The following is a 144,179-nucleotide window of genomic DNA, read 5'->3' as shown; positions in this document are numbered from 1 at the left end:
ACATTTTACTACGGTAAAGATGCTATATAGATGTAAGTTATTGTTGTTGTTGATTGGCCATCTCACTCAGACAGGCCGCAGCAGGTGTGGGAAATGGGAAAAAATGTCCCACTGGGTGCAATATGGGATGCTGTTCTAAGGTTGGTGCTGAGGTATATTGGTGGGGCAGAGTAGAGGGACCTTTACACTGGTCTGGCTGTGCTATACCTGACCAGGAGTGCTTGATGTTCACACTGGGTCCCTGGAATGGGAAGAGTTCCATTCTTCAGAACTGACATTTCCTACCTTGATGAGCATGAAAATTAAAACGAAAGTCTAATTTTAGCAATTTCCCTGATGGCTGGAGAGGGAGAGCTTGGGTCATCCCAGCATTCAAAGCAGTACTGAAAGCCCTCTATTAAAACTATAGGGCCTATAGTTCTATTGAATGCTTCTATTCTTATGTTACAGTTATATAAAGCTCTCGTTAGACCCCATTTAGAATACTGCGTTCAGTTCTGGGCACCGCACCTCAGGCAGGTTATATTGGGTTTGGAGGGAGTGCAGATACCCTGGGATTAAAAGGGTTAAATTATGAGGAAAGGTTGCATAGACTGGGCTTGTATTCCCTTGAGTATAGTCTATTAAGGGGTAATCTAATTGAGGGGTTTACAATGATTAACGGAGTTGATGGGTAGATAGAAACTATTTCCTCTGGTTGGGGGGTGGGGGGGAGTCCAGACCAAGAGGGCATAACTTTGAAATTAGAGCTAGGCCGTTCAGGGGCGATGTCATGAAGCACTTCTTCACACAAAAGGTAGTGGAAATCTGGAACTCTTTCCCCCAAAAAGCTGTTGAGGCTGGGGGTCAGTAGAAAATATCAATACTGAGATTGATAGATTTTTGTTAGGTAAGGGTATCAAGGGTTACGGAACCAAGGTGGGTAGATGGAGTTAAGATACAGATCAGCCATGATCTAATTGAATGGTAGAACAGGCTCGAGGGGTTGAATGGGCTTCTCCTGTTCCTATGTTCTGATTTTAATACCTCTGAATCATTTGCTCTTTGGATGTTGGGACAATCCTGCTTCCTTAAAGAACTCCCTTGTCTTCTTTTGATGGGCGAAAGTGCAATACTGAACCTCAGCCCGAGGGATAGTCCACATATTGTGAATGGAAACCGCAGACATACAGAACATCTGGTCTATAGAGGGTCATAGATGAAGAGGAGGCAGCTGTGGTCTTAACCCAGTTCCCAGTGGACACAGGCTGAATTGAAACCAATCAATCAGGAACTGTAGGAATCTTTTGCCACTGTAACTTGGGAGGGTTATACAGATGGGATTTTTTGAGCAAGCAACTTTCTGATGACCATGACTGGCCCATATTGGGTGTACTTAGAAAAGGAAATTTTATGAATACGTACTCCCGGTGTGGTGGCTCGCCCGGCGGGAGAGTCCGTCAGGAAATCGCATGCACGCTCGCTCGCTCGCTCGTCATGATTTTCAACAACAACTTGCATTTATATAGTGCCTTTAACATAGTAAGTAGTCACAAGGTGCTTCACAGGAGCGCCATCAGATATTAGGCCAGGTGACCAAAAGCTTGGCCGAAGGGGTAGGTTTGAAGGAGCGTCTTGGAGGAGGAGAGAGATGTGGAGAGGCGGAGAGGTTCAGGGAGGGAATTCCAGAGCTTAGGGCCTAGGCAGCTGAAATGGCCACCAATGGTGGTGCGATGAAAATCAGGGATATGCAGAATTTGATGTAAAAATTGATTGATGGATGTAAAAAAGCAGTAGTAAAAGATACGGAAGAAGTTTTGAACTGATGTAAAATCACGGGGGATGTGCTTGTTTTCCTAATAAGCACTCCCGACAGGGGTGAGGCTTCACATCTGGAGCGTACATTGGTAAAATGTACCCCGTAATGTGTAAAAGCCTTTCCATGTGATTCTTTCTTTCTTCCTGCTCCTCTACCTTGCCCAAGAGTTGGCAAGGCTTGTTATCACGAACCACTTCTTCTTGTGCCTTACCTGAATATTGAGAAAGAATTCAGTACTGGGAGGCCGTGGGGATCTGGGCTGAAAGCCCGCATCCATCTGTTTGTGTAGCAGCCAACAGGCAGTCAATTGCTTATGTTACCTTATCTTTCATGGCCCAGAGTCTCTTGTGGAAGTCTGGTCCAACTATGACCAGCTGTTTTCTCGCTATTTTCTGTGCTCGAGTCTACGTGTTTATCAAGGTGAAGACATAAAAGTATTAAGGAACGGGAAGTATCCTTCACTTGTGCCCAGAGATGCTCTGAAGTCCTCCCTGGTCAGATGTAGCATAGCACGGGTTAGATTCCACGGCCCAGGAATTAGAGCAGGATTCCTTTCCCACTACAGATTCAGAGGCAGTAGTCAGGGAGACATGGGAATCGGAAACAGGAGAGAAAAACAGTCGGATTTTTTTCTTAGCATCTAAAAGTTGCCGCTGTTGCAGTTTGCTTAAGTGTGCAGTTTACTTTGTAATGAGCTGCAGAGTCTACAGTCCCCTGCCGCACAATTTGGTCAGTCTTGCTTCAAATTGGGATGCTGCAGAATTCTAAGGAACCTGGGTGAAGCATGCTTAGAAGCCCCATCTCTTCCGCCCCAACAACATGCCTCAGCCCCGGGTTTGCCAACCCTCCAGGAATTAAAGACTAATCTCTCGGATACTGCTGTGAGTAACACCCAGGAGAAAAGAAATCGTAGGGATGTTAAAAGAAATTGTGTTTTTTAAAAATTCTCTTCGAACACTTGTTTATTGTTTATAAAAATATCGCGCTTGGGAAAAAAGGCTTTTTAATTGACGGTCAAGAATCATCCAATCGGGTAATGAAGAGCCTATTCACTTTACGATTGGCGTAGGAAGGCAGGGCACCGTGGGGATGGACATGTTGGGCGACCAATGGCGGGAGTGTTGGGGCGGGGCGGTTGGTAGCAAGAGATCATGTGATGAAACCTCCAGGAATATGTCCAATCAGAGTTGGCAACCCTACATGGCCTCGGCTCAGGAAAGTGCCCCTCACCGCACCAGCGTTGCATTTTTCCAATTCCCACGCAGCAGCTGTCGGGGGAGTGAGGTTGTCAATTCGAGTCAAGATAGGGGAGTGAAGCTGGAGTCAAGCTGGCCCAAAGCTCATTTCAGACAGAAAGAGGAGGCATTCATTTCATCCTCCTGGGCTGGATTTCAAACCAGATTTCCAAGGTGAAAGGCTTAACACATTGTACCACCAGTCCCCCTGAGTAATGTGCTTTTGTCAAAGTCTTGGAGCATAACTGCATATTCTCTCTCCCTATCTCCACCCTTCACTGCTCAGCGAACAGCCTCTCCTTTGATCGGACACAGTTGTGCTATTAATAATTCGGACCATGTAGCCAGACACATTGTGAATTTTAAGTTGAAAAAAAGACTAGCCAAGCAAGTTATAGTTTTTTAAAGGGGGCCCTGACTTTGTCAAAAGGCCAACTTCTTTCTCCGTTTGGAGAGGGGGAGGAACCAGAACAAGTGTCGTTTACATGAAGGTGTCAGGTGACTGGATGATGCACTTCGATGAAACGTGCCTTATTGTCTCGTGTGTTCACGAGCAAGCGAAGGAAGGTTTGACAAATATTTTTTATGAAGGTGCGGTTCCATTTTTCCTGTGACAAATTACTCCCCCCACCACTCCCTCCCTCCCCCCCCCCAAAGTGATTGAGCCTTTGCTTGGGTGCAGTTCTGCAGTTGCCCCTCTAGAACCTTATCCCATTCTCCATTCTTCAGATGTGAGGTGGGGGCGCAATTTTAACCTAACCCACCCATCGGGAAATTGACAAGACCGGGTGCAGTGCTGGTTATTACACCCCCCGCCCATTGATGTCAATATCGGCCGGGGTTGTAAAAACCAACCCGATCTCCTGGGTTTCCCGCCTGGTGAGTTAGGTTAAAATGACCCCCTCTGAGTGTCTGCTGGCTATTCAACCAGTTGGGACACACCACAGCCAAACCCAATCGTGTATGCATTCAAAGTCCACATACCGTATGTACATCCAGCAGGGGCTGCACCAATCCAGTCAGGAGTAGCTGGTTCTTCCAGTTCCTCTCCTTCCTAATCCAGGGAAATTGAAGCCAGTCATACTGTTCCCACTCCCTCCCTGACTGAGACCAGCTAACAACAACAACAACAACAATTTGCATTTATATAGCACCTTTAACGTACCAATACGTCCCAAGGTGCTTCACAGGAGCGTAATCAGACAAAATTTGACACCGAGCCACATAAGGAGATATTAGAACAGGTGACCAAAAGCTTGGCTAAAGAAGTAGGTTTTAAGTAGCGTCTTAAAGGAGGAGAGGTTTAGGGAGGGAATTCCAGAAGCTTAGGGCCTAGGCGGCTGAAGGCACGGCCGCCAATGGTGCAGCGATGAAAATCGGGGATACGCAAGAGGCCAGAATTGGAGGAACGAAGAGATCTTGGAGGCAACTCAGTACAGACCAGGAATTGAACCCATGGGATTCTGCTCTGTATTGCTCACTAACACTTTGCCTCCAGCAACTGTCCCACCAGGGGAGCAGGTGAGGCGGCTTCATTCATCCAGCCTTAAGTTCAAAAGACTCGCTTAAGCTGCAGACATACCCAGTGCACACTATGTCTCCATGGCAATTTCCGTCAATGATCATTCAGTGCTGGACCATTGTGTTCAAGAATTAATTGTTTTAACCGCATCAAAGACATAATTAATTTTATTTTAGGTTTGTTGTAGCAGTACACGATCGCACAGCCTCAGAGGGGAAGTTGCATTCAAAGGGACTGTTGGTCGGAGACAGAGCTGCAGTGGTGTTCTCCAATTCTCTGATGCAGGCTCCCTGAGGGCTTTGTCTAACTCACAGTCTAACTGTCTGTAGAAGACTCAGGGGGTCTTTCTTTATATTCATTCCTGGGATGTGGGCATCGCTGGCAAGGCCGGCATTTATTGTCCATCCCTAGTTGCCCCTTGAGAAGGTGGTGATGGGCCTTCTTCTTGAACCGCTGCAGTCCGTGTGGTGAAGGTTCTCCCACAGTGCTGTTAGGGAGGGAGTTCCAGGATTTTGACCCAGCGACGATGAAGGAACGGCCGATCTATTTCCAAGTCGGGATGGTGTGTGACTTGGAGGGGAACTTGAACTTGGAGGTGGTGTTGTTCCTTGTCCTTGTAGGTGGTGGAGATTGCGTGTTTGGGAGGTGCTGTCGAAGAAGGGAGGGTGCGGGAGACACAGAGAGGCACAGTCCTCTACTGGGATTAATTGAAACTCAGGCCATCAAGGTGGAAGAAATTTGTGAAATGTACTGAGTTACCTGTGACCACTCGGAAACCAATACCAGTTTGTTAGGCACCACCTGTGGCCTTTATGAAGAAAGTTTTCTGTGGAGATTGGATGGGTCAGTGGGTCAGGTACTGGCCTTTCCTCACTGGGGCCTCGGCTTCATAGGCCTTTTGCTACTTTGCCCAAGTGTCCCATTCTTGGCTCGTGAGCCTGGACCGTCAGCAGAATCGTAAAATCATAGAATCGCACAGCACAGAAGGAGGCCATTCAGCCCATCACGCCTGTGCCAGCTCTCGGTAAGAGCTACCAATTAGCCCCACTCCCCTGCTCTTTCCCCATAGCCCTATTGCTGTGCTTCGGTGAAGTATAGTTGGGACACACCGCAGCCAAACCCAATCGTGTATGCATTCAAAGTCCTCATACCGTACGTACATCCATCTGGCCGGGGTCACTGGGCAGCGACTGAGAAGAGGGGTGATAGTGTGGGAGAGGGGGGGGGGAGGAGACTGATAAACCCGGCCAAGGCTGAGGATCAAACCTACAGCCTTCCTACTCTGTGTTCTCAGTTCTGCACAAGGCAGTGCAGAAATGTCCAATTTTTAAGAGGCTTTGTGACTGGTCCTGCTTCAGAGTATGGAATCCCATGCCTACACCGACAGGGTTAACCGTGACAAGCTTCAACACGGTGGGGATATTTTAACAATTTCGGAAGTTTATCTCAAAGCAATTCTGCTTGGAATGGATCTTCTTGTTGAAACTGTTTCCAATCCATTGTAATTTTTTTTTGCAATTCAGAATATATTGTCAGAAGCTTTCTTTAAACATAACACAATCGCACAGAAACAACTGAAGCAATTTCCTTGAGCCTGTTTATTCCGCCTCAGATAAAAGGAATTTCTTTTTTAAAGACTGTAATTTTCCGTTTCCATCTGGTTTTCTGCTTGTTAAGGACTTTACACTTTTTGGTTGTTGACACTTTTAAGAACTTGAGGTGGAATTTTGATGTTTGGAAATCAATTTTAGGGAATTGAGGTCTCTGACAGCGAGAGCATCTGGAGGAGGGAAGTCAGCTAGGGTTTCAGGTAATGGTTGCCAACTCTGGTTGAACGTATTCCTGGAGGTATCACGACATGACCTTCCCTCTCCAACTGCCTCACCCAGTCAAACAGCCTTTTTTTTCCCATCTCAGGTATTTGTACATCGAATAACCACAATTTTGTTCAATGCCGCCTGTGGTTTTTCTCCTGAGTGTTGCTCGCAGCAGTGTCCTGGAGATTAGTCTTTCATTCCTGGAGACTCCAGGGCAATCCTGGAGGGTTGGCAACCCTAGTTTCAGGACCTGATCGCTATACAGTGACGTGCTCTGGGAAGTGCTGTGTGTGGGGGTGTGGGGGTGGGGGTGGGGGGGTTAGACGAGGACAGGTTTGGGTTCGGTTGTGGGGTGGCCCCGATGGATGAATACCCCGCCAACACTCGAGGGTACATTTTCCTCACCTTTGACCCGAGGAGCGTCCACTTCCTCGGATTCCAACGGCTTGCTGGGTCTCCCTGTCTCTTTTTACGTCGCCCCTGGGATTTCTGGGGCAGTTTCGGGAGGGACGAGGGGAGCGTGCGGAGCTAGGGTCTCAACTGAGGAAGTGAGAGGGGGAGGGGGAGAGGGGCATTCCCGGCCCCTTGGGCGATGTTCTGGAGGAACCTTGGAACCAGTGAAACCGTACCCCAATATTGAATCACTTCTTTCGGCGAGGAGGGCGAAAAATGGGCAGTAAAAAGCAGAGAGGGGAAGGGAGGGGGCTAGAATCATAGAAGTTTCTGGCATAGGAGGCCATTCGGCCCATCGTGTCCGTGCTGGCCGAAAAAGAGCTATCCAGCCTAATTCCACTTTCCAGCTCTTGGTCCGTAGCCCTGTGGGTTGTGGCACTTCAAGTGCACATCCAAGTACTTTTTAAATGCAATGAGGGTTTCTGCCTCTCCCACCCTTTCAGGCAGTGAGTTCCAGACCCCCGCCACTCTCTGGGTAAAAAAATTCCTCCTCTGCTCCTCTCTAATCCTTCTACCAATTACTTTAAATCTATGCCCCCTGGTTATTGACCTCTCTGCTAAGGGAAATAGGTCCTTCCTATCCACTCCATCCAGGCCCCTCATAATTTTATACACCTCGATTAAATCTCCCCTCAGCCTCCTTTGTTCCAAACGTGCGGTTCCGAATGTGCAAACCGTTTGGCCTATTTTGAAACAACATGGCCATCACCCATCGTTGCCAGGTGTCTCTGCCTTGTGACGGGTGAGCTGAGAATTGTAAAGCTCTGGGCACAATCAGGCGGAAGGCTGATTCCAAGATCTTTATCTCACTCTCTGTGTCGAAAACAATCTACCCGCTACGGGAGCATCTAACAATCGGCGTCAGTCTGAAATTCCCGCCAAGCCAGCTGATCCGTCCTCAATCAGGACCGGAATTTGGGCCTCGGAATAAACTCTCTTCGATCAGCGTGTATTGTGTGCGATTCAGTTAGAAACCCATCGGTATAAATTAATCTCAGGCAGTAATGTGAAATGGGCGATAGCCAACCGGCAGCCCGTTTCCGTGGAAAATAACACTGGAGGGAGTGCAAAGCGGGCAGGCAATCTGCTATTTTGCTCCCCACCGTGCATGACAAATTCAAACCCCATGCGTCTGAGTTCAACACCGCCTTCTAATATATCCACACATTATTGTGTAGGGCATATGCTTTCTATGCCTAAACCTCACTCCCTGTTGTCACAATTTTTGTTCATGCTTTTCTGTCAACATTTAGCATTGTAAATTGCCATGTCAACTGTCACGGTGTAGTTGCAGGCTCTTCCCACTAGGAGTGTTTGATGGCACAGTGTCAAGGGAGCTTTACCCTGTATCTAACCCATGCTGTACCTGCACTGGGAGTGTTTGATGGGACAGTGTAGAGGGAGCTTTACTCTGTATCTAACCCATGCTGTACCTGCACTGGGAGTGTTTGATGGGACAGTGTAGAGGGAGCTTTACTCTGTATCTAACCCATGCTGTACCAGCACTGGGAGTGTTTGATGGGACAGTGTAGAGGGAGCTTTACTCTGTATCTAACCCATGCTGTACCTGCACTGGGAGTGTTTGATGGGACAGTGTAGAGGGAGCTTTACTCTGTATCTAACCCGTGCTGTACCTGCATTGGGAGTGTTTGATGGGACAGTGTAGAGGGAGCTTTACTCTGTATCTAACCCGTGCTGTACCTGCCCTGGGAGTGTTTGATGGGACAGTGTAGAGGGAGCTTTACTCTGTATCTAACCCGTGCTGTACCTGCCCTGGGAGTGTTTGATGGGACAGTGTAGAGGGAGCTTTACTCTGTATCTAACCCATGCTGTACCTGCACTGGGAGTGTTTGATGGGACAGTGTAGAGGGAGCTTTACTCTGTATCTAACCCGTGCTGTACCTGCCCTGGGAGTGTTTGATGGGACAGTGTAGAGGGAGCTTTACTCTGTATCTAACCCATGCTGTACCTGCACTGGGAGTGTTTGATGGGACAGTGTAGAGGGAGCTTTACTCTGTATCTAACCCGTGCTGTACCTGCCCCGGGAGTGTTTGATGGGACAGTGTAGAGGGAGCTTTACCCTGTATGTAACCCATGCTGTACCTGCCCTGGGAGTGTTTGATGGGACAGTGTAGAGGGAGCTTTACTCTGTATCTAACCCATGCTGTACCTGCACTGGGAGTGTTTGATGGGACAGTGTAGAGGGAGCTTTACTCTGTATCTAACCCATGCTGTACCTGCACTGGGAGTGTTTGATGGGACAGTGTAGAGGGAGCTTTACTCTGTATCTAACCCATGCTGTACCTGCACTGGGAGTGTTTGATGGGACAGTGTAGAGGGAGCTTTACTCTGTATCTAACCCATGCTGTACCTGCCCTGGGAGTGTTTGATGGGACAGTGTAGAGGGAGCTTTACTCTGTATCTAACCCATGCTGTACCTGCCCTGGGAGTGTTTGATGGGACAGTGTTGAGGGAGTTTTACTCTGTATCTAACCCATGCTGTACCTGCCCTGGGAGTGTTTGATGGGACAGTGTAGAGGGAGCTTTACTCTGTATCTAACCCATGCTGTACCTGCACTGGGAGTGTTTGATGGGACAGTGTAGAGGGAGCTTTACTCTGTATCTAACCCATGCTGTACCTGCCCTGGGAGTGTTTGATGGGACAGTGTAGAGGGAGCTTTACTCTGTATCTAACCCATGCTGTACCTGCCCTGGGAGTGTTTGATGGGATAGTGTAGAGGGAGCTTTACTCTGTATCTAACCCATGCTGTACCTGCCCTGGGAGTGTTTGATGGGACAGTGTAGAGGGAGCTTTACTCTGTATCTAACCCATGCTGTACCTGCACTGGGAGTGTTTGATGGGACAGTGTAGAGGGAGCTTTACTCTGTATCTAACCCATGCTGTACCTGCCCTGGGAGTGTTTGATGGGACAGTGTAGAGGGAGCTTTACTCTGTATCTAACCCATGCTGTACCTGCCCTGGGAGTGTTTGATGGGATAGTGTAGAGGGAGCTTTACTCTGTATCTAACCCATGCTGTACCTGCCCTGGGAGTGTTTGATGGGACAGTGTAGAGGGAGCTTTACTCTGTATCTAACCCATGCTGTACCTGCACTGGGAGTGTTTGATGGGACAGTGTAGAGGGAGCTTTACTCTGTATCTAACCCATGCTGTACCTGCACTGGGAGTGTTTGATGGGACAGTGTAGAGGGAGCTTTACTCTGTATCTAACCCATGCTGTACCTGCCCTGGGAGTGTTTGATGGGACAGTGTAGAGGGAGCTTTACTCTGTATCTAACCCATGCTGTACCTGCCCTGGGAGTGTTTGATGGGACAGTGTAGAGGGAGTTCTACTTTAGTCGAAATGGTTCCATCCTTCAGCTTGTTGAGTGTAAAATTCACACAAAGGGAACAAAAATCTCTTTCCATCTTTGTTGACTCCATTGTTCTTATTAAATTCACCTGACGATTACTTATACCCCTGAAATTCTTCAAAGCTCAAGATTCAAAGTTAGATAATTGTTTACACTTCTTTAACCACTTCAAAGAACAACGTGGAAAGATCTTTCAGTCTGAGAGCCAACTGATACATGGTGAGAAAGAAGAAATGCTAGATGAAGTAAAATGCAGGTGGCCCAGAGATTCACAAGAACAAAGGAAGGCCTTTCATAAAGGTAACCGTTAATTGTGAACGTATTATTGGGGGACTGCATCAAAGAGCAGAATTACATTCACATTGTGTTCTCCCTCTCTGGAGGAGAGTGAAGTTCAGGCTGAAGAAGAGTATAGGCCAAGACTTCGAAGGCAAAGGAAAGCAGTGAGGGACCGATGCACATGAATCCTCAGGGTGCAATTATACTCAGCAAGTGCCTCGTTCTGACTGAAATAAAAACAGAACATGCTGGAAATACACAGCAGGCCAATCAGCATCTGGAACGAGAGAGGACAAGTTCATGTTTTGGGTCTAACCCTTCCTGAGAACTGAGAGATTGCCTATATATGTATAATCAGGTGCAGGCAGGATATTCAAAGGAAGAGTGAGTAGCAGAAAGGGCAAAAGGAAAGTACATCGGAACAGGAATTAAACTGGAACTTACAATATACCCGGTGGTCAATGAAGCAAGACCAAACCTCAGAGGTTTAAAGGAGAAGTTTAAAAAAAAATTACATAAAATGACATAGAATTTAGAGCACAGAAACAGGCCAATTGGCCTAACTGGTCTATGCCGGTGTTCATGCTCCACATGAGCCTACTTCATCTCACCCTATCTGCATATCCTTCTATTCCTTTCTTCCTTGTGCTTATCCAGCAACCCCTTAAATTTTTTTTTTATTCGTTCATGGGATGTGGGCGTCGCTGGCAAGGCCAGCATTTATTGCCCATCCCTAATTGCCCTCGAGAAGGTGGTGGTGAGCCGCCTTCTTGAACCGCTTATGTCCGTGTGGTGACGGTTCTCCCACAGTGCTGTTAGGAAGGGAGTTCCAGGATTTTGACCCAGCGACAATGAAGGAACGGCGATATATTTCCAAGTCGGGATGGTGTGTGACTTGGAGGGGAACGTGCAGGTGGTGTTGTTCCCATGCGCTTGCTGCTCTTGTCCTTCTAGGTGGTAGAGGTCGCGGGTTTGGGAGGTGCTGTCGAAGAAGCCTTGGCGAGTTGCTGCAGTGCATCCTGTGGATGGTGCACACTGCAGCCACAGTGCGCCGGTGGTGAAGGGAGTGAATGTTTAGGGTGGTGGATGGGGTGCCAATCAAGCGGGCTGCTTTATCTTGGATGGTGTCGAGCTTCTTGAGTGTTGTTGGAGCTGCACTCATCCAGGCAAGTGGAGAGTATTCCATCACACTCCTGACTTGTGCCTTGTAGATGGTGGAAAGGCTTTGGGGAGTCAGGAGGTGAGTCACTCGCCGCAGAATACCCAGCCTCTGACCTGCTCTCGTAGCCACAGTATTTATATGGCTGGTCCAGTTAAGTTTCTGGTCAATGGTGACCCCCAGGATGTTGATGGTGGGGGATTCGGCGATGGTAATGCCGTTGAATGTCAAGGGGAGGTGGTTAGACTCTCTCTTGTTGGAGATGGTCATTGCCTGGCACTTATCTGGCACGAATGTTACTTGCCACTTATCAGCCCAAGCCTGGATGTTGTCCAGGTCTTGCTGCATGCGGGCTCGGACTGCTTCATTATCTGAGGGGTTGCGAATGGAACAGAACACTGTGCAGTCATCAGCGAACATCCCCATTTCTGACCTTATGATGGAGGGAAGGTCATTGATGAAGCAGCTGAAGATGGTTGGGCCTAGGACACTGCCCTGAGGAACTCCTTCAGCAATGCCCTGGGGCTGAGATGATTGGCCTACAACAACCACTACCATCTTCCTTTGTGCTAGGTATGACTCCAGCCACTGGAGAGTTTTCCCCCTGATTCCCATTGACTTTAATTTTACTAGGGCTCCTTGGTGCCACACTTGGTCAAATGCTGCCTTGATGTCAAGGGCAGTCACTCTCACCTCACCTCTGGAATTCAGCTCTTTTGTCCATGTTTGGACCAAGGCTGTAATGAGGTCTGGAGCCGAGTGGTCCTGGCGGAACCCAAACTGAGCATCGGTGAGCAGGTTATTGGTGAGTAAGTGCCGCTTGATAGCACTGTTGATGACACCTTCCATCACTTTGCTCATGATTGAGAGTAGACTGATGGGGCGGTAATTGGCCGGATTGGATTTGTCCTGCTTTTTGTGGACAGGACATACCTGGGCAATTTTCCACATTATCGGGTAGATGCCAGTGTTGTAGCTGTACTGAAACAGCTTGGCTAGAGGCGCAGCTAGTTCTGGAGCACAAGTCTTCAGCACTACAGCTGGGATGTTGTCGGGGCCCATAGCCTTTGCTGTATCCAGTGCACTCAGCCGTTTCTTGATATCACGTGGAGTGAATCGAATTGGCCGAAGACTGGCTTCCGTGATGGTGGGGATATCGGGAGGAGGCTGAGATGGATCATCCACTCGGCACTTCTGGCTGAAGATGGTTGCAAACGCTTCAGCCTTGTCTTTTGCACTCACGTGCTGGACTCCGCCATCATTGAGAATGGGGATGTTTGCAGAGCCTCCTCCTCCCGTTAGTTGTTTAATTGTCCACCACCATTCACGACTGGATGTGGCAGGACTGCAGAGCTTTGATCTGATCCGTTGGTTGTGGAATCGCTTAGCTCTGTCTATAGCATGTTGCTTCCGCTGTTTAGCATGCATGTAGTCCTGAGTTGTAGCTTCACCAGGTTGGTACCTCATTTTTAGGTACGCCTGGTGCTGCTCCTGGCATGCTCTTCTACACTCCTCATTGAACCAGGGTTGATCCCCTGGCTTGTTGGTAATGGTAGAGTGAGGAATATGCCGGGCCATGAGGTTACAGATTGCATCTATGTTATTTGCCTCAATTACTCCTTATGGTAGTGAGTTCCACATTCTCACCACCCTCTGCATAAAGACGTTCCTCCTGAATTACCTATTGGATTTATTAGTGACTATCTTATATTTAAGGTCCCTAATTTTGGCCTCCCCCACAAGTGGAAACATTTTCTCTACGTTTTGCTTTAAAGGCGAGTTTTCTTCATGGAAAAAGTGTTTCAGGCAAATCTTATTTCCAAACACATGATACAATGAAGTCACATCCTAAGATATCACTGTGTTGTGATGTCATTATCTTCATCCTCTACAAAATGCTTCCGCATGAAGATGGCCCTACTTATTTGGCTGGTTGTGTCAGCTTGGCTCAGTTGGTAGCACTCCCACGTCTGGATCAGAGGAAGTTGGTGGGTTTGAGGTGTCCTGCAGGTCCTCTCACCTTCCAGCCCCATGTCCGCTACCACCAAGAAAGACAAAAAATACCCAGCAATGTCAGGGGATCACTATCGCCTCCAAGTCATGCATCATTCCGACTTGGGGATATATCGTTGGCCTTGCTTCATTGTCGCTGGGGCAATATCCTGGAATTCCCTATCTCACGCCATCATGGGAGCACCATCATCGCAAAGACTGCAGCGGTTCACGGAGAAGGCCCGCCACCAACTTCTCAGGGCAACTAAGAGATGGACGGTAAATGAGATCTCGCATCATCGCCCACAGCCCGAGAGCAAATAAAAAAACTGGCTGCTGTTCCAGTGCAGTCCTGCATTGCCAGATGTGCTGTGCTTTGGATTAGGGTTAAACTGTCTTCCTGTTCCTCTGGTTCAGGTGGACATCAACGATCCCCGTGGCATTATTCAAAAAAGAGGAGGGAGTTCTCCTGGTGCCCTGGTCAAAATTCCTCCCTCAACTAACACCACCCACTGGTTATTCACCTCAGTCCTGTTTGTTGGCGGTGAAGAGTGGGTTACATAACAATGGGCACTGCACTCCAAAAGTAATTAATTGTGTGAAGCGCTTTGAGACATCATAAGACTTCAGGGTATGGTAGCATGGTGGTTGTGTTATTGGACTAATAATCCAGAGTCATGAGTTCAAATCTCACCACGGCAGCTGGGGAATTCAAATTCAATTAATTGAATAAGATCTGGAATTAAAAATAAACTAGTATCAGTAATGGTGGCCATGAAACTATCGGATTGTCGTAAAAACCCATCTGGTTCACTAATGCCCTTTAGGGAAGGAAACCTGCCGTCCTTACCCGGTCTGGGCCTATATGTGACTGCAGACCCACAGTGATGTGGTCGATTCTTAATCGCCCTCTGAAATGGCCTAGCAAGCCACTCAGTTGTCAAGAAGGTGGCTCACCACCACCTTCTCAAGGGCAACTAAGGGATGGGCAATAAATGCTGGCCTTGCCAGCGACGCCCACATCCTATGAACGAACAAAAAAAAAATGCAATATAAATACAAGTATTTTTGTTTGTTTCGTTCTCTCTCAATCAGTTGAAGCACAGAAATCTAAAGATCAGCATTGGTGATACATCCAAGCAACCCCTTGCTTATTTTTTAGATCCATACCAGAAGCCCTACCACTCAATGAGCTATCCTGACGCTCTAGCAGCCTGATTGCACCCAATGAGATAACCAATCAATAGTACACCGAGGGTTAATGAAAACCCATCTCTCTCTTCTCATTAGAAATTAACCTCTTAATTCCTCAGGACATCAACGAATTGAAACATCAATAGACCAGTTTGCGTCAGTGTGAAGTGGTTTAGCTTTCCATCAACACAAGCTGTCTAGTGTAACTCGAGTGTGCTGTCGCCTGTGTCAGATTCAAACAGGTGATGTGGAACCACCTCCAGGAGATAGTTTTTGGGCCAGTTTAGATCTGCATTGCCACAGTTCAAAGGTTTGTGGACTTCATTTTCCCCCATTTAATTTTGGCGGAGAGCCAACGATGGCATTGTATCTTTGTTAATATCAAAATTTAATTGGCGTTTCAATGGCAGTGAGTGGAGCTTGGGACGTGCATGGCCAGATATCGAGAGGGAGCCAGCAGTATAATTGGGATCTGTCAGCCTTGTATCGCTGTATACATAGACTTGTACGTATGTAATACCTTGCTATGTTGAAATATAGTAAAGTGCTTCGCTCGATGGATTCATGTTATGTTGACAAATGTTGGCAGCTTTCCATCAAACAACGAAGAGATGGATGACCAGCTGATCTGCTTTTGCCGGTGTTGGTTGAGGGAAGAATGTTGGCCAAGACGCCAGGGAAACGCCGTGCTCTTCTTCGGTTAGTGGGATCTTTAACATCCACCTCAACAGGCTGTCCTTGGTTTAGTGTCTCATTTGAAGGTCTTCGTCCAAACAAGTACTCACCTCAAACCGCAGCCTGTGATACGACTCCACCCTGAAAACTCTGGGCACGTGGTCAAGGCCCGAGCAGATCTGAGAACCTAAATTTGACTAAGAAAACAAAGTTTCCACATTCTTGGGAATGTGTTATGAGTATATTTGATCTGTCAACTACAAGAACCTTAATTTATAAGAATTGACAGGCAATGTGGAGAAGGCACCGAAGAAGTTGACAGTAAGTGACAGTTTTGTGAACAAGATACAGTCAATAAATCAAGACTTAATGTTGAGCTTCTCACAGCCAGGAGACAGAAATGTAAATTCTGATACTGGTGAGAGCAAGGATTTGCTTCCAAAATCATACTTGGCTCCTGGTTGTAATGATGCATCAATCGCATTACTCTAGGGAGGATGGATGGCCGAGATTTAAAAACTGCCTGCTTACCTGGGGGGGTCCTGGATTGAGGGCCAGCTGTGATAGTTGGTGTGAAGGTGGGTAATGGAGAATGTTGGTACATGATGGCATGCAGGTGTTTCATTCCTCCTTGTATTAGTGCAACATCTGGTGGGACCTGTGTTGCTGTGCCGGGCTGGATAGTTGAGCGGTGAAGCAATCTCCGAAGAACAATTTTTTATTTTGTAAACGCCAAATGAATCTGGGGTTGCCTCCATCAAGTTCTCCTCTGAGAACTCTGCGTTCCTCCAACTCTGGCTTCTTGCGCATCCCCCACTTCCTACGCCCAACCACTGGCGGCCGTGTCTTCAGCCGTCTAGGCCCTAAGCTCTGGAATTCCCTCCCATAACCTCTCCACCTCCTCTAAGACCCTCCTTGAAACGTAGCCCTCTTTGACCAAGCTTTTGGTCACCTCCCCTAATGTCCCCTTCTTTGGCTCGGTGTCAATTTTGTTTGATAATCGCTCCTGTGAAGCTCCGTGGGTCGTATTACTACGTTAAAGGCGCTGTATAAATGCAAGTTGCTGTTGTTGATGTCGAGAGGGGAAAGCTGGAGAAATAAGTGAAAGAAAAAGAATTAAGGTGAGATAAGGAAAATGACTTCATTGTTCCGGCTTTAAATGGGATGAATGCAACGAGAAGCCCTTAAGATCCCAGCTCAAGACAGGAGGAGACTGGAATCAAAAGCAACGTGTCATCTCCTCATGTTTTCTTTTGAAGCTCCAAGCTCTCGTCACGCAGCGTCTGACGATTGCCCAGGAGCAAGATTTTGATGAACAGCGTGTGAGGATTTATACCAGAGGGACCCTCTCCGTCTGCAAGCAGTGTGAAATAAATCAACTCGAATGTCTCCAGTATGATTGGGGACTGCCTTGCTCCATTTCAAATCACAGATGTTGTGTATTTCCTGAAGCATTAACTGGTATGTTAAAGAACAATACAACTGGGGCACATCAGTGAAGCACTGTCTCACTTTATATCCACATTTGCGATGTTTAGTCAATTTATGTCATTTATAGAATGAGCCTTTGTTGAAAGGCCAGTCAGTAGGAACATATGAGGAAAAGACCATCCGTTTCTTGATAAACTTCACCCCATCTATCCACTTGGACCCTTAATCCCTTCTCCCTCCAGGAACACATCTATTTGCTTCTTGAACATGTTTGTCTCCTGCTTCAATACCCTTCCCTGGTAAAATGTGCCACACTCTATCACTCTTAGCCCCAAAAAGTTCATGGTCAGCTTGGCTCAGTTGGTGGCACTCTTGCTTTTGGGTCAGAAGACTGTGAGGTCAAGCCCCAACTGCAGCACATAATCCAGGTGGACACTTTGTACAGTTCTGAGGGAGTGCTGCATTGTTGGAGATGACATCTTTCAGATGAGATGTTAAGAGGCCCTGTCTACCTGTCCCAAGTGGGAGCAAAAAAGATTCTGTGACACTTTTTTTTGAAGAACAGTAGGGACTTCACCCTGTGTCCTGGCCAACATTAAACCCTCAACCAACACCATCAAAAACAGATTAACTGGTCATTCATCTCAGATGCTGTTGTGGGACCTTGCTGTGCATAAATTGACTGCTGTGTTTGCCTACATAACAATAGTGATTACACTTCAAAAGCACTTCATTGGTTGTGAAGCACTTTGGGAAGTCCTGAGACCATGCAGGATACTAAATAAAATCACATTTTTTCTTGCTTTACTCTTAATTTCTTAACTTTCAATGTTCTTCACCTGAGTCAATATTTTGATTGGATTAATTTTGTCAATCGCCTTTATAATCTTGCAAACTTCAGTTAGGTCACCTTGAAGGATTTACTTTTCAAAGACACTCACCTTCTTTAAGTTCTCCTCATAACTTCATTCCTTGGAGTTTTCCTCATTGCCTCTTGAGGGCAAAAATATCCTTGAGGTTAAGGATGTCGATTTATTTATTTGGAAAAGAAGATCGGGAGAGGTGTATAACGTGCGGCTGAATCGATACGACCTGTTTTACACTATATCGCCCAAAGTCAAAATGACCCCATTGTCTTTTCAAAGCTGTTATTACCAAGTCATTGCCAGATTTTATCATGATCCACATCCAAAACCAAAAATGGCTTTGGGAACTGCAGGAGATGGAAGTGTAAAGCCGTTGACTCTGGTTCCAAGGTGGGTCAGGGTTACAGGAGACATTCAGAGCTTCTGTGCTAATCACAATTAGTCATTTCTTTTAAGACTGCAAATAGTGACATCACAAGTCCCGGCCAGAATGGAAATGAATGGGTAATTTCCTCGTCAATCACGCCTGGAGACCGCACTGCTGCAAGTGATTTTACGCACATATTATGTAACTATTCTCCACTCACTGCATTTTGCTGGAGATATAATCCGACTTTTATTGGGAGACTTTACTGTAGTTTCGATCACGAGTTCTGTTCGCTGTAGTGCATAGAGATTCTGTTTACATAGACTTTGTTTGCTGAGTAAATAGATTGGTGTAAGTCCCGCCCCAACTCATTGACTGACATTTGCAACTCTTAATTCAACCACTAGGAGGTGCCTGTGAGAATGAATGGGAAGGGGTTTGGTCCCTTGGGATTCTATACAATGGGAATGAATGGGTAGGGATTTGGTCCATTGGGATTCTGTACAATGGGATTGAATGGGAAGGGGTTTGGTCCCTTGGGATTCTATACAATGGGAATGAATGGGTAGGGATTTGGTCCATTGGGATTCTGTACAATGGGATTGAATGGGAAGGGGTTTGGTCCCTTGGGATTCTATACAATGGGAATGAATGGGTAGGAATTTGGTCCATTGGGATTCTATACAATGGGATTGAATGGGAAAGGAATTGGTCCCTATACAATGGGAATGAATGGGTAGGGATTTGGTCCATTGGGATTCTATACAATGGGATTGAATGGGTAGGGATTTGGTCCATTGGGATTCTATACAATGGGATTGAATGGGAAGGGGCTTGGTCCATTGGGATTCTGTACAATGGGATTGAATGGGAAGGGGTTTGGTCCATTGGGATTCTATACAATGGGAATGAATGGGAAGGGGTTTGGTCCCTTGGGATTCTATACAATGGGATTGAATGGGAAGGGGTTTGGTCCATTGGGATTCTATACAATGGGAATGAATGGGAAGGGATTTGGTCCCTCGGGATTCTATACAATGGGAATGAATGGGAAGGGGTTTGGTCCCTTGGGATTCTATACAATGGGATTGAATGGGAAGGGGTTTGGTCCATTGGGATTCTATACAATGGGAATGAATGGGAAGGGATTTGGTCCCTCGGGATTCTATACAATGGGAATGAATGGGAAGGGATTTGGTCCCTTGGGATTCTATACAATGGGAATGAATGGGAAGGGATTTGGTCCCTTGGGGTTTCTATACAATGGGAAGGGGTTTAGTCTATTGGGCTTCTGTACAGTGGGAGTGATTGAGAAGGGATTTGATCCATTGGAATTCTATATAATGGGAATGAAAGGGAAGTAGTTGATCCTTTGGAATTCCTTACAGTGGGAATGGACAGGAAAGGGGTTTAGCCCACGTGATTCCATAAAATGGGACTGAATTGGAAGGGGTTTAGTCCATTGGAATGTAATAAACGGGACTTAATGGGAAAGAGTTGCAATTTCTTTGTTGCATTAGGTACGTCCTTTTCTCGAGTTAACTGTATTAGCCAATCTACTCCAGTGATCCTGGGTAGTGGCATTCCATCAGTAGTATGAGAAGTAATGGTCTCATTGCCTTTGTGGGATTGGATGAAGCAATGCTCCTTTAGGAGTTAGAGGGTAAATCATCTTCCACATTAGACTGAAAAACAATACCCTGGCCATTGCTTTCTCACTGCTACACAGCACTTCCTCATCGCCGTGGCGATTAATGGCATTCTCTCAACAAACTAAAACAGATTGCCACATTGAGTAGTGGAGTGTAGAAATATTTCCCTCACTGCATGAAGGGCAAATGAGATTCTGTCAGTAATCAGGATTTTCAAACAGTTACGCTATTATCTTCCAACGCCTAAAAGCTTTTCAGAGAGACAGTGCTGTCAGGCGGTTTAAGAGATAATTGAAGGGAAGTAAAAACCGCAATTATTTCATTGTATAAAATGTTAAGCGAGCTGAGGCTGTATCTGTCGATTATCATTGGTTTCTTTATTCTGAGCATTATATTTCGGTTCTATGCTTATTTTTCATGATAACAGAGGTTAGTATAACAGATGGTTAGTGTAACAGATGGTTAGTCTAACGGGGCTTGATGTAACGGGGCTAGTGTAACGGGGGTTAGTGTAACGGGGGTTAATGTAACAGAGGGTTAGTGTAACAGGGGATTAGTGTAATGGGGTTAGTGTAACGGGGGGTTAGTGTAATGGGGTTAGTGTAACAGAAGTTGGTGTAACAGAGGGTTATTGTAATGGGGTTAGTGTAACAGAGGGTTAGTATAACAGGGGTTTAGTGTAATGGGGTTAGTGTAATGGGGGGTTAGTGTAATGGGGTTAGTGTAACAGAGGGTTAGTGTAACAGGGCTTAATGTAACAGAGGGTTAGTGTAATGGGGTTAGTGTATTGGGGTTAGTGTAACGGGGGTTAGTGTAACAGAGGGTTAGTGTAACGGGGTTAGTGTAATGGGGTTAGTGTAACGGGGCTTAATGTAACAGAGGGTTAGTGTAACAGGGGGTTAGTGTAACGGGGGTTAGTGTAACAGAGGGTTCGTGTAACAGGGGGTTAGTGTAATGGGGTTAGTGTAACGGGACTTAATGTAACAGAGGGTTAGTGTAACAGGGGGTTAGTGTAATGGGGTTAGTGTAACGGGGGTTAGTATAACAGGGGGTTAGTGTAATGGGGTTAGTGTAACGGGGGTTAGTGTAATAGGGTTAGTGTAACAGAGGGTTAGTGTAACAGGGGGTTAGTGTAATGGGGTTAGTGTATTGGGGGTTAGTGTAATGGGGTTAGTGTATTGGGGTTAGTGTAACGGGGGTTAGTGTAATGGGGTTAGTGTATTGGGGTTAGTGTAACAGGGGGTTAGTGTAATGGGGTTAGTGTATTGGGGTTAGTGTAACAGGGGGTTAGTGTAATGGGGTTAGTGTATCGGGGGTTAGTGTAATGGGGTTAGTGTATTGGGGTTAGTGTAACAGGGGGTTAGTGTAATGGGGTTAGTGTATTGGGGTTAGTGTAACGGGGGTTAGTGTAATGGGGTTAGTGTAACGGGGGTTAGTGTAATGGGGTTAGTGTAACAGGGGGTTAGTGTAATGGGGTTAGTGTATTGGGGTTAGTGTAACGGGGGTTAGTGTAATGGGGTTAGTGTATTGGGGTTAGTGTAACAGGGGGTTAGTGTAATGGGGTTAGTGTAACGGGGCTTAATGTAACAGAGGGTTAGTGTATCAGAACGCCTTTCACAACCTCAGGACGTCCCAAAGCACTTTGCAGTCAATGAAGTACTTTTGAAGTGTAATCACTGATGTAATGTAGGAAACGCAACAGCCAATTTGTGCACAGCAAGATCCCACAAACAGCAATGTGATAATGACCAGATCATCTATTTTTTAGGTGTTGGTTGAGGGATAAATATTGGCCGGGACACTGGGGAAAACCCCCCTGCTCTCCTTCGAAATAGCGCTGTGGGATCTTTTACGTCAACCTGAGAGGGCAGACAGAGCCTCAGTTTAACGTCTCATCCAAGAGACAGCACCTCCGACAATGCTGCACCCTCTCAGTATCGCACTGAGAGTGTCAGCCTAGGTTTTGTACTGGAATGGGATTTGAACCCACGACCTTCTGACTCAGACGGGAGTGTGGGGGCCACTGAGCCACGGACTGATACCTCAATAATTTTATCAAGTACCCTTTATCATTTCTCTTTTTAAAGAAACTGTCTAATTCTCTATCAGAAGTGGTCTTGAGATGTTGATGTTTAAAGGGAATTGCCAGACACTGACAAGGTGTTAAAAACCCCCCATCTGGGGTCAAAATTTGGGGAAATTTCTTAGAAGTGTATGTGTGTGTATGTATATATGTGTCTATGTGTGTTTGCATGTATGTGTGTGTGTATACATGTGTGTAGACATGACACATATGCATAGGCATACATATACATACACAAGCAATTACACACGCGCCCCACACACACACACACACAAACGCTAAACACGAAAATGAACTGTCCGGTCAAAGATTGTTCAGGGATACACTAAGACAGGAATAGATTGATTGTTGCCTCTCACTGTTAGGAGCGTTTTAAGAGCAGCCAGTTAGCAAAGATCGTAAAACCAGGGCCTGCTCTGGACATGGATTTAATTGTACAATGAGCCCTGCATCTGGGATAGGTAGAATTTAATTAGGCAGTATTAAATTTCTTCCTAAAAATGTTTCCAGTAGCCTTTTGCCTTGGGCCATTCCCCCCCATCCCCTCAAACAATCATTAGCTCGAGTTAAGAATTCCTTTTTTTTTGAGAAATAATAGCGTCAGGGATTGCAGTGCCAAGGTGTTCAAAGGTTCTTTATTTTGAAACGCTGGCAGGGCCTTCAAAGCATTTGCTGGCAGGGTGCTGAAGGGCGTTTCTGTAAAAGAGACATGACATGCCATCAGATTAGTGTACGAGGGGCTGCCTATCGGAAGCGTCAGGATGTTGGACTCCCGACTGGGAGACGGTGATTCAAGTCGCAGTCTCGACTTTACTTTATAATCTTTCTGTTCTTCCAACCTTTTCTTCCCTCCTCCCCAGGAGGCATCACTCACGTTGGTTATAGCTCCACAGGTAATGGTAACCACGGTACCCCACCAACAGGGCCTTTGAGAGTCAATTTCAACCTCACCTGACAGCTACATACACACACACATACACACACACATACACATACACCTACATATACATACATACACACACCTACATACACACACACCTACATATACACACACACACCTACATATAGACACACACACTTACACATACACATACACCTACATACACACACACACATACACACACATACACATACACCTACATATACACACACACATACATATACACACACACCTACATATACACACACACCTACATATACACACACACCTACATATACACACACACATACACATACACCTACATATACATACATGCACACACCTACATATACACACACACCTACATATACACACACACCTACATATACACACACACCTACATATACATACATACACACCTTACATATACACACACACCTACATATACATACACACACCTACATATACACACATACCTACATATACATACGCACACCTACATATACATACACCTTACATATACACACACCTACATATACACACACACCTACATATACATACACACACCTACATATACATACACACCTTACATATACACACACCTACATGTACACACACACCTACATATACATACACACATACATATACATACATACACACCTTACATATTCACACACACCTTACATATACATACACACACCTACATATACACACACACCTACATATACATACACACACCTACATATACATACACACCTTACATATACACACACACCTACATATATATACACACACCTACATATACACACACACCTACATATACATACATACACACCTTACATATACACACACACCTACATATACATACACACACACCTTACATATACACACACACCTACATATACATACATACATACACACCTACATATACACACACACCTACATATACATACACACCTACATATACATACATACACACCTTACATATACACACACACCTACATATACATACATACACACACCTACATATACACACACCCACATATACACACACACCTACATATACACACACACCTACATATACATACACACACCTACATATACACACACACCTACATATACACACACACCTACATATACATACATACACACCTTACATATACACACACACCTACATATACATACACACACCTACATATACACACACCTACATATACATACACACACCTACATATACATACACACCTTACATATACACACACACCTACATATATATACACACACCTACATATACACACACACCTACATATACATACATACACACCTTACATATACACACACACCTACATATACATACATACATACACACCTACATATACACACACACCTACATATACATACACACCTACATATACATACATACACACCTTACATATACACACACACCTACATATACATACATACACACACCTACATATACACACACCTACATATACACATACACCTACATATACACACACACCTACATATACATACACACACCTACATATACACACACACCTACATATAGACATGCACCTACATATACACGCACACCTACATATTCATACACACACCTACATATACACACACACCTACATATACATACATACACACACCTACATATACACACACACCTACATATACATACATACACACCTTACATATACACACACACCTACATATACACGCACACCTACATATACATACATACACACATACACACACACATACACCTACATATACATACATACACACACCTACATATACACACACATATGTATACGCACACACATGTAAACACACATCTATACGCACACATGTGCACACATACATACATACATGTACACACATACACATACACACACGCACAAATACATACATTCCACATACACACACACAGACACGCACACACATACAAATACACAAAAACGCATGCATACATGCACACCTACATATACATACACACACCTACATATACACACACACAGATATACATACACACACCTACATATACACACACACCTACATATACATGCACACACATACACACACACCTACATACATACACACACCTACATATACACACACATACATACACACATATCTATTCGCGCACACATGTAAATACACATCTATACCCACACATGTACACACATACACACATATACATAACTACACATGCACACACGCACAAATACATACATTACACACACAGACACGCACACATATACAGATACACAAACACGCACGCATACACACAATAAGATCATGGCTGATCTGATCCTAACCTCAAATCTAAATTCATGTCCAATTTCCTGCCCGCTCCCCGTAACCCCTAATTCCCTTTACTTCTAGGAAACTATCTATTACTGTTTTAAATTTATTTAATGATGTAGCTTCCACAGCTTCCTGGGGCAGCAAATTCCACAGACCTACTACCCTCTGAGTGAAGAAGTTTCTCCTCATCTCAGTTTTGAAAGAGCAGCCCCTTATTCTAAGATTATGCCCCCTAGTTCTAGTTTCACCCATCCTTGGGAACATCCTTACCGCATCCACCGCATTCCAATGAACTTCAGGTTACAAAACAATGCCAGCTTGCAAATCTTCATCCCACAAGCCGGATAGTCGTTCAACAATTCCAGTCCAGAAATAAAACCCGATAAATGTACATATTTCACACAGGAGTTAACGAGGTTTCCAGTGTGCTTTGTAGGTGGATCTTGGCTGAAAATCGACCGTGCTCACTCTACAGTGCAGCGAGATGGGTAGGGAGCACATTATGCTTTGATCCTAGGATATTGTGGTTTGCCAATCTGTAGGAAACTTTGACTTGGCTGCCCTAGTTTAAAGATCACTAGGGTCTTTCTCTACCGCACAGTCTAATGGAAGTCAGTGCTGTTGCTCTTGTAATCTAAAAGCTATTTGAATTTGATTGCTGCTCGGTTGAGTGGAAATTGGGTTAAAGCCTTATTAAAACACTGGACAGAGGAACTTCATACCATTGCATTAACATTCATTACTAATACCACATGGTGTGAGATCATCCCAGTGAGATGGATTATTGTGTGCTGGCGCTTTCTGCAGATGAGACCGTGCTTATTCCGCACTCTTATTTTTCCAATATCTCCTTGTTCTTGTGGTTTAACATCTCAATAAATGTTCCTTACTGGACCACTTCCCCCCTCCCCAATTTTCTCTCCCCCTCTCCTGAAGGTGCTGACTCTCACTGGGGTACAGGTCCCCTCCTCTCCTGAAGGTGCTGACTCTCACTGGGGTACAGGTCCCCTCCTCTACTGAAGGTGCTGACTCTCACTGGGGTACAGGTCCCCTCTTCTCCTGAAGGTGCTGAATCTCACTGGGGTACAGGTCCCCTCCTCTCCTGAAGGTGCTGACTCTCACTGGGGTACAGGTCCCCTCCTCTCCTGAAGGTGCTGACTCTCACTGGGGTACAGGTCCCCTCTTCTCCTGAAGGTGCTGACTCTCACTGGGGTACAGGTCCCCTCCTCTCCTGAAGGTGCTGACTCTCACTGGGGTACAGGTCCCCTCCTCTACTGAAGGTGCTGACTCTCACTGGGGTACAGGTCCCCTCCTCTCCTGAAGGTGCTGACTCTCACTGGGGTACGGGTCCCCTCCTCTCTTGAAGGCGCTGACTCTCACTGGGGTACGGGTCCCCTCCTCTCTTGAAGGCGCTGACTCTCACTGGGGTACGGGTCCCCTCCTCTCTTGAAGGCGCTGACTCTCATTGGGGTTCAGGTCCCCTCCTCTCCTGAAGGTGCTGACTCTCACTGGGGTTCAGGTACTGGAGGATGGACGATGTCCATGGGAGCTATGCCTCCAAGCAAGTGTTGGTGCCTTCTGGAAAAGAGAGGAGAAATTGAGATTGAGATTGGAAGCTGATGAGCCACTTGTCTTAGAACAGCTTGCATTTATATAGCACCTTTAACATAGTAAAAACGTCCCAAGGAGCTTCACAGGATCATCATCAGATAAAAAACTGACCCTGAGCCAAAGTAGGAGACATTTGGAGAGGTGACCAAATACTTGGCCAAAGAGATAGGTTTTAAGGATGTTAAAGGAGAGAGAGGTGGAGAGGCGGAGAGGTTTAGGGAGTGAATTCCAGATCTTAGAACCTAGACGGCAGAAGGCATGGCTGCCAGTGGAGGGGCAATGGAAGTGGAGGACGCGCAAGAGGCCAGAGTTGGAGGAGCGCAGAGATCTCGGAGGGTTGTAGGGCTGGAGGAGGTTACAGAGATAGGGAGGGGGGAAGCCGTGGAAGGATGCAGAGATAGGGAGGAGTGAGGCCATGGTGACCTCGCCCTTCTTACTCCAGAGTATTAGAAGCAACACTGAGAGAAGCTGTTTTGTCCCCATCCTTTGTCGTGTTTACTTTATCTCCCCGCCGTTGTTCCTGCTTTGATTTGGGAAGGTCAAAAGGGCGTAATCAATACTGAAGGACCATTTCTCTGTCGCTCCTCATTTACAGGGATCAACGTCAAATTGGATTTCAGTTGCAAGGTAATAGATCAAGTGCCGACAACCATCAATATTTGATGGCCAGCCACTTTCTACCGAGAAATACGAGCGCTGGTCTTTGCTGTGGGGAGGAAGTTAACAGCAGATAGTGATGCACAGTCTCTGTTTCAGAAACAGAGTACAGAGCGTTCTTCTACATTGGCCTTTCCGGGGCCTCTGGGCAATGAATTTTCTTAACAGCATCTGCTTAAAAAACAGAAAGAAAGAACTTGCATTTATATAGCACCTTTCACAACACCCCAAAGTGCTTTACAGCCAATGAAATACTGTTGTAATGTAGGAAACGCAGCAGCCAATTTGCGCACAGCAAGGTCCCAAAAACAGCAATGTGATAAATCTATTTTAGTGATGTTGGTTGAGGGACCAGGACACTGGGGAGAAACTCCCCTGCTCTTCTTTGAATAGTGTCGTGGGATGTTTTATGTCCACCTGAGAGGGCAGACAGGGTCTCAGTTTGACTTCTCATCCGAAAGATGGCACCTCCAACAACACAGCTCCCTCAGTACTGCACTGCACTGCAGTGTCAGCCTAGATTAGGTGCTCAAGTCTCTGGAGTGGGACTTGAAGCCACAACCTTCTGCCTCACTGACGAGGGTGCTACCCACTGAGCCACAGCTGACAACTTAAGCTGTGGCACGACAACACCTACATAATACCAGTGTAAGAAGCATGTTCAACTGGCAGGTTCAGGAGTGGGTGCTGGAGGATTAAGCACTGACACAAAAACTACATCTACATGTATTGGTACATTAATCAGCACTAGTTTGTACTGGTATTAGTACTGGTACATTAAGCATCTTTGCCCACTCTGGTCCATTAATCTCCAGTATGACTAAAAGTAATAACTGCTTCATTAACTCTTGTGCTTTGTTAAGATATTTTTGTATGCAATTTACAACAATGGAGGATGGATAAAGCTGCTTGGAGTCCATTACTGTGAGGATTGTCCACAGTCTGTGGGAGGGGTGGGCTCGATGGATCCCAATCTGCTTTTCTCATTCCGTGTCCGGCCCGGTTTCACTCACTAACCGTTTACCGAGGGCCACCGACTCAACCAGTGTCTTGCTGGAGGGCCACTCTCGGGAGGTCTGCAAAGCACTGCAGCACGGAGAGACGGATTGTCAATCCGTGCGTCTTCGATTCTGCTACATGGAATGTCGTGCCGACGGAGGCAGTTGTCAAGTTGAAGCCAGGAGCTTCCCCGCAGGAAGAGGAGGGAAAAAAGAAACTATAGGATAATCTTCACTCCTGATACCGTTCCCTTCCCTTCCCTTCTTTTGTTGGAAAAAGAAAGGGAGAGGGAACATCACTGTCGCCCAGTTCACACGTCGTCGGACAGGCCAGGAATGGAGGCCTAAGTGGACATGGAGCAGCTTGAGGGTCAAAGGTGAAGGGAAGGTGGGCCATGAATGACTCTACACCTTCCCCATTAGTAGACTTAGCACATTACATCTCTAACCCGGCCCTGCACAAAGGCACATGCCATACTTTCTGGATCTTGGCTAAGTAAAAGAAAGACTTGCATTTATATAGCGACTTTCACGACCTCAGGACGTCCCAAAGCGCTTTACAGCCAATGAAGTAATTTTGAAGTGTAGTCACTGTTGCAATATAAGAAACGCAGCAGCCAATTTGTGCACAGCAAGATCCCATAAACAACAATGAGATAAATGACCAGATAATCTGCTTTTAGTGGTGTCGGTTGAGGGACAAATATTGGCCAGGAGACCGGAGAGGACTCCCCTGCTCTTCTTCGAAATAGAGAGGGCAGACGGGGGCCTTGGTTTAATGTCTCATCCGAAAGACGGCATCTCCGACGGTGTTCTTGCAACCACCTGTGAGAAGCCCAGTGCCACCAGCACACAACAGTTACCTCCTGCACGTTGGCCTCTGATTCTCAGCAGATCAGTCTTCACCAAGTGCCCTCTCAAGCGGACGGTTCGCTCCTGGGAATCACCACAGAGCCTCCAGAAACCAAACCCAGTCAACACAAGCTCCAGTCGTCCTACCTACTTATTGGCACCCAGAGTCTCCCCTCGCTTACCTCCCAGATTGGTAGACTTATTTGTGAAAGGAGATGCATCTTGTACCTGATTTGGGTGAAAGGGCTGCGCACTGGGATGTCTCCGAGGGTCAGGAGACCACCCTGTATTTGGAGGCACGCAAACCTGATGCAGCACAGCTGTTCCTGGCCATCCACAGCTGGGCTCCGCTCTCCTGATTATCGTACAAGACGACGGCAATTGTGTCGATGGAGGCATTTTTTGCCATATAAACCCCTCAGGAGTGAGCTCCCGTTCTTGCCTCCAAACCTCGCAAAGGTTAAGACGCCAGTGACATTTGACGCAGCGCCCGCCATTTCGACCCCTCGCCTCACCCGTACAATCCCAGCGATGCTCTTTCTTTCTATCGCTGAATCCACCCTGCCAGTGTAAACCGGGCAAATTCAGCATCGGAGGACCAGGCACATATTGTGGTTTATATCCACTAGGGAAGAGTTGTAGAATATAAACTAGGTATGAGTTCCGTGAAGTGTTTCAATATGAAAATTAAACATCTCACCCAGTTTCGGGAGAGCAACCAGCTCTCGGACTTTTGTGCTTGGATTTGGGAGTTGGCGTCTTGTACCTCTGTGTTAATGCAGAGACCGTAAAACAGGTGCAAAGCGTACCAATTTAGTGGTGGGACGTCCTACAGCCAATCAGCCGTTGAGCCCGCTGCCAGATTCATGGGGCCCATTTTTTTTAGGTGTCCCGGGCAGAAGCATCAAACAGGCGGTAGGCCCCTTGAATTATTAAATTAGGGGCCTAACGCCTGTTACAGGACCACTTTGACAAAATACTTGAAAGGAAAACATTTTCAGGGCTGTGGGGAAAGAGCAGGGGAGTGGGATTGATTGGATTTCCCCCGGCTCTGTACTTGCTTAAAAACTGTTTAATCTTCAACTTCTTCCAGTTCTGACGAAGGGTCATCGACCTGAATCGTTAACTCTGTTTCTTTCTCCACAGATGCTGCCTGACTTGCTGAGTATTTCCAGCATTTTCTGGTTTTTATTTCAGTAGTAATCAGCTCGAGTTTGTACCATGAACCGATGCCCACCAGGAGCTGGATCCAGAACTGACTCTGTGCTGATTTTTTTTTTTGTGACCCGAGAGTTTTATTCCATCTGTCTGGGTTGGATTCCATCCTAGGCTGCTCCAGGCTAAAAAAAGACAATTATAGATTAAGCACTTTGAAAGGACAAGCTCTCTAAATATCCCATAATATTGTAAGGGAGACAGTCCGCAGCCAATTATGAGGTGGCAAGTGTTCAAATATAACTGAGTGCAAAGCACATCGCCTTTCAACAAACTAGGCTGCTCGATTTTCACATACCTTCACCAGGAACTTGGATTTTCTTTTTTTAATTTCCGCCCATTTTCTGAATGGATTGTCTCCTCCTGACAGGTTCTAGTAGCCTCATCCTTGAGGCCCTCTTCACTTGTAAGCCTGAACAGTGAACCTCAATCGGCTCTTTGACCGAGAGGGAATAACAACAGTAGCAACCTGCATTTATATAGCGCCTTTAACGTAGTTAAAAAAAGTCCCAAGGCGCTTCACAGGAGCGTAAATCTGACAAAATCTGACACCGAGCCACATAAGGAGATATTAGGACAGGTGACCAAAAGCTTGTTCAAAGAGGTAGGTTTTAAGGAGAGATTTAAAGGAGAAGAGAGAGAGGCGGAGAGGTTTAGGAAGGGAACTGACAGCACGGTCGCCAAATCATAGCTCAATTCTATCTACACCTGATGTCGACATGGACTCATCTCCAGCACAGGTCTGTAGACAGCAGTCAGGTCCGAAAACCAGGGGCAGAATTAACTTCCTTCTTTACCCAGGAGCACCGAGCCTAGCTGTACTGTTTTTACCGTAACCTAGGCTGAGATCAGCAGAGACCAGGGGTCAAAGCCGGGGCCTTCTCGAGGGTTGAGGTGCGTGAGAGTTAAAGGAGACAGTAGCTCTAGGGGTCGTGGGACCTTGTAGTGCGTTAATTGGCCGCCGCGCTTCCTAGTTTACAGCAGCACCCAGACAGTTTGCTGCCACTTTAACGAGATTTAGTTAGCGGCGTAACCTTGCTTTCCAATCTTCCTCTGGATGTCAGAAGCAACATTACAATTGGTCTGTTGACCCTGGGTTAAATATACCAGGGTTCAGGCTCCCGGTTGCCTAAACCCTGGGTTAAATATACCAGGGTTCAGGCTCCAGCTGCTATTGAGGACTTTGGGCAAAGACAGAATCAGGCTTGATTGTGATGCCCACCACAGTCAAATATCCTGGTGACACTCACCATCTTGACTCATATGTTGAACTGGCCACTTGGGTACCAGAGGGACAGTGCGGAGAAAATTGAAGTAGTAATAATAATAATAATTATGAGAAACAAATAACTTCTGGGACACAGCAAAATGTGTTGTGAATCAATGTGATAATGGAGGAGCAGGGCTGGGTTCTCTTCGCTAAGTGAGATCTACGATGCCACTGCGAGCTGCAGCAGCCAAATTGCCTGACAGCGTGAGACAGAATTAAAGCTGCACTGTTTTGACCCGAAAATCGATTCCACACATTCCCGTTATTCCCCACAGACGTCATAAGGCTCTGTTAAAACCTGGTAGTTTAAGAACACTCTGGGTTTAATACACCTCGGCTGCACAAGTTTAATTAGCTTGCACTGAACAGTTTGAATCCTGGAAAGTCGTTAAAATAGGGCTCACGCTTAAAAGTCAGGGCCAATTCATGGAGAATTTGTGGTTTCATTAGGACTGAAGTGTAGTTATTTGCGGTCCGAACCTGCTCTTCTTCCCCTTGCCCGTAAAGTGATCCTTTCTGGAATAGGACACCAGGCACCCTCCAGTACCCACTCTGAGGGCATTCTTACATGTAAGAGATCTCCTGAGGGAAGGCTCTGAATTAATAGTCGCTGATCATATAATCTTACAGGAAAGAAAGACTTGCGTTTATATAGCATCTATCACGACCTCAGGACGTCCCAAAGTGTTATATAGCCAATGAAGTACTTTTGAAGTGTAGTCACTGTTATAATGTAGGAAACGCAGCAGCCAATTTGCGTACAGCAAGATCCCACAAACAGCAATGAGATAATGACCAGATAATCTGTTTTTAGTGATATTGGTTGGGGGATAAATATTGGCCAGGACACCGGGGAGAACTCCCCTGCTCTTTTTTGAAATAGTGTCATGGGATCTTCTATGTCCACCTGAGAGGACAGATGGGGCCTCGGTTTAACATCTCATCCGAAAGACGGCACCTCCGACAGTGCAGCACTCCCTCCGAACTGCACTAGGAGTGTCAGCCTAGATTTTGTGCTCAAGTCCCATGGAGTGAGACTTGAACCCACAACTTTCTGACTCAGAGGTGCGAGTGCTACCCACTGAGTCACGGCAAACAGCACGAAAGGTGGCCTTTTGGCCCATCGTGCCTGTGCTGACCCTTTGAAAAAACTATTCAATTAGCCTCACTCCCCTGCTCTTTCCCCATAGCCCTGCAAATTTTTCCTTTTCAAGTATTTATCCAATTCCCTTTTGAAAGTTATTATTGAATCTGCTTCCACCGCCCTTTCAGGCAGTGCATTCCAGATCATAACAACTCGCTGCGTAAAAGAAATTCTCCTGTTCCCCAACAATAATTAAGCAAAAACTCCAGGATTTTCATTTATTCTCATATCTTTAGCCCGCTGCCCACCGGACAATATCCCCTCTGCTCCCCCGTCCCCTGTCCTACCCTACAGGAAAGAAACCATCAAGTTCCATCCAGCATTTGATCATCAGCCTGTACCTATTCCTACAATCGGCAGTCCCTTTCCTAAGTAGTTATTTATCCAGCTCCTCTTTGAGGGAGTCAGCTATTCCAGTATATCGACTGGGAGCCTGTTTCACGTCCACTGCTCTGGCTATGCGGGGAGGGGAGTGGGCAAGGGGGGCGAGAGAGGGAGAGCATTTATCCCAAACACTTGAAACTTGTTCATTTAAAAGTATATATTTGATGTCATCCTTCCTACGATGCGCTGCACCCTGGAGAAGCAATGGCTTCACACTCCCTAGTTCCACGTTTCCCCTCCCTCTTTCGGGCAGATAAAATGCAACTTTCCGAGGTGCTTGGTTATTTCTTTAAGCACAGGACACGGTTCAAGGAACAGTTTGGCAGTGGATTCCCCCATCGGTGAGTAAGCCAGTTCTGTTAAGAAATTAGGTCACCACAGTCAAACTCTGGAAGCCCATCTCTCTCTCACAGCGCAGTTACCCAATGAGCTATTGGGGAGGAGAAAGGGCAGAGAGACCCTTCCACCAATTTGTGACCTGCTCCCTTCCTCATGGAGTCTCCCATCTCTCTGCTGGCTGTAAGGGTCCTATGTGAATTGAGCTCAGGGACGTCTCAGCCCAGTTCCAAGTTGGAACTTGTCCATGACACAAAAAGTATCCTGAAATTGGCAGTTTGTCTTGGAAAGGCCTTAAGAAGAGTTGGCACGGGGAAGTGGGAATGTCGCAATGATGGATCAGAAGTTCTCCATTCCACGAAGGTGAGGTTGGCAAAACGCACACACACGGGGAGGAGGGGGGAGCTTTCTTCTCTGTGCTACGTGATTGATTTTTTGATTTTTTGTTCTTGGAATGTGGGTCACACTGGCGAGGGAGGTGTTTATTGCCCATCCCTAGTAGGGTTTTTACGACAATCTGGCAGCTTTCATGGTCAATATTCCTGGTGCCAGCTCACAAATTACCAGATTTATTCAATCCAGTTCCAATCGTGGGATTTGAACTCTCACTCTCTGGGTTGCCTGATCCAGTACCTTATCACAATTGTACCCTGTCTAGTTTTTTTAGAGATGGGTTGATCATTTTGTTACACATGCATCACAGTAATGAACACGCCCCCACATCCTGACACACCGATAAACAGATTTAATCACTCGTGATAAAGATGATTTGTCCGACTATTCTAATAAAGTAGTCACGGAGCCCAGTAACTGAAAGTGTTGCTGCCATTTTTTCCTGAATCAAGGTACATTTATCTTCTGTCCTACAATAATAATAAGAAGCAGGGCCATCCTTTTGTATAACTACATCTTCAGGACCCCATGTGGATATAAATTGCCCCTTTTTCTCAGGCACCATCTGTAACCATTTCAAAGCTGCTGCCATCAACCCTGTCCTCAAAAAAAAACAATTCAAGCCCCATCTGTCCACTCCAATACCCCCCAACTCTAATCTCCCATTCCCCTCCAATACCCCCCAACTCTAATCTCCCATTCCCCTCCAATACCCCCCAACTCTAATCTTCCATTCCTCTCCAATCCCATCCCATCTCTAACCTCCCATTCTTCTAGAATACTGCCCATCTCTGACCTCCCATTCCCCTCCATTAGCCACTATCTCTAACCTCCCATTCCCCTCCATTACCCCCCATCTCTGACCTCCCATTCTCCCTCCAATACCCCCATCCCTGACCTCCCATTCCCCTCTAATACTCCCCCATCTCTGACCTCCCATTCTCCCTCCAATACCCCCCCATCTCTAACCTCCCATTCTTCTAGAATACTGCCCATCTCTGACCTCCCATTTCCCTCCATTACCCCCATCTCTGACCTCCCATTCTCCCTCCAATACCCTCATCCCTGACCTCCCATTCCCCTCTAATACTCCCCCATCTCTGACCTCCCATTCTCCCTCCAATACCCCCCCCATCTCTTACCTCCCATTCTCCCTCCAATACCCCCCATCTCTGACCTCCCATTCCCCCTCCAATATGCCCCATCCCTGACCTCCCATTCCCCTTCAATATGCCCCATCGCTGACCTCCCATTCCCCCTCCAATACTCCCCCATCTCTGACCTCCCATTCCTCCTCCAATAACCCCCCATCCCTGACCTCCCATTCCCTTTCAATACGCCCCATCCCTGACCTCCCATTCCCCTCCAATATGCCCCATCTCTGATCTCCCATTCTCCTCCAATACCCCCCATCTCTGACCTCCAATTCCCCTCCAATCCCTCCCATCTCTGACCTCCCATTCTCCTCCAATACCCTCCACCTCTGACTCCCATTCCCCTCCAATCCCTCCCATCTCTGACCTCCCATTCCCCTCCAATACCCCCATTTTTGACCTCCAATTCCCTTCCAATACCCCCCATCTCTAACCTCCCATTCCCCTCCAATGCCCCCATCTCTAAACTCCCATTCCCCTCCAATAACCCCCCATCTATGATCTCCCATTCCCCTCTAATACCCCCCATCTCTAACCTCCCATTCCCCTCCAATGCCCTCATCTCTAAACTCCCATTCCCCTCCAATAACCCCCCATCTATGATCTCCCATTCCCCTCTAATACCCCCCATCTCTAACCTCCCAGTCCCCTCTAATATCCCCAATCTCTAACCTCCCATTCCCCTCTAATATCCCCCATCTCTGACCTCCCATTCCAGTCACTGTACTTCAAAGGCATCTGCCACGCCCACCAGAGAATGGCATTGGCAGAAATTGCAGGGCCACAGCGCACGATTCCCTGAGCGCTCGCGCCTGTGATGTTCCGAGATGTGCTCAGGGGTGGGGACGCCAAGTCGTGGACTCCTGGCTCAAAAGCAATATCGTTTGGCGTGAAACCTATCGAATAGTTGGGAGTGACACTGCCTGAAAGGGTGATGGAAGCAGATTCAATAGTAACTTTCCAAAGGGAATTGGATAAATACTTGAAGGGAAAAAAATTACGGTGCTATAGGGAAAGAGCAGGGGAGTGGGGCAATTGGATAGCTCTTTCAAAGAGCCGGCACAGGCACAATGGGCCGAATGGCCTCGTCCTGTGCTGTACCTACTATGATACTATGACACGAGGAGATACTTTCCTGACTGTTGACCTCTCTCACTCTGATAAGCACAAGATTCCATTGTAAAAAGAAATGGGAGAAGCCAGAAATGGTTCTTTATTGTATCCATATGATTTATATCAATTAGTGTTAATTGTATTCAGGTGGTGGATATCAATTGGGGACTCTCTTGTATCCATTTATATGAGGGCTTATTTAGAGTGTGGTGGGTGTAATGCGGATCTCTGTGAATAAAGGCTTGGAAGCAACTGAAGACCAGGCTCTAGTATTCTAGCCTTCGCTACCTGGCTATCCAGTTTATTACAACGGTAAATTAAATAAAAAGTGTGGTTTTGTTTAGTTAAATAAGTTGAAGGACCCTGAGAAATGTCAACAGATTGCATGGATACTTTGTGAACTTTTGTGGCTATAAGTAAAACTGCGGCACAAAGAATGTAAACTCGATCAGAAATTGCTTGGAGCATATATACATAAATATATATATATATATATATATATACATGTGTGTGTGAATAATCCGCCTCTCTACCTCTCTCTCCTTCTTTATGATGCTTCTTAAAACCTACCTCTTTGACCAAGCTTTTGGTCACCTGTCCTAATATCTCCTTATGTCTGATAATGCTCCTGTGAAGCGCCTTGGGATGTTTTACTACATTAAAGGTGCTATTTAAATGCATGTTATATATACGTGTGTGTGTGTGTGTGTGTGTGTGTGTATATACACATATACAGAGGCTGGGTCAGAGATCACCTTGTACAAAAGGTAGGCACTGTGTAACATTAATCAGGGCCAGAGTCTCCTGGACTACTTTCGATCGCCTAAGGGGGTCACAGAGGAACTTTTGCAGATTTTTTTCCCCCCTGATTGGCCTGTGTTTTTATCTGGTTGTTCACCTCTCCCAGGAGATCGCGTGGCTTTCGGGGTGAGGGTGGACAGTGTGTATATTTTGATGGACACAGCATCGCAGTTGTGAGGGACAGGCAGGATGGATCAGAGGTTTTTTTCCCCTGTCTGTCGTTGTTCGTATGTTGCTTTACATGTTTCAGTTCTCTCTCTCCTGCAGCGAAGGTGTGACCAGCAAATTGTCGCTTCGAGCCTCTAAAATATTTATTGTTCGGTGTCTGGTGTTTCAGTCAGAACCTTGGCGAGGGGGAGGGGAGAAGGAGGCAGGGCTAGTGAGAACTAACTCACCGACGAGGCAGTCAGTTCTGCAAGCAGCAATTCATTGAGCCTTTTAGTAATAATCCCCAGAGAAATCTTTTCCTTCTTGTTCCAGGTTAAGCATGTTAAATGCGCCTCTTCACACCGGATGGCTCTGTCTCTGCCTGGCTTCTGCTGCGTCTCTGCACGAGGCAGGTAGGTTCGCGATTTAAAATTTGGGGAAGGACTGGGACGTGTGTGAAGAGGAATGTGGAGTTCACCATCCCTAAAAATTATTTAAAGAAGTGCTCTTTCTCAGTCAGTGAATGGCCAGCCTGCACTGAGACAGTCAAAGTAGCGAGATGCCAGGTTTAAAAAAGGGATTTGCATTTCTATATCGAGTTAATGACCTCAGAACATCCCAAATGCTTTACAGAAAATTAAGTACTTTTGAAGTGTAGTCACTGTTGTAATGTAGGAAACGCGGCAGCCAATTTGCGCACAGCAAGATCCCACAAACAATGTGATAATGACCAGGTAATCTGTATTTTAGTGATATTGGTTATTGGCCAGGGCACCGGGGAGAACTCTCTTGCTCTTCTTTGTTTAATGCCTCAGAATCTTTTACACCTTGAGAAGGCAGACGGGGCCTTGGTTTAACGTCTCATCTGAAAGACGGCACCTCTGACAGTGCAGCGCTCCCTCAGTATTGCACTGGGAGTGTCAGCCTAGATTATCGGCTCAAGTCTCCGGAGTGGGACTTTTTTGCACTTCCAGATGGATGTAAAAAATCCCATGGCACAATTTCGAAGCAGAGCAGAGGAGTTCTCCCCGGTGTCCTGCCCAATATTTATCCCTCAACCAGTATCACCAAAACAGATTATCTGGTCATGATCTTATGGCTGTTTGTGGGATCTTGCTGTGCACAAATTGGCTACTGGGTTTCCTACAGTACAACAGTGACTACACTTCAAAAGCCCTTCATTGGCTGTAAAGTGCTTTGGGATGTCATGAGGTCGTGAAAGGCGCTATATAAATGCAAGTTCTTTCTTTAACCCTTCAATGTGGAGGTTTTCATATGCACTCAACAATGCTTCTACATATATCGACAACTAACAAAAGAAAAACAGGTGGTATAAATGCAGTATTAAGTATCCCGGAAGATATGAAGACTTTGCAAGTCTGCGCAAAATGTAAAGATCCACACAGTGGAACGAAAAGATTGGCATCAAAGGAAAAATGATGCTACAGTAATTCAGCCATGGAAATGATCCATTTGATCAAAAGGCACAGTCTGATATTTAAATAAAACTAACAATTCAAAGTTTGCTACAAGGGTTTAAAATTACGTGTCGAAAGGGACTAATATGAAACAGATTATAATGAGTTGGATTACAAGCCCCGGAAGGAAGTTTTGGGTTAGTAGGCGGCCTTTTGTACAGCACAGTATACAGCAGCTTTGCAACACCTCATACTTTGTGCCTTACACTTTAATCATGAACCTCTCTGATTTCACAGTATTATGCATTACCTTACTTCGTATTAAATTGCATTGTGTCTCAGCTGTTCAAACCTCAGGAAGCCTCAGTTGGCAGCTTGTCCATTCTCAGTTATCGCTGGTGTCTAGTGGACTCTCCTGGTCTCACACGCTTGGTAACTGCACAAGGTGTCATCCATAATGTTGATAAATTGTCATATCAATCAACCTCCAAGTGATATGGTTATCTTGTTTATTATAGGAACATAGGAACAGGAGGAGGCCATTCAGCCCCTCGAGGCTGTTCTACCATTCAATCAGATCATGGCTGATCTGTACCTCAACTCCATTTACCTGCCTTTGTTCCGTATCCCTTGATACCCTTACCCAACGAAAATCTATCAACCTCAGTCTTGAACATTTCAATTGTCTCCCAGCATCCACGTCCTTTTGGGGCAGGTAGTTCCAGATTTCCACTACCCTTTGTGTGAAAAAACCTTCCTGATTTCACTCCTGAACGGCCTAGCTCTGGTTTTAAGATTGTGCCCCCTTGTTCTGGATTCCCCCATCAGTGGAAGTTATTTCTCCGTATCTACCCTATCGATTCCGTTTATCATTTTAAACCGCTTGATTAGATCACCCCTGAACCTTCTACATTCAAGGGAACACAAGCAAAGTTTATGCAACCTGTCCTCATAATTTAACCCTTGCAGCCCTGGTATCATTCCAAAGCCAATATATCTTTCCCGAGGTTTGGTGCCCAAAACTGAACTCCAGATAGGGTCTGAAGAAGGCTCTGTATAGCTGAAGCATTGTAACTTGTTACAGGCAGCCCAGTGGGGCAGTGTATTGCTGCCACCACCCATAGACTGTGGAGGGGTAGGACGTGATTGTCAGCATGCCAAGGCCCCCAGGCTCAGTAACGATGCCATGGGAAGGTGCCAGGTGGATGCGAGGTCCTCCCCCAGTTGGAGAGATGGTCAACTTTTTCAAAAAAGAATTGGAAGAGCTTTCAGTTCAGGCACAGCAGTTGCTTCGAAGGTGACATAAGCAAAAGAACCGTCGGCTGCGGAATATTATGGGAAAGGTGGGATAGGAGAGAGGAAATTGGATTTAGAAAATGTAGAACATAATGCTTCTACTAAGAAAAAAAACAAACTTTCAGAACTTCTGATAAAGTGTGATGTGTACCAATGATTTAATTTTAACCTTTGACCTTGCGTTCGTTCATCTCTCTCCCTGCGCCCCTCCCGAACAACAGGTGTCGATTATGAGAAGATAGTGAACATAAAGAAGGTCCAACATCAGCCGGTCGTCAGGGGATTAGCAGATTCCGCACTCCTGCCCTGCATTTTCTCCGTGCTTCCCACTTCAGCCATTGACCCCTCTTTGCTCCCCGACCCCCCGCGCATCAAATGGACTAAAGTCTTGCTCGAAGGAGGGAGAAGAAAGGAAATCCCTGTGTTGGTAGCCAAGAACAACACCATCAAGCTAAACCCGGCCTATCGGGGCAGAGTCAGCCTGCCCGGCTATGGTCCGTTCCACTACAATGCCACCCTGGAAATTGTCGCTCTGCGGGCAAGCGACTGGGGCATCTATCGATGTGAAGTGGTTGTGGGGATTGATGACGAACAGGACACAGTCCCTTTAGAGGTTACGGGTAAGTAGCTGGGACACAGATGCTACAATACACCGAGACATGAAAAGACCTAGGTGAACCCTCTAAAAGAAAAGAAAGAACTTGCATTTATATAGCGCCTTTCACAACCTCGATATCCCAAAGCGCTTTACAGTACTTTTTGAAGAGTAGTCATTGTTGTAAGGTAGGAAACGTGGCAGCCAATTTACGCACAGCAAAGTCCCACAAACGGCAATATGATAATAACTAGATAATCTGTTTCAGTGATAAATATTGGCCAGGACACCAGGGAGAACTCCCCTGCCCTTCTTTGAAATAGTGCCATGGGATCTTTTACATCCACCTGAGAGGGCAGACGGGGCCTCAGTTTATCGTCTCATCCAAAAGACGGCACCTCCTCAGCGCTGCACTAGATTTTATGCTCAAGTCTCTGGAGTGGGACTTGAACCCACAACCTTCATGAACTCAGAGAGCAAGAGAGTGCTACCCACTGAGCCACAGATGACACCAAGTCACAGTGTAGGACACCATCAGAAAAGGCAAGCAGAGAAGGTGAGGTAGATCAGGATTGGGCGACGCCAATTGTGGGGTTTTAAAAGGGCGTACACCATAGAGGAAATGGAGGTAAGGAGATCGGCAGCTAGGAGATTCCGGGAAAGAATAAATGATTGTAGGAGATTGCAAGGCTGGGCAGATGCTCAACGCCACAACCCCTCCCTCGATACCCACTGTGGAGAGCTGCCGATCTTTGCTCATTGTGTCCCCGTGAGGAAAAAAATTGAACACAACCAGCCAAGCCAGGCTGCTCTTGCGCACCTCCTGGTGGCTGGCCCACGAACAACATGGACCTTGTTTTGGTCCCTCTGATGTAATAATGAATGTGGAGAAATCATGGGCTGTATTCCTCCAAAAACCATGTGTGCCACGATCCTGGCAATCGCACTGGCACTGTGCCCACTGGTGCCCTCCGGTGCCACAGTGCATGGGGGTCAGTGGGAGGAACTCCCTTCCTAACAGCACTGTGGGAGAACCGTCACCACACGGACTGCAGCGGTTCAAGAAGGCGGCTCACCACCACCTTCTCAAGGGCAATTAGGGATGGGCAATAAACGCCCACATCCCATGAACGAATAAAAAAAAAGCATGGCAGTAGCACCACTATGGGTATATCTCCATATACCACTATGGTGCCAATCTACTGGAACATCTGGTGCCTGCCCAGTGTTCGTTTCCCCTCCCCCAAGACCCCATGCCATTCGCCCCCTTGGCTCTCTCTTTAAGGGGGGTGGGGGTGATCCAATTTCTATAAAAAAAACAAGACTTTTCTCTAAGGGTCCAAATAGCTCCCCTTGGCTGAATTCCCAGGTGAATCCCACCCAGAGGCTGGTGGGTCTCATCTCTCAGTCTATCTCGGCACCGGGACTCTCCACCCCCTTGGCATTGTAAGGGACGGGCAAATTTATGCCCCTCCTAAGGCCAACTGGGAACTCTGCTACCCGTATCCTAACTTGCACTAACTCCCATTTGCCCATCTCCCCTGTGCTCACTGACCTTCATTGGCTCCCGGTCCGGCGATGCCTCGATTTTAAGATTCTCATCCTCATGTTCAAATCCTTCCATGGCTTCGTCCCCTCCCTCTCTCTGTAACCTCCTCCATTCCCACAACCCTCCGAGATCTCTGCGCTCCTCCAACTCAGGTCTCTTGTGCATCCCCCACTTCCTTCGCCCCACCATTGGCGGCCGTGCCTTTAGCCATCTAGGCCCTAAGCCCTGGAATTCCCTCCCTAAACCTCTCCGCCTCTCTACCTCTCTCTCCTCCTTCAAGGCGCTCGTTAAAACCTACCTCTTTGACCAAGCTTTTGGTCACCTGTCCTAATATCACCTTAAGTGGCTCGGTGTCAAATTTTTGTCTGACGATCGCTCCTGTGAAGCGCCTTGGGCCGTTTCACTATGTTAAAGGCGCTATATAAATGCAAATTGTTATTGTTTTAGCTTGATGCTGACAGGGGTTGCCTGAGGTGGGAGAACGTTCCATTTCCCAAAATTAAGACCCCCTTGCCTTGAGGAGCAGAAAACTTGCATGCGACCAAAACTGCAGCGACTGACACAACGACTCGAAGGAGTTAACTGTTCTCCGGTAGCCATAGCAACCAGTAACAGCGACCCACAATAACAGACTGGGCCACATGCAGATAAAGATTGCGTGAACGTACTTTTACCTGCCTGAATGACACAGGGAATAATATATACCTGGGATGATGAGCGGTTTAATAACTGTCATCCGAATCTTGACGTTAGATTGCGGCTTTGAAACCGTGCCCTGGTGCCTGCCGTTATCTATAAAATATAGTTTCAATTCTACGTGGGTGTATCGATCTGGCTGTATGTTGCCAGTGAATGGCAGCTGTCGGTATATTCCGTAGCCTTGGTGCATCGTGACAGGACTAGTAATGACAGTCATTACTGCAGCTTTATCAGAGTTAACCTGTAGCTGATTAACGCCAGGTTCTGTGCCTTGTATGCAGTATTATTAAGAAAGAACTAGTATTTATACAGAGCCTTTCATAACCTCAGAACGCCCCCAAAGTGCTTTACAACCAACGAAGCACTTTTTTGAAGTGTAGTCACTCTTGTAATGTAAAGAAATGCAGCAGCCAATTTGCACACAGCAAGGTCCCATGAACAGCAATGAGATAAATGACCTGTTTTTTTAGATGTTGATTGAGGGATTAAATATTGGCCAGGGCAATGGGGAGAAGTCCCCTGCTCTTCTTCGAAATAGTGGGACCTTTTATGCCCACCTGGGAGTGGAGTGGAGGGTGGAGTGGAGGGTGGAGTGGAGGGGTGGAGTGGAGGGGTGGAGTGGAGGGCGGAGGGGAGTGGGGAGTGGAGGGTGGGGTGGAGGGAAGGGTGGAGTGGAGTGGAGGGTGGAGTGGAGGGTGGAGTGGAGGGTGGGGTGGAGGGCGGGATGGAGTGGAGGGAAGGGTGGAGGGCGGGATGGAGTGGAGGGAAGGGTGGAGGGAAGGGTGGAGGGAAGGGTGGAGGGAAGGGTGGAGTGGAGGGTGGAGTGGAGGGTGGAGTGGAGGGTGGAGGGAAGGGTGGAGTGGAGGGTGGAGGGAAGGGTGGATGGAGGGGAGGGTGGAGTGGAGTGAAGGGTGGAGTGAAGGAGAGGGGAGGGTGGGGTGGAGTGGAGTGGAGGACGGGGCCTCGGTTTAACGTTTCATCCGAAAGACGGCACCTCTGGCAGTGCAGCACTCCATCAGTACTGGCACTGGGTGTGTCAGTCTGGATTTTGTGCTCTAGTCTCAGGAGTGGGGCTCCAACCCATGACCTTCTGACTCCGAGGCGAGAGTGCTACCACGGCTGACACTAAATAGATTTATAACTCAGTTACACCATGCGCTCAGACAGAGTCTTCCCACACCCTCCCTGCGGTAGGCGTTGAGAACTCAGCGTGCAGAGAATGCCAGGGTCAAGGCTACATCTTGTGCCTCAGCACATAGGTGCAGATATCTCTCCAGTGCCCACCGCCCATCTTCGATCCACATCCTTTTCCCCTGGCAGTGCTGCTACAGCCAACGCTGCACTTCCAACCTTGTAAGAGCACACTGCCTCTGAGCTTTCTGCCCTGTCTCTCCCTCCTATAGACAGCTCTGCTCAATCCCTCAGTATGAACGAGACATATATTAGATAGCACGTCTTTCTCTCTGCACAAAACACAGGCAAGGCCTGAAAATCAATAGCAGACTCGCGTTGCCCATTAGTTCCTCACTCCTATAGATCTTTTTACTTTAACTGCCTTTGCCTGTCTGTATTAGCAGTGTCGGTCGGAAGTTCAGCAGACATTAAGTCCAGCAGAGGGGTGTGCAGTGAGTGCCATTTAATATTCTCATGGGAGCCTCTATTTGTCAATGGCAAAGCCGTAGGGCTCTTGTAAAAGCAAACCATCTTGTCAAATATATCGGCAGCCCCCCCTCTCTGTCTCTCCAGTCTGAGGTGAGGTTTTCTACCTATTTTGAGGGCCAATGTGTTGGTTGAAAACAAATTGTTAACTGAGGCGTAGGAACAGGAGGAGGCCCCTCGAGCTGTTCAATCAGATCATGGCTGATCTATATCCTGACTCCATTCACCCGCCTTGGCTCCATAATCCCTTAATACCCACGGCTAGCCAATTACCCTAAGGTAATAGAGGTTCACAACTTCCAATCCAGAGCCCTGTAAGTACTGAGGCCTATCTATGAGTGTCAGCCGTGCCTCAGTTGCGTCACTCTGGCCTCTGAGTCAGAAAATGGTGGGTGGATTCCCCACTCCAGAGACCTGAGCACATTATCTAGGCTGACACTCCCAGTGCCAGTACTGTGGGAGTGCTGCACTGTCGGAGATGCCGTCTTTCGGATGAGATGTTGAACCGAGGCCCCATCGGCCCCCTCAGGTGGACGTAAAAGATCCCACTGCTACCAATGGGAAAAGAGCAGGAGAGTTTCCCCTGGAATCCTGGCCAATATTTATCCCTCAACCAACATCACTAAAAAACAGATGATTTTGTCACTATCACATTGCTGTTTGTGGGATCTTGCTGTGCGCAAATTGGCTGCCGTGTTTCCTAGATTACAACAGTGACTATACTTTACATATTGCTTCGTTGGCTGTAAAGCTCTTTGAGACTGTGAAAGCAGCTAAATAAATGCAAATTCTTTCTTTCTTTTTTTCTTTACTGTAGAATGAATTCAAGCAGACTTACCCAGCTCTCAGTAGACACTGTTTCAGCCAACACTCATTTATCAATGTTACCCAGAGTCAACACAAAGTTGGAGTGCGCTGAATGTAGAACTGTCACTGAGACCGTACACAATCTGTGCTGGACTAGCTGATTTCAGCCAAAGCCAGTTGGATTGGTACAACTGGGTTCAGGACTCCTTGTCTTGGTGGGGGGGGGCTGCGTGGAGTGGAGTGGAGGGGAGGGGTGAGTGGAGGGTGGAATGGAGTGGAGGGGAGGGTGGGGTGGAGTGGAGGGTGGGGTGGAGGGGAGGGGAGGGGAGTGGAGGGTAGGGTGGGGTGGACGGGAGGGGAGGGGAGTGGAGGGTGGAGGGGAGGGTGGAAAATCAATTGGTTAGAGTTTCTGCTCCCGATCGATATCCATAGATTCCTGCTGGAAAGTGTGTGTGTGAAAGGACATCAAGTGAGGACAGGATCAGGTCCAACTGTGATGCCTCCCAAGGTCGAACAGGTAGCCAACACATGAAGGGTGGGTGAAGTACCAGAGAGCTGATGAACTGTATCCCAGCAAGAATCAGCAACTTCAAGAAGGGCGTAAGGGACAAATCCCCATAAATGTTACTCGGTGTATTCGGGCTGCTCTGTTGGGGACAGATGCCAGTTTTACTGGGTACGTGTGTGGGGAAAGGACTCGACACTGTGCTTGAATCACTATTTTCTGTCACCGGTTGTGAAATAGAAATTGTTTCATTATACGAGCACCGTCATCATTCACCTTGATATGCACTTCAAAAAAAACCATTGTTAAGTCAGGTTTTTGCTGTGAAGATTCTGCTAATTGGTCCTCGGGGTAACTGGAGAATGGGTTTAATTCAAAAAAACTGCATATGTTTAACCCAAATAGTCATCGAACTGAGGCAGCTGCCGGCACCATGTGACTCTAAGTAGTGAACATGGCAGGCTATTCGACCATGGGGGGCAATCGCATGATTCCCATCTTTCCTCCATCCCAGGAGTCATCAAGACCAATGGTAGGCACTTTGGCTGAGATCAACTCGCACCGGCGATAGAGTCTTGGTTAGGCCACTGTTGGGGTAACAGTGCTGGCCTCCATGTCATAAAAAGGATATAGAGGCACTGGAGAAAGTGCAAAAAAAGATTTACTAGGATGATACCGAACTAAGAGGTTATAACAATCAGGAAAGAGTGAATAGGCTGGGGCTTCTTTCTCTAGAAAAAAGAAGGCTGAGAGGTGACCTGATAGAGGTCTTTATAATTATGAAGGGGTTCGATAGGATAGACGTAGAGAAGATGTTTCCACTTGTGGGGGGCGGGGAGACCAAAACTAGGGGTCATAAATATAAGATAGTCACTAATAAATCCAATAGGGAATTCAGGAGAAACTTCTATACCCAGAGAGTGGTGAGAATTTGGAACTCGCTACGACATGGTGTAGCTGAGGCAAAATAGCATCGATGCCTTTAAGGGGAAGTGAGGGAAACACATGAGGGAGAAAGGAATACAGGGTTATACTGATAGAGTGAAACGAAGTAATGTGGGAGGAGGCTCGAGTGGAGCAGAAACACCGGCATAGACCAGTTGGGCCGAATGGCCTGTTTCTGTGCTGTGCTGGGGTTGTTCTCCTTGGAGCAGAGAAGGTTAAGGGGAGATTTGATAGAGGTGTTCAAAATCATGATCAGGGTTTTGATAGAGTAAATAAGGAGAAACTGTTTGCAGTGGCAGAAGTGTCAGTAACCAGAGGGCAGAGATTTAAGGTGATCGGCAAAAGAGCCAGAGGGGGAGATGAGGAGAAATTATTTTTAGGAAGCGACTTATTTATGATCTGGAATGCGCTGCCTGAAAGGGCGGTGGAAGCAGATTCAATAGTAACTTTCAAAAGGGAATTGGATAAATACTTGAAGGGGGAAAAAATTACAGGGCTTTGGGGAAAGAGCAGGGGAGTGGGACTAATTGGATAGCTCTTTCAAAGAGCCAGCACAGGCACAATGGGCCAAATGGCCTCCTTCTGTGTTGTACCATACTGTGATACTAAATTCCATGTAATTCCTGGTCTCTATGGCTCGGTTTTATAATGGCTGATCTATTTACCCATCAAGAGGGTATCTCCTGGTAAAACCTTCCTCAGCATCGTTGCCCCTCACCTTGATGAGCACAGGCTGATCTCACGCTCTCCCGAAAAAAATGGCTTGTAAGATTTATTTGGGTTTAGTGCACGGATAGCGTTGTGCTCAAAGGTTCTTTGTTCCCTCGCAGCGTTTGGTTGTCTCAGCTTTACGTTTGGTTTCTTCTCCCCTTCTCCCAGGGACTGTGTTCCATTACCGTGCTGCGCGCAACAGGTACACCCTCACCTTCAAGGCCGCCACACAGGCCTGTTTGGAGAACTCAGCGAGGATCGCGTCCCCCGAACACCTGCAGGCTGCTTTCCAGGACGGGTTCGATCACTGTGACGCTGGCTGGGTCTCCGATCAAACTGTGAGGTGAATAATTAGAAATTCAAACACACACACAGACAGAGGCATAGACAGACAGACACACACAGACAGACAGACACACACACACACACACACACACAGACAGAGGCATAGACAGACACACACAGACAGACAGACACACACACACACAGACAGAGGCATAGACAGACACACAAACACACACAGACAGACAGACACACACACACACACACAGACAGAGGCATAGACAGACAGACACACACACACAGACAGACAGACACACACACACACACACACACACAGACAGAGGCATAGACAGACAGACACACACACACACAGACAGACAGACACACACACACACAGACAGAGGCATAGACAGACACACAGACACACACAGACAGACAGACACACACACACACAGACAGAGGCATAGACAGACACACAGACACACACAGATAGACAGACACACACACACACACACACACACAGACAGAGGCATAGACAGACACACACACACACACGCACAGGCATACACACACAGACACACACACAGACAGTGGCATAGACAGACAGACACACACACACACACAGACATACACACAGACACACACGCACAGACCGAGGCATAGACAGACACACACGCACAGACATACACACACACAGACACACACACGCACACACAGAGGCATAGACAGACACACGCGCACACACATACACACATAGTCACACACCATCCCGACTTGGAAATATATCGCCGTTCCTTCATCGTCGCTGGGTCAAAATCCTGGAACTCCCTTCCTAACAGCACTGTGGGAGAACCTTCACCACACGGACTGCAGCGGTTCAAGAAGGCGGCTCACCACCACCTTCTCAAGGGCAATTAGGGATGGGCAATAAATGCCGGCCTTGCCAGCGACGCCCACATCCTGTGAACGAATAAAAAAAAACATAGACAGACACACGCGCACACACACACGTATACACAGACACATACATAGACAGACATGGACGCATGGACAGAGGAAGAGACACACACACATACACAGACACATACATCGACAGACGCACACGCACACACATACACACACAGACACATACATGGACAGACACACATGCACACACACACAAACAGACACATACATAGACAGACACGCGCGCACACACAAACACACACATACACACACAGACAGACACAAATGCACAGACACACAAGGACAGACATGCACGGACAGACAGACGCATGGACAGAGGCATAGACAGACACACTTGCACACACACATACACACACACACAGACACATACACAGACAGACACACATGCACAGACACACAAAGACAGACACGCACAGACAGACAGACACAAACGCATAGTTACAGACACACACACAAGACACAGGCGCACATGTTGATTTTTAACTGTACCTTTTGTAGCACAGTGAGCTCAGTATCCGCTGCCTTGCATCGCGAACGCATTAAATGAAATTCAGGATCAGCTTAACATTAAAGGCGGGTTACCCAAGTCCTTTTTAAATATTGATTTCCCTCCCCTTCCTCCTCATTCTCTCCTTGTTTCCTCTCCTTTCCTCCTTTCTTCCTTCTCCTTCCCTCTCCTCCCAGAAGTCACTTTTTCCTTCTGGGCTGTGGTCCAATCCCTGCAGGGTATTTGTGTAAAGACGAAGAAAGAACTTGCACTCATGATCTCAGGACGTCCCAAAGCTCTTCACAGCCAATGAAGTATTTTTGAAGTGTAGTCATTGTTGTAATGCAGGAAACGCGGCAGCCAATTTTGCGCACAGCAAGATCCCACAAACAGCAGCTCGATCATCTGGTTTAGTGATGTTGGTTGAGGGATAAATAGTGGCCTAGGACACCAGGGAGAACTCCCCTGCTCTTCATTGAATAGTGCCATGGGATCTTTTACGTCCATCTGAGAGGGCCTCGGTTTAATGTCTCATCCGAAAGACGGTACCTCCGACAGTGCAGCACTCCCTCAGTGCTGCACTGGGAATGTCAGCCCGGATTTTGTGCTCAAGTCTCTGGAGTGGGACTTGAAACCCCGACTTACTGGCTCAGAGGCGAGAGAGTACGTTTGTGTCATGTGACGGTGGGATCGGGCTTGGCTGTGAGGTCCTCTGTGGTCGAATAGCCCACAAACACTCAACATCTACTCCCGATAATTTGAAGTTATTCAGTAATTTAAATTCAGCAACATTAATAACAAAGCAAAGTGGAAATTTAATGTTAGAAAAAATTAATTTGACCGATAATTTGACTGAATATAGGGGAGTAGGCTGTATTTTCTGATCCACCCTGAACATTAAGAGTGCTGGAACCATAGAGCAGAGTTTAGCGAGCAGAGTAAGCATTTCTGCCAGACATCAACGACCCAGAAATGTCCCCATATGTCTCAGCTCACAATCATAGAATGAAGCATTACAGAAGGTGGCCTTTCGGCCCATCTTGCCTGTGCTGGCTCTTTGAAAAATGGCTGCTTCCGGAGCAGGCTATTGGAAGGTGTCTGGGACCAATGGAAACCCTTCCCCAGTGTGAGATTGCATCTTCCGAAGGGGAAGAGAAGAAAAAAGTGGAAGGGGGGCAAAAAAAAAATCATATGTGGGGGCGGGGGGGGGCGGGGGGGAACAGATCTGGAACGCACTCTCTGAAAGGGTGGGGGAAGCAGATCCCGTCGGAACTTTCAAAAGGCAATTGGACATGTATTCGAAGAGGACTAATTTGCAGGGTTATGGGGAAAAAAGCTGGGGCGTGGGACAGCTCTTTCAAAGAGCCAGCACAGGAACGACAGGCTGAACGGCCTCCTTCTGTGCTGTAAGGTTCTAACTAATCTGAGGAGTTCCAGCTCAAACGAGGTGTTTAAGTCTCTGGGAGTGGGGCTTAAACTCACAACCTTCTAACTCGGAGGTGAGAGTCCTGCCCACTGAACCGCAGATGACACTTCACAATGGCACCATGGCTGGTTAGTTGTAAGTAAAGAGGCTGACAGTAAAGTGCTGACAGGCTACATGTACTGCGAAGAATTTTAGCCATCTATAAAATGTTTATTGCCTGGCTGAGGTTTCACAGTGAGTGATTATTCTTGAGGGTTTCATGGCTCTAAATTGATACCAGGTAAAATTATCTATCCCAGGGAGAGTGAGATAAAGCAAAGAACAAACAAATGACTCTCAATTGAGGTCGCAATGATCGGTTGCTCAAGAACACTTGATCGATAAGTGGTAACTTTCTCAGCCAGACAAAACAGTTTGGAGCGTAATTACAATTCCATCTCATAAACTGCTCAGTTCGAGCCCCAGGCAGATGCAGCCGGATAATTCCAAAGAGTTTCGGTCAAAGGAAAGTCAAAAATGTGAATCTCCCTCTTTCTTTCTATGATGTGGAGATGCCGGTGATGGACTGGGGTGTACAAATGTAAGGAATCTTACAACACCAGGTTATAGTCCAACAGTTTTATTTGAAAATCACAAGCTTTCGGAGGCTTTCTCCTTCGTCAGGTGAGTGTGACACTCACCTGACGAAGGAGAAAGCCTCCGAAAGCTTGTGATTTTCAAATAAAACTGTTGGACTATAACCTGGTGTTGTAAGATTCCATACATTTCTTTCTAAGCGTCTTCTCTGCTCTGACGTCCAATGCGCTCCTTCCCGAAGGCTCTGCATTGACGATATATTTGATGGTTTGGAGGCCGGGCGGGCTGTGCTTTAAGCCGTGTTCCTTCCGCGTCACACTGCTGTGGCGGTGCAGTGACTGACTGACTGGGAAAGGTTTCTCTCCTCGCTCTACAAAACTCGGTCTTCAAATACTGGATGGCAGGTTTTCTCCTCTTCGCCAGTCGTACCTGGCTGAAGTGGTTCTGGGGGTGATGCTAAAAGTTTTGAGGAGTCACGGGTGGAAAACCTTGTCCACCTAAGACTCTCATCAGTGCAAATGCCACATAAACCCCCACCACCAAATTTACCAGTAAAATGGAACAAATATATAATGATTTACCGTCTTTCAGATGAGACGTTAACCTGAGGCCCCGTCTGCCCTCTCAGGTGGATGTAAAAGATCCCATGGCACTATTTGCAGAAGAGCTGGGGAGTTCTCCCCGATGTCCTGGCCACTATTTATCCCTCAATCAAAGTCACTAAAATAGATCCTCTGGTCTCCATTTATCACATTGCTGTTTGTGGGATCTTGCTGTGCGCAAATTGGCTGCTGAGTTTCCTTCATTCCAACAGTGACTACACTCTGAAAGTACTTCATTGGCTGTAAAGCGCTTTGGGGTGTCCTGAGGTCGTGAAAGGTGCTATATAAATGCAAGTCTTTTCTTTCTTCCTGTTTACAACAAGGCACCCAGAAAGAAATCGTTACCTGAAACTTCAGCAACCCTTCATTCAAGTATCTTCAGGATTGTGTTTTTGGCGTGACAAGTTAGCTCATCGCACCCAGCTGTAAAATAATTACACTGCCTTGCAAAGCATCAGCATGGCCAATTCAGAAGTGAGTGCCAACTTGATATCAAGTAGCATATTTAATGGGATGGGCACTGAGGTGGCTCTGTCAGAATCCATTAGACTCTGGCATTTGAATTCACCGTGCTGCCAGAGTTTGCCTGCTTTTAATCAGCCAGTACACAGGGGCCGAGTCAGACGCCAGGCTCAGCCCATTGTCTCCCCCCGACACAGTGACATAAAAATAGCGCCTAGAAATGAGCCAGAGTCCCTTTCAGGGACTGGGCTGGAGCACTACTTATTTCAAGCATCCTTAGAAATCCACGACCAGTTGTAAATTCCAATTAAAAAATAAACTTTACTCACCTTCCTACTTAATAAAACTAATTGACAGGACAGGATTGTAATTTACCCGTAATAAAAATCAATCAAAAAACCCGCCTACTCAGAACGCTGCTGATTTCTAGCCATTATTACGATTTTTCTCCGCTTCTTTCGAGTTCTTTGGTCTAAAGCCAATTTGTGCTTTTTAAAAAAATATTTCACGTTCTGCTGTGCTTTGCTGTTTGATTCCTGCCCCCTCTCTGTCTCTAATCTTCATCGCATGACTCATAACAATCGATCCCGGAGCTGGGCTTTCTGCCTCTGCCTGCTGTTTGATGTTTCCTTCGCCGCCTCTAACTCCGCCGCCTCGCGAGTGGAACAGAAGCATCTCCCTTTCCCCGCTCACGATGTCCCGTCCTGTTCCCGCATCGTTAAAAGAGAGAGTGAGCCGGCGCCAATAAGCCAGTTAATCTTTGTTGTGTTGGCTCCGGCCTCCTCTCCTGTTTCCAAAAAAAAATCGTATCCCGTTGGCACTGCCAACAATGCTCTTATTGACCAATACTGTGAGACCACAGGGAATCATTGGCTGGGTTGAGATCTGTCAGAGTTGACTTAAAGGGGAACAGAGGGGTGAAAAAATTGGAGGGCTGTGCAGGAAAGAGCAGGGGGAGTGGGACTAATTGGATAGCTCTCGAAAGAAAGAACTTGCATTTATATAGCGCCTTGCACGACCTCAGGACGTCCCAAACCGCTTCGCAGCCGATGAAGCTCTTTCAAAGAGCGGGCATAGGCACGATGGGCCGAGTGGCCTCCTGCGCTGTACCATTCTTACGATTCAATGCCAAGGCTCCACACTATCGAGGAACACCCTGTAAAGCCACCAGTCGATTCCTTTACTCCATGCCTTCCATCCGCTCAGTATATTCTCCACAGACGGTCCTCAGCGAAAGGATACGGCTCAGAGAAAAATTCATTTTAATCGACTTACGCTCAGTTTTAACCCAGAGGCACGAAAAGGCCTGGCAGGTAAAGAGCAGCTGGTCAATCTAGGCCATCCCCTGCAGCTGTGATGCCCAATGCCCTACAGCAAGAGGCCCTTGGAAAACCAGATAAAAAAAAAACCCCCAAGGCTAATTAGGGAAAGAAAAAATCTGGAAAGTTGCTCTCCGATCTCTCGTGCTGATCGAAACTAGTCCAGGGGACCACATTGACCAGGGGACTTACATTAGTTGGTACCTTCCTCTTGTATGGTGTGATCTCCCTGCCCCAGTCAGGATCTGGCCCTGCTCTCTCTTGAGGGCATCCAGTGAACCAGCACTCATCGCACAAGCTGACATGTTTCATAGGTTTACTATTTTTGGAGTTAAAAAATTGATTTTAAAAAATGGCCAGTTTGTCCATTTTTCTTTTTTTTTTGCATTTATATAGCACCTTTCACAACCTCAGGACATCCCAAAACGCTTTAGAGCCAATGATGTACTTTTGAAGTGCAGCCACTGTTGAAATGTAGGAAAATGCAGCAGCCAATTAGTGCACAGCAAGATCCCACAATCGTTTTCTCTCTCTCTCTCTGTCCTTTCTCTCTTTCTCCTCTCACTCACTATTTCATAGAATCATAGAAATTTACGGCACAGAAGGAGGCCATTCAGCCCATTTATCCCCCCCCCCGCCCACTGTCTCTCTCTCTTTGATTCTCTCTCTATATTTGGCCTCTCGCTCTCACTGTCTCTCTCTTCTTTGGTTCTTTGACTGTCTCTCCCTTTTTGTCACTCCCTCCCTCTGCCCTTCTCCCACACACCCAGCAATGTCTTAGAAAGTAGTTTGATCAGAGCACTGGGTGATTGGCCACAGAAACAGGTGTGGTGGAAAAAATGGAAAATTAGGCAAACTGCTTCATGATAAACACTCAGTTAAAGTCAAAACAATAATTTAGCTTTTTTTTTAAAGAGCAATTCCAATAAGTGTAAAACACCTTGGAGTGCAAACTGCACCAGTGCTGCCTTGCGATGCCGATGAGGTTATTATCACCTTTTATTTAATCTCTTGAGTCTTCCTAATTAAAGGCTTGAAGCCAAACAGAAAATATACCTTTCAGGTACTTCAAATCTGCTATCTTAACATTTACTTCAAAATAATGGTAGATATAGAATAACTGCTTATATAAAATTAATAGCGGGTTTGGGATTTGAGATGTCAGGTAAATTCATTTCATCGTGAAACCTTTTAATTCTTCTGCATGCATCTCCCTCCCCCACATTAAAAAAAAGTATTCTATCTGTGAAAGCAGTTCTTTTTGTACATTAATAATTCTGCTAATGTTTCTTGTTTCAAAGGTGAAACATTTCATAGGGACAGGGCCTTGGAGATCATTTCTTTTTTTCTCTCTAATTTCCTTCAGTCAGAATTTCCTCTGAGTCAGAAGGTTGTGGATTCAAGTCCCACTCCAGAGACTTGAGCACATAATCCAGGCTGACACTCATAGTGCAGTACTGAGGGAGCGCTGCACTGTCGGAGGCGCCGTCTTTCAGATGAGACGTTAAACCGAGGCCCCGTCTGCCCTCTCGGGTGGGCGTAAAAGATCCCATGGTGCTATTTTGAAAAAGAGCAGGTGAGTTCTCCCTGGTGTCCTGGCTAATAATCACCCCTTAACCAACATCACTAAAATATAGATTATCCGGTCATTATCACATTGCTGCTCTTGGGATCTTGCTGTGCACAAATTGGCTGCCCTGTTTCCCAACATTACGAGAGTAACTACACATCAAAAAGTAGTTAATTGGCTGCAAAGGCTTTGGGACACCCTGAGGTCGTGAAAAGGGCTATGGAAATGTAAGTTCTCTTTCTCATTCCATGCGTTCGAATGATATGCTGCAGTAATAGCTTCTGCCTCTAGAGGGTAAGCTGCTATATAAAGAATCACTAATCATCCGAGTTCCCTTCACTTTGTTTTCCATATTTTATGGGTAAACCTGATTCTGAGTTCCTCGCCTTTCAAGATATATTGATGTTTAAAGACAGGTTGGAAGTCTTAGAGATAAGTGCAGCTGTAGGAGATCAAATAGTCTTAAGACCCCAAAGCATCAGGACAATGGACACAGGGCCCGGTTGGAAAGGGAAAGTTCAGGACAGATGTCAGAAAGTACTCCTGACCACATAGTTGGAATGCAGGAAGGATTGTTGAACACTGGATTATTTTAAGAAACAGCTGGATGCTGCGTTTTAAAGACGGGGGAATTTAAATGCTGGGATTTTAAAAGCAAAGTGTACCAACACAAGTAAAAAAAAATGGCACCGTGACGACGGTTGGATAAAATGCTTGTGAGTTAAGCTTCGATGTTGTTTCCCGATAGACTGTAAATAATAAGCAATTCATTAGACTGTAGTTCAAAGGGTCTCCTTCATCCAAACCTACCTCGAGATCTCCACATGGATCCAATCCTCGCTGGGATCTTGGGAAGGGTATCCATGGAATGCACCCAATCAGTGCTCATTAAAGTAGATGGTGATGGTAAGGGAATCTCCTAGAGATTCTGTTCCATTACCTTTGGGGATAGGGGAGAAATCTCGGCGTTTTCTCTTCTTGGTACTTTCCCCTTGGCTCACCTCCCTCAGAAGTTGAAATAAGTACGGAAAAGTCTTGGACAGTATTGTTGTCGACAGGAGTGGGCTCAATGGTCAGAATGGCTATTCAAACCCTTTTGTGCTGTTGCATATACAAGTTTATGTGTATTTCAAACATTGACAATAAAAAACTCTACGCTAATCAATATTTAATCTGTGGAAGTGGACTGAAGAGGACATTGGAAGTTGAAAAATAAGTTTGATCAATTGTGTTTGACAGATACCCGATCAGATCACCAAGGCCTGGTTGCTATGGGGATAAATCTGAATATCCTGGCATCAGAACCTACGGAGTTCGAGACCCTGGGGAACTGTACGATGTCTACTGTTACATCAAGGAACTTAAAGGCAAGTTGAGGTTTCTGCTTTGTTGAAATAGGCGAAATAACAGGTCCTGAAGGTTGAGTGTAAACCACTAGGGAGACAGTAATTTCTTTGGCTCTTTGATGCAGATTGACACCTCCATTTTGTCTTCATTTGGACGAGCAGCACTATAAAGTTGACAAGTGACATAATTGAGTTGAGATATGCAGACGGGAAAGCGTTTTTTTATTGGGCAGGGTATTTGCACTCATCAAGTCGAGAGGTGCCAGCGATGGCAAATGGAATACCTTTCCAGTTTTTGCATCCATTGCCCGATTCCTCTTATTCAGACATAGTACGCCCTAAAACAGGAGTCTCCAAACTACGGCCTGTGGGCTGTATCTGGCCCCTGCGTCCTATCAATCTGGCCTTTGAAGCCTAAACCAACTACTTATAATTCCCAGGGCCTAAGCTGAGCCCAGTTCTTTGTATGGGCTCAGAGAGTGCTGCTGGGGTATAAGGGCCACACATGGAGTTTCCCCTCTCCGGCTGGGATGTTCAGCTGCTGTGAGGCGTCCTGCTCAGTGATCCCAACCAGGGACTGATGATAACCATCTCACGTAAAGCTGATGATGTGTTTGAGCTCCTCTCAGCTGGAAACGTTAACTGGGGGGGGCAGTGCGTGAGGTGAGCGCTGCTGCTTAGTGCACAGCAAGGGTCTCGCTAGAAGGCGTTCCTCTTCCATAATTATTAGATAATTAGAGCTCTGTTCTCATCTATGAGTTCAAATTGATCCCTGACACAAAGAATGAAGGTTAAAAGGTTCTATCTATTGGGGTCTAGTTAGCATGGTATTAACGCACTGCGTTTTTGCCTCTGGGTTAGGCACATAGGAAGATAGGAACAGCAATAGGCCAATCAGCCCATCAAGACTGTACCATGATTCAGTTAGATCATAGCTGATTTGTTCCTCAACTCCATCCACCTGCCTTTTCTCCATATCCCTTGATATCATTTCCCAACTAAAATCTATCGATCTCAGTCATAAAAAATATCATGATGTAGAGATGCCGGTGATGGACTGGGGTTGACAAATGTAAACAATCTTACAACACCAAGTTATAGTCTATCGACTATAGTCCCAGTTATAGTCTATAGACTATAACTTGGTGTTGTAAGATTGTTTACATAAAAAATATCAATTGACCCCCAGCATCCACAGCCTTTTGGGGGAATGAGTTTCAGATTTCTACTACTCTTTGTGTGAAAAAATGCTTCCTGGTTTCACTGCTAAATGACCTAGCTTTAGTTATATGCCCCCTTGTTCTGGATTCCCTCACCAAGAGAAAAAGTTTCTCTGCCTCTACCCTATCAAATCCCTCTATCATTTTAAAGACCATGATTTGATCACCCCTCAACCTTCTAACTTAGATTGTTGAGATCTTCTCCTGCCTGAAAAATGAAATTGGGGCTGTTTCATCCCAGTCCTTGTTGGAAATGAAGTGCCCATAATTTGGCACTGAATTGGTCACCTTACTTAGGCCTATGGCTGGCACGAGAATGTTCCTGGTTGCTTTATAGTGACCCCAGTTGGGAAGTGTTCTGGTGCAGCCTTTCAGTAAGACTGGGTCGGGGTTGGTTGTGGCCGTTGTCCAAGCAAATACGAAGATACGACTATGACCAGTCGGAGAGCAACCAGCTGGTCCATCAAGCTTGCCTCACGGTCATGAGACCTGGAGCATCAGGACTAGACACTTCCTAACCATCCCCTCCACAGCCGTGTGATTTCCTGGGAGAGAAAATCCAGGGCCAATAAGGGCACAATAATCTGGAAAATGAAAATTGAACAATTGCTCCTACTGGTTTTTTTTACATCTCTTCCTGTGCGGAAGTGCCTGGTCTCCACTTGGCAACTGACCGACAGCGGTTCGGATCGAAATTGGGAGTTGATCATACGGGGGATTTCCAGACGACGACATGCGCCCGATCGAACTGCGCTGCGATGTGTCGTAGCTGTCCTGAGAGTGGTCCTCAAGCAACAACTTAGCTAAGCAGGCTGCTGGCCAGTCGCCCGTCTATCATAGAAGAATAGAAGATGAGGTCCCAGATTTTCTTTCCCCTTGAATTCACAGAATCTTACAGCACAGAAGGAGGCCATTCGGCCCATCGTGCCTGTGCCGGCTCTTTGAAAGTGCTAACCAATTAGTCCCACTCCCCCTGCTCTTTCCCCATAGCCTGCAAATTTTTCCCCTTCAAGTATTTATCCAATTCTCTTTTGCAAATTACTATTGAATCTGCTTCCACCACTCTTTCAGGCAGTGCATTCCAGATTATAACAACTCGCTGCGTAAAAACAATTTCTCCTCATCTCATCTCTGGCTCTTTTGCCAATTACCTTACATTTGTGGTAACCGGCCCTTCTGCCAGTAGAAACATCTTCTCCTTATTTTCTCTATCAAAGCCCTTCATTATTTGAACACCTCTATTAAATCTCCCCTTTATCTTCTCTGCTCTAAGGAGAACAATCCCGGTTTCTCTGGTTTCTCCATGTTACTGAAGTCCCTCGTCCCTGGTTCCGTTCTAGTAAATCTCCCCTGCACACGCTCCAAGGCCGTCACATCCTTCCTAAAGTGCGGTGCCCAGAATTGGACACAATACCCCAGCTGGGGCCTAACCAGTGTTTTCTAAAGGTTTAGCAGCAGTACAGCAGACATAGCACGTGTAGTGCAACTGAAGATAGGCCCTTTGGCTGAGGGAATGGAAGGCCGCCACATCTCTCCCTCCGCTTAGGAAAATAAAATAAAAATAAACCACAACAAAAGTAGTCATTGGCAGTCCAGTTGAGTGTATTCATTGTGGGGTTAAGGACTCTCTGAATTCTCTCGAATAGCCCAGAAGGCTATGTGGCTCAGTTCACCAAATTACAGTAGTCTGGTTTTGGCTGAGATCAACTTTCATGTCATGAAATCATTTTTTTTAATGCCCTGAAGCTACAAATCCTGCCTGGCCAAGTCTTGCATGTGTCAGCTGTGGATCAGTGGGTAGCATTCTCTCCTCTGAGTCAGAAGTCTGAGGATTTGAGTGCCACTCCAGAGACTCAATTACAAAACCTAGGCTGACACTCCCATGCCAGTACTGAGGGAGTGCTGCCCTAACCTTTTTCCGAGACGTTAAACCGAGGCCCTGGCTGCCCTCTCAGGTGGATGTAAAAGATCCCACGGCACTGTTTTGAAGAAGAGCAGGGGAGTTTTCTCGGTGACCTGGGCCAATATTTATCCCTCAACCAACACCTAAAACAGATTATCTGTTCATGATCACATTGCTGTTTGTGGGATCTTGCTGTGCACAAATTGGTTGCCGCGTTTCCCACATTAAAACAGTGACTACACTTCAAAAGTACTTAATTGGCTGTAAAGGACTTTGGGACATCCTGAGGTTGTGAAATACGCTATAGAAATGCAAGTCTTCCTTTCCACTACAAACTTGAGCTGTGACTAAATAACTAACTGTTTGACTAGTGTGCTACAGTGGGAGTGTTTTTTGTGTTTAGATATTGTCAGGTTATGATATGGGGATCCTTGAACTTTTCATGGGTGGACCATTGAGTCCCCATGAGGATTGGCCATGAGGTCTATTGCTTTTGATGTTGGGTGTACCATCATGGAGAAAAAGTCTTTCCTCTTTCCAAAAAAAGGTCCCCACCCACCACAAAAAAATAGAAATAAGGGATTTGCAAAAGGCAAACTAAATTTCTATTGTCATGTGACATAAAAGCTAATTCAGTGGTCCCACATTCCTAATCCTGTAGCCCCAATTCTCCGACTTGTGATCCTACCTGGTGAGTTTGGAGCTGGGAGAGCAGGTTCTTTGCGTTTCCCCAATAATGTCTTGGTGCCATAGAGGAGATTCTACAAAGTTCAACGGTCCCACAAAATTAGTAACTTGGGTCATTCGATTGGCTGGACAGCCTGTGGCATCACTGGGGGTTTGCTACTTATTGACTTGTCCAATCGATTCTGTATATCACTACTATCCAATGGTCATCCTCTATACTAGGGTAAATCACTAACATTTTAACCAAGGCCACAACCCCAACTATTGGCTTGCTTTGGTGGCCAAATTCAGGAACGTTTGAACTACATGGCAATGGAACATGGGGCCGTGCCTGTGATTCTCCGCACAATGAAGTGATCCCAATCGCGTCAAATGGAATTTCCCTACAGGACTGAGAGCACTACTGCAAGAAGTTTTGTTTGTTTTAATAACGCTGCCGAGCATGCCCTAGCGTCCTTTTGCTGAAGTGTAAGAAAACGAGAGAGAACAACATTAAATCCTAGCTCCGTCAAGGGACAACGGGCCAGACCAGGCCAAGAGTGAAGACTGAGAGGCACCTGGAGCACCAAATCAGTCAGATGAAGCGAGTGGCTCCTGAGCTGTGTTAAGGGCATTATCCTTCTATTATGTTAAGTAAAAGTTGGTACAGTGACTGAAACCTGGCTTCATTTGTTCACAGGCACCGTATTTCATGAGACTGCCACTCCGAAATTGAACCTGACTGAGGCCATGCATCAATGCCAGACACAGGGAGCAGAATTAGCCACCACTGGCCAGCTGTATATGGCCTGGAGTAAAGGCTTCGACCAATGCGACGCTGGCTGGCTTGCCGATGGGAGTGTACGGTATCCCATCAACATTCCCAGAAGGAATTGCGGTGGAGAAATGCCAGGCGTGAGGACGATTTACCAGTTCCCAAACAGGACGGGCTTCCTCGACCCTGGCTCAAAGTTTGATGCCTACTGTTATAGAGGTAAGACCTTAGTCTTGTATCGTTTTTCACTTCCGTCGTTTCATAGCAACTAGAGGAAGAAAAGAACATCAGCACGGTTATATAAAATGTAAGAGACTAAGGATGGGTATGGTTAGTTAGACTGCTGCCATTTCATCTCAAGGACCATGATTTAAAACCAGATGACACTGGGACCGAGGACTCTTCTCTCTGATCGCTCTACACCCTCCTATGTGGTATGAACTTGGAAGGTCTAGTGAGTAAAGGCATTGCTCAGTGTAGGTTTTGTTTTTGATTCATTCTCAGAATATGGGCATCGCTGGCAAGGCTGGCATTTATTGCCCAGTCCCAGTTGCCCCTTGAGAAGGTGGTGGTGGGCCTTCTTCTTGAACCGCTGCAGTCCGTGTGGTGAAGGTTCTCCCACAGTGCTGTTAGGTAGGGAGTTCCAGAATTTTGACCCAGCGACGACGAAGGAACGGCCGATCTATGACCAAGGCAGGATGGTGTGTGGCTTGGAGGGGAACTTGGAGGTGATGGTGTTCTCATGCACCTGCTGCCCTTGTCCTTCTAGGTGGCAGAGTTCCCTCAGCCAACATCACTAAAACAGATGATCTGGTCATTATCGCATTGCTGTTTGTGGGACCCTGTTGTGCGCAAATTGGCTGCTGCGTTTCCTACATTACAACAGTGACTAAACTTCAAAAAGTACTTAGTTGGCTGTAAAGTGCTTTGGAACGTCCTGAAGTCATGAAAGGAGTTTATAAATGCAAGTCTTTCTTTAACTCAGGGCCACAAGGGGGACTGGTGTAGGAAATAGGAAAGTCACACTGGTGCAGTGGGCCACCTCTTAGGTTGAGGTTATGCCACGCTTCTGAGTTGGGTGGGGGGGGGGTAGGAACATAGATTCATAGGAACAGGAGGAGGCCATTCAGCCCCTCGAGCCTGTTCCGCCATTCAATTAGATCATGGCTGATGTGCATCTTAATTCCATTTACCCGCCTTGGTTCCGTTCCCCTTAATACCCTTGTCTAACAAAAATCTATCAATCTCAGTTTTGACATTTTCAATTGACCCCCAGCCTCAACAGCTTTTTCAGGGGGAGAGAGTTCCAGATTCCCACTCCCCTTTGTGTGAAGAAGTGCTTCCTGACATCACCCCTGAACGGCCTGGCCCTAATTTTAAGGTCATGCCCCCTTGTTCTGGACTCCCCCCATCAGGGGTAATAGTTTCTCTCTACCTACCCCATCAACTCCTTTAAACACCTCAATTAGATCACCCCTTAATCTTCTATATTCAAGGGAATACAAGGCCTAGTGTGTGCGAGGGCCTTTATCCATTACGTAATCCGTCCTATTCATGTCTGGAGGGACTTGTTGCCAACACTGCTTCCCATCGGGGAAAAGCGTTGCAATCCTCACCCAAAGATATCCTTCACCCTGATTACTGCAGCAATAAAGATGATCAAAGGCAATAGATCTCTAGGATGTGCATTAGTTAAATATAGTGCACTATGACATCACACAAGCCAACAGAAATATTGGATTATCTGAATGATCCTGTACACCTGGAAGATTCTAGAATTTAGTGCAGCTGTGTTTTGTGTACAGAGATGGATCTTGCTAAAAGTTCACCTACTGCAGATCATCTATTAACTTTAAAAAATGTAGAATGCTTTCATCCTATAATGTAAAGCCATAACTGAAAAAAACGCCCAAAAAATCCTGTGGAGATTGAAGCAGTTCGCACCTGGGTTAGGAATTAAAGATTAATCTCCAGGACACTGCAGGAGAGAAAAACCATAGGGTTTTTTCATTTTATTTGAACATTTATTAGTTATAAAAATACTGGGAGACGGGTTAAAGAGGCTGTTTGACTGACGGTCAGGCATCATCCAATCGGGTAATTAAGAGCCTGTCCGCTTTTCAATTGGCCGTGGGAAGTCAGTGCGCTGTAAAGATGGACGCGTTGGGCGACCAATGGCTGGAGAGTGGGGGCGAGGCGGTTGGAGGCAGGAGGTCGTGCGATGAAACCTCCAGGAATACGTCCAAGCAGAGTTGGCAACTCTTAACCTGGATACACTTGGCCCAGTGAGCACAACACCTATCTGAAAGGTGCAAACATGGCAATCTTGGTGAGGTATGTTTCCAATAGCCTCTGTGCAGCATCATCTATAGCCTACTCCCGAATGTCACTCTGCAGACGTCCCTCTGGGAGATTCTCAAGGACAACCCAAGATGACTCTTCCTTTGAATTTTTTTCCATCCCACCCAGTAGGGAAGTGCTCCCTCCGCCTTATGCCGTGATTGGGATTCCAACCTGCGAGTGACCGTGGATGCGAATCTGCAGCACAAACTTCTGCATCATCCGCCAATCCTCGCTCGGCTTAAATAGAGTGGAAAGGAGGGCCACATTTAGAGTCTTTGCCCCAAAATTAATTCTATACATTGTCTTCACTCTGTTTATCATAATCCCCTTCTTTTTACATAGAATTACATAGAATGTACAGCACAGAAACAGGCCATTCGGCCCAACTGGTCTGTGCTGGTGTTTATGCTCCACACGAGTCTCCTTCCTCCCCTGTCAGCATATTGCTTTCTCCCTCATGTGTTTATCTAGCTTCCCCTTAAATGCATCGATGCTATTCACCTCAACTGCTCCTTGTGGTAGCGAGCTCCACATTCTCACCACTCTCTGCATAAAGAATTTTCTCCTGAATTCCCTATTTGGATTTATTAGTCACTATTTTATATTTATAGCCCCCAGTATTGGTCTTCCTCACAAGTGGGAACATCTTCTCTACGTCGACCCTTCGTAATCTTAAAGACTTCTATCAGCTCACCCCTCAGCCTTCTCTTTTCAAGAGAAAAGACCCCCCAGCCTGTTCAATCTTTCCTGGTAGGTATAACCTCTCAGTTCTCTCCTCTGAACCTAGAGCAGAAGGAACTACTTGCCTGACCCAGCTCACCAGGAGATGCTCTTGAGCACCACTTGCGATTTTCCACCCTATCCTAATCGATAGACCATTTAGCGAAGATCGGGAAACTTTGCTCCCTCATGGAATCATAGAATGATACAGCACAGAAGGAGGCCATTCGGCCCATCGTGCCTGTGCCGGGTCTTTGAAGGAGCTATCCAATTGATACTACACCCTTGCTCTTTCCCCGTAGCCCTGCAAATTTTTCCCCTTCAAGTATTTATCCAATTCCCTTTTGAAAGTTACTATTGAATCTGCTTCCACCGCCCTTTCAGGCAGCGCATTCCAGATCATAACAACTCGCTGCGTAAAAATTTTTTTCCTCATGTCGCCTCTGGTTCTTTTGCCAATTACTTTAAATCTGTGTCCTCTGGTTACCGACCCTTCTCCTTATTTTCTCTATCGAAACCCCTCTTGATTTTGAACACCTCGATTAAATCTTCCCATGACCTGCTCTTCCTCCTCGGGAGGGCTGAATTGGCGTTCTCTGCCGGGGCCGACGTCAAAAGCCAACTCTGCGAGGCCACAGTCCAAGATTCCGTACTCGCCACTGCTCCGGGAGAGGCGGGGTGGGGGGTTGGGGTTTGGTGTGTATAATCGCACGTTGATTTGACCTCTCTTCCCCCCCCCTGCTGCCCCCTTCTACGTTGCAATCAGCTGTTTGTTCCGTTCTGTGCCTGTGAGAACGAGGGGTTGGGGATCATTTCAACCACCGCGAGCTCCAGTTTGAACGTTTTTGAGCGAGCCTGTGCAGCCAACAGATCAAAGAGTTTGCTAATTGGAGCAGCTAATCTATCTGGCAGTATAATGTTTAATCAAAGCCGGATTCTGATACCCAGAGGCAAACAGGAATATAAATGACAGAAGTTTTATTTGCAGCAATACTTTGAAGTTTTTTAATACACCAGCTCGCATGCTCATTCTGCATCGAGGTGACGCAGTTTTAGCTTTGCGTTGATGTGACGCGGGGCCTATCTTCCGAGATGGCAGCGTACCCGCGATTTTCCGACGTGCGCTGGACGTGGGAAAGGTGTCTGATACCAGTGCGAACCCGGATGGTTCCCGTCAATGTGTAGGGTCACTCAGTCTTTCTATGGAGATGCTGCTTTGCATTTGAGTAGGTAACATGATAACTTCTCAAGAAGGTGGCGTCACACCTTCCAGCTATGGAGAGGTGAAAGAAAGAATGAAATAACTTGCATTTATATAGCGCCTTTCACGACCTCAGGACGTCCTAAAGCACTTTACAGCCAATGAAGTACTTTTGAAGTGAACTGTTGTAATGTAGGAAACACGACAGCCAATTTGCGCACAGCAAGATCCCACAAACAGCAATGTGATAATGACCAGATCATCTGTTTTTAGTGATGTTGGTTGTGGGACAAATATTAGCCAGGACACCAGGGAGAACTCTCCTGCTCTTCTTCAAACAGTGCCATGAGATTTTTTTTACATCATCCCGAGAGGGCGGACGGGGCCTCGGTTTCATGTATCATCCAAAAGACGGCACCTGTGACAGGGCAGAGCTCCCTCAGTACTGGCACAGGGAGTGTCGGCCTGGATTATGTGCTCAGGTCTCTGGAGTGGGGATTGAACCCACAACCTTCATGACTCAGAGGCACGGCTGATGCCTGAATGACATTGTTAAAAACCTTCAAGCAGGCAATTTGTCAGCTCTCTTGGCTGGGGAATGATGCATGGCGATGAAAATTAAACTGGAAGAAGGGAAGACTTCAGGAAGACTTGACTTTCATGCACAATAACCATAATGTTTTATGTTAATTTTAATATTTATCAGCAGTATCAAACCAAGTATAAAATATTATATATCAGTTTGTTCCATTTGATCTACACAAGCAAATTAAACAGTTTTGAAATATTATACAGTGGAAATTTAATGGGGTATGTGAGGTACTTAATAGGAACAAAGAAAGTCGTCAAGACAATTAACTCTTTTTGTAGCTCAGTGCCTGATACCCAAGTGTTCTTTGTACAGGTCTTGGGGACTCTTCCTAGGCAAAGAGGAGCCTAAGTGAAGACCCAAGGCTCACAGTACACAACACCACTATTGAGGTTGACTAGCAGTAGGAGAGAAGATGGGATAATACAAGAGGTAGTGGTTAGCTGCTGCCACAATTGGGTTTAAAAGACTTTACATTTCAGGAGGGAGGAAAACCTGATAGGAAATAATGTTGGGACGTCCTGGGAAAGAATGGATTCGAGTAGCGATGTCAACACAGTGAGGATGCAGGGAGGAGGAAGAGTGTGTAGGATTGCATATTTGCGGCAGAGGAGTGAACAAGAGGTCCCCCTGGAGAAACAGTCAGAGGGGTAAGTTGAGTGAGGTGGACGTAACCATGGCACAGCACAGTATAACTTAGGTCCTTATAAAAGCAGAGATGCACTGTGTATGTTCAGAATTTTATGACGGAGAATGTCGAAATGGTAAATTCAGTTGATCAAAGATAGATTTGGATGAGGAAGACTATTCAGCTCATCCAGAAAGATCCTACAATTCCGATTACCGCATCCAACCGCCTTAAATGACTTCAAGGTTTTTACCTCGACTATCCTACCTAGACTATTCCATGTGTTAATCACTCTTAGTTTGAAGAACTTCCTGATGTCAGTCCTAAATTTGCCTTTTACTAGTTTGAATTCAAGACCCTTTGATCCTCTTTAATGGTTTAACTTGAAGTAGCATCTAGATTCATTTTTCCTATATCATTGTAATATCTTATACAGATCCAACAGTCCCACTCATGCACCTTCCTTCAGGTCGGAAGAGACCTGGGCTTGAAATTCGTCTGGGCCCGTTTTCGGGCCCAAGGTAAGCCTGAAAATGGGCCTCAGGCCTCATTAACATTTTATGCTGGAGCTGCCGGCTCCCGCTGCGCCTCCGTGGGCAGCTCGGGTGTTTGAGGAGCATGAATGTCGAGCCGCTTGCCTCACTGGCAGTGGCCCGAAGGTAAGTCCCGGGATTGGTGGGGGGGGGGGGGAGAGGTGGGGGGAGGTGTTGGAGTGGGCAATGGGGAAATGGGGCGATTGCAACGACTGTGGAGTCGGGCGAACACTCCTGCTCCTCCGGCTCCACAGGAACGTTTTTGCAAAAATGAGCATTACAAAAAACCTTACATATAGTTGGCTGCTGAAGAATCCTGAGTTGGGGGAAGTTCTGACACCTGTCCTACTCATCACTGCCCAATTTCAACGAATGGACCTAAAAGAGGCAATAGGTCCCTCGTTTACATATTTGAAGGGACTTAACGCCTGGTTAGGGGGCTGCCAGGAACCCCTGAAAAATAGCTCGACAAACATTTCAGGTCAAACGTTTTTGAGACATCCTTGGGGTGTAGGAAGTTGGTCCCCAAAATTGGGCCTCGTTGCGCCGGCTTTATGAGCGTAAAATGGGCCCAACAATTTCTACCCCTTTATTTCTCCAGTCTTCCATCAAAATTCAACCCTTTGGCACTAGGGAGCAGACTCGTGATTCTTTTAGATTCTGTCCATTCCTTCTGGGAAAAACAGGTTATTATTGTTATCTATACCCTGTTGAATGCAGTAATGTTTTGAGACGCGCAGTGCATATTAACCCAGACGATGACAGAGTGAAGTAGCTGGGAAAGGATTTATACACTGAAGAGCTCAGTGTGAGCGAAGATCTCAAGGAGTGAAGAAGAGGCGCAAAAAGGATTTACAAGAACTGAGAGGTTATAACTATCAGAGGAAGGACTGGGGCTCTTTTCTCTAGAAAAGAGAAGGCTGAGGGGTGACATGATAGAAGTCTTTAAGATTATGAAAGGGTTTGATGGGGTAGATGTAGAGAAGATGTTTCCACTTGTGGGGGAGACCAGAACTAGGGGCCATAAATATAAATAGTCACCAATAAATCCAATAGGGAATTCAGGAGAAACTTCTTCACCCAAAGAATGGTGAGAATGTGGAACTCGCTACCACAAGGAGTAGTTGAGGCGAATGGCATAGATGCCTTTAAGGGGAAGCTAGATAAACGCATGAGAGAGAAAGGAATAGAAGGATATGTTGATAGGGTGAGATGAAGAGGGGTGGGAGGAGCCTCGTGTGGAGCACAAACAGAGGCATGGACCAGTTGGACCAAATGGCCTGTTTCTGTGCAGTAAATTCAACGTAATTCTATGTAATACTTTTCAGCCTCCAGTGAACGAGCTCCACTGCGTGTGTCTCTCTCTCCCTCTCTCTCTCAGTGTCTCTCTCCTTGTCTCTCAGTCTCTCTTTCTGTCTCGCTCTCCAGAATTGTGGATAGAATTTGATGAGGTAATCTGTACTATTTCCATCTCCGCCATCTCATGCCCCAAAATAAGTGCAGCCAGGAGTTCAATGCTTCATCACAATCCTTAATTCAGTGACAACAGCAGTGTTCAGTAATAAGACTGAGGTAAGAAGTATTGGCGATGAGGAATGACTCATTAAGTTGAGACTCTTCAGCCTTGAAAACACACATCTGTGCGAAACTTAGAAGCACGTTAGATATCTAATGGGACAAAGAAATACTTTCAGATACACAAAGGGTAGCGGGCGAGAGGCACAGAGCTGTGAAAGGCAAGTTTAGGACAGATGCCAGGACACATTTCAACAGAGGATAAATCAACAGCTGGAGTGGGCCGCTAGCAATGGTGGTTGGTATCGGGAGACTTGACTCATTTAAGAAGCAGCTAGATGCCTTAATTGGAAGCGAGGTGTCCTGGAAGAATGACTTCAAATGGGCCAATGAACGTATTTCATCCGAACTGATCTTGGAATCACAGATGAAACACTCGCAAGTTCCAATTTTAAATTTGGAACTCTGACAATAGCTCTTGTGTCCCGTCGAGTTAGTGAAATTTTATTTTCCGATTCTGTGGTGATTCCCAGTGAATTCTATGTGTCCTTGGAGCTGTTGTTTATTTTTTTCCCCCTTGTTTCGCACTAATCTCATCTTCATGTGAGGATGACTTTTGTGTGAAGTTACAAACTTAAGGAAGCATTGCAAAGTCATTTTCTATTTTAAGAAAACCTGTTCATTGCTTCATCGCATGTCAGGGGAGTTTTTTTTTTGTGTTTGTTTTTTTCCCTTCCTCTCCTTCAAGTTCTGCCTCTTGCTGGGGATATAGTTTCATGGGTACAGTTTGTAACTGGGATCTCACCCAACTAGCCATTCTCCACCTGAGCGTTTTATAAAAAGATTCATTCTCGGGATGCGGGCGTCCCTGGCAAGGCCGGCATTTATTGCCCCTCCCTAGTTGTCCTGATGTGATTTGATTCAACTGAGTGGCTGTTAAGATCCCCGGACTCCATGAGTGTGTTGCCCACTTCAGGATTTGGGTACATGTACCCGTTCTCCCCCCATTTTAAAATCAGGGCCTATGTTCCAGTGTCGTGAACAATTATTCCTGCAGACCGCAGCAATTAAATCACCATTTTCTTCTTTTTGAATTTCAAACCAGCCGGTGATGTACAGCTATCCACAAAGGAAAGCATGGATTCTGCAGGAATCTCTGTGTTGGAAAATTCAGATCTACAGACAGTGGAAGAGTCCACTGCACAAGGCGGTGGTGGAAGTTCAAACACAGCAGCGCCTATTTCAGGGAAACTGTCACTCAAAGAATGGTCGTTACTATCTGGGACTGACTTCACAGAGCTGTCAAAGCAAGTGGAAGGACCGCCATCCCATAACTCCGCTGTAACCCAGCCGACTGCGCTGAAACATCTGGAGCAACCTCTCGCAACAGCTGCGCCTGGTTCGAAACAGCAGGATCCAACTGGAAATGACTCTTCATTTCCCGTTGACCTAAAGGAACATACCTTAAAGTCTGTCGGTAACAATTTCCCCATGGTCGACGGTAGAAGCTCTTCAGATAACCCGGCATATGAAGGAAGTGGACTGGGCTACAATGGCGACCATGTTCATGATTCAACCATGGGAATGATCTTTAACAGAGATAGGAACCCAACTATGGCATCTGAGGGACCAAAGGAGAAAGCATCTCACAACCCTGATGACCTAAATGAAGCAAGACCAACTTTCTGGGCACCCGAAATTGTAAGCGACAGACTAAAGCCAAAAGAAAAAACCATTGAAACACAAGGCCCAACATCTCAAAGAGAAAGAGACACAACAGAAGAACCAACGTCCATTGCCCTCAACATAACCTCATTGGAAAAATCTGGTACGGCAACTCCTGTTGCTTCCATTGACCTTGTTGGATTGAATACCCAAGCCGTTACTAAGAGTTCCCCGGCAAAAGAGATAGAATCAGACATTGTTGTTATTGGTGAATCCAATGAGTTACCTCAGTTGGAGTTGGAGCCTATGGTTGATAATGAGCTAGACACTGACTGGGAGTTCTTGGGGAAACAATTCTTGAAAAGCACTGCTACGGAAGCAATGACTGCAGATCTTTCCAGCCATCAACTCAATAATCTACCCATGATTGAGCCCAAAAGAATTGCAAGCACCCATAAAGGTACAACAGTGGTTATGGATCAAAGCCCAACGAGTGTGTCTCAAGAGCTGTTGTATGTGCCAACCCCTTACACCATGACCGGAACAAACACATGGCCACAAGTTGCCTCAGGTAAGCACATTTTGTTTTCCTTGCTCGTTCTTGTTCTATTTTTCTCCCTCGCCTTCATGCATCTCTAGTCAAGAAGGGATGGAATAAGGGACCTTGGTAATTTGTGGTGCTTCTCATAACAGCCCTAAGAAATACTGAACCTTTAACATGCATGAGTATCGGAGATAACTGGTGTTTAATGTGCAATAGTTAACAGCGCTGTCTGGACATAATTATGACATGCTTCATAATGTTGCACTGGTGTGAAGTACTCCGTATCGTTGCTGGATGTTGGAATTTATGCTAATAACTACTTTACATTGCAACACATTACAGATGAATGAGTTTACATCTTAGGGTTGCACAATGTGTTCCATTTTCCAGGATCTTGTTTTGAATCCTGCCGATGCTGTTGGGATCACAGGTGTACATGAAATGAGTTTGAGCAGTCTCCGACCAGCTCCTGTGATTAGTCTCTAACATTAAACCAAACCTAGTTGCGCAGTGAGTTGGAGCAGGTTGGACCTCTCATTGACTGAGGCCTCATGGATGATTGGTGTCACACTATTGAAGTGGGGAGTGCGCGTCCTGAGCTTAGAATTAAGGCTTGTTGTTGAGAGTAGAGGCATCTTTACCCAAGGTAGCACTCTCACCTCTGAGTCAGAAGGTCGTGGGTTCACGTTCCACTCCGCAGACCTGAGCACATAATCTAGGCTGACACTTCAGTGCAGTATTGAGACGGTTCTGCACTGTTGGAGGTGACGTTTTTCGGATGAGCCGTTAAATCGAGGTCCTGGCCGTGATTTTAAATGGGGAGAACGGAGTGGGGGGGGGGGACAGTAAAAATTTTAAAAATCTAAAACCCGTCCCCAACCTGCCTCCAACCCGCCCACTTCCAGTTCTCACGGAGGTGGGACGATGGGCGAGTGACCAATCTTCCCCTAGGAGGCGGGTCGGTCAGTGAGAGCTTTCATGGAGGCTGTGGGGCCTCCATTTTGACAAGTTTTTAATTTTTAACCCCTGGGAGCTGGGATTCCCGGGCCTGCTATTTCCACTCCACGTGAGGGGAGGCGAGGAGGCCTGAAACAGCAGGCAAGTGCCTTTTATAGCACAGCTTGTGGGACCGGAGGAGCAGCTTCCCCCAGGCCTAACAAGCCTACCTGCAGGGATCTCCCCCACGATCTCCGACCCCCCCCCCGCCTCAACGATCTCCGACCCCCATGATGACCCCCAATGACTGACATCCCCCCGGTGACCCCTGATCCCCCGGTGACCCCTGATGACTGAGCCCCCCCCCCCCCCCCCGCCGCCAAAGACCCACCTCGCCAAATCTAACGCTTACCCGTTTACGTCCTCTTCCTTCCACTTCTCCCGTCCAACTAAGGCCAGCCTGTCAATCAGGCCGGCCTGTCAGGCGGGAAACCGTCAAAAAAAAAAAAGACGCGTCCTTAACGTCAAAATTGTAAGGATGTCTGGGAAACCCATGCCCCCAGTCTGCCCTCTCCAGTGGACGTAAAAGATCCCATGACACCATTCAAAGACGAACAGGGGAGTTCTCCCTGGTGTCCTGGCCATTATTTGCTCCTCAACCAACACCACTAAACCAGATGATCTGATCATTTATCTCATTGCTGTCTGTGGGATCTTGCTGTGCACAAATTGGCTGCCGCGTTTCCTACATTGCAACAGCGACTACACTTCAAAAGTACTTCCCAGTTCTTTTGGACGTCCTGAGGACGTGAAAGGTGCTATATAAACGCAAGTTATTTCTTTCTTTCTATGCCTAACTCATCTTTCCATTCTTTACTTAACCCGAGACTGTTGGACGCCAGCAATGGCTGCAAAAGGCAAGTAAGTGTCTCCTCACCCCCACCCCGCCAACACTGATACCCTTCATTTGATCAACACAGAATAAGAGTTGACTGACATTGGGAAGCAGAAACAGTGACGAGAAAATCTTCAGTCCCCTCCTTTGGTTCGGTTGGTAAAATCAATGTGTATCCAGGCCATACAGGCCAAAAGTCCCACGTTTGATTCCTGGTCTTGTGCTGACTCATCTAAGAACGCTATAATTAGGTTGCCGGGCTGGGAAGTGAGGAATCAGTCAGGGTGCCCGCTCCTGGGGCATGATTTTATTGGGGAGCCGGAAAGGGGGCAGGGGGTTGGAATTCCTGACGGGAAACCCAGAAGGACAGGTTTCCCGGACATCCTTACGGTTTTGATGTAAGGATGCCTTTCATTTTTTCTTTGACGGTTTCCCACCCGACAGGCCAGCCTGATTGACAGTCGGACTGGAGAAGAAGAAGGATGGGGACGTGAACAGGTAAGTGTTAGATGGGGGGAAGGGTCATCGGAGGTTGATTCGGAGGTCACTGGGGTGGGGGGGGGGTGGCGGTCAGTCATCGGGGAGGGTCAGTCATCGGGGGTCATCGGGGGGGGGGTGGTCAGTCATCGGGGGGGTCGGGGGTCACTGGAGGGGGCTCAGTCATCGGGGGGCTCAAGTCATTGGTGGGTGTCAGGGTCAGGTGTCAACAAGGGGGTCGGAGATTGTGAGGGGGGGGGTCGGAGATCATGAGGGGGTCGGAGATCGTGACGGGAGTCAGAGATCGTAAGGTGGGGGTCGGAGATTGTGAGGGGAGGTTGGAGATCGTGAGGGGGGAGATCGGAGATTGTCGGTGGGGGGAGGCCACTGCAGGTAGGCTCGTTGGGTCTGGGAGAAGCACTCCTGCTCCTCCGGGCTCACAAGCTGTGCTATAAAGGCACTTACCTGCTGTTTCGGGCCTTCTCGCCTCCTCTCACGTGGCGTGAAGTAGAAGGCCCAGGAATCCCGGTCCCCAGGGGTTAAAAACAAAAATAAGCTGTTAAAATGGAGGCCCACAGCCTCCTTGTGAGCTTTTAGTGACCGACCCGCCTCCTGAGAGAGGGTTGGTTGCCCGCCCTTCGTCCCGCTTCTGTTAAAACCGGAAATGGGCGGATTGGAGGCTGGTTGGGGGCGGATTTTAGATTTTTAAAATTTTTACTGGCCCCTCCGCCCCCAACCCACCTGTTTTTCCGAGTTAAAATCATGCCCCTGATCTCTATCCACTAACCTTTCCTGCCAAGCGAGCAGTCACGTCAAAGAGGCCATCCAAGCCAAGCGAGCGTGTGTGTGTGGACTTCCGGCGAGGACAGGACCAGCCTTGGTCATGATGCATCCCCATGTTTGAATGGTCTACTGAGACTCAATGAAGAATTGTCCACTTGGGCCCAATGGATGAATTAAAGTCCAGAACTGATCCAGTGCTTTCAGGAGAGGAAGGGAGAGAATTGGAGGAAAGAGGAAAAGTTTCACTGGTGCCAAAGTCAAAAGTCGGGCATTTTGCGTGGCCATTATTCTTTCTTGTACATCTAATCATCACATCTCATGAGTCAAGCCTGCCAACATAGTTTCCTGATTGAAACACCTCACCATATGATTTGCCGTGATGAAGAAAAGTCAATCATGTCGTGAAGCAGGAGGATTCCCAGTAAATCATGTGTAATGGGATCAGGGTTCAAATCTGTAAATGTAGTTAAAAACCCAGTAAGAGAACAGTGTGATAAATGGCACTGCTATAAGCCTGCATATACGAAAAGGAAATGAGACACGGCCCTTAATAAATTTGCCTTTCCGCAACCTATATCTTGAGCAGAAGATTCTCAGTTGTCAAATTCTTTTAGGGCCTTCATGTTTAACAAATTAAGACATTACTGTTGAAAGAGAAATGGCCTAATCTTCAATTATGAAAATGAAACTGCTGTACTTACTCAATAATTAATTGTCCGTTGGGCTTCATAGAGAAAAAGATTAAATGGCCTCAGCTGACACACAGAAAATGTGGGAAAATGACAGCCTCACTTCATGAGTTGATTCACGCTTTGCCAATTCCCAAAAGCCCGAAACCAATACTGATATAAAGGTTAGAGGTCAGTCCAGTAAGTGCTGAGACATAATTCCTCCTCTGTTGTCTCCTCCTACTCGTTTCATGCCTGGTCCATAACTCCAGAATGGTGGGTGGTGGATCATTTAGACCTACTGGTTAGTTATTATTTTTCAACTCCTCGTTCGACTCCCATCGCTATCAAGAGTTTTTAAAGAATTCATTCTCGTGGGTGTAACTGGCAAAGCCGGCATTTATTGCCCCTTGAGAAGGTGGTGGTGGGCCTTCTTCTTGAACCGCTGCAGTCCGTGTGGTGAAGGTTCTCCCACAGTGCTGTTAGGGAGGGAGTTCCAGGATTTTGACCCAGTGACGATGAAGAAACGACTGGTATATTTCCAAATATGACTAACTCCATGGAACATAAAATTCTCTATCAATGGGCTTCAATCTATCCAGCTGTTAAATGGGTCCCACCAATGTTGGGACTCAACAGGTGTATACAGAGATGACTTGTCCACTGGAATTGTACACAAGGGGCCCTGAAAGAGAGATGGTGCTGCTACTATGGCAGGTCTTTGAATGACTGTTGACTGTGGGAATCTTGTTTATTTTTGACAGATGGATGGGAATTTCTTGTTTGAAGTGACCAGGGTTTACACTTGGGAGACAGTCGCGAATGGATAATGTCAGCAGGCCTGGATGTGTGTGTTTTTAATCTGTTCTGTCTCTCCTAATATTAGTTAGTTGAGCCGTTAACTCCCGATTTGATTTTCCTCTATGGGTTTCGATAAAGCCAAACTAGAACTATCCTCACCCCTGCCCCCTCCTCAAAGCTGGCAAACCTTCCTCGCATTTATATAATGCCTTTCACGACATCCAAAAGTGCTTTACAGCCAGTGAAGTATTTTTGAAGCCCAACTGGTCCATGCCGGTGTTCATTCTCCTCACGAGCCTCCTCCCACTGTACTTCATCAAACCCTATCAGCATATCCTTCTATTCCTTTCTCCCTCATGTGTTTGTCTAGCTTCCCCTTAAATGCATCGATGCTATCCGCCTCAACTACTCCGTGCGATAGCGAGTTCCACATTCTCACCGCTCTTTATTTATATAATGGAGGAAAACCTCCCAGGAGCGTAATCGGGGGAATGATTGAAATGGAAGCAGCTTTCATTTGTTTCCCAAAAATGGCTTCAAGAAAGCCGGGGCCCCTTTAATAGTCGGGACTGTTATTTTGTGCTCAAGGCGCAGCGTAGCGAATGAATCCGTGACTCATGCTTGACCTCTGTGTGATCTCCGGGACTGTGAGGTATTGGGCTGAGTCTTTGTTTGATTCTTTCTTTGTATCTTAGCAGCGTTAAATCAATAAAGACATAAATAAAATATATTAATGTATTTTTAGCTGCCGGGTTTCTGAAGGTTATTTGACGTTGAGAGACTGCGGGATTCCCACTGAGATCCGGCACATTTTCCCCTCTCTATTAAACGTCAACTGATTTTAAACCAATTAAAGCTGCCACAGAATGGGCTTTTTCTTTGCGTAACTTGTTCAGAGGGGAACATTTCCCCTTCCTGCCCCCAAAATTGTGACTGCCGTGGACTTTAAATATTTATTTGTTCCGATATATGCGATACTGGGAAGAGTTGCCCAGGTGGCTGAGTGGACTGTGTGGGATCGTACTGACTCATCTCGAATAGGGGTTGGCGGGGAGGAGGAGGGGGGCAGTGCGGGAGGGGCATGAATCGATCTCTGTGCTGAGTTAGCCGATCTCAGCTAAAAAAAGAAAAAGAAGGAAAGACTTGCATTTATATAGCGCCTTTCACAACCTCTGGACGTCCCAAAGAACTTAACAGCCACTTAAGTATAACCACCGTTGTAACATAGGAAATGCAGCAGCCAATTTGTGCACAGCAAGGTCCCACAAACGGCAATCAGATAAATGACCGGATCATCTGTTTTAGTGATGTTGGTTGAGCGATAAATATTAGCCCAGGACACCGGAGAAAGAAATCCCCTGCTTTTCTTCAAAATAGTGGTCGTTGTATCTTTTACATCCACCTGAGAGGGCAGAAGGGGCCTCAGTTTAACGTCTCATCCGAAAGATGGTGGCCTCGATTTTTGCAATGGTGGCGGGTTGGCAGGCTGGGGTGAAAGGGGGACATTAGGGGGTGAAGAGGGGGACATCGGAGAGGGAGACATTGGACTTCAGAGCAGGGTGCAGAGGTAGGTTCATTTTATGTTTTCACTTCCGTCTATGGTTTTTTATGTAATTTATTTAGTTTCTTGTTCCCTGATCCGGCCCTTCATGTCTGGTTTCACCAGGCGTGAATCAGAAGCTGTGGGCAAGCCGCCCAGGTAAGTTAAAAATCATTCTAATTACTTCATCTGTCACAGGTAAACTGCCTTAAGTACCTCAGTGAGGTACATTTGGTTCTTTAACTGTCATCCCGTCAGCTTTAATTGCCGGCGGGACTTCTGTTTTCGGGTCGCCCGCTCACACAGGTGGGTCCCTGGAAACTCGAAGGTCGGTGGGTTGGAGCCGGCTTCCGAACCCGAACGAGATTTCTGCGATTTTCAGAGACCCCCCGCCCCCCAACGCACCCGCAATTGCCCCCTAAAATCACCCCCAGTATCTCTGCCAGTGCAGCATTCCCTCAGCACTGGCACTGGGAGTGTCATCCTGGATTTTCCGCTCAAGTCTCTGGAGTGGGGATTGAACCTACAACCTTCTGAATTGGAAGCAAGAGAGCCAACACTGACACCCTAAGCTAGGCTGGGGATAGGGGCATATAATAGGACGTAGTGCCCCTCGGGTAAAAAAAAAATCAGCGGGCACTCCTGCTCCTGGTAGCTATCCAGTGCCAACAACTTGCATTTATATAGCGCCTTTAACATAGTAAAACGTCCCAAGGCGTTTCACAGGAGCGATTATCAGACAGAACTTGATACTGAGCCACATAAAGAGATATTAGGACAGGGGCTTGGTCAAAGAAGTGGGTTTTAAGGAGCATCTTTAAGGAGAAGAGAGAGACGGAGAGGTTTAGGGAAGGAATTCTAGAGCTCGGGGCCCGGACAGCTGAAGGCACGGCCGCCAATGGTGGGGGGCGAAGGAAATTGGGGATACGCAAGAGGCCAGAATTGGAGGAACGCAGAGATCTCGGAGGGCTGTAAGGCTGGAGGAGCTTACAGAGATAGGGAGGGGCGAAGCCACGGAGCGAATTGAACACTTGCGACTTACGCTGTAAAGTGAGTGATGGTAAATGTTGAATGAGGATCGGATCGGGATTGGCTGTGATTCTCCTCCCTTCATCACGCTGTAAGAATGGTCAGATGGATGAAGTACCAGAGTCCTGCTGCTATGTGTAGAATTGTACCCCAGTAGTCAGGACATTAGGTGGGGAAACTGGGGTGAAACCTCCCTCCCCTCATCCCCTTTTTTGTGAAGACAGACTTTTTCTTTGCGAGCAGATTGGGACAAATCATCTAATGATAACCCCCCACCCCCCCCCCCCCCAAAAAAAATTGCAATCTCTTCTGTATAAATTACTATAATTACCATTTCTTGGAACATGTTCAAATTTGCATAATCTTCAACGGGGAGTACAGACCTCCGCTGAGCCTCGGTAACAATCCAGTTCCTGTATGCAGGAATTTTCTGCTTCACTGAACATAACTGTGTTAAAACGACCATTGGAAGATCGATGAAAGCTGCTGCAAAAACACTCCCAAAGCACTGCCTTCAACTCCAACTGAATAACAAGTGTAGTTATTCGGGGGGTGCGTGAGGATTTGGATCCCAGCCTTGTTCCTAAGTTGTAGCCATTTGTCCTGTTTCAGGATGATTGCACAAAGCGCATCTTAGTCACAAGATGGCTGGTGTAGCCTGTTCACTGCAATGAGATTTATCTTAATGTTCAATTACTTACAAAATAGTATTGGTAAAGTAGAGGGAGAAACAGGTAATGTAGCAAAGGAAAGAGAGAAGAGAGCCTAACAACAACAACTTGCCTTTATATAGCACCTTTAACGTAGTAAAAACGTCCCAAGGCGCTTCACAGGAGCGATTATCAAACAAAATTTGACACCGAGCCACGTAAGGAGATATTAGGACAAGTGACCAAAAGCTTGGTCAAAGAGGGAGGTTTTAAGGAGCGTCTTAAAGGAGAAGAGAGAGGTAGAGAGGCGGAGAGTTTCAGGGAGGGAATTCCAGATCTTAGGGTCTAGGCAGCTGAAGGCACGGCCACCAATGATAGCATGAAGGAAATCGGTGATTTGCAGGAGGCCAGATTGGAGGAACACAGAGATCTCAGAGGGTTGTAGGGCCGGAGGAGATTACAGAGATAGGGAGGGGCGAGGCCATGGAGGGATTTGAACACAGGGATGAGAACTTTAAAATCGAGGCATTGCCGGATTGGGAGCCAATGTTGGTCAGCGAGCAGAGGAGATGATGGGTGAATGGGATTTGGTGTGTGTTAGGATACATGCAGCAGAGTTTTGGATGAGCTCAAGTTTACAGAGGATGGTAGGTGGGAGGCAGGCCAGGAGAGCATTGAAATAGCCCAAAGCACAAGGAAAGCAGGTTATTCAGTCCGTTTGATGTAGCAGCCTCATGCTGTGCTGACAGACATTCAAATGCACCAAGCTGGGTTTGATCATTAACATTACATATTCGCAAAATGGACTCATTTTATTCAATTCCGTTTGTCCGTGGATATGTACAATTTGACCTTGTGTCTACCAACATTCTCAGGGTAGAAGGGGAAATGCCCTTACTGCAGTATGAGTGTCATCAGAGATGATGAGGAGGAAATCACAGGCTGGTCCACGGTCAGTCGTGGCTCAGTGGGTAGCACTCTTACCTCTTGAGTTATGAAGGTTGTGGTTTCGAGCCCCATTCTGGAGACTTAAGCACAAAATCCAGACTGACACTCCAGTGCAGTACTGAGGGAGTGCTGCACTGTTGGAGGTGCCGTCTTTCGGATGAGATGTTAAGCCAAGGCCCTGTCTACCCTCTCAGGTGGACGTAAAAGATCCCATGGCCGCTATTGGAAGAAGAGCAGGGAAGTTCTCCCCGGTGTCCTGGCCAATATTTATCCCTCAATGAACATCACTAAAACAGATTATCTGGTCATTATCACATTGCTGTTTGGTGTATACAAATTGGCTGCTGTGTTTCCTACATTACAATAGTGACTACACTTTAAAAAGTACTTAATAGACTGTAAAGTGCTTTGGGACATGAAAGGCACTCAAAAAACATAAGACTTTCACAGTTTGTCTGCAGTGGGATCTCAGGGGTCTGTGAGGTCATCAGAATTCTGTCAATCAGGGACTGCATGTTCCGTGTGCTACGAGCACAGTGCCCGGAGAACTCAGTGTTGTAAATTTTTTCTGTATTTATTGATTCATTAACTCATTATATCCGTTGTTGCATGCAACGAAATTTTCCGCATTGACAGCACTGTGTTTGTTTCGGTAACTGACAGGCACCTTTCATGCGTTAGGTGGTCTCAGGAGTGGGTGAGTATCTGTATTGGGTCCCGGGATGGGGGGAGTCAATATCAGCAGAGAGGGTCCCGGGAGTGGGTGAGTATCTGCAGGGGGTTTCCATATATAAGAGTTCGCAAACCAGTGACGTAGTCATTGCCTTAATACCACACACAGCATATAATTGAAACATTTTATCTGTATATATTCACAAGTAATTCAGGATTACAGTCACCAATGTTCTCAGGCCTTAGGCCCAGTGACAGCACATTGTGACCAATTATCTGGGAGCATCAGCCAGAAGAAGCTTCAGGAGTTCCTACAAACTTCCTGGATTCCAGAAGGTTCTGTGTGAGACCAGGTGTTCAACATCATGAGGGGTTTTGATAAGGTAAATAGGGAAAAACTGTTTCCACTGAACTAGAGGATATAAATTTAAGATAATCATTAAAAGAACGCAGGGAGAGGTCAGGAGATTTTTTTTTTAACGCCGAGAGTTGTTAGGACATGGAATGCCTGGCCAAAAACGGGGTGGGGGAAAACAGAATTCATAACAGCTTTTAAAAGAGAGGCGGACAAGTAATTGAAAAATAAAATTTTTAAATGATATAGGGAGAGGGACGAGGACGAGTGGAGCCTTCTGTGCTGTACAATTCTGTGCTTCTGGAGAACGTTATCCTCTGACGCCAGAGAGAGACCATTTTGAAAGTTGTTGTCATGGTTCCCATCAAAATGGGAGCCATTTCCGTCGGAGGCTGATGTTGAGTTTAGAATTCGGAGCTGCTCAACCGGAAAGGGGCTTTAGGTAAAAGTGATTCCCATTTATGTAATTGTAATGAATCTTCAGTGGTGTAATGAAATGAGATGTAATGCGATGGTAGTATGCGCTCATTGGAGCAGAGAGATTCCATCTTGTGACGTGCAACCAACTTAACATCTACATATTTATTGCAACACAGTAGAAGTATTTATGGTGTATTATTTACACCAAGCACTGCCCAATGTTACACGGATAACAGGTAAGTCAAATAAATAATTCCCATTGTGTTATGGAATTGCCTCCATAAGACCATCAGAGATAGGAGCAGGAGTAGGCCATTCGGCCCCTCGAGCCTGCTCCGCCATTTAATGAGATCATGGCTGATCTGATTTTTACCTCAACTCCACTTTCCCGCCCTTTCCCCATATCCTTTGACTCCTTTGCTGATCAAAAGTTTGTCTAACTCAGCCTTGAGTGTATTCAATGACTCAGCCTCCACAGCATTTTGGGGTAAAGAATTCCAAAGATTCACGACCCTCTGGGAGAAGAAATTCCTCCTCATTTCCGTCTTAAACGGGCCACCCCTTATCCTGAGATTATGCCCACTAGTTTTAGATTCCCCCATGAGGGGTAACATCCTCTCAGCATCTACCCTATCGAGTCCCCTCAGAATCTTGTATGTTTCAATAAGATCGCCTCTCATTCTTCTAAACTCCAATGAATATAGACCCAACCTGTTCAATCTTTCCTCATAAGACAACCCTTCCATACCCGGAATCAACCCAGTGAACCTTCTCTGAACTGCCTCCAATGCAAGTATGTCCTTCCTTAAATAAGGGCACCAGAACTGTACGCAGTACTCCAGGTGTGGTCTCACCAGCACCCTGTACAGCTGTAGCATGACTTCCCTGCTTTTATACTCCATCCCCCTAGAAATAAAGGCCAATATTCCATTTGCCTTCCAGATTACCTGCTGCACCTGTATGTTGACTTTTTGTGTTTCATGTACGAGGGCACCCAGATCCCTCTGTACCGCAGCATTTTGTAGTATTCCCCCATTCAAATAATATTTTGCTTTTTTATTTTTCCTCCCAAAGTGGATGACTTCACATTTTCCCACATTATATTCCATCTGCCAAATTTTTGCCCATTCACTTAACCTGTCAATATCCCTTTGCAGACACTTTGTGTCCTCATCGCAACTTGCTTTTCCACCTATCTTTGTATCAGCAGCAAATTTGGCCACAAGACACTCTGTTCCTTCATCCAAGTCATTGATATATATTGTAAATAGTTGAGGCCCCAGCACTGAGCCCTGCGGCACCCCACTAGTTACAGATTGCCATTTTGAAAATGACCCTTTTATCCCAACTCTTTGTTTTCTGTTAGTTAGCCAATCCTCTATCCATGCCAGTATATTACCCCCAACACCATGAGCTCTTATCTTGTGCAGTAATCTTTTATGTGGCACCTCATCAAATGCCTTTTGGAAATCCAAATATACGGCATCCATTGGTTCCCCATTATCCACCCTGCCCGTTACTTCCTCAAAGAACTCTAATAAATTTAGCAATTTTATTTTAAATTCACAAGCTTTCGGAGGCTACCCCCTTCCTCAGGTGAACGATGTGGACATCTCCACATTTCCACATCGTTCACCTGAGGAAGGGGGTAGCCTCCGAAAGCTTGTGAATTTAAAATAAAATTGCTGGACTATAACTTGGTGTTGTAAAATTGTTTACAATTGTCAACCCCAGTCCATCACCGGCATCTCCACATCACATCTAATAAATTTGTCAGACATGATTTCCCCTTCATAAAACCATGTTGACTCTCCTTGATTGTATTATGAGTCTCCAAATGTCCTGCTACTACTTCCTAAATAATGGATTCTAGCATTTTCCCAGTGACAGATGTCTGCTGGAAGGATGTCTTTTCGGATGAGACGTGAAACCGAGGCCCCGTCTGTCCTCTCATGTGGACGTAAAAGATCCCATGGCACTATTTTGAAAAAGAGCAGGGGGTCTGATAGCCCGTCTAAGGAAGAAAGAACTTGCATTTATATCGCACCTTTCACGACCTCAGGGTGTCCCGAAGCGCTTTGCAGTCCATTAAGTTCTATCACTGTCGTAATGTACAGAAAACACAGCAGCCGATCTGCACACAGTAAGATCCCACAAACAGCAATGTGATAATGACCAGACAATCTGTTTTTTTAATGATTTTGGTTGAGGGATAAATACTGGCCAGCACACTGGGGAGAACTCCCTTGCTCCTCTTCAAAATAGTGCTATGGAATCTTTTGTGTTTACCTCGGTTTAACCTCTCATCTGAAAGACAGCACCAGCACTAGAGCATCAGCCTAGGATCTGTGATTAAGTCTCTGGAGTGAGATTTGAACCCACAATCTTCTGACGTCAGAGGCAAGAAGCACTATGCACTGAGCCAAGGCTGACACTCTAATGAGGCGTTAGAACAGACTAAATGACCAATACCACCGAAAATAGATTGACTGGTCATTAAACATATTGCTGTTTGTGGAACCAAACTGTGCACAAAATGGCTGCCCCGTTTGCCTACACATGCGGCTATTATCCACTTCAAAGTAATTGTGCGTGGAGCATTCTTGGATGTTCTCGAGGGACAAGGGAAGAATTTATAGATCGATCCAAGCTCTTTCTCTCTCTCTCCTTTTTTGTATTTATCTCAATCTTGTAAATCCAGCGACAAGAATGGTGCAAACGCTGGATCAGATTATTTTCCATCTGTTTTTGCCTCCTTAGTTTTGTCCGTCAAAATGTGGAGAAACAGATGACAGGATAAGGAAGCCAATTTTCAACTTTTGCTTTTCAAAAGGCAAGGTGAAGTTCTAACGATTTGTTTCAGATATTCAGATATGCTCTGGTTACACCCAGTTGCCGTCAGTTGAGCTCCCGGATTAGCTTAAATCTCACCGCTACAGAATAACGTGGAAAATGAGCAGAGAGACAAAGCAAGAGTTGGAATTTATTTGTAAAATTTGTAGAAATTGGCGTTGGTATCATTATGTGAAAGCCTTGTCAGCTATGGCTCAGTGGTAGCACTCTCGCCTACTGAGTTAGCAAAGGTTGTGGGTTCAGGTCTCACTCCAGAGACTTGAGTGCAAAATGCAGGCTGACACTCCCCGTACCAGTACTGAGGGAGTGCTGCACTGGTGGAGGTGCCATCTTTTCGATGAGATGTTTTTAAACTGAGGCCCCGTCTGCCCTCTCAGGTGGATGTAAATGATCCCATGGCATAATTTCGAAGAAGAGCAGCAGAGTTCTCCCCGGTGTCCTGGCCAATATTTATCTCTCAACCAACGTCGCTAAAAACAGATGATATGGCCACTATCACATTGCTGTTTGTGGGAGCTTTCTGTGCGGAAATTGGCTGCTGTATTTCCTACATTTCAACAGTGACTACACTTCAAAAGTACTTAATTGGCTGCAAAGTGCTTTAGGACATCCTGAGGTCGTGAAAGGCGCTATATAAATGCACGTCATACTGCTTCCCTTAACGCACCCGTAGCAAATTTGTCTCACCATCATTTTAACAGCGGCATCAACCTGAGATGGACGAACCTCTCCACTAAAATAGTGGGGAGAGGAGCTCGGTATGCGTATGTTGAAATGTTTGTATGAGAATGTCACTGACAGCAGTTTCTACATTGATTTGTCTGGGTGTGACTTTAAGAGCCTCTGTTCCAGTCCCTTAGCCACATGATTTACGAAAACTTCCAGTTCACCTCAGCCTCTCGATATAAAAAAAGTAATTCGATCTTATGGGACTTAATTAACTTCACATTCGTGCAACTGAGAGCGTGAACCTTGTTTTGCTCGAGCATTGTTCAGTTGCCCAATAGAACAGCAAGGGCAAACTTACTGAAGGGAAGACAATCCAATTACTGTACAAAATATATTCCAGTCAATATAGAAAGAAGTTAACTTTGTCTGTGCTGCTAGATATCGCAACTGGATGGCTGCATTTTGGTTTTCGTAGCAAACCTGGGGTTCCTGATTCTTGTAAAGTGCAACAACTCGCATTTATTTATATGGCGCTTTTAACATAGTAAAACATCCCAAGGCGCTTCACAGGAGCGATCATCAAACAAACATTTGAATCGAGCCACATAAGGAGATATTAGGACAGGTGACTTGGTCAAAGAGGGAGGTTTTAAGGAGCGTCTTAAAGGAGGAGAGAGAGGTAGAGAGGCAGAGAGGTTTAGGGAGGGAATTTCTGGAGCTTTGGGCCTAGACAGCTGAAGCCACGGCCGCCAATGGTGGAGCGATGAAAATCAGGGATGCGCAAGAGGCAAGAATTGGAAGAACGCAGAGATCTCGGAGGGTTGTAGGGCTGGAGGAGGGAAGGGCGAGGCCATGGAACACAAGGATGAGAATTTAAATTTGAGCCATTGCTGGACTGGAAGCCAATGTAGGTCAGCGAGCACAGGCATGATGGGTAAATGGGACTTGGTTAGGAAACGGACAGCAGAGTTTGGGATGAGCCCAAGTTTACAGAGGGTGGAAGGTGGGAGGCCGGCCAGGAGAGCATTGGAATAATCGAGTCTGAAGGTGACAAAGGCAAGGATTAACGTTTCAGCAGCATATGGGTTGAGGCAGGAGTGAAGACAGGGGAGGGGTTAAAATGGCCCCTATAGTGTGAGCATTTATGGAGATTCCCTAATTATGGTTAAATGTCAATGTTTCATAATCAGTTAATATATGTGATTTAGAGACACTCCCTTAACAATCAGTATTGGATAATGTATTAATTAGACAACCAGTTGGATTCAGACTGCACAAATCAGGATCCTGCAAGATGGAATCTGCAGGTGAGCAGGCGTTGCCCCATGTTAAATTGTGTTAAATCTTCTTGGAAGTAATTTCTCATTTCTAATTTTTGTTGAATTATTAAAACAAGTTTAACTTAAGAACTCTGGAAATATCACTTGCTTGATGAGGCAGATGGGAAAATAATGCAAGCTCATAATGGCTCAGCCAATAAGTGCTGCACATGGTGCAGTTCTGAGTGATACAATCCAAGAGAATTCCAGGGTTCATTCCTTGGGCTGTGCTGAGCCACACGATCTCAGTAGGATTGCCAACTCTGGTTGGACGTATTCATAGAATGATACAGCTCAGAAGGAGGCCATGCAGCCCATCTTTGAAAGAGCTATCCAATTAGTCCCACTCCCCCTATCCCTTCCCCATAGCCCTGCAAATTTTTCCCGTCCAAGTTTTTATTCAATTCCCTTTTGAAAGTTACGATCGAATCTGCTTCCATCGCCCTCTCAGGCAGCACGTTCCAGAACTTCACAACTCGCTGCGTAAAAAAAAATTCTCCTCATCTCCCCTCTGGTTCTTTTGTCAATTACCTTAAATCTGTATCCTCTGGTTACCGACACCTTCTGCCAGTGGAAACAGTTTCTCCCTATTTACTTTATCAAAACCCTTCATGATTTTGAACACCTCTATTAAATCTCCCCTGAACCTTCTCTGCTCTAAGGAGAACAATCCCAGCTTCTCCAGTCTCTCTGAGTAACTGAACTCCCTCATCCCTGGAGGTTTCATCACATCACCAACCGCCTCAAACCACTCCGCCCAATCAAACAGCCTTTTTCTCCAAACAAAAGTGTTCAGAGTAAATGAAAGAAAAGACACCATTATTTTTAATGCCCCTCTATGATTTTTTTTCCCGGGTGTTGTTCGCTGCAGTGTCCTGGAGGTTAATCTTTAATTCCTGGAGACTCCAGAGCAATCCTGGAAGGGTTGGCAACTCTAGATCTCAGGTGGGACAGGGTGATGGTGCCTTGTTGCCACCTGAGATCAGCTACCTCGATGCAAACTGGGGACCACAGCTACGACCTTCCTGATCTGTATAGCTCAGTATCACACTGGCATTACATTTACACCCCCTCCCCTCCCCCATGCCCAGTGGCGGAGCCAGTGAAGGGTCGTGGAGGGTCAACACCCGCTCCACCCAACCACATTGAGGACGGCCAACGAGCCTTTGGAAGACCTGCCTCCATTTCGCTCCTGGGAACCTTTGTCGTTCGTTGTCGGTCTGCGGGTTCGGGCCTGTGAGTCCCGCGGGTTTTCCTGGCTCGGCCTTGGCATCGGGAATGTCGGCATTCCCCCGTTCACGGCTCGGGTCCCCTTCCTGCCAAGTCGTCCAAATCTCGAGTTCGATCCCATCCTCTCCTCCCGCCCACCCGGGAGGAGCTATCGAAGAAGGCAGCCAATGACTGTATAGGAACCGATCCCGTGAAGTCCTTTGTTCCCCTGGGTCAGTTCAAAGCTAATATTGTGGCATGTGTCTTCCTCACAGAGCAAGCTAGGACAGAGAACACGACCATCGATCCCGCCGACGAAAGGGATCGGGAGCGAACGATCGCATCGCTCAGTCAGAACAAACAGGACGGCACAAAAATCAGAAGAGCAAACGAGGGAAATCGGGAACCAGAAAGGCAGAGTCTTAAAAGCGAGAAATTGTCAACGTTAGAAGCAACTGTAGGAACCAACATCGGAAATGAAGAGAGAGGTTCTTCACCAACTAGTGATAGAGAAAATTCTGGAAACAGTGCCACGGAGGGGGACAACTTGACCGCCAACGCCACAGTTAGAACTCAGGTAGAGCTAGCCATGGAAGCTTCCGGAGATGCAATTCCCAAAGAGGATAAAGAATACCTTGCAACATCGAGCAATGCAGAGATTCATAGCAAACTGGGAATCTACAGTCCTTTTGCTCAAAAACAGGAGGGAAATAATTCTCAGCCCACAAGCATCAGCAAAGATGCATCGGAGGAACGGCCTGTCACCCCATTGATGTTACCAAACTTGAGCGAGACCGATATTTCACCTGGGGAGAACAGCGCTGGGATTAACGGTGGGAGAGAGAAGCTGTTGCCTGTGGTGAATGTTACACATGCAATGGGGGGCGCGCAGTGGCCAGGTACCACAGATAGTCCTGTCGGAGAGATCCCTGAGCTCGTGTCCCTACCAGCTGACCTCGCCACGTCGTATGCAGGTCGCCTTCAAGAGGCAACTGGAAGTCACGACCTGGGAGGCAGTGGTGCGGGAGAAGCAAGTTTCCAAGACCAAAGCCGGGTTGTTTTTGACCGTGCAGAAGCTGGTCCGAGCTGTGTAACTGGACACGAGAGAGAAGCAGAGAGGGAAAGGGTTCAAATGGACAGTACACCGACACCTCACCAAAGTTCTGAAGAGGGACTTCAAGTCACTACGGTGGCTTTCGAGGAACATTTTAAACGTGTGACACTGCCCACTTTGCTTTTCAGAGCAGGGACCAACACCGTGTCACCAAAAGAGAAGGGAGAAAGTGTGGCATCGAAACCGGGGGAGCTGGATTGGATAAAATCGAAGAGGGAGAGAGGATCCCTGAAGGAGCTGGATGAAAGTCACCCAGAGGTGAAGGATGTGTTAGTTGCCACACAAATTCCAAGCACTATTCAGTCTTCTGCAGTGAACCCAACAGGTGAAGGAGAAACAAATAGACAGCCGCATACAAAGAAACTAACGGCTTCAATTGAATCTGAGCAAACAATAAATGAACTGTCGGAGACAAAAAGGGAAAGTACTGTAACAGTCACACACACCTCAGAAACTGGATTATTGCTACACCGAGAGAAGCTACAGAATAAAATTGAAACTGCTCCTGTGGACCACACAGACAATTCAGTGACAGTAACATTGTCTTCAGGCAGTACTGTGTTTGCAAATAGATCCATTAAGTTAGGAAGGGAGCCATTACGAGCAACAATGTTAAATGCTCTAAGTAATGCCGAGGCAGCTCTGACAAGCGTAAAAGGAGCAGATGAAAGAAAAGAAGGCACAGAAATATCTGGCATGAATCCAACAGCCAAGTCAGATATACAAGTTGTCAAGGAAACTAAAGAAACAATACCTGCAGTAACAATGGTTTCCACTATCAGAGATTCCAACGCAGAATTAAAATCTCCCATAATATCAGTCAAGGAGGCCACAACAGGACTGTCAACAGTGGCAATGATAGTAGGCACGACCGAAGTAAGAGAGGAGGTATTACAAAGATTGGGAAGGCTAGAGAGAGCTGACGAAGGTTCAGCCTTCAAAGAAGTCCCTAAGGTCTTCACTTCCGTTCCATTTACCACCCCGTTGCACAAGCATAAGTTTCCTCATCGTCAACCTATGAGAGAAAGCGAGGGCAGTATTGAGAACGTGGTACCAGCTGCACCACACGACACGGAAAAGCTGTCTTCTGAAGCAAGGCTCTCTTCACCATATGAAGAAACAGAGGCTTCTGGGGCAGCGGAGCAGATGTTGACCATCCCTGATCAAATGGCTGAAGATCTGTCCAAATCTGCTTTGGTGCAAGAGATAGGCATTTGGGCAGTCACACCGGCCACTGTTAGTATCAGCAACTCGGATGAGGGGCCGTTCTTTCCACTATCAGGTGAGAGGCCATTAATTGATCCTGTGGGTTCATTTATTGATTGTTGTTAATAATGGGTGTAAATACTGGACCAACACCTACACAAGTAGGCCTTACCACTGGTTAGGCCTCAGCTGTGAAGTATTGTGTCCAATTCCGTGCACCACACTTTAGGAAGGATGTCAAGGCCTTGGAGAGGGTGCAGAGGAGATTTACTAGAATGGTACCAGGGATGCGGGACTTCAGTTACGTGGAGAGACTGGAGAAACTGGGATTGTTCTCCTTAGAGCAGAGAAGGTTAAGGGGAGATTTAATAGAGTTGTTCAAAATCATGAAGGGTTTTGATAGAGTAAATAAGGAGAAACTGTTTCCATTGGCAGGAGGGTCGGTAAGCAGAGGGCACAGATTCGAGGTAATTGGCAAAAGAACCAGAGGGGAGATGAGGAGAAATTTTTTTATGCAGCGAGTTATTATGATCTGGAATGCACTGCCTGAAAGGACGGTGGAAACAGATTCAGTAGTAACTTTCAAAAGAGAATTGGATAAATTCTTGAAGGGGAGAAAATTGCAGGGCTATGGGGAAAGAGTGGGGGAACGGGACTAATTGGACAGCTCTTTCAAAGAGGCGGCACAGGCACGATGGATGATGGGCAGAATCATAGAAAATTTACAGCACAGAAGGAGGCCATTCGGCCCATTGTGTCCACACCGGCCGAAAATGAGCCACCCAGCCAAATCCCACTTTCCAGAATGACCTCCTTCTGGGCTATAAGATTCTATGATTCTAAGTGACATGAGAGTTCTACTGAGACCTTCTTGGTAAGATCATTTTCCTGAAGATGGGACGGTTACAACTCATAGGTTTTTTTAATCCCTGGTATTATCCTGGTGAATCTATGCTGGACATTCTATGGCTTTCATGTCCTTTCTGTAATGGGATGCCGGAAACTCCATACTGTACGCCAACTGTGGCCTAACCATGGTCTTGAACACTGCTATTGGCTTTTGTTGTGGTTTTATCTATCTGCACTTTCAAGGAATTATGTATTTGATCCCCTGGGACTGTGTTCATCCACACCCTTCAGTGTCTTTCCTTGTTTTTGTTCCCAAAATGTATTGCCTCACACTTCTCTGTATTTAAGTTGCGTTTGCCACATGTCTGCCCACTAACCCAACTATGTCCTCTAACTCCTCGCTGTTTCCCAAACCCCATGCTTTTGTCTCGTCAGTAAATGCTAGTATCATGCTTGCTTTGCCCAAGCCTAAATATATCCCAAGAACAAAAGTAGACTCAGCCCTGACCCCTGAGATACACCAGGTGCAACCCTTCTCCAATCCGAGCGATACCCTTTATCCCTTGCCCCCCCTGATACCTGCCCATGCACTAGCAATCAAAAGTATTTTCAAATTTCTTGCCTTCCTGAGACCCCAACATCTGGGTCGTCTTTCCTCCAGAATTACTGGACGGCTTAGTGGGCAGCATTCTTACCTCTCAGCCAGACGGTTGTGGGTTCAAGTCCCACTCCAGAGACTTGAGCACATAGTCCAGGCTGACATTCCAGTGCAGTATGGAGGGAGTGCTGCATTGTCGGAGGTGCTGTCTGCCCTCTCAGGTGAACTGAAAAGATCCCACGTAACTATTGGAAGAAGAGCAGGGGAGTTTCCCGATGTCCCGGCCAATATTTATCCCTCACCCTAAAGTCGTTTAATTGGCCCTTTACCTCAGTGTTGTTTGTGGGACCTTGCTGTGCGTGAACTGGCTGCCGTGTTTCCCTACATTACGATGGTGACCACACTTTAAACAGTATCACATTGGCAATGAATACTTTGGGATGTCCTGAGGTTGTGAAAGGCGCTATATAAATGCAAGTTCTTTCTATCTTTCAAAATGGCAAATCTCTGTGAGGTAGCAAATTTAAGAATGTGTTTGGGCAAAGACAACTAATGATAGCCAAAGAAGCAGGAAGCAATGGGAATCGCTAAGATTAGCCCCAGTGCCTTCATTGCTAGGAAGGTGATAGAACAAGTGGGACTTCCTGCTCTTGAAGATGGTTCCAGTGACCCTCGATGAAAAGTTTGTACCTGTAGATGTTCGACTTGAACCAGGGTCAGGCTGAGCCATGATGCTCCGCGTGGTCGAATAGCCTGCTGACACCGATATTAACCTGCAGGGTTCTGCTGGTGGACAAGGTGCTTGCCTAAAAGCATGAATTTATGCAAAATTATTACGTCAATAAGCCTCCGGTGGCGTTTTAACCAGGGGGCCCGAGAGTGGGAGGCCAGCACAATTCACCCCCCAGGCTGAAGCAGGTCGGCAACTGATGGGAAGGATGTAGATGACCTCCAGGTAAGTCACAACATCTCCTTTGTGGGGTCAGGAAAGCGGGAATGCATCTCCAGGCACCACAAGGAAAGTCGCAGCCTTCCCAAACTCCACCCACCCCCCCCCCCCCACCCCCCTTCCCTCCCGTAAGATCCTCCTGAAATGCCCTCCCCGAAACCCATTTACCTGGAATCTGGCGGACAGCAAGAGTCGCCTGATCTTCGCCTGCCAGAAGCCGCTCTTCCTGGCAGATAAACGAGGGCCGGGAGTTAAAATAACTCGGGCCTGAAATTTAGGCCAGTCAGAGCTTTCCTCCCCCCCGACTTCCCCCGAAACCTACTGCGGGCCAAAATCGACCCCTCAGTGTCTAGGCCCGCACAAGAAGTAAGATATTTGGATGAGACACTGAGGAATGGCCAATTCCCAGCATGAGGCTTGAAGATTGGGACATGGGAACAGGAGTCAGCCATTCATCTCATCTAGCCTGTATTAGCCAAGATAGCTCTACCTTTTAATCCCAAATCACTTCTCTATCTCCAGATATAGGGACATACAAATTGGAGGGAGAGGAAATCAACAACAACTTGCATTTATATAGCGTCTTTAATGTAGTAAAATGGCCCAAGGCGCTTCACAGGAGCGATTATCAAACAAAATTTGACACCGAGCCACATAAGGAGATATTAGGACAGGTGACCAAAAGCTTGGTCAAAGAGGTGGGTTTTAAGGAGCGTCTTAAAGGGGGAGAGAGAGGTCGAGAGATGGAGACATTTAGGGAGGGAATTCCAGAGCTTAGGACCGAGGCAGCTGAAGGCACGGCCGCCAATGGTGGAGCGATGAAAATCGGGGATGCGCAAGAGGCCAGAATTGGCAGAGATCTCGGAGGGTTGTAGGGCTGGACGAGGTTACAGAGATGCAAAACTATCTACCAAGCTGAGTGAAAGGGTAGATGAAAGATTAGCTGTTGTCTAAATGGCGGGTAGTGAATGGACAGTAGCAAATGATTAGTTTGGTTTCTGAAAGATTTTTTTTTCCTGAATTGCAACTCGTTGCATCTTATGGCATGGCGTGTTGTTTGGTGCAAGCTGCTGGATTTTGCTCCTTCTGACTTCTTTCTATGGCTTCTTTCAAAGCAGTAATTCCGTGGGATACACTGTACTCCTGTGTAGTTCCATTATGCATGGTGTGCTGCCTCCTTTCCATTGCAGCACAGGGTGAGTGTGCCTGTGACATCAATTTCCTCATGGCAAATTAAGGTGTCAAAGACCGTTATAATTAAATTCCTTTCTCGTCCGTGATAAGATCGTTTTAGCTTCTCCTGATCTGCGAACACTGAGTCAGTTGTGGTTTGATTGTATTCAGAAGAGCAATAAAAAGACTTAGATTGTTCAAACAGGGACCTCGGTGTAGATTCGTGTAAAGGCTTATCAAAGCAGTGAGCCAATCACTTTCCTCCCATCCCAATGCAAACTGATATCTCTTCTGATTTACATTACAATTGTGCTCCATCAATCATTATTTGACAGATAGTCCCATAAGTGACTTGGCAGCATTGAATGGACAACATGCCAAAGAGGCCATGAGTAATCTGACAATAACTACCCAGGTCTGCATTGGGATACAGAATACTCAAACCACTGGGGCTCGGCTGAGGGTCTAAACTTCCTCGGAGGGATGGCCTGGAGGAATTCTCTCTGACTGACCTTGATAAAGGTTCTTCACACTATAAATCACAATGCCTTGTTTGGATTAGATGACAGTCACATTGATTGGTAAAAACCTAGTGAGGCTTTTTTAATCAAGAAATCTTGGTGAAGGCCCAAGGCAAACAACAACAACAACAACAACAGCTCACATTTATATAACACCTTTAACATAGTAAAATGTACCAAAGTAGTCACAGGAGCGTAATCAAACAAAATTTGACACCGAGCCACATAAGGAGATATTAGGACAGATGACCAAAAGATTGGTCAAAGAGATAGATTTTAAGGAGCATCTTAAAGGAGGAGAGAGAGGGGTAGAGAGACGGAGAAGTTTAGGGAGGGAAATCCAGAGCTTAGGGCCGAGGCAGCTGAAGGCACGGCCGCCAATGGTGGAGTGATGAAATTCAGAGATGCGCAAGAGGCCAGAATTGGCGGAGCCCAGAGATCTCGGAGGGTTGTAGGGCTGGAGTGGGTTACAGAGATAGGGAGGGGCGAGGCCAGGCTGAACATCACCATGAACGTAATGAAATCAAGCAATGGAGGTTATTTTACACCGAGCTTGGTTTCCAAAAGTCTGTAAACTGTAGAAGAAAGAAAAGACTGAGCGAGGAAGTTGTGGGGTTTCGTGGTGCTGTAATACATTCGAACTTTAACACACCCCACCACAAAATGATAGAATGCAGGATCATTTAGCTTCATTGGGCAAACAAGATAAAGGGTTGAGGTCCATAGTGCAGCACGGCACCAAGGCTGAAAATAGTTGGAGAGAAAACAAGATAACTCATGGAGTCTTGGGCTTCGTTGATGTCAATCTTTGGGAGGTTTTAAAAATCTGTAAATTGTAAGAGGGAATGAAGAGTCGGGAGGTGAGGAGTTCCTCAGTATTAAGATCCTGGGGAGGAATGCGTTAGAGTAGGAGATGGAGTGAGGAGACTTGTTTTCAACATAATGAGGATACAAGGAGGAGGAGGAACATGCAGGAAGGACTGAAGGGGAAACTGCAGAGGGACAATAACCCTTGTAGTATCAATAAAATGAAAGAAAGACTTGCATTTATACAGCATCTTTCACGACCTCGGGACGTCCCAAAGCTCTTTACAACCAATGAATTACTTTTGAAGTAAAAACAGAAAATGCTGGAGACACTCAGTCTGGCAGCATCTGCGGAGAGAGAAACAGAGCTAACGTTTCAGGTCGATGACCTTTCGTCAGAAATGAAAGAAGTAGATGAAATAAAAATAGAAAATGCTGGTAATACTCAGCAGGTGAGGTAGCATCGTACTTTGAAGTGCAGTCACTGTTGTAATGTGGGAAACATGCAGCCAATTTGTGCACAGCAAGGTCCCACAAACAGCATTGTGATAATGACCAGATCATCTGTTTTAGGTGTTGGTTGAGGGATTAATTTTGACCAGGATACCGGGGAGAACGCCCCTGCTTCTTCCTCGAATAGTACCGTGGGCAGATGGGGGCCTTGGTTTAACATCTCGTCTAAAAGACTGCACCTCCGGCAGTGCCGCACGCCCTCAGTACTGCACTGGGAGTGTCAGCCTGGATTATGTGCTCAATACTTTGAAGTGTGGCTTGAACCCACAACCTTCAATGACTCAGAGGTGAGAGTGCCACCCACGGAGCTAAGGCTGACACTTGGCAAGACAAGAAAGATTGTGACAGAGGGAGAGGTTGGAGAGTGGGCGTCAGAGCAAAGGGAGCAATATTCAGATCTTTGTAACTGGTGAAACGTTTGCTTCAGTGCCTCCACTTTGACTTCCTCAGTGCCGAAGTGTGAAACGGGTGGGTGAGCTTTTAGCTGCCAACCTTCACCTTAACGAACACAAATTCTCCCCGGTATCCTGATCAAAATTTAACCCTCAACCGACACCTAAAACAGATTTTCTGCTCATTATCACGTTGCTGTTTGTGGGACCTTGCTGTGCGCAAAAGGAGAATGTGTCACAATTCAGATATGCCTCTCATCCTTCACATCAGTGATCATCAATGTGCTTTCCCTGTGGCTCGTGGCAAGATGATGACATATTAATCAGGCTGGTGCCGTTAAACCAACTGCAGATATACTGTTTAGAATCTTGTAAAACAATATTCAACAGAACAAAAGAACTTTGCAAAAAAAAAATTCTGAAATGCTGGCTTTTTCCATCGTGCGTCATTTCTAATCTTTATGAATGAAATGCCAAAGTCTTATTAAAGATGTAGTGAGTCAGTTTTATGGAAACCTTTTATAATGGCTACTGGGGCTTGTTAAACACAGAACTGAAGCAAAATATACCCTTTGGACAAGCTCGGGGAGATTGATTAAACAAACAGCAGCTCTATAGTGTAATACCGCACATCTGCTCCTGCAGCCCTTGTGTGTACATGCAGTAATCACTGTGAAATCTTGCAGACATGTTGCGGAGCTCATTAAGTCCTTTGAGCTCTCCCCGATGGTTCAGTTTGAGGAAGGCAGTGTGTAACTGGGGCCAGAAGATGCCAGCCCCAATTCCTGCGCTGTGCTGTGTTAGCCGATCGCAGCTGCGGTTAGAAGTTAGAGTGGGACAATTAGTCTTAGCGTCCTGGACTATGAAGGGGGAAACCAGTCTGGGTTTCCGCCCCTTGGTTGTCAGTGAATGACCCCTGCCCCCGCTGGAAAGTTGTGATGTCTGTGGCTGGCACAAATCGCAAGATAACGCAGACGAGGGAGAATTTTCGGCCAATCCTAGTTCACCTACTCAGAATAAGGAGCCTGCGTTCCCCCCATTTGCATCACCTGAGACCAACTCTTGAATGAGGCGAAGGTTTTTGCCTTCACTATCCAGATGACCAGTCCAAGTGTTAATCACGTAGGCGTCGGCCCGTGGCTCAGTGGGTAGCACTCACACCTTCTGAGTCAGAAGCTCATGGGTTCAAGTCCCATTCCTGAGACAAGAGCGCAAAATCCAGGCTGATACTCCCAGTGCCAGTACTGAGGGAGTGCTGCACTGTTGGAGGTGCCGTCTTTCGGATGAGATGTTAAACCGAGGCCCCGTCTGCCCTTTCAGGTGGACGTCAGAGATCCCATGGTGCTATTTCGAAGAAGAGCAGGGGAGTTCTCCTCGGTGTCCTGGCCAATATTTATCAAAAGCTTGGTCAAAGAAGTAGTATTTAAGGAGGAGGGAGGGAGGCTTAGGGAGGGAATTCCAGGGTTTCGGGCCTAGATGGCTGAAGGCACGGCCGCCAATGGTGGGGTGAAGGAATTGAAGGGTGCACAAGAGGCCAGAATTGGACCAATGCTGAGATCTCGGCGGATTGTAGGGCTGGAGGAGGTTACAGAGATGGGGAAGGGGGCGAGGCCATGAAAGGATTGGAACACAAAGATGTTACAATCGAGGAGTTGCTGGACCAGGGGCCAATGGAGGTCGTTCTTGCTACCAATCTCCGCCAGGAGGTCTTGACCTTTGAGGCCCGACAGTTGGACCTCACTTCCCCAGCAGTAGGGCCTGTCAGGGGACAGGTCTGTGCGGAGGGCGGGTTGATGCCCTCAGGTCAAGGACACGAATTCCCGATGCTTCCGGGCCTGAATGGGGAGGGGTGCAGCGCTGCTTTATATAGCCCTGGTGAATATTGATCTTAAATTCAGTTCAACCTTCCCGTCTGGCTATATCTTCCATCACTTGACCTGCCCAGACCGCCGCGATGACAATGTGGCCCTTATTACCAAATCACACCTTGGTCTGTCCCCCTGCTCCTCTGGCACCTTCTCCTTCTTTGAGCATCTCACCTTGTTCCACCCCTCTCACCTCTCCTTTAAAATCCTCGTTCTCTACCGCCCACCCAAGTACCACGCCAAGTCTCTCACCGAGATATCTTCGCTGCTTTCCTCCCTCAGCCTCTGCACCGAGCGACTTCTCATCCTTGGTGATTTCAACCTCCATCTCAACTCATCACGCTCTCTCTCCTCTGAGTTCACTGCCCTCCTATCCTCCCTTAACCTCTCCCTCCGAATAAACTCCCCTACCCATATTCATGGCCACCCCCTCGATCTTGCCGTCTCACGTGGCCTCTCTAAACCATCGTGTCAATCATGGATAAGGCCATCTCTGATCACTTTCTTGTACCCCTCTCCACCCAAATCCCCCTTCCCCCTCCCAACTCCACTTCGTTCTGTGTTCGCCGCTGGAAAATACTCTCCCCCAGGCCACTTATAACGGCATTTTCAAATTCCCAACTGTCTAGCCTTTGGCCCTCCATTTACACAACATTTCTGCAGCTACCGATCTACTCAATCATACCCTTACCTCCACCTTTGATGCCCTTGTCCCCATTAAAACCATTACTCTCTCTCACCCTGGTCGTTCCCCCTGGTATGGCCCTCATCTTTGCTCCCTTGAGTCCAAGGGACGCAGACTTGAACGTTTATGGCAGACAACTGGTTTAGCCATTGATCGCCAGATCTGGCTGGACCACATAAAGCACTATCAGGTCCGGCTCTCCTCTGCCAAAACTGCTCACTATTCCAGGATCATCCTGGAATGGAAAGATAACCCCCGGCTTCTCTTCTCCCCTACAAACCGTCTTCTTAAACTTCTCTCCCCTGCCCTCACCTCCAACACAAAGTGCGAGGAGCTCATGGACTTCTTTGTCACTAAGATTGAGACCATCTGTTCAGCTGCCTCTGCTGCTTCCCTCCCTTTCCCTAGCCCACCGAGCCGAACTTCCCCTACGGTTCCCCCCTGTTCTAGCCCTGATCTTGCATCTTTCTCTATCTCCCCTTATGCCCTCTCTGAGCTCAACTTGACCATGAGACCCACCTCCTGCTCCCTCGACCCCTATTCCCACTAAACTGCTGACCACCCAACTTCCCTTCCTGGCCCCCATGTTAGCTGATATTTTCATTGGTTCCCTCTCCTCAGGTACTGTCCCCTCCTCCTCAAAAAACCCACCCTTGACCCCTCTGTCCTTGCAAACTACTGCCCCATCTCCAACCTCACTTTCCTCTCCAAAGTTCTTGAACGTTTTGTCGCCTCCCAAATCTGTGACCATCTTTCCCGCAACGCCATGTTTGAATCCCTCCAATCAGGTTTCCACCCCTGCCACAGTACTGAAACTGCCCTTATCAAAGTCACAAATGACATCCTCTGTGAGTGTGACCGTGGTAAACTATCTCTCCTCATCCTTCTCGACCTGCCTGCAGCCTTTGACATGGTTGTCCACACCATCCTCCTCCAACGCCTCTCCTCCTGGGTGGGACTGCGCTTGCCTGGTTCCATTCTTATCTATCCAATCATAGCCAGAGAATCACCTTCTCTTCCCGCTCCCGCACTGGTACCTCTGGAGTCCCCCAAGGATCTATCCTTGGCTCCCTCCTATTTCTCATCTACATGCTGCCCCTCGGCAACATCATCGAAAAACACAACGTCAGATTCCACATGTTAGCTGACGATACCCAGCTCTACCTCACCACCACCTCCCTCGACCCCTCCACTGTCTCTCATTGGTCACATTGCTTGTCCGACATCCAGTACTGGATGAGCAAAAATTTCCTCCGACTAAATATTGGGAAGACTGAAGCCATTGCCTTTGGCCTCCACAACAAACTTCGTTCCCTAGCCACTGACTCCATCCCTCTCCCTGGCCACTGTCTAAGGCTGAACCAGACCGTTCGCAACCTTGGCGTCCTATTTGACCCTGAGATGAGCTTCTGACCACATATCTGCTCCATCACCAAGACCGCCTACTTCCTCCTCTGTAACATCGCTCGCCTCTGCCTCTGCCTCAGCTCAACTGCTGCTGAAACCCTCATCCATGCCTTTGTTACCTCCAGACTGGACTATTCCAATGCTCTCATGGCCGGCCTCCCATCTTCCACCCTCCGTAAACTTGAGCTCGTCCAAAACTCTGCTGCCCCGTATCGTAACTCGCACCAAGTCCCATTCTCCCATCAGCCCTCGTTCAAGCCTCGATTTTAAAATTCTCATCCTTGTTTTCAAATCCCTCCATGGCCCTCGCCCTTCCCTATCTCTGTAACATCCTCCAGCCCTACAACCCTCCGAGATCTCTGCGTTCCTTCAATTCTGGCTCTTGCGCATCCCCAATTTTCATCGCTCCACCATTGGCGGCCGTGCCTTCAGCTGCCTCGGCCCTAAGCTCTAGAATTCCCTCCCTAATCCTCTCCGCCTCTCTCTCCTCCTTTAAGATGCTCCTTAAAACCTACCTCTTTGACCAAGCTTTTGGTCACCTGTCCTAATATCTCCTTATGTGTCTTGGTGTCAAATTTTGATTGATAATCGCTCCTGTGAAGCGCCTTGGGACATTTTACTATGTTAAAGGTGCTATATAAATGCAAGTTGTTGTTGTTGTTGTTGACCCCCCTCCTCCTCCTATAAACTATCAGGCCAAGGAATTCAATCCGGTGTAGGTGGGTGCAAATTCTTTAAAGCTGTTCTTCTAAAAGAGGGGTATGGGGGTGACAATCACCAGAGTGGTGAGATGTGGAACTCGCTGTCACAAGGAGTGGTTAAAGCATTGACACAGTTAAGGGAAGGTTCGATGCATACACGAGGGAGTAGGGAATAGAGGGATATTGGGGGCTGGGTGTTACATCAAGTTACATCGAAACTACAGCATAGAAACAGGCCATTCGGCCCAACTGATCTATGTCAGTGTTTATGCTCCACTCGAGCCTCCTCCCACCCCTCTTCATCTAACCCTATCAGGATACCCTTCTATTCCTTTCTCCCTCATGTGTTTATCTCGCTTCCCCTTAAATGCACCTGTACTATTTGCCTCAGCTACACCTTGTGGAAGTGGGCGGTCTTGGTGATGGAGCGGATATGTGGTCAGAAGCTCATCTCAGGGTCAAATAGGACGCCAAGGTTGTGAATGGTCTGGTTCAGCCTCAGAGGGATGGAGTCAGTGGGTAGGGAACAGAGTTTGTTGTGGAGGCCAAAGACAATGGCTTTGGTCTTCTCAATATTTAGTCGGAGGAAATTCTCACCCTTCTTTGGGTAACGAGGTTTCTGCTGAATTCCCGATTGGATTTATTTGTGACTATCTTATATTTATGACCTCCAGTTTTGGACACCCCCACAAATGGAAACATCTTCTCTATGTCTACCCTACCCGTGAGAAGAGTTCATTGGAGTGGGAGGAGGCTCGTGTGGCACGTAAATGCCAGCATAGACCAGTTGGGCTGAATGGCCTGTTCTTTGCTGTAGATTCTGTGTAATTCTTTATAATCCAGAATTTAACAGAAGATGAATGATCAAAGGATGAATAAAATTTCTCACTGACGATGGTGTTTGGCAGTCATCCTTTCATTTAACTGAAAGGCCACCTTCATTCACTCGTGTCTTTGATGCTCCTGAGTTATGAGTTATCACTTGTAGAAGCAATACTCTAATTCACTGTCACCAGTGAGTATCTTCAATTTTATGTGAGAGGTGTGACCTTAATACCTATGAGATGAGCAGGGAATTCATAACAGGGAATATTAAGACGAGTGGTTTATTGTGGGAACGACATTGTACTAACCCTTGAGGTACCGCAGATATCATCCCAAAGCACGGAACAGCCAAATGCTCAAACCACCCGAAACGAAGAATCAAATGTCTGGATTTATTATCTGGCATTATGTTACCAGGAGCGCTTTCAAATAAATGGTTTAATACCAGCCTGAAATTACACCATTGTGGCATAACACTTACTGATTGAGTTATGCCAGGTCCTGGCAATCCTAATCTTCAGCTCCCCCTGGTTTCGGGGAGTTGGGGGGGGGGGGGTTGGGCAGGTCGGAGAACCTTCTTGTGGCTCTGCTCCTGGGCCTGACCAAAACAGCCAGCCGCGGGTCCAGGATGGGTGGGACCCTGCGGGGAGGCCCGCCTCTTTTCCGTGGTTGTGCCCATGCCTGGGTGGCCCTGGAGAGGGGGCGTGCGGTGCCCGCCGATACTCTCGAGGCCTACTGTGACCGGTGGTTACTGCAGGTTCATTGTATAATCAATCGAAATGATTCTGATTCCGGCTCCTGTTGAGCTGCCTTTAGTTTGATGGGACCCAGATTATATTTTTTTTTAGTGGTGACCTCCTGAAGGGGGCACTTGCAGTACTGATTTCTGTCCTGGTGACAGTGCCAACTCTACTGTGAGCACTTCTGGTCTCCATATTATAAAAAGGATATAGAGGCACTGGTGAAGATGCAAAAAAGATTTACTAGGACGATACCAGAACTGAGAAGTTATACCTTTCAGGAAAATTTGAGCAGGCAGGGGCTCTTTTCTTTAGAAAAGAGAAGACTGAGGGGGTGACCTGATAGAGGTCTTTAAGAATATGAAAGGGTTTGATAGGGTAGACATAGAGAAGGTATTTCCACTTGCGGGGAAGACCAGAGCCAGGGGCCATAAATATAAGATAGTCACTAATAAATCCAATAGGGAATTCAGGAGAAACTTCTTTACCCAGAGAGCGGTTAGAATGTGGAACTCGCTACCACGAGGAGTAGATGAGTTAACTAGCATAGATGCATTTAGGGGGAAGCTAGATAATTTATGAGGTAGAAAGGAATAGAAGGATTTGCTGATGGGGTTAGATGAAGTAGGGAGGCTCGTTTGGAGCATAAACACCGGCATGGACCTGTTGGGCTGAATGAATTGTTTCTGTGCTGTACATTCTATGTAATTCTAAGAATACCCGAAAATCCCAGGTTAAAATCAGCAAGTGAGACCACCTTTAATGATCCTCACCTGTAGGCTCAAGGGACCTTGTGTTGAATTATCTTTACCCAACAACTACTACTTGATTAACTCACCTTCTCTCTTATTCCAACCTTGTTGGCGCTCTGCACCAAAATGCCATGATCCTTCATCTTAAAAAAAAATCTTTACGTATCTCACCTCTCCCAAGTTATATCTCAGTGACTCAGAACATTGAACGAGGGGAGCTCGTACACACGGTTAGAAATGGATGAACCAGGTGTAGAGTGTCCCTCTTGTCGTACAGATCTGGTTCCTTCATTGGGTCCATCATTACCTCTGGAGTTCTGCAGACACCACAGACCTGAGCTACAGCACTGTGTGGTGCGGAGAGTGACATCTTGCGTGAATAGATTGCAGCCAAAATATCAAAGGTGTTGCAAGGATCTTTTAATTTGCCAGTTATTACCAGTGCTCCAGAACCTGTCGCCAGGGTGACAGATGGCTTTGTATCAGAACTGCTTCCAACTTAATAAGATGTGACTAATTGTTTGAAAATTAAATACAGATGGCTCTGCTTGAGATAGCTCCATAGGCTTCATTAATTATAAATTACTTCTATGCACAATTTTTTTTTAGTGAAAGAAAATGCCAACAAATCATTTTCTAAATTTAAAAAGGATCATTTAGTTGCTCCTGCTGCACGTGCACTTTGTGTAGCTGGGAGACAGTGCTGGAAGGGGAGCTCTTAAACTCTATCCTAGTATGAGTCTGCATGTAGGACCAAACAAAACGATGCATGGTGACCCCACTGAATATCAAGCGACCCCTCACTCCCCCAACCCTCAGATTGTGTCATCGCTTCTTTAAATTTCCTACTCTCGCTTTTCCTAAACTCAAAATTCACTTCTTCCTCGCCTCCTCCCCGATCCCCCACTCTGTCGAAATCAAGACTCACCGTAGGGTAGATCTTGACTTTGTGCGATCGTGTAAAACGGGTGATAGCGAGTCGGGAGCCCGTTTCACATCTCTCCCGATTTTTACTGCCATTGGATAGCTCTTTCAAAAGAGCTGGCACAGGCATGATGGGCCACACGGCCTCCTCCTGTGCTGTATGATTCCATGAATTGTAAAAGCTTTCCTTCTTTTAGTGTCAGTCATTTTTTGCCACAAGCCCTGCCAACTGCAAGCACATCCCTTAATCGTTTAATTCCCTGGCTTTAATCGTTCAGCTTTCTGGCACTTTTCTCCTTCAGGGAAAATTCAGACGAAAGATCAAATGAGAGGACAGATGCTGCTGGTCGTTCTGCATTCTCTCCAATGGCTGCGTCCTAGCCTAGGGTGATATGTAGAAATTCTTTTCCCCAGCTAATCAGACCGGTTTAATAGATATGCTGTTAGCAACATAAGATTTCTGAGGCAGAAAGATTCCTTCTTCACATGGTGGTACAATGAGTGTTGTGTATTTTTTTCTTTGAAAGCACAGTTTTACAGTTCCTCATTGGCTCTGTCTCTTAATGGCACCCCCCGTTAGGTTTTAGCTGTGGGTCAGGGGACAGCACTCTCGCCTCTAAGCCAGAAGGTCGTGCATTCAAGCCCCACTCCAGAAACTTGAGCACAAAATCCAGGCTGATACTCCAGCGCAGTACTGAGGGAGTGCTGCACTGTTGGAGGTGCCGTCTTTCAGATGAGGCCTTAAACCGAGGCCCGGTCTGCCCTCTCGGGTGGATGTAAAAGATCCAATGGCACTATTTTGAAGAAGAGCAGGGGAGTTCTCCCTGATATCCTGGACAATATTTATCACAAAACCAGATTAACTGGTCATTTATCTCATTGCTGTTTGTGGGACCTTGCTGTGTGTAAATTTGGCTGCCCTACATTACGACAGTGGCTACACTTTAAATGTACTTCGTTAGTTGTAAAGCACTTCAGGATATCCTGAGATCATGAAAGGCGCTGTATAAATGCAAGTCTTTATTTCTAAAATGTCCCAGGTTTGGTCCCCAATGAGTGACAAGTTGGCTGATCTCAGCTAGGCTACAAGTTGAGATAATAACATTAGTCTCTGTGCCCCTGAGCTAAGGAGAGGAAAATCAACCAGTGTGTCTGCTCCTGATTGTACCTGAGTCTTGCCTGAATGTACTGCTCGCCTGTGGCTGCCACATGAGAACAGGATGAGCTTCTGCTGTGAGAAGCTCTACGTTTGGAGCCTGCGGAGACTCATTGCTGAGGCCCACACATGAGGAACTGCTACCTGGGTGAGGTACTGAAGGGTTTGCAGGGAGGGGCACAGTGAGTGAAAGAAAGGGCTCCAATGGAGGCAGTGGGAACGAGTGGGAATCAGCAGCTTCAGAGGGGGGAGAAGTGGGGGAAGAAAAGTGTGTGTGTTTATATATTTATGTATGTAAGTGTGTGCCTACATGTGTGTGTGTGATTTATGTGTGTTTTTATATATATGTGTATGTGTGTAGATTTGTGTGTGTATATATATCGGTGTGTATGTGTCTATATGTGTGTGTGTACATTTATATATGTGTGTGCTTTTGTGTGTAGATTTATACATATATGTGTGTGTTTGTGTGTATAAATTTATATATATGTGTGTGTTTGTGTGTAAATTTATATAGATATATGTGTGTGTTTGTGTGTAAATTTATATATATGTGCGTGTTTGTGTGTAAGTTTATATATATATGTGTGTGTGTGTCTTTAAGACGATTACAATGTGTATTTTTTAATATGCCAACTTTATTTCATGAAAAGAGCTGTCAAACATCCAAACAGTTGCATTTACATAATTAATGTAATTATTTGCATAGTGTTTGAAAATTCTACAAAGAGATTGACCATCGCCTGGTTTACATATCAGCCTAGCTGTGGTTCCTTAACACCACGGTCTCAAGGGGGCACATTGATGGCATATTTGTGCATATTGGACAGTGATTTTGCCCACTTCAGGCTCAGAGTGGCCCAGGGGAGCAAGTGGATAGTCAAACATGGGTACGTAGAAGTTACGCTGCCTTCCCTAAGCCATTTTCACACGTTAAGTATCATTCCATTGAGTTCAGGAAGCCTGTAGCAGTTGAGCCCATTAATGCCTGAGCATCACATTAATCTGCAAGAATAAGAAGTGCACTAATAATGGATGGAACCAGATCAATGCCCATCATTGAATGACTTCCTCACTGTGCCTCTTAATGACTTTCCAATTCCGCAGCGCACTTAAAATGCGCTTTCTGCATTTGTAATTATCGTTGTTTAAAAAGGCACTGTTTGTTTTCGGCCTGAAATTGGCCATGTTGAAGAAATGTAAAAAGTTAGGCAAGGATATTAAGGATTATGGAAACAAGGCAAGTAGGTGGAGTTAAGAAACAGATCAGCCATGATCTAATTGAATGGCGGAACAGGCTCGAGGGGCTGAATGGCCTACCTCTGTTCCTATGACGGACAGGTCAGGGACGACTTTCTGAATGTGCTTTTCTGGCATGGAGCCTTGTGTACTGGGATCGAACACTAGGATGTTTTATATAATATGAACGAGCGGAGTAGTGGGAAAGCTGCAAGGGTTAGGGCACAGGGAGGGGTGTAAGGGGAAGGGGTTAGAGAGCGGAGTAAGGATTAGTGGTAGGGACGGTGGGGGTAAAGTTGAAACTCATGGAATTGAGGGCAAACTATTGACCTGGTTTAAGAATTGGCTGAGTGGCAGGAGACAGAGAGTAGGGATAATGGAGAGGTTCTCAAATTGGCAGGATGTGACGAGTGGTGACCCACAGGGATCTGTGTTGGGGCTTTAACTAATCACTGCATTTATTCGATGATGGGAGAGAGAGCCACATATCCAAGTTTGCCGATGACACAAGGATAGGCAGCACTGTAAGCAGTGTAGATGGAAGCATAAAATTACAGAGAGATATTAATAGATTAAGTGAATGGGGCAAAACTGTGACAAATGAATTTCAATGTAGGCAAGTGTGAGGTCATCCACTTTGGACCCAAAAAGGAGAGATCAGAATACTTTCTAAATAGTGAAAAGCTTGAAACAGTGGCAGTCCAAAGAGACTTAGGGGGTCCATGTACATAGATCATTAAAATGTCATGGACAGGTACAGAAAATAATCAAAAAGGCTAATGGAATGCTGGCCTTTATATCTAGAGGACTAGAGTACAAGGGGATAGAAGTTATGCTGCAGCTATACAAAGCCCTGGTTAGACCGCACCTGGAGTACTGTGTTCAGTTCTGGGCACTGCACCTTAGGAAGGATATATTGGCCATGGAGGGGGTGCAGTGAAGATTTACTAGAATGATACCTGGCATCCTAGGGTTAAATTACGAGGAGGGATTACACAAACTAGAGTTGTAGTCCTTGGAATTTAAAAGATTAAGGGGTGATTTGATTGGAGTTTTCAAGATATCAAGGGGAACTGATAGGGTGGATAGAGAGAAACTATTTCCGCTGGTTGGGGAGTCTAGGACCAGGGGACATAGCCTAAAAATTAGAGCCAGAACTTTCAGGGGTGAAGTTAGGAAACACTTCTACACACAAAGGGTGGTAGAAGTTTGGAACTCTCTTCCGCAAATGGCAGTTGATGCTAGCTCAATTGTTAATTTTAAATCTGAGATTGATAGATTTTTGTTAACCAAAGGTATTAAGGGATATGGGACTAAGGCAGGTGTATGGAGTTAGGTCACAGGTCAGTCATGATCTCATTGAATGGCGGAACAGGCTCGAGGGGCTAAATGGCCTCCTCCCGTTCCTATGAGCGCGCCCACGAATTCCCGATATGCGCTCCCGGTGGACGAGGCTCCAAGAAAGGAGCACGCATTTGAAAAATCAGCCCTGTTAGGTAAACCAGACTGGAGATGATTAATATTGAACTGGTAACAGTAAGCAGCTGACTTTACAAAGCCTCCTTCCAACCTCCTCCATCCCTCCCTCTTCTGACTCTCACAGAATGTGTGGCACCCCATCCCTCCAGCCTTTCCCAACACACCTGTCACTCTGGAATCCTCAGCCTGAACCCTTCCCTCTTCACCGCCTCTCACCCCACCTTCAAAAAACTCTTTGAATTCTACCTTTCTGACCCTCTAACTCTTCGCCCAACTCACGCCCGATGTCCAATTCCACCTCCTCATCCTCTGTGAATTACGTCGGGAGGTTCTGCCATGTAAAATTCTGGCCTCTAGCGCCCCACCATTGGCGGCCGTGCCTTCAGCTGCCTAGGCCCTAAGCTCTGGAATTCCCTCCCTAATCCTCTCCACCTCTCTCTCCTCCTTTAAGATGCTCCTTAAAACCTACCTTTTTGATCACGTGCCCTGATATCTCTTTATGTGGCTCGGTGTCAAATTTTGTCTGATAATCGCTCCTGTGAAGCGCCTTGGGACGTTTTTACTATGTTAAAGGCGCTATATAAATGCAAGTTGTTGTTCTTGTTGTTGTTCTGCTTTGATATCAAATGGAAAGAAGAGCAAGAAAAGGCCATCAGGCCCATCAAGTTCACCCCATCCAATCAACGGTGTGGCTTCAAGAACGTACAAAAATGACAGACAGGCAAAGACCAGCTGATCCCTCGAGCCTGCCTCATACTGTCACAGTGCAACCTAATGCCATAACCCACCCCCACTCCATTGTACCCCACCCACCGGCAGCCATGTGATCTCCTGGAAGAGGCAAAAAAAATCAGAGAGAAAATCCTAGGCCAATTCAAGGGAAAAGAATAATCCGGGAAATTCCTCTCCGACAACCATTGGCGATCATACAAGTTTCCGGAGATCACAGTGACCAGGAGACTCATTGCCCAATACCTCACCTACCTTTTGTACGCTATGATATCAGCCACAGTCAGGGACTTGTCCAGCTCCCTTTTGAATGCTTGCACTACATCAGCGTTCGCTGGACAAGCTAGCACTTGATCCAAAGGTTGCCGACCTTCTGTTATAAGAAAAGCCTCCTGACAGCTAACCAAGTTCGATGCTTATATAACTTATACCCGTGTACCCTGGTCCTCCCTAACCTATCCAACTCAAATAGTCTATCCACCTGGACCGAATCTGATTGATTGACAATAAATTGAAGCCATCGCAACAATGCTCAGTGGCAGCGAGATGTATTGAAAGGTCAGTATTGAGCGGAAATAGTGAGCTTATCCTACCTCTTTATAAATCATTGGTGTAACCGCATTTTGAATATTGCGTACAGTTCTGGTCGCCACGGTGCAAAAAAAAGGTTATTGCAGTTATTGAAAGGTTACAGAAAAGAGTCCCCAGAATGATTGAGGGGTTAGAGGGAGTGTATGAGGATCGGGCGGGAAAGTGGAGTTGAGGTCGAAGATCAGCCATGATCTTATTGAATGGCGGAGCAGGCTCGAGGGGCCGTATCTACTCCTGCTGCTATTTCTTATGTTCTTATTTATTATGAGCAGCGATCATGTAAATTGTTCTCACTGGAAAAGAGAGGGTTGAGAGGTGATGTGATTGCTGTTTTTAGGATTCTAAAGGGACTGGATAATGTCGACCATGACAAGCTATTTCACCCTGTCCAGAACAGTAAAACCAGAGGATACAGCCTGCGCTTGAAGGGGGATGAATTCAAAACTAATTTGCGGAAACAATATTTCAGTGAGCGAGTGGTTAATCTATGGAAAGGCTCCCTCAGGAGATGGTGGAAGCAGAGTGATGATTTATTCAAATTCAAATTAGATAGATTTCTTTCAGAAAATAACATTTTGAGATACAGTATATATGTAATTTGAGGCATGACATGTGGTAAGTGTAGTGTGCTTGGGAGGAACAGGTGACTTTGGATCTGTGGTTCTGCTCAGATTCCCATTCAACCTCTCTGCCAGCCTACAGAAGGGTCGCCAACATTATGGACAAGAGCAGCAGGCACATGGGAACACCACCACCTGCACGTTCCCCTCCAAGTCACACACCATCCCGACTTGGAAATATATCGCCGTTCCTTCATCGTCACTGGGTCAAAATCATGGAACTCCCTTCCTAACAGCACTGTGGGAGAACCTTCACCACACGGACTGCAGCGGTTCAAGAAGGCGGCTCACCACCACCTTCTCAAGGGCAATTAGGGATGGGCAATAAATGCTGGCCTTGTCAGCGACGCCCACATCCCATGAACGAATAAAACAAAAATGCCTCTTTACAAATTAGCCGTAGAGTGGGAATGATGAAGGTCTTTGAGATTGGCATCCAACAACAACAACTTGCATTTATATAACGCTTTTAACGTAGCAAAACATCCCAAGGCGCTTCACAGGAGGGTCATCAAAGATTATTTTCACACTCAGCCCCATAAGGAAATATTAGGACAAAAGCTTGCTGCAAGAGGTAGGTAAAGGAGCACCTTAAAGGAGGAGAGAGAGGCGGAGAGGTTTAGGGAGGGAATTCCAGAGCTTAGGGCCCAGGCAGCTGAAGGCACGGCCGCCAATGATGGAGCGAAGGAAGTGGAGGATGCACAAGAGGCCAGAATTGGAGGAGCGCAGAGATCCCGGAGGGGTTGTAGGGCCGGAGGAGGTTCCAGGGATAGGGAGGGGCGAGGCCATGGAGGGATTTGAAAACAAGGATGAGAATTTTAGAGTCCAGGAATAGAAGGCCTTATTTTCTTCTTTCTGTTCCACTTCTGAATGTACTTGAAGTACCGTGGAGTTAATTACAGTTGACATAATTTGATTAGGATACAGATAATGGTTTTTATTTTGTTTATAGAAATTTTCTCCACCATCAGTTGATTCCCTTGTGTTTTAGTCGATACTAAATGCATTATGTTTAATGATTTCATTTCCATTAGGATTAATTAACATGCTGGAGCTGCATAAATTATACATCATTTGTGATCAATTACTGGTGTTTATTTCATGCATTTATTTGTGATCACTGCTCCTCTGAACTTTCCTCCTAAGGTCCAAATACCCCGGTCCTTCTCCCTGTGTCCTCACAGCTTTCAAAACTCGTCCCTCCATCTCCGCAGAGATTACATGGCTGGGGCGGGGCGGGGCGGGTGGGAGATGGGGGAGGGGAGGGAAGAAGTGTTTAGTCACGATGGTCTGGCCATCGTGGTGTGGGGCAGGCTTGATGGACCAGCCGGTCTTTTCCTGCCCATCAATTTCGTATGTTCCTATGTTCCACTGTAACTACTTCCCCAAAACTGTGGAATTCTTTACCTCCCTCAGTCTTTCCTTCCTCCTACAATCCCCAGGCCTTTTAGAACCTAAGCTTCTTGATTTCAGCTCCCTCGAAGAAGAGAGGTACCAAAGGGTTTGGCAAGCAAGCGGGAGAGTCATTAGTGTGATGCCCCCTAAAGTCAAATAACCTCTCAACACTTTCTTTGTAGGCTCACATGTGAAGAATGGGCAGTTGGTTGCGGTACTAGGTGCCTCATTGGAAGACAAACACCAGGGCAGTCTTGATGGGCCGAATGGCTTGTTTCTGTGTTGATTCAATTTGCTCGGGCCCAGCGTTGCTAGGGAAATGAGGCATTTGGGGATGTTGCTGGCCTCCTGCCGTAGATTGTAGGTACTGAGGGGGGGGCTTGTAACAAGCTAAAGAGAGGGTCCTGAGGTCAGTGGGATGGTTTTAACTGCTCTCCACAGATCCTCATGCTTTGAGACCCTCTCAGGCCATCAGCTGGTTTCCTGTTTCTGCCCCTATTTTCCTGGGCAAGACCTGCCAGTGGGTGGGCCCGTGTTGGGGGTACGCCCAGGGTCGTGTTATTTGGACGCAGAGAGGCTTTATGCCTGGGTGTGAATTGAGGCGGGGGAAATCAGCATTATTTTGTAGTGTGGTTAGAGGATGTTTTACCTTTATTTAACTGTGCTCGTGCACGGTGTTATTTTAAGGGGATGTGTTTGTGATATTTCTGTTATTATACTTCAATCAAAAACCTGCTGGACTCATGCAGACACCAAGCTTAGGGGCTGATAATGAACTGCCCCTCACTTCATCAACATAACACTCTCCGAACAGAGCTTAAGGCCAGCCGTTTTTTGGAAAATGTGAGTTTATGCACTTTGGCAGGAAAAATCAGAGAGCAAGTTATTATCTCAATGGCAAGAAACTGGAAAGTACTGCAGTACAAAGGGATCTGGGGGTCCTAGTGCAAGAAAATCAAAGTTAGTATGCAGGTGCAGCAGGTGATCAAGAAGGCCAACGGAATGTTGGCTTTTATTGCTAGGGGGATAGAATATAAAAACAGGGAGGTATCGCTGCAGTTATATAAGGTATTGGTGAGACCGCACCTGGAATACTGCATACAGTTTTGGTCTCCATACTTAAGAAAAGACCTACTTGCTCTCGAGGCAGTACAAAGAAGGTTCACTCGGTTAATCCCGGGGATGAGGGGGCAGACATATGAGGAGAGGTTGAGTAGATTGGGACTCTACTCATTGGAGTTCAGAAGAATGAGAGGCGATCGTATTGAAACATATAAGATTGTGAAGGGGCTTGATCGGGTGGATGCGGTAAGGATGTTCCCAAGGATGGGTGAAACTAGAACTAGGGGGCACAATCTTAGAATAAAGGGCTGCTCTTTCAAAACTGAGATGAGGAGAAACTTCTTCACTCAGAGGGTAGTAGGTCTGTGGAATTTGCTGCCCCAGGAAGCTGTGGAAGCTACATCATTAAATAAATTTAAAACAGAAATAGACAGTTTCCTAGAAGTAAAGGGAATTAGGGGTTACGGGGAGCGGGCAGGAAATTGGACATGAATTTAGATTTGAGGTTAGGATCAGATCAGCCATGATCTTATTGAATGGCGGAGCAGGCTCGAGGGGCCGATTGGCCTACTCCTGCTCCTATTTCTTATGTTCTTATGTTTAGGCCCTAAGCTCTGGAATTCACTCCCCAAACCTCTCTGCCTCTTCATCTCTCTCTCCTCCTTTAAGACCCTCCTTCAAACCTACCTCTTTGACCAAGCTTTTTGCCACCCCTCCCAATATCTCCTTCTTTGGCTCGGGGTCAATTATTGCCTGATTACGCTCCTGTGGAGAGCCTAGCAATGTTTGTCCAAGCTAAAGGCACTATATAAATGCAACTTGGTGTTGTTTCTGAGAGCCTCCATTTTGGATATACAACAACAATTTCATTGCAACTTTAACATCACATAACAGGGCGCCCAAAGGCTTTTTAAAGGGGTGGGGGGTGGCAGTGGGCACCGGTCGGGAAGTAGCAGAGAGGTCGTGAGGGGGGAGGGGAGATATGATTAAAGACGTGGTCAAAGAGGAGGCTTTTGAACCTGGCAAGAGAGGCAGCAAAGCGGAGGGCTTTAACGCAAGAGTTAAAGTGCAAGAGTTTGGTGACAGAAGGCCTGAAGGACCAGAGTCAAAGACCAGAGGGGATGTGTGAGGCCGGACAGCAGAATAGAAATGAGCTGAAATGACCTGTTCTTCTTGCCCTCAAAGAAGTCGTAATCTTTGGGCCCAAAGCCAAGGTCTTGGCAGTGAGCCAACCAATAATAATTGTCAAGTGAGAAAACGTAACACTGATGTGCCCACTTTCAGATGCCAATCAGAGCCATGCTAAAGTTTCCACTTGTCGGGGGAGACCAAAACTAGGGGCCATAAATATAAGATAGTCACCGATAAATCCAATAGGGAATTCAGGAGAAACTTCAATACCCAAAGTGTGGTGAGAATGTGGAACTGGACAGCAAGACCCGGACAAAATCCAGGCTTGGGCTGATAAGTGGCTAGTAACATTCGCGCCAGACAAGAGCCAGGCAATGACCAGCTCCAACAAGAGAAAGTCTAACCACCTCCCCTTGACATTCAACGGCATTACCATCACCGAATCCCCCACCATCAACATCCTGGGGGTCACCATTGACCAGAAACTTAACTGGACCAGCCATATAAATACTGTGGCTACAAGAGCAGGTCAGAGGCTGGGTATTCTATGGTGAGTGACTCACCTCCTGACTCCCCAAAGCCTTTCCACTATCTACAAGGCACAAGTCAGGAGTGTGATGGAATACTCTCCACTTGCCTGGATGAGTGCAACTCCAACAACACTCAAGAAGCTCGACACCATCCAGGACAAAGCAGCCCGCTTGATTGGCACCCCATCCACCACCCTAAACATTCACTCCCTTCACCACCGGCGCACAGTGGCTGCAGTGTGGACCATCCACAGGATGCACTGCAGCAACTCGCCAAGGCTTCTTCGACAGCACCTCCCAAACCCGCGACCTCTACCACCTAGAAGGACAAGAGCAGCAGGCACATGGGAACAACACCACCTGCACATTGCTCTCCAAGTCACACACCATCCCGACTTGGAAATATATCGCCGTTCCTTCATCGTCGCTGGGTCAAAATCCTGGAACTCCCTTCCTAACAGCGACTCCCACATCCCATGAACGAATAAAAAATAAAGGAGTATTTGAGGCGAATAGAATAGATGCATTTAAGGGGAAGCTAGAGAAACACACGAGGGAGAAAGCAATAGAAGGATATGTTGATGGGGTTAGATGAAGAAGGGCGGAAGGAGGCTCATCTGGAGCATAAACACCGGAATGGACCAGTTGGGCCGAATGGCCTGCAGACTCGATGTAATTCTGTATAATTGCTGCAGTTTCTATCTCCAGTTTTCCTTGTTCCTTTGCTCTGCTCCTGGCTAATTAGTTTTTCTGTGTTTTCCTTATATCCAGAGGAGACCAACCCTTGCCAGACGAACCCTTGCCTACATGAGGGGACCTGCTTATCCAACGGTACAATCTACACCTGCAATTGTGTGCCTGGATTCACTGGAGAAAACTGCGAGATAGGTAAGGCACTGAGTGAAACATGGAAACACAGCAGGAAGGCAGCAAGCTCGTGCTGAATTTAAATTTGATCTTTATCAAATGTTCACCCACTGCACTCCCGCTTCAGGGATCACACACGCTGTACACGACCTTCCCCCGGGGCCAATGACTGGGAAGTTCCTCGGAGCTGCTCCTCCGGAGACCCTGTTTCCTCCGCACTTCCGTCGCTATAACGCCGATGGAGAGGGAGCAACTCCAAGGAAATTCCCGGCCTCGATAAATTTAAGTGTTTTTTAAAAAAAAATAATTTCTCATTACACATTGACCCAATGTAACCAACGAATTGAATGAAGGTTGAAGCAAATTGCATTGCTTGAATTATTTCTCCTCGGTAGCTATCTTTGGATGCCTTTTCACTGCTTCCCTGAGATAATCTCTCCACATAATCAGCAGCTTTTCACCTCTGTGCAGTTTGTTAAATGGTCCATTTTCAGGCTGTTAAACCCATTATCTGCTGCAGGAGCCAGTACAACTGACTCTTGATTTATACACTCCCCTCTTCATACATAAAGCAAGAGCATTCCAAATCGTTGTCACTTCAGGCCGCATAGGTACATAACCCCAGAGCTAGGGTAACCAAGTGTCCAGGATTGTCCTGGAGTCTCCAGTAATTAAAGGTTAATCTCCTGGATACTGTTGCGAGCAACATTCGGGAGAAAAATCAAAGAGGCTTTTAAAAAAAAAAGTTTTCTCCCCCATTTTCTTTGAACGGTTCTGTTTATTAGTGGTAAAAAATATTGGAGATGGGAATAAGGGCTGTTTGACCGGGTGGGGCGGTTGGAGGCAGGAGGTCATGTGATGAAACCTCCTGGAATACGTCAATCCAGAGTTGGCAACCCTACCAGGAGCCTCGAGAGCTACATATAATCCGGGGATTTCTGCTTCAATGTTTCAGGTGTATGTCCAGAGACTGGAGAAGCTGGAGAGATTTAAAGTATGATGGGTTTTGATAGAGTTAATAAAGAGAAACTATTTCCACTTAAAAGAGGGGCACAGATTTAAGGTAATTGGCAAAAGAGCCAGAGGGGAGAAGAGCGGAAAAATATTTACTGAGCGAGTTGTTATGATCTGGAATGCGCTGCCTGAAAGGGCGGTGGAAGCAGATTCAATAGTAACTTTCAAAAGGGAACTGGATAAATACTTGAAGGGGAAAAAATTTGCAGGGTGGGGGTGAGTGGGACTGATTGGATAGCTCTTTCAAAGAGCCAGCACAGGCACGATGGGCTGAATGGCCACCTTCTGTGCTGTAAGGCTCTATGACCAGAGCACATATTAAAAAATTTCACCGCTGCCCCCGTCTTGTCATTTTCCGGCCAGTTCCCGACATGCACCAGGAACACTGGCGAGGCCCTAAAGTTTAAATCCACGTACCTGGTAATTTGCAGATGTCTCTCGGCGCTGATACTAACAGACGATGGTGTTCTGAATGAGGATTTAGCCACCAACGAGACAACAGCTCTAAGAACAGCCCTTTCCGAAACCTCCAGGCCTAGGAAATTCAAACAGGACAAACCAGCGAGTAAGAAATATAATAACAACTTGCCTTTATCTAGCGCCTTTGATGTAGTAAAAACATCCCAAGGTGCCAGACCAGAATTTGACACTGAGCCACATAAGGAGATATTAGGACAGGTGACCAAAAGCTTGGTCAAAGAGGTAGGATTTAAGGAGCGTCTTAATGGAGGAGAGAGAGGTGGAGAGGTTTAGGGAGGGAATTCCAGAGCTTAGGGCCCAGGCAGCTGAAGGCACAGCCGCCAATGGTGGTGCGATGAAAATCGGGGATGCGCAAGAGGCCGGAATTGGAGGAACGCAGAGATCTTGGAGGGTTGTAGGGGCTGGAGGAGGTTACATGTAAGTGGAAAGAGGACAGAGCACTCTGGGCTTTGAGGTCCAGATTGCCAGGGCTTGGAGGGGGTGGGGTGGTCATCACACGTGGCTCTAGGGTCACGGGTTGAACACCCCTGCTATGGAAGATCTACATCCGAAACATTAACTTACCTTTTTTCCTTTACAGAAAGGGGCAGAACTGTTGTGTATTTCCAACGTTTTCTGTTTTTATCTATCTTTAATTATTTTTTCCCTCCAGATATCGATGAATGCCACTCCAGCCCGTGTGAGAATGGAGCGACCTGTGTCGATGGGATCAATTCCTACACTTGCCTCTGTTTGCCGAGTTACGCTGGCACCCTGTGTGAGGAAGGTATGGGAAGCGGGCCCATCACTTTGTCCAGTCCATGCCGTTCGCTCCCCAAAGATTCTTGCTGCAGAAAACCTTACTGAACGGGAGAGAAGATGGGCCCAGTTTTCCCTGATTTTTATATTGTTTATTGGCTGCCGCTCATGCCTCAGTCCATCTGCTGCTGCAATCCTCGTCCGTGCTTTTGTCACCTCTGGACTCGACTATTCCAATGCTCTCCTGGCCGGCCTCCCATCTTCCACCCTCCATAAACTTGAGCTCATCCAAAGCTCTGCTGCCCCGCATCCTAACTCGCACCAAGTCCCGTTCACCCATCACCCCTGTGCTCGCTGACCTACATTGGCTCCCAGTCCGGCAACACCTCGATTTAACAAATTCCCATTCTCATGTTCAAATCCCTCCATGGACTCGCCCCCTCTCCATCTCTGTAACCTGCAGTCCTACAACCTCACCTTGAACCCTGTGTGTTTAGTTTGCACTTAACTTTTTTGCTTGGTCATATCATTTAAAAAAGTCCCATTTTTCCTCACCTGTGATTTCTTACGCCAATACGACAGAGTTCATTTCTTGGCTTTGGCAATGGCGCCATGTTGGAATAAAAAAAAGAAAGACTTGAATTTATACAACACCTTTCACGACCTCAGGTCGTCCCAAAGCGCTTTACAGCCAATAAAGTACTTTTTGAAGTGTAGTTACTGTTGTAATGTAGGAAACATGCAACCAATTTGCGCACAGCAAGATCCCACAAACAGTAACTTGATAATGACCAGATCATCCATTTTAATGATGTTGGTTGAGGGATAGATATTGGCCAGGACACCGGGGAGAACTCCCCTGCTCTTCCTCAAATAATGCCATGGGATCTTTTACGTCCACCTGAGAGAGCAGACGGGGCCTTGGTTTAACGTCTCATCCAAAAGGCAGCACCTCCGACAGTGTAGCACTCCCATCAGTACTGTACTGGGAGTGCCAGCCTGGATTATGGGACTTGAACCCACAACCTTTCTGACTCAGAGGCAGAGAATGCTACCCACTGAGCCACGGCTCGCACTGACCAATTTGGCCGCGTCTGCTTCTACAGCGTCAGAGAGTCCTCCGCAGAAGAGAAGGGTTAACGTAAAGGGTAATTCTGGATAGGACTGCCTTCCACCACAGCTGCAGCAGCTAATGGAGCGCGAGGGATCAATTACTGAACTGGGTTTTACGGAAAGTGGAAGCAGTGGTTTGAGATGAGATAGTCTATCATCTCATTGGGAAGGTGCTCGAGTGTGACCACACAACTGCTTAGGCTGCGAGACTGATTACTGAATGCAGATATACCGCCCCTCTTTCAGATAGTCGTCATCAAACAGCAGGCAGGAGAGGAAGATCACGGAAATGTGGGGGTGAGGGAGAGACCGAGAGAGATAGAGATGGCGGAAGAGGAAAGGGGAAAAGGAAGGAAGAAATGGGAAGAGGCAGATGGAGAGAGGAAGAGGGAGTCAGAAAGAGGAAGAAAGGGAGAGAGGCAGAGAGAAAGAGAATGAGAGAAAGAAATGTCGGAGAAACAGAGCGAGGAAGTGGGAGAAAGAAAGAAATGCAGAGAGGCAGAGTGAGAGAGGAAGTGGGAGAAAGAAATGAGGAAAGGCAGAGCGAGGGAGGAAGTGAGAGAAAGAAATGGGGAGAGGCAAAGTGAGCGAGAGAGGAAGTGAGAGAAAGAAATGGAGAGAGGCAAAGTGAGCGAGAGACCAAGAAAGAACCAACGAAGGAAACAGTGAGTCAGTAACAACATTCATGGTCCGTGAAGGACCAACGTTCGACAGTCGGACTAATGGCTGGCCATGTAACAGTTTGAGAGATTCTAGATTTTTCTCCTTCTCCTCTGGGTGACAACCCTTGGGCTTTTAGTGAATTGTTGCCAGTGGGATAGTTTCAGTGAGGACTCCCCACAGCTCGTTGGTTCCCCATCTCAGCCCACACTGAGTGCACACACGCGCAGTCCCTTTCAAGTCATATTTGTGTTCCTTAAGCAACGTTCAGCTGTTCCAGTATTGTCGTGAGACCTCTGAAACTGGCCCGCAGGCTAAATGGTGCAGCAGGAGAGTCCCTGTTAACAGCGCTGAAACATAAACGGGATATAAGGGAGGCTTTGATCTGGGCCGACACTCCCAGTGCAGTACTGAGGGAGTGCTGCACTGTCGGAGGTGCCGTCTTTTGGATGAGACGTTAAACCGAGGCTCCATCTGCCCTCCCAGGTGGATATAAAAGATCCCATGGCACTATTCGAAGAAGAGCAGGGGAGTTCTCCCAATGTTTATCCCTCAACCAACAACACTAAAACAGATTATCTGGTCATCATCACATTGCTGTTTGTGGGACCTTGCTGTGCACAAATTGGCTGCTGCTTTTTCTACATTATAACGGTGACTACACTTCAAAGGGTACTTAATTGGCTTTGAAGTGCTTTGGGACATCCTGAGGTCATGATAGGTGTTATATAAATGCAAGCCTTTCTTTTTGTTCCTTCATATATGACACCAGTTAGGCGCGTGGATTGAGTGGTGCATTATATCAAAGAGAAAAACACAACAGAGAGAAACAGGGAGGCAGAAGGGACACCCTGGACTCAGTTGTGTGGAGCTGGTTTGTTTGACCAGTAAGAACCCAATTCCAATTTTTGGACTACGTTGAATTCACTGATGCCAGCTGGGATATAGTTGACCTCAGAGGCCCCTGGGCTAGTTCCTGAACCACTGCCCAGTGATACTCCCCCTTCTCCCCCATGGTCAATGCAGCTCTCTCTCCTCCTTTAAGATCCTCCTTAAAACCCACCTCTTAGACCAAATCTTTGGTCACCTGCCCTAATATCTCCTGATGTGGCTTGGTGCTGGGTGAGTGGGCGGAGATTTGGCAGATGCAATACAATATTGGAAAATGTGAGGTTATGCACTTTGGCAGGAAAAATCAGAGAGCAAGTTATTATCTTAATGGCAAGAAACTGGAAAGTACTGCAGTACAAAGGGATCTGGGGGTCCTAGTGCAAGAAAATCAAAAAGTTAGTTTGCAGGTGCAGCAGGTGATCAAGAAGGCCAATGGAATGTTGGCTTTTATTGCTAGGGGGATAGAATATAAAAACAGGGAGGTATTGCTGCAGTTATATAAGGTATTGGTGAGACCGCACCTGGAATACTGCATACAGTTTTGGTCTCCATACTTAAGAAAAGACCTACTTGCTCTCGAGGCAGTACAAAGAAGGTTCACTCGGTTAATCCCGGGGATGAGGGGGTGGACATATGAGGAGAGGTTGAGTAGATTGGGACGCTACTCATTGGAGTTCAGAAGAATGAGAGGCGATCTTATTGAAACATATAAGATTGTGAAGGGGCTTGATCGGGTGGATGCGGTACGGATGTTCCCAAGGATGGGTGAAACTAGAACTAGGGGGCATAATCTTAGAATAAGGGGCTGCTCTTTCAAAACTGAGATGAGGAGAAACTTCTTCACTCAGAGGGTGGTGGGTCTGTGGAATTTGCTGCCCCAGGAAGCTGTGGAAGCTACATCATTAAATAAATTTAAAACAGAAATAGACAGTTTCCTAGAAGTAAAGGGAATTAGGGGTTACGGGGAGCGGGCAGGAAATTGGACATGAATTTAGATTTGAGGTTAGGATCAGATCAGCCATGATCTTATTGAATGGCGGAGCAGGCTCGAGGGGCCGATTGGCCTACTCCTGCTCCTATTTCTTATGTTCTTATGTTCTTATAATCGCTCCAGTGAAGCGCCTAGGGACGTTTTACTACGTTAAAGGCGCTATATAAATGCAAGTTGTTGTTGGGCGAGGACAGGATTGAACATTGCTCTTATAGTGGCGGAAGAGCCCGTCAATGCTCGGGTGGGACATTCGAGGTCCTCTTGCAAATCCTCACGGCAGCTTATCGGAAAATTGCGGTCAGTGCACCCTTGGTTTTACGATAAACTGCCCGTCAACTGCCTGTGAGGAGCCACCAGTGTGGCCTGAGAACGTTCCGGACTCGGCCTCCGGGTTCGCGTGTAAAGAACGACCCACGTGCAAGATACCAGAAGTGAGCTCTCAAAGGGTACAGTAGTGTAGTGTCTATGCTACTGGATCAGTAATCCGAGAGGTCTGGACTAATAATTTCAGCAGAACATGAGTTCATAACCCACTGTGGTAATTTGAGAATTTGAATTCAATTTTAAAAATCTGGAAGTAAAAAGCTGGTGCCAGTAAAAGTGACCATGAAGGTGTTGGATTGTTGTTAAGAACCCAACTGGTTCACTAATGTCCTTTAGGGAAGGATATCTGCCGTCCTTACCTGTCTGGACCTATATGTGACTCCAGACCCCGTACCAATGTCGTTGACTCTTAACTGAAGTGGTCTCGCAAGCCACTGAGTTGTATCAAACCTTCTACGTGCAGTGGTTCAAGAAGAAGGCCCACCACCAACCTCTCAGGGATGGGCAATAAATGCCGGCCTGGCCAGTGAAGCCCACATCCCGAGAATGAATAATAAAAAAATACAGGAGAGCAGAAAAAATCAGAACACGGGAGGGAAATTCATTGATTGAACGTATATCATTTCCTGGCGGATCAGTGGACTGATGAGATTGCTATGGAAGGGGAGTCCGGACAGTACATTATTTGAAACTTGGAAAGCGTTACCCAGGGGAATCCCGTAGATTGACTAAGCCGTCTCTGCAAGCCTCCAAGCCAGTCAGTTCCAGAAATGTCTCCATGGGTTAAAATGCTAATAGCTTTCTCCCAGAAAACTGAAAGCAGTAGACTTTTCTTATAACCTATTACGATGGAACACTCTTCATTACTTTAAAGGTCAGCCAGTTTATGCCAGAGACACACAAACAGAATGCGTGACAGGCAGTCTGTTCTCCCACAGTGTTTCAGTAAATATTCGCGGTACGTTAGTTAAAGCCAAGTTATCAATTCTTCTGTTTGTTTCTTTCCCAGTCAAATGGAGGTTGATTCAGCTTATTACGTCCTGAGATGTTTTATGTACTGTGTTCTGCAAACACCTGGATTGATCAATAGAAGGGGAGACAGTGACTTCATGAAGAAGAATCTTTTCGAGCCCTTTGCCTGGAAGCTAATTTTCTTTCATGTGTTCACCCTTTATCCCTTCACACCATCATTTTACGCCTCTCAACCTCTCTCTCCATCTTTGGACTCCTTCTAAACCATGTTTTCTATCGCCTCTCCTGATCTCTCCCTTTCTGAATTGCCGTCCATTTTGTTATGCTCATCTGTGAAATGCGTTTTTGTTACGTTGCATTTTTATTAATTCACTTTCGGGATGTGAGAGTTACTGGCTGTTGACATTTTTGGTCCCGTTTTTGTGACAACGTTTATCAGTGTAAATTGCTATGTCATGATTTCCCATTCAATTTTGCTGTGTCAACAGTCACAGTGTAGTTGAAGGCTGTGGCCATCAGGTGACGCTGTGCTGCAAATTGCAGAGGGCTCTCTCCCAACTGCCCCGCCATCTTGTACATTAAAAGAAACCTCACGCTCATCAACTGACAGCAGGCAACACCACACGGTTTTTCAAAGTTTAGATCAGGCAACATGGCAATTTTGAACTCCCGCTTTGTCTCCTAGATACGGAGGGATGTGATCACAACTGGCAGAAGTTCCTGGGCCACTGCTATCGATACTTTTCCCACAGACGCTTGTGGGAAAATGCGGAGAAGGATTGTCGAGGGCACGGAGCTCACCTGGCCAGCGTCCACTCGGCCGAGGAGAAGGATTTCTTGAACAGTGAGACTTTCTGATTGAGAGGTTAAAGGGGAGATCTGATAGAGGTGTTCAAAATCATGAACGGTTTTACTCGAGTAAATAAGGAGAAACTGTTTCCAGTGGCAGAAGGGTCGGTAACCAGAGGCCAGAGATTTAAAGGAATTGGCAAAAGAACCAGAGGCGACATGGGGAGACATTTTTTTGCGCAGCGAGTTGTTATGATCTGGAATGCGCTGCCTGAAAGGACGGTGGAAGCAGATTCAATAGTAATTTTCAACAACTTGCTGCCTAAAAAAAATGCTCCTCATCTCACCCCCCACCTTGGCTTTTTTGCCAATTATCTTAATTGGGAACGTCAAGCTTGGGTTTTAAAAGCCTGTAGATTGTCGGAGGATGGGAAAATGATGAGAATCTTCACCACACATACTGCAGTGGTTCAAGAAGGCGGCTCACCACCATTTTCTCAAGGGCAGTTAGGAATGGGCAATAAATGCCGGCCTCGGCAGCGACGCCCACATCCCATGAACGAAGAATAAAACAAAAACTGAGGAGTTCCGCAGCTTTGTCAGTCTTGGGGGCGGGGAAGATAAGTTAGAGTAGGAGATGGTGTAAGGAGTCTTCATTTCAACATGGTGACAACACAGGAAATGGATAGAAAATTTGTAGAGACTAGGAGCAGGTTACTTGCTACGGAGAAAATAAATTTTACAACGAAACAGGACAGAATGAAACGCTCAGTTCCTTGATGTCTTTGTCCCATGTTTAGGTTTGGGGCGGGCGTACGCTTGGATTGGTCTGAACGACAGGACAATCGAGGAGGACTTCCAGTGGACTGATGGCACTCCTTTGGTGAGTTTAGAACAGGCCTGTCTGGCGCCAGTCCATAATCAAGGCCTCTATTGTTGCCAAGGTGATAAATTACCAATAGCTAATGAGAAGAGGAGATGGAGGAGTGGGCAACGAAGGACAAAGCAACAATTTGAGCTTCACAGTTTTATTTGATACGAATGTAAGAAAAATCGAAAGACTAGGAAAGCCATTTGGTCCACCCAACTCATTCCTGTCGTGGCTCAATGGGTAGCTCTCTCGCCTCTCAGTCAGAAGGTTGTGGGTTCACGTCCCACGCCAGGGACTTGAGCACGAAATGTAGGCTGTCATTCCAGTCCAGTACGGGGGGAGATGCCGTCTTTCAGATGAGATGTTAAATCAAGGACCTTATCGGGTGGATATAAAAGATCTCCTGGCACTGTTTCGAAGAAGAGCAGGGGTGTTTGCCCCAGTGTCCTGGCTAATATTTATCCCTCTATAAACAGATTATGTGGTCATTGTCTCATTGCTGTTTGTGGGACCTTGCTGAGTGCAAAATTGGCTGCTACGTTTCCTACATTACAACAGTGACTACACTTCAAAAGTACTTCATTGGCTGTAAAGCACTTTGGGATGTCCTGAGGTCATGAAGGAACTTCTTTACCCAGAGAGTGGTTAGAACGTGGAACTCGCTGCCGCATGGAGTAGTTGAGGCAAATAGCATAAACGGATTTAAGGGAAAGCTAAATAAGTACATGAGGGAGAAAGGAATAGAAGGATATGTTGATGGGGTTAGATGAGGCTCGTATGGAGCATAAACACCGTCACAGACCAGTTGGGCGGAATGGCCTGTTTCTGTGTTGTAAATTCTATGTAATTCTTTCACTTCCAGTCCCCAGCCTCTCTCTCCATTACAAGTTTCCTTACCTCACCCTATATTTCTCAATCTACTATACTCAATATTCTTCCTAAGTTCCAAATACACCATTCTACATGCTCCTGCTCCTCAATGTGTGTGACCTGGAAGCAGGGGTCAAAAGAAGTCACCTGACAGGAAACTGCAATTTCCCCTCCAATTTTCTTCCCTTGCCCCTTGAAGAGGCCGATATATTTGGAGGGGGTTTCACATGCTGAAGGCACCTCCAATTCCTCACCCAACGGGCCATTGTTCATATCTCAGCCCATGGACCACACCACAGCTGAGACCAATCCTGTCATAAGGAAAGAACACAGGGGAACAGGAGCCTTGAGCCTGTTCCTCCATTCAGTTAGATCATGGCTGATCTGTATCTTAACTCCATCTTCCCATCTTGGTTCCGTAACCCTTGATACCCTTGCCTAACAAAAATCTATCCATCTCAGTTTTGAAATTTTCAATTGACCCCCAACCTCAATGGCTTTTTGGGGGAGAGAGTTCCAGATTCCCACTCCCCTTTGTATGAAGAAGTGCTTCCTGACATCACCCCTGAACGACCTAGCTCTAATTTTAAGGTTATGCCCCCTTTGTTCTGGACTCCCCCACCAGAGAAAATAGTTTCTCTCTACCTAACCCCATCAATCCCTTTAATCATCTTAAACACCTCAATCAGGTTACCCATTAATCTTCTATACTGAGGGGAATACAAGCCTAGACTATGCAACCTGTCCTCATGGGATGCCCATCTATTTGGTAGTGTTCACTATTTTCCTCTCTTTAATCCAGTGACTCTTTACAGCAAATGTAGTGTCCCCTAATGGTCACCGAGGCTCAGGTCAGCTAACTCGGCCCAGACTGGAGATCGAGTTTGGCAGCTTCTTGGTCTGTGTGTCTCAGCGGGCAGTGCATTTATCAACTGAGCTATTGGGTTGCAAATCACAATTTTAGCACGAGTGAAAACTTTATTTAAAAAAAACCCTTTTTTTTAGCTGTTTCTTTTCTTTTTGTCGCCAAGCAATACGAGAACTGGCGGGAAAACCAACCAGACAGTTTCTTCGCAGGAGGAGAGGACTGTGTGGTCACAATCAAACATGAAAACGGGAAGTGGAATGACGTGCCATGTAATTACAACCTGCCCTACATCTGTAAGAAGGGGACAGGTAAAGAGCAATAGTCAATGAAACGGGAAGGGCAATGGGCTGGGTTCAAGGGTTAGGGGATGAGTGACTCGCTGCGGGGTTACAGAGTCTGAACTTACATTGGCAATTCATGATGTGTTGTAATCCTGCGTGTGGATTTCTTCATGACCGATAAGGTGAAGGCCTTTGGGAATGGTCCATGCTTCATTCTGGACAACCTGGTATCAGTATCAAGGGCTCTTAGCTCAGACACAGCATGCTTAGATCCCTCTACATACCCCCAACAACTTGCTCAACCTCAGAAGACGACTGCACCTCTGTGACATCCCCGCTCCCCACTGACTCCTGGAGTTTAAGTAGAGTTCCAAACTGAATTTTCCTAATGCGAAGGGCCAAAGCAGCACACCGACAATGTTGAAAAGAGTAAGGGAGAAGCTTTGTCAGCCATGGGTAGCACTCTCGCCTCTGAGTCGGATGGTGGTGGGTTTAAGTCCCATTACAGAGACAGAGGGAGTGCTGCACTGTCGGAAGTGCTGTCTTTTTGGTGCAAGATTAAACCGAGGCTCCGTCTGCCCTCTCAGGTGAATGTAAAAGATCCCATGGCACTATTTGAAGACGAGCAGTGGAGTTCTCTCCAGTATCCTGGCTAATATTTATCCAGCAACCAACTGACTAAAACAGATTATCACAACAAGTAAGCAAACGCCATGTATACATCGCTGAACAACACAAAATCATTCTAGCAGGAGGGTCGGTAACAAGAGGAGATTTTTTTTAAGCAGGGAGTTGTTATGATCTGGAACTCAGTGCCTGAAAGGGCGGTGGAGGCAGATTCAATCATGGCTTTCAAAAAGGAATTGGATAAATACTTGAAGGGAAAAAATTTGCAGGGCTACGGGGAAAGAGCAGGCGAATGGGACTAACTGGATTGCTCTTACAAAGAGCTGGCACGGGCTCGATGGGCCGAATGGCCCCGTTCTGTGCTGTAACCATTCTATAATTCTCCGATTCTGAGATTCTAAGAAGAAAGGTCATCGTAGCATTGGAACACATTGACTCAATTGGATAATATCAAAAAATCAACGAGTATTCAGTTTTCGAATTTATGAGGTAATATCGCGGGGGAAAGAAAAGTATCACAATAGATGGCCTGAGTTCAGTAACTCTCTTCCTTCTCTATCAGTGCTCTGTGGTCCTCCCCCAGCGATGGAACATGCCATGATAATCGGCAGAAAGAAGTCTCGGTACGAGATTCATTCGCTGGTCAGATACCAGTGTCAGGACGGCTTCATCCAGCGGCACATCCCCACCATCAAATGCCACACCAACGGGAAGTGGGACAAGCCGAAAATACTCTGCCTAAACCGTGAGTCTTCAACAACTGTGGACAGTTACCAGTAGACCTCCCTGTGCCGTTGCTCGGGTTAGTCAGAGGGCACAGGGACGCGGGTAGCTGGGGGGAGGAGGGGGGGACTGGGGGTGGGGGGAAGAACGTACCTGGCCACTCCAAAAGAATTTAGGAAGAAGTTGGTGAGAAGTCTGCTCGGGATCAGGGAAGTTGAGCGTTCCTTTGGAAAACAAGAGACGGATAGTTTGGCCTGCATATTCCGCAGGGCTCCTCCCCAATCTCCCGCAGGTGCTCTGACGGAAGATCGGCGGAGCGCTCAGAGAAACGGTGCAAATCGCAGTGTTCAGCTGTTTCTCAGCCATTTTCCTGAGGGTTTGGCCAGTTTCCGGCTGACGTCACAGTGGGAGAGCGGGAGAATCTGGGAGGGATTTCTAGGCCATCGTCTTTTCTTTACCCACTGCAGGTAACATAAAGAAAGAAACAGATTTGATCTGCTCACCTGCCACAGTTAAATAAATAAAAAAACATGTGAACATGTCACAGGGAGAGAAGACACTTCCATTCTTCAATACAAAACCAGGCATTGGGGCTTTTCATATGTGTTTCTGTAGTTCCTTTATTATCATTCTTTTATACACAGTTGGTCTCTCACTTTCTCTCTGTCTGTCTCTGTCTTTGTATCGCTCTCACTCTCTATCTCTCTCTGTGCCTCACTCTCACTCTGTCTCTCTCTCTCTATCTGTCTGTCTGTCTGTCTCTCTCTGACTCTCTATCTCTGCCTGACTGTCTATCTCTCTGTCTCTCTGACTCTGTCTCCCTCTTTGTCTCTCTCTCTCTTTCTCTATCTCTCTGTTGGTCTCACTTACTCTCTCTCTGTCTCTCTGTCTGTCCCCCTCTCTGTCTCTCTGTCTCTTCATTCCAGGATGATCCTGGAATAGTAAGCAGTTTTGGCAGAGGAGAACAGGACCCAATAGAGCTTGATGTGGTCCAGCCAGATCTGGTGATGAATGGCTAAGCCATCTTTCCCAGGACCTCAGTCCTCCTCCATCAATCTATGGGCTTTATAAAACTCAAGCTTGGTGTCATCTTATCACTACCTCTTGACTTACCTTATCTTCCCTCCTACATGTTCCAACTCAGTACTAAGCCCCTCTGTGGGCCTTGATCCCTTCACCTTGGTTCTCTTAATAAGGTCTAGCTTTTTCCTTTCTCTCTGCCCAATTTGAAGCAAAACAAGAATTCCAGGTGGGGATAAATATTTAATTGGGGATTCGAATGTGTCATCAAATTGCTGTCCCAACTTGTAAAGTTTTAAAACTGCCTCATTTAGCATTTTCAGCATAGCATCCTGCTGAGAATCTCTGTCTTGACTGTACAGAAACAGGAAAGTTAAACCCTAATTGCTTCCTGTCGATTCAGTGATGAATGAGAAACTGGTAACAGGCGCGGGTACATCTGCAGTTGTTTAGTGCTGAGTCACTCAGTTCTCACCCAGATGGCAAATTGCACTTTGCGTCCTGATTTCTCCTCCATCTTCTATGCAGACAACTGCCAGGCCATTTATATTGCTGCGACTCTCTTCAAATAGAAATACTTCTGTTTGTCCAACTTCCTGAAACCTGCCTCTCTTGAGCACAGTACTGAGGGAGTGCTGCACTGTCGGAGGCGCCGTCTTTCGGATGAGACGTTAAACCGAGGCTCTGTCTCCCCTCTTGGGGAGGACGTAAAAGATCCCATGGTACAATTCGAAAAGAGCAGGAGAGTTCTCCCTGGTGTCCTGGCCAATATTTAACCCTCAACCAACGTCACTAAAACAGATTATCTGGTCCTGATCTCATTACTGTTTGTGGGACCTTGCTGTATGTAGATTGGCTGCTGCGTTTCCCTACATTACAACAGTGACTACACTTCAAAAAAGTGCTTAATTGGCTTTGGAACGTCCTGAGGTCGTGATAGGTGCTATATAAATGCAAGTCTTTCTTTTTTTCTTTATACTGAACCAGCTCTCTCCCTGACCCTAATGGTATTACACCCTTTTATTAATTCTTGGGATGTAGGCACCACTGGCAAGATTGGCATTTATTGCCCATCCCTAATTGCCCTGGATACAACGAAGGGGCTTGCTAGGCCATTTCAGAGGGCAGATAAGAGTCAACCACATTAGTGTGGGGTTTGTAGTCACATATAGACCCAGACCGGGTAAGGACAGCGGGTTTCCTTCCCAAAAGGCATTAGTGAATCAGTCGGGTTTTTAATGAAAATCCGACAGCTTCACGGTCACTTTTACTGATTCCAGCTTTCTTTCCATGTAGACAAACGTCGATGTCAATGCAAAAAAGTATGAAAGGCATTGAGAGGGCAGAGAATGAATGATCATTCCCACTGGTGGGTGAACCAGTAGCAATCGGCTTGAACTCAGGATTAGCACTGGAAGGGTAAAGAGGCAGAGAAGGGAGAATGTTTTCAATGAAGGATTGTTGGGGGATGGAATCCATTAGCTCGAGCGGCTATTGAAGCAAAATCAGCCACAACATTTACAAGGGAATTAGATAAACACATAAAAAGGAGCGGTATCCAAGGAGGAGGGGAAAAGAGCAGGCAAATGGGATTAGAGTGGAAAGCTCCAACGGGCAGCTGGCTCTAGCACAGGTGAGAACAAAAGCTCACAGCGCTGCGGGTTAGGAGAGGGGACGGGCACTGTTTGAGACGATGGAACTAATTCTGCCCTTTGGTCAGCCACTAATCTCGCCCGCCCACCGTTTCTTCCCACCCTCCAGCTGCTACTGGTAACCGCAGATCGCGAAGGCACCAGCACAAATCCAGCAGAAAAGAGAAGAGAAAGCACAAAAGGAACCTGGAATTACATCGGATGGACACGAGGCAGTTCTACTGAGTGTGACGAGAAACAGCAGGCCATGGATGCGATGGGGATCAGGATTGCGAGTACACGATATTGAAATAATCGAAAAGATGTTTCATTTTGAACACCACCCTTCGGGGGACTGAAGGGGTTGATTTTAGTTTCTGAGAATTCTGTCACGTATTTTTCTAAAAATAATTGTGGAGCTTAAAGGAAAATATTGAGTCACAATCAGTAGGAGTTGGAAATGAAAATGGTCCACTGGTTAAGGTCAGTGAAGAAAGTAACAGCAAATGTTGAGTCTCGACACGAAAATGAAAGACTAAAATAATCCTTTACTGTTCAAGAGGGCACAATAATTAAAGATTTTTACTGATGCTCAGATTATAGATGGGTCTGGTTTAATAAACAGATACTTGATTGGCTGTGACCCTTGTAAACCCACCCCCCTATAACCCTAAGTAACTGCACTGTGCCATATTAGTAACAGACCCATTAACGCATTGGCCTGTTATTTTTGAACTTGTTAACCCATTCATGGAAAACAGGTTAACACTTTCATCAAATAACAGACGGAGAGATTTCGTCCGAATTCATTAACGGGTTTTGCTACTGGTTGTCGCCCAGCGCCATTTTAATCCTAAAGTTTCGGCCAATCCTTAAGGAAACTTTAGTTATTTAAGTGTTGGTGGGCTATTTGGCTGTGGCAGGGGGGTCATTATAGCCGAGCCTCGTCCTGTCTTCATTCATCATCCAAACACCCCCTTCCCAGCGGGATAGTTAGCAGGGTGGGACACCTTCTGAGCTCAAGCCTAGCTAACTCAGCACTGACACGATAATTGAAACTGGGATTTTGCTGATTTTTGTCTGGGCCAGTACCACACCATGAAGCACATTTTTCCATCAGGGACAAACCTAAGGAATGTTTTTTTTTTAGTTATTGGAGACGGGAAGCTAGAATTGGTCCCTTGGGGATCAAAGATAAAGGGATGTTAAAGGGGGTCCTGAGAAAAGGCGGAGGTTCCCCTTTAAGGAGCCCAGTTTAGCATTTATTCACCTTTGACTCCGGAGTAGCTTTAACTTTCTGTTATGAGAGTAGATTTTCGTCTTCGAGATTGGGAATGATAATCAGGCGGGTTCTATAAAGGGCCTGCGATCTGTGGGGGAGCTGGAGTAACAGGAAGACGATAAGTGACAATAAATATTTTAACCTGATCCCAAATATATGTGAACTATAATCTAATAGCAGTACAAATTCGCCATGATCTAGTTTATGGCTTGACTGCAGGTCTGTTTTAGGCTAAATAAACGGCATAGGTTCCTAATTGCTAAAACCCATATCAGAGCTGAGGTTCCCGAATGTGCTTTTACACTGGTACTCGCCAGAGGTTGCCAACTCTGGTTGGAGGTATTCCTGGAGGTTTAATCACATGACCTCCTGCCTCCAACCCAAGCTCCCGCCACTGGTCCCCCCCGACACGTCCATCCTTCTCTGCGGCCAATTGGGAAGCGAACAGACTCTTCGTTACCCGATTGGATGATTCTCGACTGTCAGTCTAACAGATTTTTTTCCCCGTCGCTAATATTTTTACAAATAATAAACAAAAGCGCTCAAAGAAAATGGGAAAAAAAAGCCACAGGCAATTTTTTAATGCCTCTGTGATTTTTTTTTTCTACCAGAGTTGCTCGCGGCAGCTTCCAGGAGGTTAATTCCCAGACACTCCAGGACAATCCTGGAGAGTTGGCAACCCCCGAGCTTGCTTGGCTTGAATGGCGGGTTACTGTGGTCCCTTGTGCCAGCTCCCCACATTTACAGGTTAAATCCAACTCTCATGCCTGGGGACAGAATCCTGGTTTGTCATTAGTCACCCAACTAGTACAACAACTAGTCAGCGGTGGGTTAATGCCCGGGGTTCAATTCCCATCAGTGCTTGGGCTGCTTTGACTCAGCACAGCCCAGCGTAACTGAGGAAGGTTTTGCCAGTTTTAACACAGCTCGGCACGGGGAGGGTTTGGTCACCAATCCATGATGGTTCTCGGCCCGAAATCTGCATTGTGTGCTTGGGATAGCGTGGCTGTACGATATTTGTACAGTCCAGGACTTTGTGGGGGGGGGGAGTCAGGGGGAAGGGGCACTGGATTCTTCTAGCCTGGAATACTCTCCTCCTCTCCCTTCCAAAAAAAAAATCACAGACTTTTTTCCCTCTGATTAAAAAAGACGGACTCTTTATTTATTTATCCCCCGTGACCATTTTTGGATGAAAAGACAATACCTCCATTAAAAGATAAATCGATAACATCAACAAGTTCCATCCCACCATCAAGGAGGGAACCCTCCTGTTTGGCGATTGTTGCGCGGTGTCCGTTCATCCGTTGTCGCAGCGTCTGCATGGTCTCGCCAATGTACCATGCTCTGGGGCATCCTTTCCTGCAACGTATGAGGTAGACAACGTTGGCCGAGTTTTTGCTGTGGCCCGTCTTTCAGCGTCTGTAGGTGTCCATCGTTGATGTTATCGTGTAGTCATCCACTCCATTAAAAGAGGCAGTCTCCACACCCAGTACCCCTGGTACAGTGGGAATATTCTTTTTATGGCTCTCTCTGTTGTGTGTTGTTTAATTTAAATAGAAAATATTGACAATATTATTGGGAGAGGTGATTGGTGGAGTTACTGAGCCCGACAGTGTGAGGGAGTTGGATTAACATCAGTAGAGATACAGTCAGTAAGACAGGGCGCTGGGGGAGAGGGGTTACTGAGTGACAGTGTGAGGGAGCTGGATTAACATCAGTAGAGATACAGTCAGTAAGACAGGGCGCTGGGGGAGAGGGTTTACTGAGTGACAGTGTGAGGGAGCTGGATTAACATCAGTAGAGATACAGTCAGTAACACAGGGCGCTGGGGGAGAGGGGTTATGAGTGACAGTGTGAGGGAGCTGGATTAACATCAGTAGAGATACAATCAGTGACATAGGGTGCTGGGGGAGAGGGGTTACTGAGTGACAGTGTGAGGGAGCTGGATTAACATCAGTAGAGATACAGCCAGTAACACAGGGCGCTGGGGGGAGAGGGGTTACTGAGTGACAGTGTGAGGGAGCTGGATTAACATCACTGGAGAAACAGTCAGTAACACAGGGCGCTGGGGGGAGAGGGGTTACTGAGTGACAGTGTGAGGGAGCTGGATTAACATCACTGGAGAAACAGTCAGTAACACAGGGCGCTGGGGGGAGAGGGGTTACTGAGTGACAGTGTGAGGGAGCTGGATTAACATCACTGGAGAAACAGTCAGTAACACAGGGCGCTGGGGGGAGAGGGGTTACTGAGTGACAGTGTGAGGGAGCTGGATTAACATCACTGGAGAAACAGTCAGTAACACAGGGCGCTGGGGGAGAGGGGTTACTGGGTGACAGTGTGAGGGAGCTGGATTAACATCACTGGAGAAACAGTCAGTAACACAGGGCGCTGGGGGAGAGGGGTTACTGGGTGACAATGTGATTAACAAGTATAGATTGCAGCAGAAGGGAACTGCCTCCATCCAGTAGCAACTGAATAAAATTACATTACTTAGAATTTACAGCACAGAAACAGGCCATGGTCTATGCCGGTGTTTATGCTCCACACGAGCCTCCTCCCGCCCCTCTTCATCTCACCCTATCACCATATCCTTCTGCTCCTTTCTCCCCCTTGTGTTTATCCAGCTTCCCCTTAAATGCATCGATGCTATTCGCCTCAACTACTCCTTGTGGTAGGGAGTTCCACATTCTCACCACTCTCTGGTTAAAGAAGTTTCTCCTGAATTGGGTTTATTGGTGACTATCTTATATTAATGGCCCCTTTTGGACATCCCCACAAGTGGACACATCTTCTCCAAGTCTACCCTATCGAACCCCTTCATAATTTTAAAGACCTCTCAGCCTTCTCTTTTCTAAAGAAAAGAGCCCCAGCCTGTTCAGACTTTCCTGATAGTTATAACTTCTTAGTTCTGGTATCATCTTTGTAAATCTTTTTTTGCACCTTCTCCAGTGCCTCTATGTCCTTCCTTTAATATGGAGACCGGAGCTAAGACCAGTACTTTAGAATCATAGAATGATACAGCACAGAAGGAGGCCGTTTGACCCATCGTGCCTGTGCGAGGAATTGGGAAAAGAAAAGATCCCAGGACTGTGTTTTTTTAAATTTTGATGCATGTTTGAGAGTAACACACTCTGTGACAAGACGGTGACTGATTGATGGACTGAGAAAGTGATGTCTTTTGCTACGGAGACAGACACCAGAATGGAGACAGATGATTCTGGAAAATACATCGCTTGCCAATCAGCATCTAAATGTGACAGATAGGTTCACATCCCAGGGGTAAATCTTCATCAGACCTGGTCAGGTAGGAGAGGTTCCTTTGTATAGGAGTAACAGGAGATGTGGAACGCTCCTTGCCCCAACCCTACTCCGACCCAGATGACCCTGTTGATGCTGCTTCCTGACCTTACTCCCGTCTGGAGAAGTTCATGAGTCCCATTTCCACCAATTCCCCTCACTGCCCTTTTGCATCGTGCGATCATCGCTTCTATCCAGCTAACCATCTCTTCTTCTCCACCCAGCCACTTTACAGCTCAACTTTTTTTTCTTTTCATGTGTATGTATTTTTGTACCCACAAGTGGTAACAACTTCCCTACGTCTACCCTATCGGACCCCGTCATAATTTTAAAGACCTCCATCAGGTCACCCCCTAACCCTTTCCCTCGTTCCGTTCCTTCTTACAGGCTGTTCATCTTCTCTGGTCCTGATGAAGGGCTAGGTCAGAAACGTTAACCTGTCCGTTCTCTCCAAAGATGCTGTGTCTGGCTTGCTGAGGTGGCAGCCGTGGCTCAGAGGGCAGCACTCTCGCCTCTTGAGTGAGAAGGTTGTGGGTTCAAGCCCCACTCCAGAGACTTGAGCACAAAATCTAGGATTGACACTCCAGTGTAGTACCGAGGGAGTGCTGCACTGTCGGAGGTGCCGTCTTTCAGATGAGTCATTAAACCGATGCCCAGTCTGCCCTCTCAGGTGGACGTAAAAGATCCCACGGCACTCTTTTGAGGAAGAGCAGGGGAGTTCTCCACGGTGTCCCGGCCGACATTTATCCCTCAACCAACACCTAAAACAGATTATCTGGTCATTTATCTCATTGCTGTTTGTTGGATCTTGCTGTGCGCAAATTGGCTGCTGTGTTTCCTACATTACAACAGTGACTACACTTCAAAAGTGCGTCATTGGCTGGAAAGCACTTTTGGGACGTCCAGATCGTGAAAGGCGCTGTATAAATGCACGTCTTTCTTTTTATTTTCTGTTTTTGTTTCAGTCCCTCACCTACAATTGTTGCCTCTCCACTCTTCTGGACTTCATTCTGCATTTGGTGCCAAGTGGTTCAGTTTTCTGTTTTGCTACAAAAAGCAGGGCCTCCTCTAGCCTCACTGTCCCGTTTCTGACCAAGGATCTACGGCCAAGACCTTAGGAACGTAGGAACAGGAGGAGGCCAATCAGCCCCTCGAGCCTGTTCCGCCATTCAATTAGATCAGGGCTGATCTGTATCTTAACTCCATCTACCCGCCTTGGTTCCGTTACCCTCAATCCCCTTACCTAATAAAAATCTATCAATCTCAGTTTTGACATTTTCAATTGACCCCCCAGCCTCAATAGCTTTTTGGGGGAGAGAGTTCCAGATTTCCACTCCCCTTTGTGTGCAGAAGTGCTTCCTGACGTCACTCCTGAACGGCCTGGCTCTAATTTTAAGGTTATGCCCCCTTGTTCTGGACTCCCCCAACCAGAGGAAATAGTTTCTCTCTATCTACCCTATCAACTCCTTTAATCATTTAAAAACATCTCATTTGGATCACCTTAATCTTCTTTACTCAAGCATTTTCAATTTTTATTTCAAATTTCCAGCATTCTATATTTTTACATCGACGATGAGAATTTCTTGGCTTTTTCTTTCCGCTCCATTTTGCTGTTTCGGTTCTGTGGCGGATTATGACGATAGCTTCCTGTGGTGGTCTGACCAGTGTTGTCACCAGGTTTCATTTTACTGAACGATGCTTTTGTTGCCTCCAGACTCGACTATTTCAACGCTGTTCTGGCCGGCCTCCCATCTTGCACCCTCCATAAACTTGAGCTCATCCAAAACTCTGCTGCCCCGTATCCGAACCCACACCAAGTCCCACTCACCCAGCACCCCTGTGCTTGCTGACCTACATTGGCTCCATGTCAGGCAACGCCTCAATTTTAAAATTCTCATCCTTGTTTTCAAAACCCTCCGTGGCTTCGCCCCTCCAGCCTTAAAACCGTCCGAGATCTCTGCGCTCCTCCAATTCTGGCCTCTCGCGCATCCCCGATTTTAATCGCTCCACCATTGGCGGCCGTGCCTTCAGCCGCCTGGGCCCTAAGCTCTGGAATTCCCTCCCTAAACCTCTCCGCCTCTCTCTCCTTTAAGACGCTCCTTAAAACCTACTTCTTTGAACAAGCTTTTGGTTCCCTGACCTAATATCTCCTTATGTGGCTCGGTGTCAAATTTTGTCTGATTACGCTCCTGTGAAGCCCCTTGGGATGTTTTTACTACGTTAACGGCGTTAGTTGTTGTTGCTGTTGTTGATACAACGTAAAACCGCAGCTTAACACACCACCTCTCTGGAATTCCTCCAGCTGCCCCATGCTAACTTTACGAGGGTCTTTAACATTCAGTTTCACTTCGGGCCTGGCCCAATGTGTTTTTAATTGTGTTTTATTGCTTGTCAAGTCTGTTTGGAGACACCCATCTTGTGTTTTACTGCAATTCGATTCATTTAGGGATCTCACAGAGGGGTTTTGTCACGGGTATAAGACAGATATTGATTAACTACTTGCCCCAGGCTGCCTTGTATTAAATTCTCTGTTATTTGCAAGGCTGTAACTTAAGATTTAAGAACATTTGGATTTTCCAGCTTTTTAGCGCTGTGCTGAGTTAAAAAGTTACAATCTCAGGGGAAGTGAGATAAGTACATGAGGGAGAAAGGACTAGAAGGATATGCTGATAGAGTGAGATGAAGTAGGGAGGGAGGAGGCTTGTGTGGGGCATAAACACCGGGATAGACCAGTCGGGCTGAATGGCCTGTTTCTGTGCTGTAAATTCTATGTAATCAGAACAATTTGACGAAAAATCTGAATATCATTTATATTTTTTTATTTTCTAGAGGCCGTTTTCTAAATGTTGGTGCGTTTTTATTTTTGGAAGGGGACCCAGGTTTGTTTCCCTGGCGTGTGCTGAGTTAGCTGACCTCAGGTTGGGGGGGTGGTAAGGGGGCGGGGGGCGGTGGGGGTGTTGGGGGGGGGGGGGCAGTTGACCTTTTAACGCTCTTGGGTGAGCTTAATATCCCGTTCCAGGTCGCTATCCTGCGACTCTTACTGAAAGGTGCCCGCACGTGCGGGCGTGGGGCGAGGAGTGGGGCTTGGCTGCGATGCACACCGTGGTCGATTAGCCTGGCGAACACTGATTGCCTCTGCTCACGCCTGTAGAATGGTCACTGGGGTGGGGCATTAGAGGGTGACCAGCAGTGCGGAACCTGAACTAGGGGGAGAGGACAAAAAAAAAACAGTGATAGTCCACACCGTGACCAAGTGGCCAAAGGTCGGTTATTCGACTGTGGGGGGCATCACTGCTGAGCCCAATCCTGTCAGGAAAATTAGAGCAAGGCCAGTTACCAGTGAAATCAGGAAGCACTTTTTCACACAAAGGGTACTTGAAATCTGGAACTCCAAAAGACTGTGGATGTGAGGGTTCAATTGAAATTTTCAAGACTGAGATTTTTGTTGGGTGAGGGTATCAAGGGATATGGAGCAAAGGTGGGTAAATGGAGTTGAGATACAGATCATCCATGATCTAATTGAATGGCGGATAAACTAGATAAACACATGAGGGAGAAAGGAATAGAAGGATATGCCGATGGGGTCAGATGAAGATGGGTTGGGAGGAGGCTCGTGTGGAGCATAAACACCAGCATAGACCAGTTGGGCCGAATGGCCTGTTTCTGTGCTGTAAATTCGATGTAATTCTATGTAATATGTAACAGGCTCGAGGGGCTGAATGGCCTCCTCCTGCTCCTGTGTCCCCACCCGATATACAATCCAGCAGCGGTCACTGGATAGCGATAAGGACTTGGAATCTTTTCCTAGCTCAGGGGCGCTGAGCTCCTCTGCTTCCTCCCTGGCCAACTCAACACAGACCTTGGGATCGTTGTGGTCTCGTTGGGTGTGGTTTGGAGGATGGAAGGAAGGACGAACCTGATTTTACGTTGGCCATTTCTTCTTGCTGTCTTGTGGCGGGGAAAGTGTAATTTTTCCTCGTTGGCTTATCATTGCCAAAGATCGCATCGAAGCGTAGGTTTGCTGAGAAAGCTTTACAGGAATGACGGTGTCCCCTTAAAAACACGTCAGGAATTTACAGAACGGACAGCTTCCCTCGATGGTGAATGCAGCATGTCGTGTGGTACTGTGAGCCAGAGAGAGTCTCAAGGTTCGTGCTGATCTGAGCTGAGGCTGTGCTGAGATCACTTCAGCTGGACTCATTGTCCCTGGGTCAGGGCGAGAAGATATCAACCAAGGTTCCAGCTCCTGATCGCTATACTGTGACCGCCACCCCCCCTTGCTGGAAAATGTGTGTATATATCTCACGTGAGGACAGGATCAGGTTGGTTTGTGATGCCTTTCCAGGTCGAGTAGCCTGCTGACGTTCTGGCCTGGACATCTGGCTCGCTCTGATTGAGGCGCACCTCTGGAAGGGCGGGAACTTGGACATCAGAGATGCAGCCCTGACCCCGGGAGTAAATCTCCGGCTCGGTGGGGTTGGGGGGGCAATTTTATTCTAACCTGTGCACTCACCCTGGTTACTGGGCCTCGCCAGGACCTCACAAGAAAGGTCATTCACGTTGCAGAGACTATTTTAAAACTAAATGATGTAAATAAAGAAAAAAAAAGGAGTTTGAGAAGCTTGGAGGGAATAAAAAAAACATTTAACATTGTTAAAGGGGTAATATTGTTGTTTTTAAAAATAAAAGAGGTTAAAAAAAATCCCTGAGCATTTGGAAATGAAAGGAATGAAGATAACTGGTCAGGTGCTTTCAAATACGACAAATATATCTGTCTTTTTAACATGTTTATGGAATAGATGGAAACTGATTGGCAATGGGTACCATCTCATCGCTGGGGTTGCCAACTCTAGTTGGACATATTCCTGGAGGTTTCATCCCATGACCTCCCGTCCAGTCAAACAGCCTTTTATTTTTTGACCCCATCTCCAATTTTTTTAGAACTAATAAACGAAAATCATCAAAGAAAATACAATTTTTTTTTAACGCCCCTGTGATTTTGCTCGCAGCTGTGTCCAGGATATTTAATTCCTGGAGACTCCCGGACAATCCTGGAGGGTTGGCAACCCCCTGCTCATAGCTGATCTACTGGGAGAAGGGCCCACTCAGGCCTGGGTCACGAGAAGTCAAAAGGGGAGGCAGATCACGAATTGGTGTCATAACAAGTGTAGATTTTTCTTTGTAAAGTTCTTTTAAGCAATCCATGTGCCTTCACTTCATGAAATATCATGAGTTGAAGGTAAAGTCCTTGAAGCCTGGTATTTTATTCAGCCATTATAGTCATAGCATTTGAGGGTTGCTATGGGAACCCTCGTTTCATGCAAACACCAGCTAGTAGGATGGCTGCTTGACTTACAGCAGTAGCATTCATCGTAAGGGCCCCTAGCCCACTTGAAGCCTGCCTCCCCACCCCCCTCTCTGCTACTTCCACCTCCCCCACCCCCTCCGCCCTCTCATGAGCCCCTTGCTGTTTCACCTCAGCCTCTCAGCTCTGGAACGGGGCGGTGGAGAGAGAGAGAGACAGGCAAACGAACGCAAAAATTAAGTACGTGGGCTTGTTCTGTGAGTGTGGTTGTCAAGCAAATGATTGCTAAGGACCGAAAGTGAAGGAATACTCCTGAATAATGAGCTACGGAACCTGATGGGCGCCCCTAGTCTGAGAGAGAATGCAAGGTTTTATGAGGGCCCGTTTGTCACCTATCAATGTGCAATGTAGTACTCAGTCCAATAGTGAAGGTGTGTTTTTTTGTTAAAATGCCTCACCTGACATTTACTGGCACTAAAACCTATGTGACCAGAATGTACAAATAAATGGAAAGGGAGAAACAAATATTACTCACAGGGGTTGTGTTTGTCAGAACACACCTACCTAGAAAGTCCCTATGGTGTAGGTGCCAGCCATGGTTCAGTGTGTCGCACTCTCTGAGTCAGAAGGTTCTGCGCTCAAGCCGCACTCCAGAGACTTGAGCACAAAATCCAGGCCGACGCTCCAGTGCGGTCCTGAGGGAGTGCTGCACTGTCGGAGGTGTCGTCTTTCGGATGAGACGTTAATCCGAGGCCCCGGTCTGCCCTCTCAGGTGGACGCAAAAGATCCCATGGCCGCTATTTTGAAGCAGAGCAGGGGAATTCTCCCCAGTGTCCTGGCCAATATTTATCGCTCAACCACCAACGTTAAAACTGATTATCTGAACATTGTGGGTTTGAGGGCCTCGGCTTAACATTTGTGGGATCTTGCTGTGCGCAAATTGGCTGCCACGTTTCCTACATTACAACAGTGACTACACTTCAAAAGTACTCCATTGGTTGTAAAGCGCTTTGGAACGTCCTGAGGCCATGAAAGGTGCTATATAAATGAAAGTTCTTTCTTTATGAGGTCTGACGGTAAGGTGACACAGTTCCCGGTTTTATTGAGGAGCTCCACCCTTTTGCCAAGTCCTGTTGGCAGCTGGACAGAGATGGGGCAGGGGGTGGGATCAGGGCACAGCCAATTAAATACTGTTGGTGCTTTGCTGCTGCGAGTGGAAATTCATTAAATTAAATCTTAATAACTGACAACCTCCCCACCCCCAGCACATACACACACAACACATACACATACAACACACGCACACACAACACATACACACACACAACACATACACACACATGACACGCACACACAACACACACACACCACACACACAACACACGCACACACAACACATACACACACAACACATACACATACAACACACGTACACAACACACACAACACATACACACACAACACATACACACATAACACACGCACACAACACACACACAACACATGCACACACAACACATACACACACAACACAACACACACAACACATACACACACAACACATACACACACAACACACGCACACAACACACACACACAACACACGCACACACAACACATACACACACAACACATACACACACAACACACGCACACAACACACACAACACATACACACACAACACATACACACACAAAACACATTCACACACAACACACGCACACACAACACACACACAACACATACACACACAAAACACATTCACACACAACACACGCACACACAACACACACACAACACATACACACACAACGCATACACACACAACACATTCACACACAACACATACACACACAAAACACATTCACAGACATATGCCCACAACACACACACAACACATACATACACACAACACACAAACAGCACATACACACAGCACACACAACACATACACACACAACACACACACAAAACACATACACAGCACACACATACACATGGCACACACATACATACACATACACATACATGTCATTAGACACAAGCAAGAAAATAAATGGTCTTTTAGCATTGAGTTGACACTTTAGAGATTCCAGGACAGTTTCTGCCACAAACAGGACTCTCCAATCCAAAACTTGACATTGGTGACCCAAATAATGAAGTCTGCCAGCTGCACACCCCTTGTGCGATAGCAGCTAATGAAGGGACGGGGACTGTGTTACCTCTGTATGGAACCCAGCCTTCCGATAGGCAACAGGTTTGTTCCAAAGGGAGAATATTCTCTGAACATCAAAGAACTGTCATTTCAAGAGCTGGACCGAATCGGGAAGAATATCGATCGAATTTCTGTTATTTTTTGGAGTGTTAATTGCGTGTAGTGTTAATATTTCCAGGTGTGTCTGTGTTAGTCAGTGTGCTGTGAATAATCTGCATTCTGGAAACCTTGTGTTTTTATGTACTGGACTTTGGTTGTTAGAATAAAGGATTTTTTAAAACGGACACTAGCCTTTCATTTCAGTTCTCTCTCTGTGTCTGTATGTGTGCGAGAGTGAGGGCGAGGGGATCTGCATACAGAGTGGCTTCATTGGAGACTGCTCTGTTAGTGATATGAGGTGGGGAAGGAGAGGGCCAGAGACATCTTCAGTGTTGGTGGGAAATTGGGCCCATGTGGCAGGCTCCCTCCACCTCGATATTTATCTCTTTATCTAATTGTTGAATATATCTAATCTCTGTTTTATCTAATGCCATTTTCTGCCTATCTACTTATCTATCGATCTCTCTATCCAACCTCTATCTAATCTCTCTCCATCTAATCTCCCTAATTTTCTTTCTTTCTATCTCTATCTATCTATCTTTCTATCTATCTATCTATCTATCTATCCATCTCTATCTATCTATCTATCCATCTATCTATCCATCTCTATCTATCTATCTATCTCTATCGATCTATCTATCTATCTATCTCTATCGATCTATCTATCTATCTATCTATCTATCTCTATCGATCTATCTATCTATCGATCTATCTATCTATCGATCTATCTATTCACACACAAATCCTTGTCTGAGATAAAGAAAGTAGTTTGAAGTCCAACAAAAGAACCTATGTGGTGGGAGGTTTGACCTTGGAGAAGATGTTAGGCCAGACACATCCCTTCGACTGCAAATATTTCAGTTGAAGAATGTAGGGACTAAAGGGAGCTTCCAAACTTTGGACAAAATGCTGGCAAAGGGTGATGGCAAGGTTAGATGCAATGTGCAGTAACAGAATTGGTTTATGGGGCAGCACCAGGATGACAATGACTGGGTTCATAGATTCTCACAGCACAGATGGAGGCCATTTGGCCCATCGTGCCTGTGCCGGCTCTTTGAAAGAGCTATCCAATTAGTCCCACTCCCCTGCTCTTTCCCCATAGCCCTGTAAACTTTTCCTTTTCAAGTATTTATCCAATTCCCCTTTTGAAAGTTACTATTGAATCTGCTTTTACCTTCCTTTCAGGCAGCGCATTCCAGATCATAACAACTCGCTGCGTAAAAAAAATTCTCCTCCTCACCCCTCTGGTTCTTTTGCCAATTATCTTAAATCTGCGTCTTATGGTTTACTGACCCTCCGACCAGTGGAAACCTTATTTACTCCATCAAAACCCCTCATAATTTTGAACACCTCGATTAAATCTCCTCCTTAACCTTCCCTGCTCTAAGTAGAACAAGCCCAGCTCCTCCAGTCTCTCCACAGGGATCCCCAGCAGAAGCTGAGTTTATTTATTGCAAGCAATCTGCTTTGAAGGGAAGGATGTGGAGTCAAATCTCCAGGAGTTTGTAACAGATACAACCTGATGACTAGGGCACGAAAAAAAAAAACCTTTCTCATTTCATTATTTCCTGAGTTAAGAAGGACTGAGAATGAAAGATGCTGACGATGGGGATTCCCAGCATGAGTACAAATTTATACTAATCTTTACAGGCATTTCTGAGCTGTCTTGGAGCATTATCCAAGGCATCTGCAATATGGAACGAACGTATGAATTCATCCTGTTTCAGTTGAAGATTACATTTGTGTACCTCTGAGACTCAGACAAATTCTTTCTTATTCAGGAACCTGGACTTGAAACAACAGGCATTTAGTGCAGTACCGGTGAAATCTGGTCCGGGAATTTCCCCCACTCGGTCGCTATAACTCCATCGGACATACGCCGGAAAAGCTCGCACACGTACGTAAGCAGGGTTTCTGCCGCACCCTCGGCACGGTTACGACGGCGGAGCGGGAACAGTTCCAAGGAAATCCCCTGCCCTGCGTTCTTTCGGCCAATATCGTGCTCATTAAGGATGAGGGATGTTAATGCTGGGGAATGATACACATCCCCATCTATAGCAGCTGCCCCCAATCTCCCCCTCGCCCAGCATTAACGACAGATTGCTGCAAAAACTCCCCCCAAGCTTTTAGTCACCTGTCCTAATATCTCCTTATGTCGCAATGTGTCAAATTTTTGCCTGATTCCGCTCCTGTGAAGCACCTTGGGATGTTTTCGTACGTTAGGGGGGGGCTATATAAATGCTTCTTCTTCTTCTTCTTCTTCTTCTTCTTCTTCTTCTTCTTCTTCTTCTTCTTGTTGAGGGGGCTCCATGACAGTTGGAGGCGCAGATTCAGTCCCCTGAATAAAGAACATCGGCCTTGCTGCCCCGGGAAAGAGGGCAAACGCCATCCTACAGGAGTGAAGAGAAAATCAGAGTGGGGAGAGGTTGGGGGGTGGGGCTACTGACCCACAACTCCCAGCAACGGGCCCCAGAGCAGCACAGTTTGAGGCTTGGCTCGCTCACCCAGTCTCTGGTGGCAAGATAAGAACATGGGAGAAAACGGAGAGCGAGATGTCGGGTGCAGCCTCAGGTTGGGGGGAAAATCAGGGGCAATTGGGGATTTGAAGTGGAAAAGATAGGTGGACACAATTTGGGGGGGTATTAACATGTCCCCCTCCTCCCCTCTCCCCAACAGTTGCACCTGTGGTGAGATGGTTAGCGTACTCAATAAACGACTACAAGGCTTGAGGTGGTCCACACTTATGGTATGTGTGTTAGCTTAATTCAGTTGGCAGCACTCTCACCTCTGAGTCAGAAGGTTGTGGGTTCAAGTCCTGCTCCAGGGTTCGAGCACATAATCTAGACTGACACACCAGTGCAGAACTGAAGAGGTGCTGCACTGTTGGAGGTGCCATCTTTCAGCGGTGATGTTAAACCGAGGCCTTTTTAGCCTGTTCAACAACAACTTGCATTTATACAGCACCTTTAACGTAGTAAAACGTCCCAAGGCGCTTCACAGGAGCGATTATCAAACAAAATTTGACACCGAGCCACATCAGGAGATATTAGGACAGGTGACCAAAAGCTTGGTCAAAGGGGTAGGTTTTAAGGAGCGTCTTAAAGAAGGAGAGAGAGGCGGAGAGGCGGAGAGGTTAAGGGAGGGGATTCCAGGGCTTAGGGCCTAGACAGCTGAAGGCACGGCCGCCAATGGTGGAGTGATTAAAATCAGGGATGCGCAAGATGCCAGAATTGGAGGAGCGCAGAGATCTTGGTGGGTTGTAGAGTTGGAGGATGTTACAGACTCAGGGAGGGCGGCGAGGCCACAGAGGGATTTGAAAACAAGAATGAGAATTTTAAAATT

General features: G+C 46.5%; 1 protein-coding gene across 1 annotated transcript; it reads left to right on the top strand.

The window, feature by feature from the left end:
- The first annotated feature begins 33,932 nt into the window (after nucleotides 1-33,932).
- On the top strand, nucleotides 33,933-129,351 carry ncanb (neurocan b). Its single transcript, XM_067968634.1, has 15 exons — nucleotides 33,933-33,964; nucleotides 37,543-37,622; nucleotides 40,145-40,543; nucleotides 47,562-47,736; nucleotides 56,323-56,450; nucleotides 60,919-61,212; nucleotides 69,628-70,758; nucleotides 87,231-89,351; nucleotides 113,680-113,796; nucleotides 115,922-116,035; nucleotides 121,644-121,802; nucleotides 122,548-122,630; nucleotides 124,520-124,664; nucleotides 125,827-126,009; nucleotides 128,769-129,351. The coding sequence occupies exons 1-15, from the start codon at nucleotides 33,933-33,935 to the stop codon at nucleotides 128,882-128,884; spliced, it is 5,277 nt and encodes a 1,758-aa protein (XP_067824735.1). The 3' UTR covers nucleotides 128,885-129,351.
- The last annotated feature ends 14,828 nt before the right edge of the window (nucleotides 129,352-144,179 follow it).

Source organism: Heptranchias perlo, chromosome 29, assembly GCF_035084215.1.
Source record: "Heptranchias perlo isolate sHepPer1 chromosome 29, sHepPer1.hap1, whole genome shotgun sequence".
In the NCBI taxonomy this organism is placed as follows: Eukaryota; Metazoa; Chordata; class Chondrichthyes; order Hexanchiformes; family Hexanchidae; genus Heptranchias; species Heptranchias perlo.
Note: the sequence above shows the minus strand (reverse complement) of the source record. Positions and strands in the feature narration are given on the sequence as shown.

Coding starts and splice junctions, on each gene's coding strand:
- ncanb (XM_067968634.1), top strand. CDS start 33,933: ATGATGGATCAGAAGTTCTCCATTCCACGAAG. Junction 37,623..40,144: donor TGCGTCTCTGCACGAGGCAG/GTAGGTTCGCGA, acceptor CCCGAACAACAG/GTGTCGATTATGAGAAGATA. Junction 124,665..125,826: donor CATCTGTAAGAAGGGGACAG/GTAAAGAGCAAT, acceptor CTTCTCTATCAG/TGCTCTGTGGTCCTCCCCCA.